The sequence below is a fragment of the Vipera berus genome (genome assembly GCF_964194415.1).
Source record: "Vipera berus genome assembly, chromosome: 2".
NCBI lineage: Eukaryota > Metazoa > Chordata > Lepidosauria > Squamata > Viperidae > Vipera > Vipera berus.
Window position 1 is genome coordinate 22000972 of NC_138203.1, and position 122878 is coordinate 22123849.

At 39.0% G+C, this 122878-nt stretch overlaps 3 protein-coding genes across 5 annotated transcripts; all 3 read right to left on the reverse strand.

Annotated features, from left to right (window-relative positions):
- Window positions 1-13851: 13851 nt before the first annotated feature.
- TMEM267 (transmembrane protein 267) lies at window positions 13852-69803 on the reverse strand. Of its 3 annotated transcripts, XR_014024864.1 has the most exons (5): window positions 69770-69803; window positions 66718-67164; window positions 63298-63754; window positions 18614-18740; window positions 13852-14081 (listed from the first exon to the last, which is right to left on the reverse strand). XR_014024864.1 is itself a non-coding variant. In XM_081315692.1 (3 exons), exons 1-3 carry the CDS (start codon window positions 33455-33457, stop codon window positions 13877-13879), a joined length of 393 nt encoding a protein of 130 aa, XP_081171818.1. In that variant the 5' UTR covers window positions 33458-33511; the 3' UTR covers window positions 13852-13876. The 3 variants fall into 3 exon arrangements, 2 of the variants coding, with proteins under 2 accessions (XP_081171818.1, XP_081171817.1); XM_081315692.1 differs by lacking the exons at window positions 63298-63754; window positions 66718-67164; window positions 69770-69803 and adding an exon at window positions 33397-33511; XM_081315691.1 differs by lacking the exons at window positions 13852-14081; window positions 18614-18740; window positions 69770-69803 and having other exon boundaries at window positions 61672-63754; window positions 66718-67209.
- A 1477-nt stretch (window positions 69804-71280) lies between these two features.
- LOC308663376 (uncharacterized protein C5orf34 homolog) lies at window positions 71281-87108 on the reverse strand. Its single transcript, XM_081319738.1, has 13 exons — window positions 87053-87108; window positions 84693-84926; window positions 82211-82300; window positions 80152-80786; window positions 78315-78416; window positions 76743-76863; window positions 75580-75671; window positions 74749-74818; window positions 74489-74659; window positions 73100-73194; window positions 72482-72574; window positions 72103-72143; window positions 71281-71693 (listed from the first exon to the last, which is right to left on the reverse strand). The coding sequence occupies exons 2-13, from the start codon at window positions 84885-84887 to the stop codon at window positions 71449-71451; spliced, it is 1950 nt and encodes a 649-aa protein (XP_081175864.1). The 5' UTR covers window positions 84888-84926; window positions 87053-87108; the 3' UTR covers window positions 71281-71448.
- Window positions 87109-91122: 4014 nt separating this feature from the next.
- Window positions 91123-112407, reverse strand: PAIP1 (poly(A) binding protein interacting protein 1). The gene is made up of 11 exons (XM_081319797.1): window positions 112040-112407; window positions 105587-105735; window positions 105136-105324; window positions 100540-100652; window positions 98682-98793; window positions 97894-98019; window positions 95879-95985; window positions 94645-94762; window positions 94459-94513; window positions 93365-93449; window positions 91123-92702 (listed from the first exon to the last, which is right to left on the reverse strand). Exons 1-11 carry the CDS (start codon window positions 112251-112253, stop codon window positions 92594-92596), a joined length of 1377 nt encoding a protein of 458 aa, XP_081175923.1. The 5' UTR covers window positions 112254-112407; the 3' UTR covers window positions 91123-92593.
- Between the last annotated feature and the right edge of the window lie 10471 nt (window positions 112408-122878).

The following is a 122878-nucleotide window of genomic DNA, read 5'->3' on the forward strand; positions in this document are numbered from 1 at the left end:
TAAATCTGAAGCACCTTTATATGTTCTCGACAATTTCTGTGTAACATCTTATATTTAATTAATGGTTTTTACAGGGCCACACAAGTTTAGACATATCCTTCTGCCACTGTTTAAATGGTACATCAGTTGTCAAAACAGATATTATCTGAAATTCATCAGTTCTGTTTGATCTCCAACTTTCATATTTTTGTTAACATTTTTGTCTTCTCTTTATTAATGTTCAAACCTGCTAGTGCACCAAATTCTCTTAATTTTCCATTAATATTTCAATTCCCTTTAAAGGAACTTCCATAACTATCACTAAATCATCTGCAAAAGGCCTTAATTTATATTTTTTTAAATCTTTATTCCCACCAATCTCTCGTTTACTCTGTATTTCAAGAACCAAAATAAGCAATGGAGGAAGCAGAAGGTATCCCTGCATTGTTGCTTTTTTTTAATCTCACAGGATCTCCATTAACAATCATTTGTGATTTTTTGGGAAATGTAAAATGATCTTATCCATTTTATTAAGTTCTCTCCAAAATTATGTCTTCCAAAATCATTAACAAAAACTCCAGTGATATGACTTTCTTTTTGAATGACGTTCTTGGTACTTACTGATTTGTTATAGTATTTGAATACTTTGCAAAAAGGACCTGCAACTGCATGCTATAGTGTCAAGTGCTCCTCTCCAGGTATGTGCAGATTTATAAACCAGTCCTGGATTACTATCCACGTTATTAGAGCAGGGGTCTTATCAGTCAAGATTTTTTTAATGCTTTATTTTTCAAATAGCCGTTACCTTGCCAACTCCTGGTTTGTATATTTTATTTTCTGAAGCTAATCAAAAGCTGCCACTTATTAGACTGATACTTTACCATAATATCCCCAAATCCATTACTGTCCAAATGCACTTTCCATCTTTCTTAGCCAGTATGGCTATTGTAACTTGTGACCCAATATAACCAGAAGGTACCAATTTGGAGAAGGATGATCTATAATGTAAGCAGAACCAAATTTACCCTCAGGTATCGTTAAATCATGTCTACTTACTCTCTGCATTCTAATAAATATTTATTCAAATATAATCATACACTGTTAACAAAACAGTTCTCTTAGATTTAGTAACATGACTCCAGATTTAGAAAACAACCAAGCTTTCTCGTGAATGAATACCTAGTATACCTGGCTTATTCCCTGGAAAAATGTCAATGCTGTCCTAGGCCAACAACCCAAATGTTATTTTCTTACAGTAGCAACCTAGATGACTGTCGGATATTCCTAAACAAGTCATCAATAGTGTCAAAACCCACTTCAACCCACATCTTAAGAAAGTAGGACTCTTGGAGACAAGGTTTTCCAAGTAGGAACTTTTACTAAGAAATAGGAGATGGCAGGCATAATAGACAGGATCTGAGAAATCCCTTCACAGATCAATATTTTTAAATGTCCCCAAACAAGCCCCACCCCACAGTTCATTCAGTCCATTCTGGATCAGCCAAGTTACAGGTGGTAAGTCCCTTGTGGGAAGAGGAGAGACATCAGTCCATTCATAGCAGGATCATTTCCACCCCCTTACATTCCATCCGGAGAAACAAACCAGATTCCGGAGGGTTTCATTCCTCCCTTTTCCACCCCCTTTCTTAGTTGCCTGTAAGATGAGAGGGAAACGCCTGGTGACAGAGTAATTGGTTATATTGTGATGGATAGCAGGCAGGTGAAATAAACAGAAGGTTACATTTGAGGAAGGAAGTGAAAGCAATAATTTTTATTTTAAGTAAAATATTTTTACAGGATTTGTCTTCTGTAAGCTGGATGACTAAGGTGGGAGAGATGCAACACTGCAAGTATAACAACAACAGCTTGGCGTAAGTATAGATAAGAAAATTGCAACCCCACGTTCATTGGGTGTGAGTATTATGAATGCTGTAATTGGTATTTCTCAGTAAATCTGGTTGGCTGCTCTTCAAAAACTTACGGGGTTGAACTTGATTAGTACTTAGGTAAGAAGCCAGAGAAAAACCCTGGTCTTCCCATGGGCTGATCTGGGAAGCTGGAAAAACATCCAAGAAATATCCAACCAAACAGAGGAAATAGAAGGAAATAGATGAACTTTTTGCTAGTCAGCTAACTAAGGTATGTAGGAAGCACATCACAATAATAATGGGGGACTTTAACTACCCTGACATCAATTGGGAGACAAACTCTGTACCAAGTGGAAGATCAAACAGATTCCTGACAAACCTAGCAGACAACTTTGTCTCCCAAAAAGTAGGGAAGGGAACTAGGGGATTAGCCATTTTGGACCTAATTCTCATTAAGAGAGATGAAATGATAGAAGGTGTTGAAGCCACAGGAACCTTGGGTGGTAGTGATCATGTAATATTGGAATTCAACATTATGGAAGCACAAGCAATAGAACACAGTCAAACTAGAGTCTTGGACTTCAAGAGAGCTAATTTCAATAAACTTAGAGAAGGCTTGGGAAGGATTCCATGGATGAGAATCCTCAAGGGGAAAACAAGTCAAGAAGCTTTGGAAATTTTGAAAAGTGAGATAATAAAAGCCCAGTGTAGCATAATACCAACAAAGAGGAAAAATAACAGCTCTCAAAAGAAACCAGCATGGCTGCATAAACTCTGATAAATTGAAAGATAAAAAGGACAAGTATAGAAAGTGGAAAGAGGGGGACATAACTAAGTCAGAATATCAGCAAATAGCCTGAGCCTGCAAAGATGAAGTGAGGAAAGCTAAGGCTCATAATAAACTAAGGCTTGCGACCAAAGTCAAAAATAACAAAAAAGCAAGAAAAAACAAGAAAAAAGTGAAGGAAATGATTGGTCCACTAGTGGGTGAAAGTGGCAAGAAGGTGACAAGCAATAGGGAGAAAGCAGAACTATTTAACTCGTCTTTTGCATCTGTCTTTACAAAAAGGGAAAAAACAGGGCAAACTATCAAAAATGTTGTTGTTAGCTGCGAAGTCGTGTCCGACCCATCGCGACCCTATGGACAACATTCCTCCAGGCCTTCCTGTCTTCTACCATCTTCTGGAGTCCATTTAAGCTCATGCCTACTGCTTCAGTGACTCCATCCAGCCACCTCATTCTCTGTCGTCCCCTTCTTCTATTGCCCTCGATCTTTCCCAGCATTAGGCTCTTCTCCAGTGAGTCCTTCCTTCTCATTAGGTGGCCAAAGTATTTGAGTTTTAGCTTCAGGATCTGGCCTTCTAAAGAGCAGTCAGGATTGATCTCCTCTAGGACTGACCGGTTTGATCGCCTTGCGGTCCAAGGGACTCGCAGGAGTCTTCTCCAGCACCATAGTTCAAAGGCCTCAATTCTTTGGCGCTCAGCCTTTCTTATGGTCCAACTTTCACTGCCATACATTGCAACTGGGAAGACCATAGCCTTTACTATACGCACTTTTGTTGACAGGGTGATGTCTCTGCTTTTTAGTGTGCTGTCTAGATTTGCCATGGCTTTCCTCCCCAGGAGCAAGCGTCTTTTAATTTCTTGGCTACAGTCCCCATCTGCAGTGATCTTGGAGCCCAGGAAAACAAAATCTGTCACTACCTCCATTTCTTCCCCATCTATTTGCCAGGAATTGAGAGGGCCAGATGCCATGATCTTGGTTTTCTTAATGTTAAGTTTCAACCCAAGTTTTGCACTCTCCTTCTTCACCCGCAACAAGAGGCTCTTTAGTTCTTCTTCACTTTCTGCCATTAGAGTGGTATCATCTGCGTATCTTAGGTTGTTGATATTTCTTCCGGCAATCTTAATTCCAACTTTTGATTCATCTAGCCCTGCCTTTCTCATGATGTGCTCTGCATATAAGTTAAATAGGCAGGGCGACAGTATACAGCCTTGCCGGACTCCTTTCCCAATTTTGAACCAATCAGTGGTTCCGTGTCCAGTTCTCACTGTTGCTTCTTGACCCGCATATAGGTTTCTCAAGAGACAAATAAGATGGTCTGGTACTCCCATCTCTTTAAGAACTTGCCACAGTTTGTTATGATCCACACAATCAAAGGCTTTAGCATAGTCAATGAAGCAGAAGTAGATGTTTTTCTGGAACTCCCTAGCTTTCTCCATGATCCAGCGTATGTTGGCAATTTGATCTCTAGTTCCTCTGCCTCTTCGAAATCCTGCCTGTACTTCTGGTAGTTCTCGATCCACATACTGCTGAAGTCTAGCTTGTAGGATTTTAAGCATGACTTTACTAGCATGAGAAATGAGTGCAATGGTGCAATAGTTTGAACATTCTTTGGCACTGCCTTTCTTTGGAATTGGAATGTAAACTGATCTTTTCCAATCCTGTGGCCACTGTTGAGTTTTCCAAATTTGCTGGCAAATTGAGTGTAGCACTTTTACTGCACTGTCTTTTAAGATTTTGAATAGCTCAGCTGGAATACTGTCACCTCCACTAGCTTTGTTGTTGCTCAGCTTTTCTAAGGCCCACTTCACCTCACATTCTAGGATGTCTGGCTCGAGGTCAGTGACCACCTCATTGTGATTATCTGGGACGTTAAGCTCATTCTTGTATAGTTCTTCTGTGTAATTTTGCCACCTCTTCTTAATCTCTTCTGCCTCTGTTAGGTCCCTGCCATTTTGGTCCTTTATCATGCCCATTTTTGCATGAAACGTTCCCTTCATCTCTCCAATTTTCTTGAAAAGATCTCTGGTCCTCCCTATTGTATTGTTTTCTTCTATTTCTTTGCACTGTTCATTTAAGAAGGCATTCTTATCTCTTCTAGCTATTCTCTGGAATTCTGCATTCAATTGGGCATATCTATGTTTTTCTCCCTTGCCTTTCGCTTCCCTCCTTTCCTCAGCTATTTGCAAAGCTTCCTCAGACAGCCATTTTGCTTACTTGCATTTCTTTTTCTTTGGGATGGTTTTGGTTGCTACCTGTTGTACAATGTCGCGAACCTCTGTCCATAGTTCTTCAGGCACTCTGTCTATCAGATCTAATTCCTTAAATCTATTTGTCACCTCTACTGTATATTCAACAGGGATATGATTTAATTCATACCTGAGTGGCCTAGTGCTTTTCCCTACTTTCTTCAGTTTAAGCCTAAACTTTGCAAGGAGAAGCTCATGGTCTGAGCCACAGTCAGCTCCTGGTCTTGTTTTTACCGACTGTATAGAGCTTCTCCATCTTTGGCTGCAGAGCATATAGTCAATCTGATTTCTGTGTTGACCGTCTGGTGATGTCCATGTGTAGAGCCGTCTCTTGGGTTGTTGGAAAAGAGTGTTTGCTATGACCATCGTATTCTCTTGACAAAATTCTATCAGCCTGTGCCCTGCTTCATTTTGTACTCCAAGGCCAAACTTGCCTGTTATTCCAGTTATCTTTTGGCTTCCTACTTTAGCATTCCAATCCCCCATGATGATAAGGACATCATTTTTTGGTGTTACTTCTATAAGGTGCTGTAGGGCTTCATAGAACCGGTCAATTTCATCCTCTTCAGCACTGGTGGTTGGGGCATAGACTTGGACTACTGTGATATTGAATGGTTTGCCTTGGATTCGAACTGAGATCATTCTGTCATTTTGAGGATTGTATCCCAGTATTGATTTTCCTACTCTTTTATTGACTATGAAGGCTACTCCATTTCTTCTGAGGGATTCTTGCCCGCAGTAGTATACCTGATGGTCATCTGAATTAAATTCACCCATTCCTGTCCATTTTAGTTCGCTGATACCTAAGATGTCGATGTTCAGTCTTGTCATCTCTTGTTTGACCACGTCCAGCTTTCCTTGATTCATGGATCTTACATTCCAGGTTCCTATGGAGAAAAAATCTTTACAGCATCGGACTTTCCTTTCACCACCAGACATATCCACAGCTGAGCGTCCTTTCGGCTTTGGCCCAGTCGCTTCATTCTTTCTGGCGCTACTAGTACTAGCCCTCTGCTCTTCCCCAGTAGCATATTGGACGCCTTCCGACCTGAGGGGCTCATCTTCCAGCGTCATATCGTTTTGCCTTTTGGTACTGTCCATAGGGTTTTCATGGCAAAGATACTGGAGTGGGTTGCCATTTCCTTCTCCAGTGGATCACGTTTTGTCAGAACTCTCAGCTATGACCTGTCCGTCTTGGGTGGCCCTGCACGGCATAGCTCATAGCTTCATTGAATTACGCAATTACGTAATTCATTGAATTACGCAAGCCCCTTCGCCACGACAAGGCAGTAATCCAATAGTGCCATAAAAAACAGAATAGAAACACAAGTTAAAATAGGCAAGAAAATGGTAAGTGAGCACCTGTCCAACCTAGACAAGTTCAAATCACCAGGACCAGATGGATTAAACCCCAAGGTTCTCAAGGAACTGGCAGATGTGATCTCAGAAACACTGAACTATATTTTTCAAAGATCCTGGAGCACTGGGGAACTACCAGAGGACTGGAAGAGAGCTGATGTAGTTCCCATCTTCAAAAAAGGGGAAAAATGGATCTATGAAATTATAGATCTATCAGCCTGACCTCAATACCTGGGAATATTCTGGAAAAGATAATCAAACAACGAATCAGTGAACACCTAGAGGCAAACAAAGTCATTACTAAAAGCCAACATGGGTTTGTCAAAAACAGATCATGCCAGACAAATCTTATTCCATTCTTTGACCAAGTGACAAAATTAGTGGATCAGAGGAATGCTGTGGATATAATTTACTTGGACTTCAATAAGGCATTTGATGAAATAGATCACAACCTACTACTTGATAAGACAGGAAAATGTGGGTTAGACAGCATCACCACCAGATGGATTCGTAGCTGGCTGACCAGCTGTACTCAGCGTGTGGTCCTCAATGGAACCGCATCTACAAGGAGGGAAGTGTGTAGTGGGGTGCCCCAGGGCTCTGTTCTGGGCCCAGTGCTCTTCAACATCTTCATCAACAATTTAGATGAGGGGATAGATGGGGAACTCATCAAATTTGCAGACGACACCAAGCTGGCAGGAATAGCCAACACTCCAGAAGACAGGCTTAAGATACAGGAGGATCTGGACAGACTTGAACACTGGGCGCTATCTAACAAAATGAAATTCAATGGTGAAAAAAGTAAGGTTCTACATTTAGGCAAGAAAAACCAAATCTACAGGTATAGTATAGGCAGTACCTTGCTCAATAGTAATAACTGTGAGAGGGATCTCGGAGTCCTAGTGGACAATCACTTAAATATAAGCCAGCAGTGTGCTGCAGCTGCCAAAAAAGCCAACACAGTGCTGGGCTGCATTAACAGGGATAGAATCAAGATCATGTGAAGTATTAATACCACTTTACAATGCCTTGGTAAGGCCACACTTGGAATACTGCATCCAGTTTTGGTTACCACAATGTTAAAAAAATGTTGAGACTCACAAAGAGAACAGAGAAGAGCAGCAAAGATGATTAGGGGACTGGAGGTTAAAACATATAAGGAATGGTTGCTGGAATTGGGTATGTGTAGCACCTTTGGCGTCTAGTCATGCCAGCCACATGACCACGGAGACGTCCTCGGACAAGTGCTGGCTCTTCGGCTTTGAAACGGAGATGAGCACCGGCCCCTAGAGTTGGAGACGACTAGCACGCATGTGCGGGGAAATCTTTACCTTTACCTTTTTAGCTTAATGAAGAGAAGGGTGAGGGGTGACATGATAGCAGTGTTCCAATATCTCAGGGGCTGCCACAGAGAAGAGGGAGTCAAGCTATTCTCCAAAGCACCTGAAGGCAGGACAAGAAGCAACGGATGGAAACTAGTCAAGGAGAGAAGCAACCTAGAACTAAGGAGAAACTTCCTGACAGTTAGAAAAATGAACCAGTGGAACAACCTGCCTCCAGAAGTGGTGAATGCTCCAACACTGGAAGTTTTTAAGAAGAGACTGGACTGCCATTTGTCTGAAATGGTATAAGGTTTCCTGCCTGAGCAGGGGGTTGCACTAGATGATCTCCAAGGTCCCTTCCAACTTTATTATTATTCTTATTATTCTTATTATTAAATACTTATTATGCATATATCAAATTACTTATTAAGAATCTGTTTCTTGGTGTTGGTTTTAATTTCTAAACCATAATGGCTATCTGCAGGACCATTTACTACAGATGGATCCTCCCCCTCCCCCCTGTGGCCATATCTTCATTAGGGATGATCAGGATCATCCCTCCAAAGATGCTTTTCTCAGTTCTGGCACTATGGCACATCCATCCTGTCTATTATGGCAAAATTGTGTCATAATGTGACACTATTGGGGAAGACAATGTTGGATAAAAAAAATCCCATGCAATCCAGCACCAGAGCTTGGTATCAATAAAGCTAAAAGTTTCCCTTTTCCGGTTGTGTCCGACTCTAGGGGGAGTACTCATCTTCATTTCTTACCTAAGGAAGTTAGAGTTGCCCAAAGACATTTCCACAGACATGTGGCCAGCATGACTACACATCAAGGTGCACAGAACACTGTTACCTTCCCACTGAAGTGGTATCTATTTATCTACTTGAATTTGCATGCTTTCAAACTGCTAGGTTGGCAGGAGCTGGGGCAAGTAACAGGAGGTCACCCTGTCACGTGGCACTCAGGTTTGAACCCAGGCTGTCAGCTTTCCAGCTGAGCATGTTTAACCACTGAACCATCGCACTCCCTTTTGGTATCAATAAAAAAAGGTAAAGGTAAAGGTTCCCCCGCACATGCGTGCTAGTCGTTTCCGACTCTAGGGGCCGGTGCTCATCTCCGTTTCATAGCCGAAGAGCCAGCGCTTGTCTGAGGACGTCTCCGTGGTCATGTGGCCGGCATGACTAGACGCCAAAGGCGCACGGAACGCTGTTACAATATTGGTATCAATATTCCAAGCTAAATGATACACAAGGGAAAAATCTGCCTGGGATGTTTGCAAGCTAAGACACCAATCACTCTGTGCCAAGGTAATGAGGATGACTTAGAAAATAAGATGATGATGATGATGATGATGATTAAGTTATGGCAAGCTCCTTCTATTCTCTTGTCATGAAAAGCACCTGGAAAAGTCCATAAAGTCACCACGAGTCAATTTTGATTTAAAGAAGACTTTAATTTCCTCTTTCTTTAAAAAGAATTGTATAGATACCCTCTCCAATATGGCAGTCTCCAGACAGGCTAGATTGGAACCCAACTAATTCCAGATCAAAGTTCTAACCCAATCACATTTGGGTGGATCAGGATGAGAAAGGCAAATGTATAAAACTGCACTTTATTGTTTTCCTTTTTTTAGTTGCTATGTACTCTTTGCAGTAAGACATCCTTAACTGCCTTCCCCCCTCAAGCTGAAAGTTCACTGAGGTAGCACTTGCTCTCAGTTAAGTGGATTACAGTATAGGATTACTTGTTTTAGACAGAGCTACTGTACTTTATTTTTGCAGAAGATGCTTTGTGTGCCTTTACTGCAATTTAAAGAGACTGTCTTGTTATGATAATTAGTCAACTGAGGATTAATTACACATTGGGAAATCTATACAACCTGCCTGATGCATGATGTACAGTATCTCAAAATAGGACTGTACTGTATCAGCAAGGGAGTAGACTGGCAGAACTTGATAGGGTTCCTGCACTTAAAAATGATGACCTGTTTTAGTGATTCATGTGCTGTGCTTGATTGTTGCCTACGTGTGTGTGTGTGTGTGTGTGTGTGTTTGTGTGTGTGTGTTATGCATAATACAAATGTTTGTGAAAACCTTTTTTGTATTCTCAAAGCTGCATGTCTTTTGCATGAAATAGATGTGAGTTTTCCAACAACACTGAAATACTGGAATGCTCCTGCTGTTTTGCCTCACCCCAGATTGCTGTTACGTTGTGTGAATGAGAGACTTTCTAGAGCAGGGCTTTTCAACCTTTTCACCCATTGTACCACTTTTAGGATATGGCAACATCCAAGTACCACCAGTCACCTAGCAAGGTGTCAAAAACTTGATGACCAAAAAAAAAGGGGAAAAAATGAAGTACAGGTAGTCCTCGACTTACAACAGTTTGCTTGCAGTGACTGTTTGAAGTTACAATGGCACTGAAAAAAGTGCCCCCCCACAAGCCACAGTCGAGCAAGACACTTGCCTGCCTGCCCGGCAGTGCTCTTCCTCCTGTCCAAGGTTTTCATTGTTGTGAACATTTCTGTTAAGGATTGGCAGCGGGGGTAGGGTGGGGGGTGTTTGGTTTTTATTCCCCCCGTCTGCTGGGTGGTTGCAGCAGGTTTTGGTCACTTCACATGACCCTGGGACACTGTGACTGTTATAAATATGAATCAGTTGCCAAGCATCTGAATGTAAATCACAAGACCCTGGAGATGCTGCAACATTCCAGCTGATCGGTGCTTCTTCTGGGCTCAGAAGCGCAAGGATCAGCGCCGAGCTCCAACTGGAGCCTGGCACTTCCACTGAGCCCTGACAGCCCCAAAGAAGTGCTGATCCTGGCCCTTTTGCTCAGCCCTGACAGCCCTGCAGCTCCAGCCATCTCTCGCTCAGGCTTGTGCGATGCTGCCACCGGTTCAGCTCATTCCCCTCCCCCGCTACCACTTTTCTAGGATGGTCGCGTACCACCTGCCAGGTGCCAATGTATAACAGGTGGTACCCGTACCACTGGTTGAAAAGCCATGTTCTAGAGTCCTTTCATTATTGCATGCTCATTTGTGTGTCACATAGATGCACACAATATTGTTTTTATGTTATGTTAATATACAATCATGTGTATATTTATTTATTTGAATCATTTATACTTCTCTCCTCGGCCTGAACAGGTCATCTTAATAAAAAGTGATTTGGGGTGTGTGTGAGTATTCTGATCTATCACAGATTCCACCTTCCTAAAACGCCTGAGAAATCCAGAGCTATTTTGTAGTTCTTGTTTACATATTCTTACAATTTCACAGCAATATCCAATCTTCAGTTAAGGTACATGAAACCAAGTGGTGGTTCAGTTATTTGCAGGACTCAGGCATTCACTTATGAAGATTATAGACTGGCTGAAATGGTTCGGTTGACATTTTTATAGGCCATCTTCTAACTCTAGCCACACCCCGAAGATAATAATGGCAAAATATTATAGATCTGAAATGGTGGTGAGATAATCTTGTTTTCAGGAGGAAAATAATACTTTTCTCATGGATTATGAAATTCCAAAAGGCTGTTCAGCCTGTGTTGGGAATGAGATATATGATTAAAGAGGAAGATTGTGACAGTCATTGCATGATAAAGCTTTTGTAAAATGCAACTGGTTTAGCTTGTGTGCTACAGTTTTACTTTTGTTACATACAGCGAATAAAGGAAACATGGAATATTCAGTGGCACTGAATATTTTCCATGCCTTTTACTAATAGATTGCATTAGAGTGAATTATGTATAAAGTGCCATCTTAGGCTGTGGTGTATGTACTCAGATTGAGATTTATTTATTAGTATCCTGCCTTTATTATTTTTACAAATAATTCAAGGTGGCAAATATACCCAACACACCTTCCTCTTCCTATTTTCCATACAATGACAACCCTGTGAGGTGGGTTAGGCTGAGAGAGAGTGACTGGCTCAAGGTCACCCTGTGACTTTCATGCCTAAAGGTGAGACTAGAACTCACGTTCTCCTGCTTTCTAGCCTGGTGACTTAACCACTAGACCAAACTGGCTCTGTTGTTAATAGAGTATATTTTTGTTTATGGCCTAAATGTCTTTGCCATTTGTCACTGAGAGACTCAGCTCAGCCTGGCTACCTTTATTTAAACAGCATCATAGACTAATTTATTCTACAATTGCTGTAAGTTGGACTGGAACATTACTGTCTCCAATTTCCAGTGTTGTTTATAGCCAGCATGCTCCCAGCCTATATACAGATCAGAGCAAGTGCACACACCATTCAATACAGCCAGCAAAAAAATATAGCTTTATGTTTACCGTACTTGTTCTCAGTCCTAAAATAGCAGTGAACTGGTAAAATGCTTTAAAAGGCAGACAAAAGCATGAAAATAGAGACAGACAAATAAGCAATAATTCATATTATTTATATCAAAAGGAGACAAAACTTTCCGAAGCCTCTGGAAACAATAATCATGGAATGTTCCAGAGGGAGTCACCTTCAGTTTCTTCAGTTTTAACCCTTTTATGGCAACATAACTATATAACAGCAGCAGATTCGTGGTGGAAAGTCAGACGCTAGGTGATCTTTCTTATATTCTTGATCTTAAAGGGAACAATTGGGAATGGAGATGATGTATACAGTGAGCAGAAGCAGATGCTAAGAGCAAAGCAGGGCCGGAGCACTGGGGATGGGAATTGGTGTAGCTGCTCAGAGGGACTGGGGAAAGACAAGATGCTTTGCACATAAAGTGAACATGTGATGACAACAAGGAATTTCTCTGCTTTGCTCACCTGCTCCCTTTCCTACTGGGGAGTGAGGCATCCCCATGGCCATAGGGCTTACAGACTGAATGCAGATGGGGAAGATGAGGGAAACAAAGAAGAAAGAAGACAAAAGTTCTCCCCACCTTAGACTTGGCCCTTTGGGATTGAATCCCTACCCAAGCTTATTATCTCCCAGGGATTAATGGATAGTGATAGCAATTTTTATTTGTGTACCTTTAATAGTGGCAGCCAGGGACGCGGTGGCTCAGTGGGTTAGGACACTGAGCTTGTCGATCAGAAGGTTGGCAGTTTGGCAGGTCGAATCCCGAGTGCCGCGTAACAGAGTGAGCGCCTGTTACTCGTCCCAGCTTCTGCCCACCTAGCAGTTCGAAAGCACGTAAAAATGCAAGTAGAAAAATAGGGACCACTACGGTGGGAAGGTAACAGCGTTCCGTGCGCCTTTGGCGTCTAGTCATGCCGGCCACATGACCACGGAGACGTCCTCGGACAAGCGCTGGCTCTTCAGCTTTGAAACGGAGATGAGCACCGGCCCCTAGAGTCGGAAACGACTAGCACGCATGTGCGGGGGAACCTTTACCTTTACCTAATAGTGGCAGCATGGGAAAGAGTGTCATGAAAACAGGGAATCAGTGGTAAGGGGAGACGTGTGGAGGACTTATTTTCAAAAAGAGACAAGTAGCTATCTTTTAACACATATGTATGATAGCTTAAAGATGAGAACAACTACACATCTGTGATCAATTGCAAAAGTGTATGTGTGTGCAACATGGCATAGAGCCTAGTTATCTGAGTGCCTATCCCCCTTTGTTTCTGCTTGTCTGCTATATTTGGGTAGAGTGGGGACATTTCAGATCCAGTCTATTAAGCGCTGCCATTATATGGGGCCTAGGAAGTCTGCCTTCTCTGTCCCAGCCACACACTCTAGAACAGGCGTGTCAAACAGCCGGTCCACGGCCCGCAGGCTGGATGGTCATGCCAAAAGCACGCCCACCCCATTGCCGGCAATGGGGGGAAAAGTTGTGATATGTCATGCAATGTCATATGGTGTGCCTGCTCTAGAATAGCATCCTGCCCCCAGATTTAAGGATGATACCCAATCTCTGTCTTGTGTGTCCAAGAAGTCCTTATCCCCGGGCTCTGTTGCCTGATCTGGGGCTAATGTGTTTGATGTATTTGTAGGGATCCTGCCATGTCTATAGAATTTATTCTTCTAGTTACTTTAATTCAGGTTGCAATAGTCGTAAATCATTTTTTAGTGCCATTGTAAGTTTGAAGTGCCACTAATGAATGGTTGTAAGTTGAGGACTACCTGTATAAGCCAAAAGCAATGATCGTATGATGGTTAGTATCTTGCATGACTCTACACAATGTGCTTTGTCAATCACAGGTCATGACTTAAACAGAATGTGCAAACTAAGAACATTTTATGATTTGTGGACCTGGCTATTACCTGCAAACATTCAGTTGTGGTGGTCTTTTCAGGAAGGAGTTTTAAATGAAAGACAAGTTAAAATGTTTATGGGATCCATTATTCTGAGACTTTTGCCATATTTATTGCTTGGTACAGATTGCAGCATCTTTCTTGCACATAGCAAATATGTGATCTTTCCTCATAGTTTTCCTCCCTCTAATGAGTTTTCTTCTTCTCCAGATTTCTGGATCACTTCTCTGGCAACACCTGGTCATTTGCTTCATCCATCTCTTCACATTTTTATTCAATGAACTTACACATAGCTTTTTGCGCCTGGTGTGAAGGCTATGAGGATGAGAAAAAAAAGATTTTAAAAAGGACTAATAACAATATCTGCAAAGAATATAATTTGTCTGCAGTCAAGAACTGGTGGGACCATAAAATAGACAAGTAAGAGACAATAAAGAATCTAGAGTGACTTTAGAATTCAAAGAGACAAGCATTTGCCACATAGCACCCAGACTTAACAGTTATGAATAAAAAGGACAAAATGAGTGGACAGTGGATGTCACAGTACCTGGCAAGAGCAGAAAAGAAGAGAGCGAACTGGAGAAAGTCTCAAAATACAAAAAAAAAAATAATGTAGAAGGATAATGACTGTGGCAAAAGAAAGCAAAGGTAATGCTTGGTAGTAAGCACAAAGGTCCTTGGTGCTCTCTGAGCTTGGTTGTTTCCTTGCAGATGTCTCATTACCCAAACTAGATATTATCAGTGATAGTAAAGAGTGTGGTTTGCTCTTGATTTATATTCCAGTGGCTAGCCCCAGTGCTTTTTTTCTAAAAAAAAAAAAAGGTGCCGGAACTCAGAGGTGCTGTCACTGGGAGCAATGCTGGTGTCTTGCTACGGCAGGGGTGTCAAGCTCAATTTCACTGAGGGCCGTGTCAGCATTGCAGTTGCCCTCAGGGGGCCGGGTGGGTGTGGCCTGGGTGGGCATGGCCTACTGGGTGGGCATGGCTAGAGTGAGTATGGCCTACTGGGTGGGCGTGGCCAGCTCTGCATCATTCGCATCAAGGGTGCCTATGAGGGCCTGGGCAGGAGTGGGACAGATCTGAGGGTCTCTGGGCCAGGGCCAAGGCAGTGGGGGCCGTTCCCTCCCTGTTTCCAGGATGGCTTCGGGGGCCACATGAAACCACTTCGCGGGCCAGATCCGGCCCCCGGGCCTTGTGTTCGACATGTCTGTGCTACGGCGTCACCGCCCATCCTTTGCATCCCCCGTCTCTGCGGCACAGAGCCACATGCCATGGGGATTCCCCTCCCCGCAGTTACCATGCCACGGCCCGTGCTGAGCCCCCACCCAGAGCTGCTCCGAACCCTGACCCAGAGCTGTGTTCCTCATGGCAGTGGTCTCCGACACCAAACAGCTGATGGCCTCTGGCACCAGCACTTGTTCACTTACTGCCCTGTCACTTCCAAATGCAGTAAGTGAGCGAGCGAGCAAGTGCCGTTTCGAAGCATTTGGAAGCGACGGGGCAGTAAGTGAGTGTGTGAACGAGCAAATGGTGTTTGGAAGCGACAGGGCAGTAAGTGAGCGAGTGAACAAGAGGCCTTTGAAAGAGACGGAGTGAATGGGGGAGAGACTGAACGAGGTGCCTTTGAAAGAAATGGAGGAGTGAGAGAGAGTGACTGGAGGCTTTTGTGAGCAAAGTGTGAGTGAGTGGGGGGGGGCTTTTGCGAGTGAAGGGTGAGATAAAAAGGGAAAAGTGAGGGGGAGAAGGGAAAAAGAAAAGGCACTGACTTCTGACTTCCTCTGTTGCAGGAGTAGAAGGAAGCACTAACATTGAACCTCAACTTTTTGCTTTTCTATAATATTATAAACTAGCCATTTCTATATCAATAAATGAATCTAACCAATGAAACCCAAAATACCCCCCCTTTTTTTTAGACATCAGGTTTTTAACACCTTGTTAAGCACTGGTGGTGCTTGAATATTGCCATGTCCTAAAAATGGTACAATTCCTGAAAAGGTTGAAATGCCCTGATGTAAACGCAGCCTAAATTGTTTATTGCCATCCTATTTGCAAATAATATCTTACCTAGTTGAGATGGTGTAGTTGGGCAGCAGGGAGGGGTGCAAAGTTCCTGCCTTCGCTGCAGACAACTTGCCTGTGCAACGTTTGCCGGCCGGGTTTTTTGGCGTGCTCAGCAGCAATTCCTATTGGCTTTTGAAAGCCAATAGACCCGGGGTAAGCAACCTTGGCTCTTTTATGACTCATGGACTTAAACTCCCAGAAGATGTTACGTAACATAACATCAAATGGAAGATGTTAAACTGTCCTTCTGCTTCTTTCCTTCCCAAAAATTGTGTTAATGAATCCTCTCTAAGCTCTGCTAATCAGCTTGTCCTGGATTGTTTTGCCACAAAACGGAATGGTTTGCAAGTTGCAGTTTAGACAGCCCATCTCATTTTAGATATATCACATATAATTGAAGATTGTAATTAGTTGTGTGCGCATGTTCAGCAAGTGTGATGTATTTGTGCTGGCATTTCTAGGATTCTTTCCAACCACATCCAGAAAAATTTGTAACAAACATTGGAATTCTCAAGGCCATGTTTGGTATTTCCCAGCAATCTGTTACTGGAAGGAAAAAGCAATCCCTGCTGTGTTACTGATCCCAGAGAAGCATTTGCATGTATGCAGGTATCCTTAGGGTGCCATAGTTATGGATGAGAAATATTGGTTGCAAAGTTGGCATTTCTTAATGTACTACAGATATTTTGGAATTTTTTTTGTTTCTTTGCATGTTTAATATTTTTAAAAAGGCATATGCTACTGACTACGCTTATGCACATATGTAACATCTTTTGCTAGGTTACATGACCATTGCTTGTCCAGAATGTGAAAAGTGAAAGATTGTGACTAAACAAAATTTTAATGTACAGATAATACCACCAGACATTATTTTAGCCTTTTTAATAAATGTTGTTATTGATGTTAAGCTCACCATGGAAAACATTGTATATTGTTATGTATATACTAGGTTAATTATTTAAAGATTGAAGTGCAACATAACTAGATTCTAAATAATCTATTTTTCAAAACACACAACAGTCCAAACAGTAAAAGCAAAGTCCAAATTAAGAATATTTCATTCTTAAGAATTGTTTAATTTAAAGTGGTTTAGTTGTAATAGCGTATGTACAAAAGATACTATTTTTTTCTAGCATCAGCTAAATTAGACATATTACATTGAGAAAAATGTTTCTCATTTCTTTCCTGTTACCTTTATTGATTTCATCGCAGAGATGTTAACATAGGAAATAGATTATTTTGTTATCTAATTTTACCTTCCAAAAGACAGAAGCAAATAAAAAATGTGAGATTCTTTCCTGTTGGCTTTTTTTTTAATTAGCTGTTTTAGATTCAAAAAGTTTAGTTCCTAAAGAAGTAACCTTGTAAATAATTTTAATGTCCTCCTCTAGTGCAGGGTAGGCAACCTTGGCTCTTTTATGACTCAAGGACTTCAACTCCCAGAATTCCTCAGGCAGTGTGGCTCAGCTTGGAAACCTCTCTCTTTCCCCTCAGCATGGCTGGCTCAGGATTTTTGGGAGTTGAAGTCCACGAGTCATAAAAAAGAGCCAAGATTGCCTACCACTGCAATAGGCTTTCGAAAGCCAATAGAGCAGACATGTCAAACACAAGGCCCGGGGGCCGGATCTGGCCTGCAAAGTGCTTTCATGTGGCCCACGAAGCCATCCTGGAAACAGTGAGGGAACGGCCCCCACTGCCTTGGCCCTGGCCCAGAGACCCTCCTTCTGCCAGAGACCCTCAGATCTGTCCCACTCCCACCCAGGCACCCATAGGCACCCTTGATGTGAACGATGTAGAGCTGGCCATGCCCACCCAGTAGGCCATACGCACTCTAGCCATGCCCACCCAGTAGGCCACACCCACCCTGGCCATACCCACCCAGCCCCCTGAGGGCAACCGCAATGCTGATGCGGCCCTCAATTAAATTGAGTTTGACACCCCTGCAATAGAGGAAGCTTTTTTTGCAAAAAAAAAGGTGCCAGAACGCCGTTCTGAGCGTTCTATGAGAAAAAAAGCCCTGGCTAGCCCTGTTGGTGGGAGTAGTCTTGGTGGTCCTTTGGTTGGGCTGTTTAGGTTAGCTTATTTGGCAGATCCTTGACTAGGGTACTGTTTACTTTTTAATTGTTGGTCTGATGTTAATCTTGGAGTTAATCTATGCTCATCCGGGTGCTGATTGGTGGTGGCAGGTGTTTTGGTCTTTTGTTCCCTTTTCGGCTTGTAGATTGTCTCTTTTGAATGGTATATAGATATGGTTTATGTCTATGTGCTTATTTATGATGTATGGTAGTGTTATCTTTTTTACAGCTTGTGTTGGTTATGCTATATTGGATTGAGCGGTCAGGCACTTTTTGATGAAGTCTCATGGATATCCATTTTGTTGGAATACCCTGTTGTTGGATATACATGTACATGTATATTTTATTTTATTTATTTATTTTTATTTTAATCCCATTTATATCCCGCCCTTCTCCGAAGACTCAGGGCGGCTTACAATTTAAGCACAAACCAATGTGCTTAGCAATAGCCTTCATTCTATGTATATGCCTGCTTATTAGGACTTTTGGGCCCCCATAAGCGGCATTATTACAAAGTCAGCTTATTGCCCCCAACAATCTGGGTCCTCATTTTACCTACCTTGGAAGGATGGAAGGCTGAGTCAACCTTGAGCCTGGTGGGACTCGAACCTGCACTAATTGCAGGCAGCTGTTGTTACTTAAGGAGGCATTAGCCCACTGCGCCACCAAGGCTCCTTTGTGGTGTACAATTGTTGTGTTGTGTATCACTTACATCACAGCCGGTATTCTGCATAAATCATCACTCTTTTGGATCTCAAATTTCACCACCCTTCTTAACCATCTTTTGGGGATGTGATTGGCTACTTCTGTGCAACAGTCAAAGAAGACAGGAAATATAGCTAGAAGAAATAGAAAACATTATTTTTTATTATAATCCAGTAACCAGTGAATTCAGTGTGGCTAAAAATAAGGGCTGCTTGACTGAGACTATATACTGAATAGCTATATATCAAGTGCTACTAGAATTGTAATGAAGTTCTCTAAGTGCTTGACAATAAAATTTCAAGAAATCAAGTCAACACAGTTACTCCTTGAGCAAGCATTATAATAATCATGGTATTTAGTTGCCAAGTGTAGGCATTTACCTTTATAGGGAAAAAAGGGAATAAATTACAGAAGCTAGTTAGAAATAGTACTGGCTATCACATAAGAACAAAAGGTTACAGATTTTCAACTTAAAAACTGGAAACGTAAACACATCCATTGCTCAGTTTAATGAAGAAAAAGGGGTATCCCCAAATGACTTGCAGTCTGTAAATACTAATGCAAGCCAATCTAGTTTGATGTATGGAACTCAGCATCTACCCAGGAAGCAAAAAGGGAAAAACAACATCAACATCTGGAGCACCATTTAACATCATTGGCATTGACAAAATCACCATCAATCAATTGCAAAGGACTTATTGAGATCAGAGGCAATGGATGTATCACAGCACTTTCTGAAATCTTTTTTAAAATCCCAGAATAAATCTTGTTTCTCTGGCATCTGTAAAACAACTTTTCTCTCTTAACAGTTTTTGAGCCGACTTTATATATACATATAAAGTATATATATATATGTGCCATATTTTCTGTTTTTGATGTTATTAATAATAATAATAATTTGGAAGGGACCTTGGAGGTTATCTAGTGCAACCCCCTGCTCAGGCAGGAAACCCTATACCATTTCAGACAAATGGCTGTCCAGTCTCTTCTTAAAAACTTCCAGTGTTGGAGCATTCACCACTTCTGGAGGCAGGTTGTTCCACTGGTTAGTTGTTCTAACTGTCAGGAAGTTTCTCCTTAGTTCTAAGTTGCTTCTCTCCTTGATTAGTTTCCATCCGTTGCTTCTTGTCCTGCCTTCAGGTGCTTTGGAGAATAGCTTGACTCCCTCTTCTTTGTGGCAGCCTCTGAGATATTGGAACACTGCTATCATGTCACCCCTCACCCTTCTCTTCATTAAACTACACATACCCAATTCCAGCAACCGTTCCCTATATGTTTTAGCCTCCAGTCCCCCAATCATCTTTGTTGCTCTTCTCTGTACTCTTTCTAGAGTCTCGACATCTTTTTTACATCGTGGTGACTAAAAGCAGGGGGAAATGGATAAAAGTAAAATCCTAAGGAACAGATTCTGTAAGCAGAAGATTTTGTGACAAAGTAAAACCTACTGACTGCTAGAGATTAGGCAAACATCAATGCAAAGTGCGAATGGAATACAATTTTGTACAGGAGTCATAGGGAATTGCCTGGAATCCAAACAGAGATTTTAAGTACCAGTAGTCCTTAGACCTAAAACCTTTCCTTTAGTGACCATTTGAAGTTACAACACCATTGAAAAAAGTAACTCATTACCATTTTTCACACTTTCGACCTTTGCAGCATCCCTGTGATCAAGTGTTCAAAATTTTCCCATTTCTTCCACAAACAAGTCAACAAATATATCGCCATACATAAATACATACATTTGGGTGCTGCTCATCCATTTCCCTTTTCACTGTATCCACCCTCCTTCTCTCTCTTCCACCTTCTCTACTTTCTTTCTCACTTTCTCCTTTCTTTCCTACTTCCCTCTTCTTCCTCTCCTCTCCTCTTTCCCTCACCACTCCCCTCCCATTTCTCCCCACTTCTCCTCTTTTCCTCTAACCTTCCTACTTCCTTCCCCCTCCTCTACTCTCTTCCCTCTCTCCTCTCCTTTCTTCCCTCCCATTCCTCTTCTGATACAATTCAGGGGTGATGTCTGAGCAGCTCCTCTCCTTGGATTTTCAATGTCTATATTAGGTATGGTAATATCCTTATCTCCTCATTTTTCTTCCATCTAAATTAGTGTTAGCTGTCTTTTAAGCATATTCTCTTTTAAAATTGTATATACTTTTTTTTTAAAAAAAGTGTTCAAAATTCAGATGCTTAGCAACTGACTCATATTTATGACGGTTACGGTGTCTAATGGTCACCTTTTGCAACCTTTGACAAACAAAGTCAATGGGGAAGCCAGATTTACTTATCAACCATGTTACTAACTTAATAACTGCAGTGATTCACTCATAAAACGGGGCAAAACTCAATAACTGTCTTGCTTAGCAATGGAAATTTTGGGGTCAGTTGTGGTCAAGGACTACCTGCATTACATTTTGGTGAAAAAAAGTAAAAGGTGGTTAGGCTCAAGGTATGCAGTAAATAGAGCTAAGAGGAAGGTTAGATGGTAAAGATTGAAGTAAAATGTCCTTTCTACAAGCTTTAATACCAGTATCTGAAAACTCCCTGAGGAAAAAAAAAGAAGAGAAACAGGAAATAAAAGTCCCCATCTTATCTGTGAACATTGACCTTTTTTCTAATACTCATCAATTATTATCTAACAGTCCTTCCTCATGGGGTATTTATAATATCCCAGAATGGCCAGTAAAATCTAGGTTTTATTTATTTATTTTATTTATTTATTTTAATTCCATTTATATCCCGCCCTTCTCCGAAGACTCAGGGCGGCTTACAAACTTAGCAGTAGCCTTCATTCTATGTATATGCCTGCTTATTAGGGCTTTCACACCCCTCCCAAGCGGCATTATTACAAAGTCAGCTTATTGCCCCCAACAATCTGGGTCCTCATTTTACCTACCTCGGAAGGATGGAAGGCTGAGTCAACCTTGAGCCTGGTGGGACGCGAACCTGCACTAATTGCAGGCAGCTGGTGTTACTTAAGGGGGCATTAGCCCACTGCTCCACCAAGGCTCCAAGGGTTTGCCCTTGTCCAGCTGAGACTGACTGCGTTTCATCTCAGGTCTTGGCTTCTGTGGCCTTAAGTTTGTTTTAGCCATTCCACAAAACAGTTGCCAGCCACGAAACATAGAGGATACAGAAGAGAAAGACAACCCATCTCTGCTTTTTATCAGTCCAGCAAAGAATAGTTCCCACTCAGAACCCTTGCAGGGAAATAATTCTAAGAGCCTTTAAGTTAGACGTGCTGTTGTCCCATCCTGGAAGCATCAGGACACCATGTCAGCACAAAGGTGGACAATCAGCATGAAGGTGGACAACAAAGGGCATTTGGGTGTGTAAGGATGTCTTTACAGACTTAAAGTGAGGCAAGTTAAGGAAAGAGATTAGTGCAGTGTTTCACAAACATGGCAGTTTTAAGATGCAGGGACTTCAACTCCCAGAATTCCACACATCTTAAAGTATGCCAAAATTGATGAGGGATGGACTTCAAGTCTCAGAACTCTGAGACTTGATGTCCATCCCACTTCAAATGGTCAAGGTTGAGAAACACTGGATTAGAGGATTTCCCTATCAAGATTAGCAAAATTCCGTAGTAGAACTATTTTTCATTAGCACTAAATCTCTGGTTTTTTTTTTCTTTTAATGACGCTGTAACCCCTTGCATCCGAGTGGAGTCGGGGCGACGGAATGGAGTTTAATGCTTAAGGACAGCACTAAATCTCTGTTTAACAGAGGGAATATGGATGGGGCAGGGACAGGCTGAAGGAGACAGGGACATGAGTAGTTTATTGACAGCTCTATTACCAAGACAATTGATCCACAGTGTAGTTGGGGGTTGTTGGATAAACTTTACAGGAAGAAAAACATCTTTGTCCATTACCTAAATTAATTAGAATAATTAACATCTAGAAATGAGTGAGGTCTTGAAATAGCACATAGAAAAGTTTTTAAGTGATCATGCAGAAAAAAGGATGCACATACAAACACAAAATTCTGAAAGTTTCAGATAATTTCATATTGAAGGCTATCTCTTCTCTCAATGCCTGCAGAAATGTACAGCTATCAAAGGATCTTTTTCACTGTAAAACAGACAAACATGGTCAATAAATAAGGAGGCTCCAGCAGACACACAGCTGTAGAAACTGGTACCCCAGCAGGTTTTGGATCCAATCCTGTGAACACATACTTTGGGAGTAAATCCCTCTGAGTACAACAGGGAGAGGAAGGAAGGAAGGAAGGAAGGAAGGGAGGAAGGGAGGGAGGAAGGGAGGGAGGGTTCTTTGAAAACTGGAGTTCTAGCAAATGTGAATTCTCAAAAAGTAAATGTGAAAAAGATTAATAGAGTTGTCATGAAAATTAGTATTTTATGGGGGATTGGACAGGAATGATCTCCCCATAATTATATAGAACTTTTGAGAAAAATATTAGAATCCATCGAGGTAAATTACCAAAGGTTTTGTTTGATTTGATGGCAGATTAAGGGCAGATTGATGCATGGAGACAGAAAAATGGCAATTCAAGAGATGATAGATGTGATTTTTTAAAATGTCTATTTGTTTAGAAAAGATGTGATTTGCATTTCAGGGAATGCAGCTATTATGGTTTCTAAGTAGAGATATTACAAAATACATTTGCAGGTCATAATCCTGTGAGTTTGGTTTATAAATGAAAATCTAGTGCTTTTAAATGGAGACCAAATGAAACATTGCTGTAGAAAGTAGCAATAGTGAAAGACTGTAAAAAGAAATTGAAGAATTTTTTTTAAATAATTTAGGTAAAGGTGTCAATTTAAGAATGGTTTGGGATGCAAGTAAAGCTTTCATTAGGGGTTACATACAATATAATAGTGAAGAGCCAAAAGAGGAGCCAAGAGAAAACACAAGCTTTGGATGAGCTAAAAAGAGAAGAAGAATTAAAGAAATTTCCAAAGAAATATTTCTCAACAAATTAAGGTTTTATAATGTCAGTTCACTTTGTTAATAGTAAGAGTAATTGAAATAAAATGAATTAGATAAAACAAAAACATTCAGTTTGCAGATAAACCAGAGAAGTGGCTAACATATAAATTATGAGAATTTAAAAAAGGAAAGAAAAATGAACTTATAAGAGGGAGGGGATAACAGCTCTACAAAAAGCATTGCATCAATATTATTGTAACTTGTATATAGGAAGTGACATCTGTCTAGAGGAAATAGATGGAAACAAAATTTACTGAGGATTACAGAGGAACAGAGAAAATTATTAATGGACCTGCAATAATAGGGAAGTTTTGGAAACTGTAAAAAAGATTAAACTAAATAAGCTAAAAAGATGTCTGAATCAGATGGATTATCAGGAAGATGAAAGCCTGTGTTTACCAGGTTTTAAACTGTAGTTTGCATCTTGTTTGCTTTGGATGAAAGAGTCAGTGCTGTGAGAAATAGAAGGCTCTTGGAGTTAGAAGGACATAAAACCTGAGTTTTTGATGGCATGGTTCTTTGTAGTATGACAAAGTCCAAGTTAATGTGGATTTTAAACATCTGTATGTAAGATGTGCCATATTGAGTGACAAAATAGGTAGAAACCCAGGTTCTGCCCCAAAGCATCTTTGTGGATCTCAGCACAAGAAGCATTTTATAGAAGAAAAATAATAGTGAAGCAGAAATGGTTAACTTATTGTGAAATTCTAGAATTTTGTCAAAAGGAAATATAATATAAAATCAAGTGAAAAACTGATGGCAGAGAGATATAGTTGTCAATGGTTCCCTTATTTACAGTTGTTGAAAGATTTAATGTAGAGGAGACTTCCGATTTTTGTGCTGTAGTGCACAGCTGCGGGATTACAGAGCTCCGCACTCCAAGGTTGATTTCACCCTGCCAGGGGACCCCAAATGTGTCTGAAGTCAGCCTGGAGAGGTGATGAAGAAATAAGGGTGCCCCAATAATCAAAGAATGATGGCGATCATTCTGTTTGATCTAGGGGAAGGCCTTTAACATGACAGGAGAAAGGCTAGCTGCACACCAGCATCTATCTCTAGCAACTTGCAGCCAAGGTCCAAGAGCACGAACCAGAATAACAGTATGCTTGGAACTGGTGAGAGTATCAATCTTCTCTCCTCTACTCTGTAACTAAGTCCTTGGGAAAGATCCCCAAAGTAAGAAAGTCTCAGAAAGTGAAGGGAGGGGACTAAACCCCCACTCCCTCATAGACTGAAGCGGCGAATTAACCTTTAAGGGGAAAACAAATATATCGAAATCAAAATTAGAATACTACAGTCTGGATAAATCTAGAAATTAAAAAAAACCCTGATAAGATTATACTTTAAAGGGTTTTGATGATGATGATGATGATGATGATGATGATGATAATAATAATAATAATAATAATAATAATAATAATAATAATAATAATAATAATAATAATAATAATAATAAGCTTGTAAGCCGCCCTGAGTCTTTGGAGAAGGGCGGGATATAAATGGAATTAAAATAAAATAAATAAAATAAATAATAATAATATCAATATTAAGAAAATTATGATTAAGCTTAAGAACTATGAAAATAGGATATATGGTGAACTAATAAGATGATTTTTATAAAAACAACACAAGTTTATAAAAAATGTCATAAATGGATGCTATTATTTGTACAAACCTGAAAAATGTTTATATTTAACCATTTATGCATTGAAAATATTAAGAATGATATTTGTTTAGGGTTGAAGCAGGAGAATACTACTGGGAGAAGGGAAGATCAAAGAAATATACTATTAATTAATATACTAATTATGGACTTACAAAAATGAATTATTATTGACTGTTAATTAATTACTATTGTTTTTTCCAAAATATATGAACCAAGACAACACACCAGGCTCTAAGGATTGTTATTGTAAAAAATCAATAAAACTTTTCTAAAAAAAGATTTAATGCAGAGTTTATTTCAGTTGAAACTTTGAACAGAATGGTGTACAAATGATGAATATGTAATTGCTAAAATATATAAATTTTTACTGAAATTTGAAACAAAAGATGAACAAGTGAAAGAATGTGTGATGTTGTTGTTGTTAGCTGCGAAGTCATGTCTGACCCATTGCGACCCCATGGACAGCATTCCTCCAGGCCTTCCTGTCGTCTACCATCTTCTGAAGTCCATTTGAGCTCACGCCTACTGCTTCAGTGACTCCATCCAGCCACCTCATTCTCTGTCGTCCCCTTCTTATCTTAACCTTTCCCAGCATTAGGCTCTTCTCCAGTGAGTCCTTCCTTCTCATTAGGTGGCCAAAGTATTTGAGTTTCAACTTCATGATCTGGCCTTCTAAAGAGCAGTCAGGGTTGATCTCCTCTAGGCCTGACCGGTTTGTTTGCCTTGCAGTCAAAGGGACTCGCAGGAGTCTTCTCCAGCACCATAGTTCAAAGGCCTCAATTCTTTGGCGCTCAACCTTTTTTATGGTCCAATTTTCACAGCCATACATTGCAACTGGGAAGACCATAGCCTTGACTATACACACTTTTGTTGACAGGGTGATGTCTCTGCTTTTTAGTGTGCTGTCTAGATTTGCCATTGCTTTCCTCCCCAGGAGGAAGCGTCTTTTAATTTCTTGGCTACAGTCCCCATCTCCAGTGATCTTGGAGCCCAGGAAAATAAAATCTGTCACTACCTCCATTTCTTCCCCATCTATTTGCCAGGAATTGAGAGGGCTGGATGCCATGATCTTGGTTTTCTTAATGTTAAGTTTCAACCCAACCTTTGCACTCTTCTTCTTCACCCGCAACAAGAGGCTCTTTAAGTTCTTCAATGTGTGATAAAGGATCCTAATAAAATGGGAAAATATTAATAAAGGAGGATATTTGTAGTCCAGGATTGAAATGAGGGCCATTGGTGCTCTCTAAGCTTGGTTGTTTTTCCTGCAGACATTTCCATCTTTGTCTATCAAATAATCTCTTGGGTAATGAAATGGAGATATTTCATTAGCACAACTGCTGGAGGTAATATCATCAGCACTGATGATGTTACCTACTTTGGGCAATAAAATGTCTGCAAGAAAACAACCAAGGTCAGAGATCATCAAGGACGCAATAATGGGGAAATATGTGGTTGAAAGGGTAAACATTCACACTATGATATAATCTGAAAGAGAATTTTTCTAAATGACGGATCATTGTTATATGTCTCTAGATAAACTGTCTACAGTGTATAAAGACACTTAAAATAGAGAGCAGAGGTTTTGCTTTTGGGATTAATGGACAAACAATTGGGGGGGAAAATCATGGAACATTGCTTTTGTACTTGATAACTGCAATGAGATTATTTGATGCACGAAGATAGAAAGATTTGACATTGCCTATAATGGAAGAGTGGTTGGTAAAGTTGATGGAATTTGCTGAGATAGTTAATTGACTTCTTTGATTAAAGAAAAGACAGTATCTACCTTTATTGATGACTGAAAACCCCTTGTGTAAGGGTTTCTTATGTAAAACAAAAAAATGAGGTTCTTATGTAAAACGGAAAAAAATGAATGCATGGTTTTGATGAATAAATTATAGAAAGAAGAGAGTTATGTTTTATTATATATATATATATATATATATATATATATATATATATATATATATATATATATTGATATTATGTGTGTGTGTATGTATAATACATAATATATAGTAATATATTATAATATAAATTATATACATATAATATTATATTAATAATAACATATATACATATATATGTGTGTGTGTGTGTGTGTGTGTATATGTATGATATATATATATATATTATATATTGTATATATATATATATCATACATACATACATACATACATACATATATATACATATATATACATATATATACATATATATACATATACACATATACACATATACACATATACACATATACACATATACATATATACATATATACATATATACATATATACATATATACATATATACATATATACATATATACATATAGACATATATACATATATACATATATATATATATATATATATATATATATATATATATATATATATATATATATATATATATATATATATATATATATATATATATATATATATATATATATATATATATATATATATATATATATATATATATATATATATATATATATATATATATATATATATATATATATATATATATATATATATATATATATATATATATATATATATATATATATATATATACTGGATTCTTCCCAAGCAGGAGACGAGGCGAGAGAGTTCAGGCAGGAACATGCTTTAGTGAGTAACAGGAACTGAACTAGTAACCAAGGCTTCTATGCAGCTATTTATACTGCTGGCCACTAGGTTTGAAGGAGCCTATTGCCGCCCTAGAACCAACCAATGGTAATCCTGGAGACTGCTTGTTTGAAAAGCCAGCTACCCTTACACAGACTCCCTGATTAAGCAATCTTAAACAGCATTCAAACACACGTGATACAGTTCAAGTGAAACAGGCCCAATACATTACAGGAACCACTTGAGAGATATGCTGGAGTATCCTTTAAAAATGGTACTACTAAGAAAGATACATATTAAAAACCTGGTTCACTTATAGCTTTAAGCTGTAATCTAATTCATAAACTCATTTAGTAAGGCTCTACTTGTTTGTGAACCAGGTGCACAGGCTTGCTCAGCAACCATTGTATAAAATCTCTAATACCTGGATTAGCAGGTACATTTTTTTTCAAACTATTAAGTTTTCTTCAAACAAAAGTTGGATTCAAGCCATCACTAAACAGTGAAGGACGAATAATACTGAAAGTTTCATGATGCCTTCTGAAAAGAATTCATGCTTCTTCAGAAAACTAATTTTCAGAATTGACATGTGAACGATGGACAAGGAAACCACACTTTCACAAATTTGCCCCGTGCCTCTTCATTTTCCAGTATTTTTTAATTTTCTTTTTTTGAGAGAGCCAAGTTCTATACTTTTGACATCTGAGATAAGATTTGCTACTGTCTTCCAAAAGGATGTAATTACTCTTTGACTGCTCCATGTAATATACAGGTGGCCGTCAACTTATGACCGTTTAATGACAGTTCAAAGTTACAACAGCCTTGGAAAAAGTGACTTAGAGCCTGTCCCTGAAGTTATGACCTTCTTACCAGCCCATAGTCATGTGATCGCAATTCAGATGCTTGGCAGCCATTTACAACAGTTGCAGCATCTTGCAGTGATGTGGTAATAATAATAATAATAATAATAATAATAATAATAATAATAATAATAATAATAATAATAATAATAATAATAATAATAATAATAATAATAATAATAATAATAAAAATAAAAATAATAAAGTTGGAAGGGACCTTGGAGGTCATCTAGTCCAACAATTTGCAACCTTCCCTGCTGGCTTCTGACAAACAAATTCAATTGGTGAAGCTGGATTCAACTAATGACCATGTGATTCACTTAACCCCATGATTTTCTTAACAACCACAGTGATTCACGTAGCAGTAAAATGGTCATAATTTTAGGTCTGGTCATGTGATGACTTGCTTAATGATACCTAATGCCTCACTTAGTGATCAAAATCCTGGCCTTGGTTGTGGTCATAAGTCAAGGACTACTTGTACTGATATTATAAACACAATATGACAAGTAGTCATCATAATTTACCTTTTCTATCTCAACCCCAATTGGCACTGTGGAATTTTTAAAATTGTTTTTTGGTACCTTCTAATCCAGGGGTCTTCTGCCAACCTAGCAGTTCGAAAGCACGTAAAAATGCAAGTAGAAAAATAGGGACCACTACGGTGGGAAGGTAACAGCGTTCCGTGCGCCTTTGGCGTCTAGTCATGCCGGCCACATGACCACGGAGACGTCCACGGACAAGCGCTGGCTCTTCGGCTTTGAAACGGAGATGAGCACCGGCCCCTAGAGTCGGAAACGACTAGCACGCATGTGCGGGGGAACCTTTACCTTTACCTTTAATCCAGGGGTAGGCAACCTTGGCTCTTTTATGACTCGTGGACTTCAACTGGCTCAGGAATTCTGGGAGTTGAAGTCCACGAGTCATAAAAGAGCCAAGGTTGCCTACCCCTGTTCTAATCAGTGTTGATTTGTAGCAACTGTCTGGATGGCAGCTTCCTTGGCAGGGTTTTTTGGAAGGGGTTTGTCACAGCTTCTTTCCTAGGCCTGAGAAAATGACAGTCAAGGTAGCCCAGATTGCTTTGTGCCCAAAGTGGACTAGAAGTCACAGTCTTCTGGTTTCTGTCCTGGTGCCTTAACCTCTATACTAAGCGGAATCTCCCCTGTGGTATCAGGCCACCTTCTTTTCTGTAGGACTCATTCAGCTGCCTTTGATTTTCCAAGCATCTGGGTCTTCTGGTTTACTTGATCTAACATTGAATAATTTGTTTTTCTTGCTATCTGAGCCATAGGAAAACAATGTCCATGACAAGGCATATCTTTGTTGTTTGTGCCCTTTAATCTTTTGTCTAGATCTGTCATAATATTTCTCCTAGCTATGGAAGAAATATGGCTACAGTTTCCATACCTGTGAACTTTAAAAGTCTAAGAAAGTCACGTCTGTTTCTACTTTAGCTTCTTTGCCTATCTGCACTGGGCTGGCTTTCCTGTTGACATAATTTTAGTGTTATGTGTGTGTATGTACATATGTATATATTGTATCTATACACACAGAAGGCTGACATTTACATCCTGTTCCTTAAATCCTCTTCACTTCAAGTCATCAAAATGGTATTTGTAATATATCTGAAGTTGATGCTGTTTCTTCTAACAATTTTAATTATTACACATGTTATATATAGTATTATGCATATAAGCTAAATAAAGTGACCAGATATAAACATGAAGTACTATTTTCCCATATGTGAAGTTTTTCAAAATATGCTCCACATTTTGTTCTGTTGTTTCTTGATCATGATGTAGCTCCACATACCCATGTTTTCCTCAGACTGAAGAAGCTACTTAGATAAGCAGCAAAACATTTCAACCCCCCAAAATAGTCCTGTCACCAAGACTAAACTTCCAGACAACTCTACCTTGATTACTAAGAAACTGAGCCAGCAGTGTGCGGCAGCTGCCAAAAAAGCCAATACAGTCCTAGGCTGCATTAACAGAGAGATAGAATCAAGATCACATGAAATATTAGTACCACTTTATAATGCCTTGGTAAGACCACAATTGGAATACTGCATCTAGTTTTGGTTGCCATGATATAAAAAAGATGTGACTCTGAAAAGAGTGCAGAAATGAGCAACAGAGATGATTAGGGAACTGGAGACTAAAACATATGAAGAAAGGTTACAGGAATTGGGTATGTCTAGCTTAAGGAAAAGAAGAACTAGGGGTGACATGATAGCAGTGTTCCAATATCTAAGGCAGACATCTCAAACTCGCGTCGTCACATGGAAACATTCAGAAAAATAACAATATACAGACATTGAATTAAAGCAGTTGCAGTTATCTAGGTTCAGAATAAGGACAACGTAACAGCCAAAGGCTGCTCTTCCATTTATTAGTTATGCATTCAACTACAGGATAATTAATCTAAATTTAATTGAACTCATGCCAAAGATTTTACTGGCTAACATCCAGAAGTCACATTAGAAATTGGACTATGCTATGTGCTAACTTTTTAAGACTTGCTAGAGCAGGAAATAAACATTTGGTTGTTATGCTCAGTGCAATCCTAAATTAGTTTCTCACATGTAAAGTCTCATTAGAACCACTGGGATTTCTCTAATGAGCTCAAGATTTTCATTATTATTATTATTGCTGATATTTCCAAGCCAGCTTTCCTATCATTGTCTCATAGAACTCATAGAATCATAGGGCTAGAAAGGACTTTGGAGGTCTTCTAGTGAAACCCTTGCCCAAGGCAGGAGACCTTATCCTCACCATCCTGGAGAAATGTCTGTCCAGTCTTTTCTTAAATTTCTCCAGCGATTGAGCACTCACAACTCCAGGAGCCAAGCTGTTCCATTCATTAATTGTTCTCATTGTCAGGAAATTTCTCCCTAGTTCCAAGTTGTAACTCTCTTTAACAAGCTCCAAGACAATATGAGACATTCCAAACCATGCATTCTCTACCGGTTGAGAATGTTCTCAGATATCAGGGAATCAAGCTGTGACAAGTACTACTGTTAAATTGACATCAGGAATGATTCTGAAAGACAGCTATGCCAGGCAAATGTTTTGATTAAAGGTGTCAAAGACCCAAATAAGAGGCACATGTATAAAAGAACCTTAGCAAACAACAACACAACCATCTTTCCATTGTGCTTTTCATTTAAAAGATCCATTAAGAAACTTGGCTAATAAGTATCAGGTGAGAAAGCTATCATAAGAGATATTTCAGATACTGTATATTGTGGGTGCAGTTAAATACATATAGCCTGGTTCTATACATCTTTACTTAATGTTCAACAAGAATTACTTCCTGTTTTTGCTATCTCCAACTTAATTGTCTCCAGATGTAGAGTAAAACTCCCAGAATCCCAAGCCAGCAAAACCCACCAGATTGTGAAGATTATAGTATTTTAGGAATTCTTTTCTTTTCTTTTAGCCAACAGGAGGCTCTTGCATATTTCATGAAGCCAGTTTATGATAAACAGGGGCTTGTCAACTAAAGAAAGCACAAGATTTGCATATTATGGACTACATCCTTATTCACAGCGCACTGAAGGAAAAGGCAGTAATGATAGCCACGCTTATCACCAAGCTATCTTTCCACCTGAACATTTCCTTAATTAAGGATAATGATTTTTATGACCTTCATTTGAAAGGACATTCCACTGAAAGTCATGCTCAGTATTAATAACTGGGCAATACAAGAAATTGATTAGTCTGCACACTTAGGAAGAACTTAATTGGAAATGTGGGTTCAACAGAGATCTTCACCCTAGAAACCACTTGCTGCACCCCTAAACCATACAGATCTATAGCACAGGTCTTGTTAGGACGGCTTAATCATTTGGGCACATACAGTACACAGATGGACAATAAGCAACAGCAGGAAATGCTTTGTTTTAAACTCTTGCAACACAACTGGCTTTGTGTACACGTAGGACAGTGCTAGCTAGCAGGAGTTTGCCTGATGTGGCAATGCTGCCGAGCCAGAAATACATATCGCAGGTAAGGGAGAAAGGATTTAATTCAAAGAAAACTCTCTACACCCATTCATTTTACCTAATATATTCTCTTAGGAAGGGCTGTACTTAAAATAACTTCTCTTAAAGAGTTTTGAGATTTGTATAGGTGACTTAAAGTGAAAAACGTGTTTAAAAAGAAATCATTTAACAACCATCCCCAGCTGTTCTTTGGTAACATTTGCTACCTCTCACTGCTTCTTTTTCTTTTTTAAAATCTAATTGACTCATAGAATGCCTTTTTAAAAATAAACTACTACATAGAGGAGATACTCTGATCTCTGCTTCCTTCTCCATTCATCACATTTTTGCATATGAAGACATATCTACTCTTACTTTATTTTTAGCACATTTGTACTGATATAAATATTCAGATTAATAACTGTCAGCTTGTGTTTCCTAATTTAAACTGCTACCTTTCCTCTTCCAACTTCAGAATTCAAGGATTTCTCAGTGTGGTTGTCCTGTTTACGAATAGAACATGGACTTCCACGATCTCACTTGTAAATCTAAAAGCAGAATCATTCATTCAAAGATGACAATAATAACTACTGCATGAGTTAACTCTTTTTCTGAACAAAGCAGACTGCATTGGAAAAAAGCCCCCGCCCCCCCCCATTGTAAAAAGTTAGTATTATGCTTAGAAATGACTTACCGCCAGACATATGATGAACTAGGACAATCCCAAATGCGATGAGGACAAACTGAACTTTCATGTTTCCTCATATACCAGAAGTATTGAAAGTGATAGTGAGTGAATTGCCAAGGCTATTACTACCTCCTTCAGACTTACAAAGAAACTTTGCTGCCCCACCCCTGACAAAGTGTAAACATTGGCTAGAATTAGCTAAGGATTTTTGGAGTTTCCAGTAGGAAATAAATCAGTTATTATATTCCTTAATATATTATTATCCATCTGAAGCATCCTTCTGTGACCTACCAGCAATCTTCTTCTAGCATCATCCTTTCAATTAGAGATGCTAGGGACTGAATCTAATTTCAAACTTCAAGTCATGTCTATTTTGGCTTCTTAGTTGCTAAGAAGTTCAGTTTACATCTAAGGTAGAGATTGCTGCAGTGGCTGCAAACTCTTGTGAATAGACCAAGACAGGCCACAAATACCCATTCGGTTATCTGGACCAATTCAGTGCTTTAGTTGTAAAGTCTGAAGGCCATTTGGACAAGCAGCTAGAGATATTTGCTTTGTTAGAGAAAAAGTGTACTGGGAACTAGATACTTGTGTAGCTGAGTATATGGAAGTTTAATATGAATTATAGAACTATATGAGAAAAAAATGAAAGAAATAGAACATTAAGATTGTTTATTTTCAATTTTTATAAATTTATATTAGCAGTATTTGGTCCAACTCCTTTAAACATTTATTAACTGTTTGAATTATATACAAGCATTATATGTAGATTTCTAACCATCATATAACAACAATACTTTTCTGTATAGTGCTTCTTTTTTCATATTATATTGAGCAGATCAACGTTTTCCTTTGTTTCTAGATGGTTGGTTGGATCAACACCATCTGGAACTTGATGTGATGGAATGTAGTGGCTGGATTCCAGGAGGGAGGGGGTACTTTCCAGAGGAGTAAGAGACAACTCAGTTCAGATAATTAGTCTGAGAAAAAGAGGGTGAAGACAGCCTCTCCCTAGTACCCCTGCCCTAGTAGTTCATATAGTAGTACTTCGTGTAAATAATAGTCTGTTTCAGTTTGGCAAGATTCCGTCTATAGATATATAACAATAGAGAAATCTGCTTGAAAGAATATTTCTGAGCGGAATTCATTCAGCCACATCTGTAATGTTGCTTTTACTTTGGTGCTGCTTTGGTTCTGGGGTCCCAATCTTCCACAAGCACAGTGATGCCCTAAGATCCCATTCAGTGAGAAGAGTTCAGGTTGTGATAAACATGCAAAGGGTCAATGCTGTGGTTCAACGGAGATCCTATTTCTGAATTTCAGCACGCTGTTTATGAGACGTACAACACCAGCATTATGTAGATACTATGTCTTCTTAGTATGAATATTGTCATATTTCTGTGTACATTGCTAAGCTTGTAAGCCGCCCTGAGTCTTCAGAGAAGGGTGGGATATAAATGGAATTAAAATAAAATAAATAAATAAAAATAAGACAAGAAAATAGACCAAATAATTGCAAAATAATGCGAATTCTCTTGCAAACATTATTGTCAAGTTGAACTATATCCTCATATCTTAGTTCTGCCAGAGTAATGTCTGTTCTCCAGGTAAACTGAAGGCTGGAAAGCAGCAAAAGGCATCATACAAGTAATTCTTGACTTCTGACCACAATGGAGCCTGGGATTTTGGTCCTAAGTCACTGCAGTAATAAGTTGAAATACCACATCACTGGGCTTGATTTTACAGTCATTTTTGCGATGTTTGTTAAGTGTGTCAACATAGTCATCAAGAAATCCAGCATATCCAATGGGGTTTTCTTTATGTTTTCAATAGGAAACATATATCAACAACTTAAGATATGCAGATGATACCACTCTAATGGCAGAAAGTGAAGAGGAACTAAAGAGCCTCTTGTTGCGAGTGAAGAAGGAGAGTGCAAAAGTTGGGTTGAAACTAAACATTAAGAAAACCAAGATCATGGCATCTGGCCTTCTCAATTCCTGGCAAATTGATGGGGAAGAAATGGAGGTAGTGACAGATTTTATTTTCCTGGGCTCCAAGATCACCGCAGACAGGGACTGCAGCCAAGAAATTAAAAGATGCTTGCCCCTGAGGAGGAAAGCCATGGCAAATCTAGACAGCATACTAAAAAGCAGAGACATCACCCTGCCAACAAAAATGCATATAGTCAAGACTACGGTCTTCCCAGTTGCAATGTATGGCTGTGAAAGTTGGACCATAAGAAAGGCTGAGCGCCAAAGAATTGAAGCCTTTGAACTATGGTGCTGGAGAAGACTCCTGCGAGTCCCTTGGACTGCAAGGCGATCAAACTGGTCAGTCCTAGAGATCAACCCTGACTGCTCTTTAGAAGGTCAGATCCTGAAGTTGAAACTCAAATACTTTGGCCACCTAATGAGAAGGAAGGACTCACTGGAGAAGAGCCTAATGCTGGGAAAGATTGAGGGCAATAGAAGAAGGGGACAACAGAGAATGAGGTGGCTGGATGGTGTCACTGAAGCAGTAGGCGTGAGCTTAAATGGACTCCAGAAGATGGTAGAGGACAGGAAGGCCTGGAGGAACGCTGTCCATGGGGTTGCGATGGGTCGGACACGACTTCGCAACTAACAACAACAAGGAAACATGACAAATTGCAGGCATGTGATCTTGGAATTCTGTAACCAGCTGTAAATGCAAGGCAGTTGCCAAGTGCCAGAAATGTGATCATATCACAGGGGAGCTGTCAATCATAACTTTGAGGATTGTTCTTAAGCCTGTCATAACCTAATTTCAATATTAGGCTTTAATGCCCATTTTAAAAGAAAGCTATATGTGTTGCCTTCAGAAGTTATGAATGCTTCAACACTGGAAGTTTTAAGAAAAGATTAGGTTATCTTGCCTGAGGAAGGGGTTGGACTAGATGACCTTCAAGATCCCTTCCAACTCTGTTATTCTGTATTCTGGGCAGCATTCTTGCCCCACTTTGAATTTGTGTTCTTTTAATTAAAAACAAGGAGTGTTTCCCAACCTTGGGATTCTTTAAGCTGTGTGGACTTTAACTCCCAGAATTCTCCAGACAGAATTTCCCAACCAGCCAGTTCCCAATCAGCCAGTATTAAGAAACACCACTGTAAATCAAAAGGACCATGCTCTATGTATCTCTTTTTTTCCTTCTTCTTATAAGAAATATGTATTATATATTAAAGAGGTGCTAAAGGGGACTGCAAGAAGCAATAGATCAGTTTATAACTGGATAGATGGGACAGTATGTGATTGACTATGATTTTCATTAATTAACAAATAAACAGAAAATAGTTGTTGTTTAGTGGAAGTGCCCATATCCATTACAAATGTGCCTGACGATTGCTTTCCCCTGTCCCATAGGGCTTGACCTGAGACCCCCCTTCTCTTTCAAATACATCATCACCATCCTTTCCCCAGTTTACTCCATTTCAGAAACTTAGCAGGCTGGATACAAAGAAGACTTTTCAGTAAGGCTCTGCACACCTGAGAGTCTTTTTCCAGGGAAACTATAAACTTTAGAATATACCTTTCTGGTGCCGTGTCAAGATTTTGAGATCTGCCAAGATCTTGAAGGACATCACTTGAGCAAGCTGGAATTGATTGGTATGACCAAGTGTTTTATTATTTTATGGTCTTTAAAGTTTATCATTTCTGCCACTGTTGTATGTTTCAAATAATGCTAATCTGTTCTGTTGTACTTTTATTGTTTGGAATATATTGATTTCAGGGACGTTCTTTGATCTGTCACATTCTTCTTTGAACATATTTTCCGTGGAGAGCAGAAGTTTCAAAAAACAAAACAAAATGAAGATATTCTCTTCTATTGATATGTTCAGAATGGCAACATATTGCTTTCCTGTATGTACCGGGTCAGTGTGTACACTCACTGAAGTAGATTGTTGACTCAGCTTATCATCTAGTTCCTGGTGTCTAATTTTATCAGTGATCTTGAATTAAAGTTAAATCTGCCGTTGTGCCAGCATTATCAGTTCTGATAGGCAGGGGAGATTTGCTACCTAGAGAAATATGGTGAAAGGCTAGCAATTTATTAATAATAATAATAATAAAGTTGGAAGGGACCTTGAAGGTCATCTAGTCCAACCCCCTGCTCAGGAAGGAAACCTTATATCATGTCAGACAAATGGCTGCCCAGTCTCTTCTTAAAAACTTCCAGTGTTGGAGCATTCACCGCTTCTGGAGGCAGGTTGTTCCACTGGTTAATTGTTCTAACAGTCAGGAAGTTTCTCCTTAGTTCCAGGTTGCTTCTCTCCTTGATTAGTTTCCATCCGTTGCTTCTTGTCCTGCTTTCAGATGCTTTGGAGAATAGCTTGACTCCCTCTTCTTTGTGGCAGCCCCTGAGATATTGGAACACTGCTATCATGTCACCCCTCACCTTTCTCTTCATTAAACTAGACATACCCAATTCCAGCAACCGTTCCTTATATGTTTTAGTTTCCAGTCCCCTAATCATCTTTGTTGCTCTTCTGTGTACTCTTTTTAGAGTCTCAACATCTTTTTTACATCGTGGTGACCAAAACTGGATGCAGTAGTCCAGGTGTGGCCTCACCAAGGCATTGTAAAGTGGTAATAACACTTCACGTGATCTTGATTCTATCCCTCTGTTAACGCAGCCTAGCACTGTGTTGGCTTTTTTGGCAGCTGCAGCACACTGCTGGCTCATATTTAAGTGGACTCTTTTCCAGTCCTCTGGTGTTCTCTTCTCTTTTGGGGAAGGTGTTAGATACATACCAGAAGGAGGGAAGTAAATCTTGTTGAAGGAGAGGTCTTCATCATGATTCATCCAAGCCAGGGATAAACAACATGACGACTGCTTTAGGTAGAAGGTTACAGTTTATTGAAGAAGAGAGCTAGACAGGAAGAAGGCTCTAGAAGAAAGAGAGTGAACACATGTAGGGAGTGGGTTTTTATACCCTCTGGAGCCTTTTGTTTGGAGTTGTTTCCTGTTTCAAGCTTTATATTTTCTGTGTCATGTATTCTGACCTGAGTCTGGGTTTGCCTTTCTGGTATTCTGATGGTGGTGGGTTAATCCTATTATGTCCCAAGGGTCATATCCTGCTTCCCTGGGTCTGTGGCTGATGACTCTTAGATTTTTGGTGTTGACTCTAGAGATCTTTTCTTCCTAATCCCAGCTTTCTGACTCCAGTCTTTCTGACAAGATTATCTGCATTTCTGCAGACTTGGTTTCTGCGTGGGACAGAGAGACTTGGGGCCAGGGTTGGTTTCTGCTTTTAAAATCCTTCAGTGAAATATATTCTGCCCTTTCAATATTTCCTTCTCTGGGTGTGTGTGTGGGGGGGCTGACTTCCCACAGTCTCAATTGGCTGGAAGTTGTCTGGGTTCTGCTGCTGGCCAAATAGGGCAGGGCTTTTCAACCTTTTCACAGATTGTACCACTTTTAAGACATGACAGTATTTGAGTGCCACCAGTGCTTAGCAAGGTGTCAAAAACTTGATAACTAAAAAAGGGGGGATTTTGGGTTTTACTGATTAGATTAATTTGTTGTTATAGAAGTGGCCAGTTTATAATATTATAGAAAAGTAAAAAGTTCAGGTTTAATGTTAATGCTTCCTTCTACTGCAACAGAGGAACTCTGTTCTTTTTCCCTTCTCCCCCTCACTTTCCCCCTTTTTCCTCCCCACTGTGTCCTACTATTTGCTTTTGTATTTTTGTATTTTATTCTATAATCTAATAAACTATTACAAACTGCAGGGGGAAAAAAAAGTACCAGTTTTAATTTCTTCGGTGGCTGTTCCTTTGCTAAACCACTTTCCCTTTGCACTGATAAATGTATGATGAATTTATCCATGTTTATTAATATACCACCAGCTAGTTCAGGGGTCTTCAAACTTGGCACTTTTAAGACTTGTGGACTTCAACTCCCAGAATTCCTCAGCCCTCATGGCTGGTTGAGGAATTCTGGGAGTTGAAATCCATAGGTCTTAAAGTTTCTAAGTTTGTAGACTCCTGAGCTAGCTGGTTGGTCCTTCTGAGCTCTTCCACAGTGTAGTAAGAATTCACTACCCCCATCCCTTCCCTGTACCCTTAAAGACACAGTAGTCAAGTGCAAAGCAAGAAAATAAAGAAACACAAACTCCGGGTTTTTTTCCTCTTTAAGCTGCCTCAGGGTGTCACCATCACAATGTTGCAATCAAAGACGGAAAGGCTCCTGCAATTGCAAAAAGCTTTAGCTTTAAATTAAGCCAGTTTACCTTCAAAGAAAACCTTCTAAAAACCACAGACAGACTCAATTAAAGGGGGTAAAACTAATTACATTTATTTAAAGGGATTAAACCTTTCCTGTTATCTTTTTTCCTCTTCCTCCACCTAAACCATGTTCTTTTATAGCCTGTCATTTCTCTCCCCCCCTTTTTCTTCAGTTCACCTCCAGCTCCGGGCTGCTTCTGGAAGCACCAATCAGCTGGAGCCAATCAGCTGGAGCCCTGCCATCTCCTGGGGCTTCTGCCGAGCCCAGACAGTCCTGCAGCTGCCTCTCCCTCTCCCTCTCCCTCAGGCTTGGCTCGATTAGGCTCATTCCCCTCCCCTGCTACACTTTGCTAGCAATCACTACCACCTGCCATGTAGCAAAGTACCACAAGTGGTATGCATACCACCTGGAAAAGCCCTGAAATAGGGCACCACCAAACTGGGGGTTTGGTTGAATTCTGAAGAAACTATCAACATATCTGTCCTGATCTCCAAATATAGCAGTAAATAGTAAATGTAGCTGAATTAGCCTCAAATTCATATCAAACTAGATTCAGAAAAATGAAAGACAGACAGACTGGGACAAATAGAAGTTATGAAATTGGGGGAAATTTCCTCAAATATTTTAGGCTGTCTTGAAACTCTAGTAGAAAATGGAAAGTCATCTAATTACTTCTTAAATGGTTTTTTTCAAGAATGAAGGAGCCACTGATCTTTTCACTTGAACTTCAAAGGTATTCTTTCTCCAAGTTGACAGATCCATATATGAAATGCAAATAAGTACAAGGTATATTTTTTACTGCTCACCTGTAAGGAGATTAATTGTCCAAGGAGATCCATATGGAGAGATGAAGGTTGAAGTTAAGATCTGGGAAACCCAGCTTTTCCTACAGCAATAATGGAATAATGATGTATACTGCTCAAAAAAAATAAAGGGAACACTTAAACAACACAATGTACTGTATTTAATAGTAGGATGTCTTATCTTGTGTTCCCTTTATTTTTTGAGCAGTATATTTTCCTGGGCCTCTTTGCTCCCTGTGTGTTTTTGCTGCTGGCTTCTAGTATAGAAAACAGCAGGATCAAGCTGTATAAAGTGTAGTCAAGGCCAACTTTGTGTGAATAGGGTGTCAAGTTAGAGTGGAAATCCTTTTACTACTATAAATTATGAATAAAGAAAGGGTCTTAGAATATTTTTTGAACTGAGTATATATTGTTAATATTTCCACTAATTTTTGTACTAACATGTTTTGTACTGGACTATAATTTCACATAGAAGCAAAAATTAAAATCAGATGACTAAATGCTAGATTGTTAAGGCCACAGGATATAACGTTCTGTTCTAGAACAAACCAAGAGAGCACAAAGTTTCTAGCCCTTAGACCTGTGAAGTAACACCAGACCAAGGATTCCTTAAAAGAGAATTTCCATTATAGAAACTTTCATGCTCTTTTATTAAAGCAGAGAATCATACAGATAGCCTCAACTTACAACTTTAGTAACTGTTTGAAGTTACAATGGCACTGAAAAATGGAAATTCTAGTCCAATTGTAAGTTGGTTGTAAGGTGAAGTCTCCCTGCGTGCAGGTGACTTCTATCAAGTTATGGTCCATTCATCCCATGCTTCTCCTAGGACTTGCCATTATCCTGGATAATTTGTTTGTTTACTACTGGAGTATTGCTTTCCTATATTAATTGATGACTGGGAACCTCTTATGGACTTTTTGCTTAGTAAGAAAAAAGGAGAACTTGTGATTTATTCTTTTTGATAATTAAATAGGATAGATTATAGAAAGAAGAACAATATGATGAACTTTAGAGAGGGGGGTTAAAATATATTTGAACTGCTGTGAAAATTATCAGAAGCCACTTTTTTATATTTTCTTTTTTCCTTCTCTTTCTTTATTTTTCCTCCTCTGTTTTGCACTTTTCTTTCTTTCCTTCCCCCCCCTTCCTTTATATTAGTTTGTGTTATCTTTTATCTTCTTGCTTAAACTTTGTTCATCTGCCTCCTAGGAAAAATTGCCCTACAGATCAACAGCTCCTTCTCACTTCATTGATCCCATTCCCCTCATATGCTCCACCAATTGCTTAGCCAGTTTTTTTTCATTGTTGATTTGCTATTGGACTATTGATCTTTTAGGAGATCAATAGTCCTAAGGCAGAAAAATAACACAAAACATAATGAAATCCATGACTTCTCAGTGGAACTTGCACAGAGAAGAGCAGAGCTCCCAACTGCTTTACCTCACTCCTCTCTTGTGCGTAAGCAACCTGGCTGGGAGGAATGTTTGCTTGTTTGGCTTTTGATATAGAAATATGGTAGGGGAAGGAAATTTTCTTGCTGGCAGATCTACTGTGTGCAAGCCAGATGTCTGGTCTCTCTCCCAGCCCACATCCAGCTTGTCATAGAATGGTGCATAGAATAGTCAATTGGAGCTTGCCAATTCCTTGTTTCTGACCAGGTCATCACTAGACTTGTCACTGAATATTGCAGAGTGCTTGTATGGTAAGAGCTGTGTCAGAAGAAGAAAAAAACATTACTTCAACAGCAGAACTAGTGGAGATAACATCAAGCTACTGTCATAGCAGGCTGGGGATAACACAGCCAACTCACCACGACCAAAATGCCATGGCCAACTTGGCATGGGACAACTCGCCATGGCCAACTCACCATGGAACAACTCGCCACGGGACAAGAGTTACACTAATATTGAAGAAATCATTAAATATGGAACAGAATAATTAAAGAAAGGCTGTAAAAGAGGGGACAAAATAAAATGTGAATGTCAAAAATTAAAATAACTTTTAATTATTTTAAATAATGAATTTGAATTGTTGATTTGTCCCGCGGTGAGTTGTCCTGTGTTAAGTTGGCTGCAGCGAGTTGGCCGTGGCAAGTTGTCCCTTTCCGTAGACAGATGCAATTACATCAGGACATGTTTTGTTCAAAAACATCATCATGTTATAATAAGTGGGAAGTAAGAATGAGCCCCATCATTATGAAGAGTCCCCTCCCTTTTTAAAAATAAGTGGTGATACTTTAGGACCTATTATAAAAACTGGATATATAGGTGCTATTGAGTAAGAATGGAGAAAATCACAGAATACAAAGATCTCCAAATAAAAGAGGAACCTTCCATCATTCCAAGGTTGGTAAAATGAGGAACCAGATTGTTGGGGGCAATATGCTGACTCTGTAAACCTCTGTAAACAGCAGGCTGTAAAGCACTGTGAACTGGTATATAAATCTAAGTACTATTGTTATTAAGAGCAAAATTATCCATAAAGGCTATCAAGGAGTAGAGAAGATAGGAGGCCAAGTTTCACACATCTCCTGCACAATTCCTCACTATAGGAGTCATCCTTATTTTCTCCCAAACATGCATGGCTGTCAACCCTTTGATAGAGGCTAGGTCAAAAAACAGATACCACAAGAACTACTGGTATGTTTATTGTTATAGGGTATTGTTATGTATTGGGCTCAAGTGTAACACCACGTGGTTAGCTGGAGCAGCTAACGGCTCTCCAGCAACCCAGACTCCAGGTCTCCAGTGCTGCTATTGGCTGCCCCTAGGCGGCAATGGGTTACTTTCAATCTATTGGCTGCTGCCTAGAGGCCAGGCTATAAATTGCTGCAAGCTGAAGCCCAATTCTCAGTTCAGATCCTGCAAGCAATAAAGCATGAGCTTTCTTAAACTCACTCGCCTCATCTTCTTTTCTGCGCGAAGAACTCACTACACAACACTGGCGACAAAGGTGGGATCCTGCTTCTCCAGAAGAGCTGAGGTTCACTAGGGGAGAGGCAGCTCACGCCGGGAGGGAAAAGGCATTTCCCCCCCCCTTCGGTCGGCTAGCAAGCCACGCTAGCAACCTCGTGCTCAGCGGATTCAGTCCCTGGGCCTTGAAGAAGCAGGATCAGAAAACGCAGGAACCAGCCGAAGACAGCATGCCGAAGGTTGGAAGACTTCGCGAATTCGATGTCAAGCATCCAGAGGGATGGCCTTCCTACCTGTCCCAGGTAGAGAGCTACCTCCGGGCAAACCAAGTCACAGAAGACGGGCTAAAGGCCGCTACGCTGCTCTGTGTGTGCGGCCTGGCCACATTCGACCTGGCTGAAAATCTCTTTGCACCGACACCAATAGAGTCAGTTTCCTATGCTGACCTCAAGAAGATGCTGGGAGAGCATTTCCAGCCAAAGATGTCAGTAATTGCTTGGCGTTTCAAGTTTGAACAGCGATTGCAGCAGCCTGGCAAAACAACATCAGAATACATCGCGGCCTTGAGGCAGGCCGCACACCTCTGTAAATTTGCCGACATGGAGGAACGACTGTGAGATCGGCTCATCTGCGGCTTACGGAATCAAACACTCCAGCAAAGACTTTTTGCCAGACCGAATTTAACATTCATCGAAGCCCAAGACAAAGTAATGGCAGACGAAGCTGCCAGGGGTGCAGTCCAAACAGTCCAGGCCACCAAAACAATGAAACACGAAGAAACAATCCACCACGAGGACGCCAAACGCTCAGAGGAATCTTCAGAGGAAGAAGATCCTGAAGTCAACAAGCTTCACAAGCAACCCGACACACAGCATCGCAGCAGCAAACAGCAAGAGAACATTTACAAGGCAGTTCTCTTACCTAGATGTAAGGGCTGTGGCGGCAACCATCAACGTGCTGATTGCAGATCCCGGTCAGCCACGTGCAGGGCCTGTGGCAAAACAGGCCACATCGCAACGGTTTGCAGAGCTCGCCAGAGGGACCGGCCACCCAAACACCAGTTGGAAGATCTGACCAGGAGCGGTACTGGGGCCCAGGGTCCATTTAGTGTGGGGCTTTGTAGAAGCCGTAGAAGTGTATGCTGCACCGGGGCCCAACGCCCCCTCAAACCTAAACTCAAACTTCAGGTGGAGCTACAAGGAGTCCCTTGTAAAATGGAGTTGGACTCTGGCTCTGCTCTCTCCATTATCTCCCAGGACATCTTCAATTTCGTGTGCAGTCACAATAGGCAATGGGCCAAGCTAAGGCCCTCTGACATAATTTTAACTGACTTTCAAAACACTCAAGTCAAAGTTAAGGGAGAAGCCACCTTGGCCGTAAAATTTAAGGGGTTTTATGGGCACCTGGATGTCATAGTAGTAGGGGGTCAGAGAACGAGTCTCATAGGACTTGATTGCTTTGATGCTTTAGGCATTCAAATAACTGGTATCAACTTGACACATGCTGCAACCCTTTCGTCAGTCTGCGAGGACTTTGCAGACATTTTTGATTCAGCCTTAGGAACATACGCAGGCCCGCCTATCTCATTCAAGCTAGATCCCAATGTAGTCCCATTAGAGTTAAGACTAGAAGGGTCCCTTTTGCCCTAAAGCATAAAATTGATTTAAAATTAGACAAGCTTGTAGAACAGGGTGTTTTACAACCAGTTGATGGTGGGGAGTGGGAAACTCCTATAGTCACTCCACTTAAGGCCAATGGAAAAATTAGGATATGTGCAGACTATAAATATACACTGAATAAAGCCCTTAAGCAACATGCTTACCCTGTCCCAGTGGTGAACCACATTTTAGCTTCCTTGCAAGAAGGAACCATTTTCGCTAAATTAGATTTAGCACAGGCCTATCAGCAACTGTGGGTTGATGAGGCCACAGCCACGGCTCAGACAATTGTGACTCACAGGGGGGCTTTCAAGGTAAAGCGTTTACAATTTGGAGTTAGTGTTGCCCCAGGCATTTTTCAGGGGATCATGGAACGCACACTTAGAGGCATTCAGGGTGTTTGCCCTTATTTTGATGATGTACTTATTGCTGGGGAATCCACAGAAGTGTTAGTCAGCAGGCTCAGGGCTGTTTTATAGAGACTTCGAGAAGCAGGCCTCAAATTAAAGAAGTGTAAATGTAGTATTGGGGTCCCTTCAACAGAATTTCTAGGATTTCGAATTGATGCTAACGGTATTCACCCTGCTGAATCCAAAGTGAAGGCCATTAAATTGGCTCCTAGCCCTAAATCCAAAGGAGAGCTACAGGCATTCTTGGGCATCCTCAATTTCTACCATGCTTTCCTGCCTAACAAAGCTGCATTGGCAGAGCCTCTTCACAGGCCCTTAGATAAAAAAGCTTCATGGGAATGGACGGGCACTCATGAGAAAAGTTTTCAGGACTTAAAAGCACTGTTGTCAGCCAAATCCACTATAACTCATTTTAAGGAGTCTAAACCAGTCTGCTTAGCATGTGATGTATCTCCTTATGGGGTGGGGGCAGTCTTGAGTCATTTAGAAAAAAATGGAACACAAGCCCCCATTGCATTTTATTCAAGGACACTGTCCTCTGCTGAGCGTAACTATGCTCAAATTGACAAAGAGGCCTTAGCCATTGTAGCAGGAATAAAACAATTCCATGACTATTTATATGGCAGAGACTTCCCAGTCTTTACTGACCACAAACCACTGTTGGGACTTTTCACAACAGACAAACAAACCCCCCATATACTTTCACCAAGAATGTTGAGATGGTCTATTTTCTTATCTGCATACACATTTAAATTGATTCACAAACCTGGTAAAGAAATGGGCCATGCTGATGGCCTCAGCAAACTCCTACTGCCACTAACAGAACCAGACCTGGCCCCTGCAGCCAGAATTCTGTCCATTCAGGACCTGTCATGTACCTACAACAATGGATTGTTTGGCTAACTATGATAAAACCAACTATGGCTTAGTACAACATTTGGATTCAGCCCATCGTTTTCCACATTTCTTCTGTTATATGCAAAGCTCATTTCCCATGTATCTTCACTTCAAGTGGACCAGCTAGTTCAAAACCCTCTATTCCCAATGCAAAAAGAGAGGCATAGATAAAATCTAGAAAAGAACATTTGTAATGTGACTATAGTTCATTGCTAGCATGCATTGACATTTTCTGTAAGTAGGTTGATCATTGAACCTGTGGTGTACTTTTAACAAGAGATTTTGCTAACACTGTACTTTAAACCACAAGTCACATTAAATTACACTGCCTGCAACATACAGGAGAAAAATGTCCAGGGGGAGACGGATCTACACTTAAGCAAAGGTTGTGTAACTACCATACCCTTTGATTTCCTGAAGTACAAAGATCAAAAAAATGTTTGTGTCCTAGAGAGAGGCAGAGAAAGGAGAATGAAAAGGTGCGTGCACATGCACGCACACACATATTACACACACACACACACACACGTCACATTTGGCAGATAGTTGTCAGTTTTTACCAGAATTTTTTTTATTTGGGGATACACTGAAAATTTAATTGTATTACTAAAAACACAACCTTGAAGTTAATGTTTCTTTCTGCTTGTGTTCTTGTCTTGTATTTGTTTATTAAGCAATGGCTTGGATTACTGATATGTGTGCCAAGTTCCCAGATCAGTTGATGTTGTCTAACTATAATTGCTCTACCTGAAGAGATAGTTTTCCTCAAATTGTACGTATTTGGTTTGACATGGCTCTGGATGATGGTGCTGAAACTGCCCGTCCACTTGACATGGTGAACTGCAAGCTAGCCAACCACATTTATCTGGGCATGTTGTATGAATGCCACCCTTATGGTTAGTTTCTGATTCATGTGGTGGATGTAACTAGAGTTAGATGAATTGAACAAACCATGATTAACAGTGGTCTATCATGCAAACATGGTGATTCTTTATAGCAGTATCTATCAAATCCAAGCTCAAAAATGGCACAATGAAAGCCAATGGAGTCCAGTGCTTTATTTGCTTACACCTAACAGAGAGAATCTCACCGGACTAAAGCTGCAGCCTATTAACCCAATAGATATATCCTGAGAGATTCTAGGGTGGGACTACCCTGAACCTCTTCCTACCCCATCCACTTTGGGATTGTGCTGTCTCATTAATCTGGGCTTTTCTCTGGAACGTGCTGCCTCCTCCCTGGGAAACTGTGATGCTCATGCCAAGGTTCTCCCCTTACTCCTTCTCCAAGTGCATATTCTATGCAAAATGCTACAAAACATTCTTCTCTCCATAATAGTTCTTCAGGTAAGTTCTTCAGTGGATATCAGAAGCAGTTGGAGGAACACTCATGTTCCTCCAACTTTAAACAAAGGTGTCGAAGTCTCTTCTATATTCACGTTAAACTTCCACGAATCTGGAGATCTCTATCATGACATCTCTATCTGAGTACAGATAAAGAACAGCTACATGTTACAGTGGTCTCTTTTTCTAAATCTCATTTATGCTCCAGTAGGGAGAAGTAATGTGTAGAAGCATGTCTGTTGGAAAGCTGAAGTACACAGTCTTGTTCCTGGTTTCTGGATTTAATTTCATAGCACTGCGATTTTTCCCATTTGATGAACTGCCTCTTGTAAAATGGGAAAACTCATAGTGGAATGGCATCACGGCATACTATTCTCTGTTCCTCCAGAAAAAAAAAATTAGCTCCCAAAAGCCTCAACTGACATGGCCAATGATGAGTGTTCAGAGGAATTACAGGCAAATTTCAAGGCCTAGAAGGCCTTACGTTGTCCCCGAGTCATCATATATGTTTTCTTCAATTAAAGAAGGTCTCAGTATAGGTAGTCCTTGACTTGCAAGCAGAATTTCTGCTGCTAAGCAAGGTGGGAGTTAAGTGAGTCACATACAATATAACAACCTTTTTTGTTCATGGTTGTTAAATGAATCATTGTAATTCTTAAGTCAATTATGTGGTCGCTAAGTGAGGTTGGCTTCCCCCCCCCCCATTGATTTTGCTTATCAGAAGCTGGCTTGGAAAGTTGTAAATGGTGATCACGTGATCAAAGATGTTACAACCATGTAAATACATGCTGGTTGCAAAGTGCCCGAGTTTTGAATATGCGACTGTGGGGATGTTGTCATAAGTGTAAGGACTGGTCATAACTTACTTTCTAGAATGCTGTTATAACTTCAGTCACTAAACAAATGGTTGTAAGTCAAAGACGACCTGTACTCTCTTTGTTGATATCCATGCTTCACTCTCCAAGACATAATCATCTTTATGTTTTTTATGCGGAATGGAATTCTGATGCTTGACATGAATGAGAAACTCAAGGTATTTTACAACTTTTACTTGTCATTCAAAATTGGGGGGGGGGAGTATCTCAGCAAGACAAGGTCTTGCCGGCTATTTCAATTGCTACCAGTAAATGACTATCAGAAAAACAAATCTGAACTGTTCATCACTTATTCAACAAGTAGAACTAGACCTTCCATATAATCTGAACAAGAAATCTCTTGGCTTTTTTCAAAAACATTTTTTTGGGGGGGTCAATCTGATATCTGATACTTTGCCCTTACAGAAATTCTCAGAAACAAATTGGATCAACTTTTAACAGAGTGCTTACAAACCAGAAACCTCAGGTAATAATCTTATTGTACTGGACCAAAATGGAAATAATTAAATAAAACTAGATGTTAACATTCCTCACTAAGCTACAGTTGGTTAATGTTAAATATTAGACCCAACTGGAATGTCAAAACAGTTAGAGTTCCCCCTCTAAATTTTTGCTTAAGACCAAGGGGAAAAGGAGGCAAAGTGGGAAAGTTAGGCATCATAGGGAACTTATTCTATATGCATTTTATATTAGTCTTAAGATGGAATACAAGATATGATATTCCATGATAGTAATTCTGTGGGGAAATCTATCCTACAATTTCTTAGTTTTCTTCATCTGTGAAATAGTTTTCTTTTTCTATCCTATTCTCAGTGTACTGTACTTTAAAATTTCTTTCACTTTTCATTTGGTTATGTTTTCAAATGTTTTGTGGAGGTGTGTGCTTAAACTGGTGTTGCTTCCTTACATGCAGTTCCATCATTCTGAAGCAATAAAATAAAGTACAATTATAACTGCATAACAACAAACTACTATACTGAAGAAAAAAACATAACAGCCAACCAAATATGTATGGCTAAGGTTGGATTTAAACTCATAATCTCCTCCTTTCTAGGCTGATGCTTTAAACACTAGATCAAACTAGTTTTAATTTAAACTGGCTTTTAATTTAATTTAATAATTTAATTTAAACTGGTTTTTAATTTAAGACTTAAGACTGATTTAGAGATGTTGAAATATACCTTAGCTATGACAGCCAGCTGGATTACCTTGGATTAGTCATTCTCTTAGCACAACCCATTTCACAAGGTGGTTGTTGTAGGGGAAATAGGAGGAAAATGTGTTAGATATGTTCATCACCTTGAATTATTTGTAAAAAACAAATAAATAAAATAAACACAAATAAAAAAACCAAAATAAATGTTTCTGTTTTTAAGAGTTTCCTGAAGCCTAATCATGTAGAGGCTGATCAAATTTCAGGGAACAAATCACAGCTGTCAGCTCTAGCCCAGTCTGAGTCTTTTAATCCTCTAATTATATAATATTTAAAATTTCACATCTATGTCAGCCAAAAACAATTAGCACAAAACATTATGGCTAATGTGATTGCACCCTTAATAAGGTATACATATTTAGATTTTATGATTGTGCAGGTGCTGCACTTGTGACAGGGAAGTAGCCAAAGTTCAAAAAGCCAGGCACCTGGCAAAATTTCAGTTTGTTTCCTATACAATACAGGTAACACAAGATTCTTTCAAGCTCTCCATTGTTCCAAGACTGGGTAAAATATATATCTTAAAAATGACTTCCTTATTCTCCAACACTGAGTATTTGAAGAAGCTATACTATTCAAAAAAAGCTGCATTAAGTATGCAAATTTTTACATCACGTATTACTTAATATCCAACCAGCAAAATATTGTACCAGTAAATGAACATTTTAAACTAGTATCGCCTTTTATGACGAAACCTTGATACTTTCAAAATGGTTTGGTAGAAACAATCCAGATCTTGTCCTCCCTGAAGCAGAAAGGTTTTGATCTGGTGCAACATTTTTGCAGGCCGAGGTGGGTGATTTTTGTAGGCTTCTTTTTCTACCAATCCTTCTGCAGCATTTGTGATTAGCAAACCTCTCAGGAACAGGAGAACGGAGTGCTTAGTGCTGTAGGAAGAAGTGAGAATTCTGAAAATCACCTTTGCCGACCAATGAAACGTCCATCAATGCTCCTGACTTGAGAGAGCAAACATGAGATCCAGTGCACTGGATTCAAGCTTTTGATGTTTTATTTCCTGATTGTTTTGCTGGAGTTCCGTATGCAACTGCAAACATTTATACAATTCTGAAGATCATTAGTTTTTTTTTTTAAAAAAATAGCTTACACATTAGAAGTACTTACTGCATTTGTCTGTTCTATTGAATGTCATTAATCATATGACTTTTTGATTGTTTGTTTGTTTTGGAAAAACTCAGCCTAGATTGGCTAATACAAGAATAGATTATTAAGCAGTGTCGGTTGAAAAGCTATATTAGAATAAATATTAATAATAAAATAAATTCCATAAAGAAATAAATATATGAAATCCAGTCACCATACAATGTTACATAAAGGCAAAATGAGGAATACTGTATTGCTTGCTTATCTAAGTGGATTTTTAAGTTTTTCTTGAAATCAACTGATGTCTGTTTACTAACTTTCTCTCTTTCTCTTTCTCTCTTTCTCTCTCTCTCTCTCTCTCTCTCTGTGTGTGTGTGTGTGTGCGTGTTTGTGTGTGTGTGTGTGTGTGAGAGAGAGAGAGAGAGAGAGAGAGAGAGAATGAATTTCCAGAGTTGGTGCTTGTTCCTTAGAATGTCTAGCTCTTAGTTGTTTCTAATTGCATCTTCTTTCCAGATGGCATTCATAATATACTTATGTAGGATCAAGAGATCTCTCAGTTGATATGATCATGTGAAAGTCAGTCCTCTAAGTGGGCAGGCAGAATCCACTATGTTAAGAAATATAAGTTAATACAAGGCCTTCAGAGTTACTTCATTTCTCAATGAAATTTCATAACTTCCTATTTCATGACTCCAGTATATTACCCAGACAATTCTGATTTATTTAATGTGCAATATTTCTATCAGACCAATATTGTTCCATTTCCTCGAAATGGCAAATTCTGTTATATTGTCCGTAAAACTCAACAGAAACTATTTAATCACTTTGTTCACTTTCATAATTCTATCAATGACCTGAACTTTGAATTTGGCTTTGAAAGTTACAAGAAGCAAGTTCTACAAGGTGGGAGAGATGTCAAATGCCCTTGAAGCATTGCTGCCATGTTCTTGACCTTCTGTAGTGCTGGGTTTCCTTTGAAGGCATCCCCACACAAAGGCATTATTGTAAACTATTGGAGAGGAAACCAGTATGACAGTGAAACAGTCTATCTATAATAGCAGACACTCTTAAAGTTAATTTCTGGGTGCATTGTTTCCAAATATCCTACAATATGTCCATGATTAAAGTATTTTTCTGGTTCTCTCTAGTGTCTAACTTTCAAAATCCGATCCTATCATATTTTTAAGAATTCAAAACATAATTCTCAAATGCAAAAGATTCTTAAAATTAATTTCAATATCTTATTTCAAGTCTATCTGGACCCTTAGCCTTTTTATAACTTTCCAAAATCAACATTCTTACCACCGTTTTGATGTATGTTCCAAAAAGGGAGATTTTGTAAAAAAAACTTCTTAAACTTATATTTAACACTTCTCTTGCTCAGGTTTGGAGGAAATTCACCCTGTGCTATAAACAACTTATCCATTCAAAGATTACTAATAGCTGAAAAGCAGTTAAGAAGCAATTTCAAAATGTCATGAAGAAATGAGGCTTGGCGGACCTTATGTTTACATAGGCTGCATTACAGCTGTGAGCTTGGTTGAAGTCTCTTGAATCACAGCCACTCAACTTATGATCTGACTATAAAAGCCTTCATTCCTGAAATCTACTCATAAGAAGTAGCTGCCCAGATTACAAGTACAATCTCATGATCTCCTCTTTTCTTGAGTGACTTTGCCAGCCAGAATTCACCATCTGGCTACCAATCTGTGCTGCAATGCTGCCCCCATGCCTTCAGTGGCATCTAGTTTGCCATAAACCTTCACTGGAAGTCAAGCACCTCACTCTTCATGGAGCAGTGGTGCTTCACTCTTACCAAAAGAAGCTTGCCATCAAGATAGGAACAGAGCAATCAAAACAGAACCATCAAAATCAAAATCAAGATCACGTAAAGTGTTAATGCCACTTTACAATGCCTTGGTAAGGCCACACTTGGAATACTGCAACCAGTTTTGGTCACCACGATGTAAAAATATTGAGACTCTTGAAAGAGTACAGAGAAGAGCAACACAGATGATTAGGGGACTGGAGGCTAAAACATATAAGGAACGGTTGCTGGAATTGAGTATGTCTAGTTTAATGAAGAGAAAGACTAGGGGTGACATGATAGCACTGTTCAAATATTTTAAGGGCAGCCATAAAGAAGAGGGGGTCCAGCTATTCTCCAAAGCGCCTGAAGGCAGGACAAGAAGCAATGGATGGAAACTAATCAAAGAGAGAAGCAACCTAGAACTAAGGAGAAATTTCCTGACAGAACAATTAATCAGTGGAACAACTTGCCTCCAGAAATTGTGAATAAATAATAATAATAATAATAAACCTTTATTGTCAAAGTACAACATGTGTACATTGAGATTAGCTGAGCCTCCCCCCGTGCTCTCTCCCCCCAACACACAGTGACAACAAACCCTCCATCCTACCACACCATGTGAACCAACTACACCACACACCGGCCTCCCAAGTCAGTTCTGCATAAGTTCACAGAGATTATGTCCCATTTAAAAGCCCACGGATAAAAGCTATTTTTCAGCCTGTTGGTACGGCTGGCTATACTCCTATATCTCCTACCCGATGGTAGGAGAGTAAAGAGATACTGTCCAGGGTGTGAGTCATCCCTGAGAATCTTCCTCACTCTTCCAAGGCAACGAGCCCTGGTGATGTCATCCAGTGGTGTCAGGGAACAGCCCACAATGTCTTGTGCTGTGCTCACTACCCTCTGTAATACTGAAGTTTTTAAGAAGAGACTGGACAACTATTTGTCTGAAATGGTATAGGGTTTCCTGCCTGAGCAGGGGGTTGGACAAATGACCTCCAAGGTCCCTTCCAACATCATCATCATCATTATCATTATTATTATTATCATTATTATCATTATTATTATTATTATTATTATTATTATTATTATTATTATTTTATTTGATGAGAGGTATAACACAAGGAAAACAAAAATAATCTTGTTGAACCTCTTCAGCAGATTGTAAGGGAGAACAAAGTCATCTCAGTGCTATGTTGTAATCTAAAGCTATACTGAAATCATTACCCAGAAGTGCTTGGAGATGCTCAGTGATTATCCACTCAATCATATCATTAAGAATGGTAGAAACTGCATTATAATTGTTAAAAAACAAGAATTTAAAATAGATTTTTCAATAGGGGGCACATTATTTCAAAAAAGATGGCATAATCTCTGGAAGAAAAAGAGGCCTGGACTGAGGGGTTTTAAATTTTTAACTTTTTGGGCTATTAATTGTTGTTTAATTTTATTTTAACTCTATTTTAACTTACGGTATATTGTTTTTTAACTTTGCCCTGTAAACCGCCCTGAGTCCTTCGGGAATAGGGCGGTATATAAAACCAATAAATAAATAAATAATAAACAGTATGAAACATTTCCCTTAATGGACTCTTCCCAGGCAGATCTAGCCAAGAGGAAGCAAAGGACAGTGTATTAATAGCAGCTTGAAATTGTCCAGTCTACCTAAATTAACAAGGAAACAAATTGATCCAACAAAATTTGAAAAATTGATGTGGTGGTATTATCCTACTTTTATCAGAATGTGTGTCTTCAATCTGCTTGAGAAAATATTTGCAAAGCCATCATAGTTTGCTGCCAAGAGCATGAATTGGCCTCCCCTAAGCTTAGCAAGATGCATCAGGTCCTGTACCACTCAACTTTGTTTTTTTTATTCTCAAAGCCATGGTAAAAGTATTCAAGTGTTCTTTGTGTTTGCTCACATTCACTTTTGGATTTCTATCACCCGGATTCTAGACATTTGTTTGCTTCATAGGCCAACATTTCTTAGTAAACTACATGCTTGATAAGCAGCCAGAGATCACTTGGGAACGAAATGGTCTATGGCCTGAGAAAGCTGGACATAACTAACAAGGCTCAACTGAAAAGGTTTGGTAACATAGCAAACTGACTCTGAAATGAATTTTGGAATTTCACCAGATCCAGAAGGCACCACAGGTGGGTTCTTGCAGTTGGCCTGCATGTTTGCAAGACAGAGGGGTGGGGTAGGGGGGAACCAACTGAGGCTCCTTCACCAAATACTAATTGATCTATGATAAGAGAGTCAGCTTTGGCTCCCCCATCCACACAGTATCCACTTCAATGAAAAAAAAACCCACACAACTGCAACCCCCCCCCAAAAAATACATCAAACAATCTTAGTTGATTAGCAAAGGACGTTATCCAATGCAGCAGGTCCACTTATAATGGTCATAGGTTCCCCAGCTGATTCTGGAAGATGGGTATCAGCATGGAGGTTTAATTCCCCATGCTGATCTGGAGAATCTCAACCACCAAATCATCACAAATTCTATTGTGTATAGGAACTCATCTTAGATAAAATAACCTTTATTATTATTATTATTTTACTGTGGGCACAACGGCACACATCAAAAATGAAATTTCGTTGCCTGCTCTCAAAGTGAAACACATACATGCCACAAACCTAAACATACTATATACAATCTTCAAATGGAAACATTGCTATTTCTGCAGGGTTTACTGATTTTTTATAAATACTTTCTAATTATATGCATATGTGCATGTATTTATGTACATATGAATTACTTTTTAATAGCTGACTTGTCAAGTTTAAAACAAAACTCTAAAGCAAATGGCTGCTTGATTTTACCTAATTAAATATCAACAATTATATCAAAGTATAATTTTTAAAAAGTGTTTCATAACCATTAATATTTTGGTAAAACATGGCTTTAAATTACACAGCTAAAACATTTAGAAAGTTAAATAGAAGTTAACTGTGTTTATGATGAAACTATGACCTATGTTAGCATATTTAACAACTAAAACAATAAAATTTGAGTTAAGTTATAATGAACAAGTACATATAGCACAGGAATTTTTGTCAATCCATTTTATTGTTGCTTAGTGTAAACAATAACATAATTTACAGAAGTTATACTGTGGTCCAGAAATAACAAAAATAATGTTAATACAGATCAATGTATTAAAAGAAAGATGATATCTTAACATGCTTGTTCTAATTCTGTTTAGGGAATGAAAATCCACAAAGTAGTAATTTTGGAATTGTCAGGAAATTAATCAAAGAATCAACCTGAAAATAAGGAGAAATTTCTTGACAGAACAATTAATCAGTGAAATGGCTTGCCTTCAGAAGTTGTGTGTGCTCCATCACTGGACGTTACACACGTTGCAACAATGACAATGCCATCACCATTTCACTACAATACTTTCCTCTAGAGATCATTGTTTCTTAACTTCAGCAACTTATGATGTGTGGATTTCAGCTCCCACACTTCAGAGTTCAACTTCAAAGCCTGAGGTAGAGCATACCATATCACACAGTCTTTATGCATTAGCCATTATGCAGAATAAATCACCTGAACCCATCTAAACTTTGTGTATTTTTGGATAGGATCCTTCAATTCTTCTTATTTTATTTGGACAAAAGTAATTGAACAGTTCTTCATTCACGAGTCAACTAAAATATGCTATTTCAGTGGTAAAAATAATATCCTGTAATAATAGCACTTTTCATTTGTCATTGAAGAACTGATACCAGGAGTTATCTCCCTCAAGAGCTATGGAACTTTGATTTTTCTTAATCTTCTATTAAGATAATCTTAATATAGATATTTTATTTCTTTCTGGAAAGATACTTTGGGTGGCTTTTGTGCCTTTTATTTTTCTTAGCTTATTTAGAATAAGATAATTTTGAAAACAACAAACATGGCTGGAAGGAACAGCAATTATTCTCAATTCAAGATGTACTCCAATCCTGAAAAGATGCTTAAGTATACTGATGTTTACATTTATTAAATTTATAAGCTCATCCAATTCCTTAACGATTTTGGATGATGTGCAAATAAAATAACACCTAAAAAAAACACAAGTAAAATATCACCATTGAAGTCCTGATGATGAAAACTATCCAGTTTAAAAACAATGCAAGACATATACAGGACATTCCTCCACCCCACCTTCTAAACTAAGTACTGCTGTACAAGTGGTGTGATGTTATGTACAAAACGTAGGTAGCCAAATACATTTATTAGGTTTTCTAAAGCGAATGTTGTATGTCTTCACAGAATGGCAATTGCAATTTTTTTCTGAAATAAGAAAATGCACTCACAAAAACATGATTTTTATACAGAACTCTTCCTTTTCCTATTAGGGCCAGTAGAAAAAAAACTTTTTCAGAGTTAAAGCACTGAAGCATTTGTGTCCTTAAGTTTCAATTATTCATTTTTAAAGAAAAATGACACTTCTGTTTGAGGTATGGACAGACAGTGTGCCAAACTGGGAAGAAAATACAACTCATTTGCAAAAATGGCTTCTTTTTCCTTAAAAAAAAAGGGAGAAAATATGAACTTCTGGCTTGTGTTAAACTTCAAACAAAACTCTCGATTCAGCACCAAAAAGATGACTTCGTATTAACTCTGCCTACTACCTATGACAATCAATCACCTACACCAGGGGTCGGCAACCTTAAACTCTCAAAGAGCCACTTGGACCCGTTTCCCAGAGGAAAAAAACACACTGGGAGTCGCAAAACCCGCACACGCACACAAGGGGGGGGGAGCTTGATTGAAGAGTTTAATTAAAAAGAAATAGAGGTTGCTGTGCATGAGTTCCCTCTCTCTCTCTCTCTCTCTCTCCCACCCCCCTCTCTCCAATCTTCTGCTCACCTGGCAAGGTGGCTTCACGCAGTTCTCGGACAAGCTGACACACATTCTTATTGGGCTGGCTCTCCTGCCCTGCTTTCTGCTGCTTCCTGCTTCCTGTGGAGAACTTGTCAGCTTCTCAGAGAACAGTGTGAGTTTTACACACACACACACACACACACACACACAGAGAGAGAGAGAGAGAGAGAGAGAGAGAGAGAGAGAGAGAGAGAAAGAAGGGAAGTGCAAGTGCCTCTCTCTGTCTCTCTCTCTGCAAATGGCGGAGCACAACTGGGAGCCGCAGGAGAAGGCTGAAAGAGCCACATGCGGCTCCAGAGCCGTGGGTTGCTGACCTGTGACCTACACTGTTAGCAATCCAGGACAGGACTGATATATAGCATTAATGACAAAACAAAAGGCAGTCGCAACAGTTATTCAAAGTCAATCCTACATAGAACTGGATAGCATGCCCCTGTGCAGGAATGAACAAAGGAACTTTTAACTAGAAAAATAGTTTCTAAAAGGAAAAATCAATTATCAAGAATTTTGAAACAGGATAAAATTTATAATACAATGTCAAGCTGTCCACATTCACACAGGTTGCATTCTAATACCATTTATATAAAGATGGAAAATTATCTCACAAAGTGGACAAGGTAACTATACAATAGAAGATACATCCTCCAAGCCCATTTTTTCTGCATTAGTCGGTATCATGAGTTTCATATATTCATAAGTGGATATTACAAACAACTGGGGTGCATTTATGTTTGCTTACAGCTACAGAAGTGCATTGCTCCCGACAGTTTTTTAAAGACATAATTTACACTTAAGATATAACAACACCTACAGGCAAGATTTTCCCTGAAAAACAATTGGTTCTATTTAGTGGTTCCACCTACATTTCAGGTAATTCTTATATTAAGAGTTTTTAAGTGTGCACCTAAAATATAACTTGTGAATCAAAAAAGACACTTTTGGGAACAAGGTCACATGTTAAGGAGACTGGTAGAATTTAATAGAATTCACCAACAATTCATAAATCAAAATATTCCAAGTTCAAATTTGAGAGCCAGGATTTTTGGGGTTAAAAAAAATTGTGCTCAAAAGTTTTGCCTCTATGTTTTTCTAAACTTGGGTCAAAAGGGTGCCATTTATTCCATCTTCTCAGTGTTTCAACACTTGTGATTATCTCATTTAAAAAAAAAATCCTGCGGGCTACGGAGGACTTGAAAGGGCATTAGCCAATGTCAGTAACCAAAAAAGTATACAGTACTGTTGCTATCCTTATTCTCTTTGTGGACTGCATTGAAAGAAATCAGTGTTGTTTCTTTATCTTGACAGCTATGCTATACAAACTGGAAATGCTTGATTTTTTTTTAAAAAAAACCCTTGGCCATTTTTCCTGTAAATTGCACAAGGTAGCATTTAGTATGGATTACTAAACTATGTAGGTAAAAAAAAACAAGGAAGTAAGAGCTATTTCAACTTCCCATTATTCTTTATGATGAAATTGTGAAAACTTTCCTGAAATGTATTCATTTAAAACAGGGGTCCCCAACTCTCAGTCCATGGACTGGTACCGGGCTGTGGCATGCCAGAACCAGTCCACACAAACAAGCAAAGCCCCATCTGCAGGATGCAGGTAGCACCCAAAACCAAGCCCCCTCCAGTCCGTGGAAAAACCTCTCTCCACTTAACCGGTCCCTGATGCCCAAAACGTTGGGGACTTCTGATTTAAAACACAATATACTTGAAATTGTTTGCTAAAGAATAGCTGCAAAAACATATTCTTCCTTCAGTTTTTCTAGCACATAACTTACATTTATGGCATAAGAAACACACACGGACAAGATTTTTCCTGTAAATCAGTTTGTTCAAAATAATGGTCCTTCTATATATTTCAGATAATTCTTAGATTACACATTAGAGTTTTTAAGTGGGCACCTAAGATGTAATTGTTTTAATAGAGTGTTCTGAGTTGGTCTACTTTCTTTCGCTTAGGCCAAACACCTCATGTTTTGTTTGATGCAATTTTCTATTGTTAATATGGAATGTGTGGAAAATTAAATCTATGAAATCTTTGGGTGGGTCTCTCTCAGTCCAACCCACCTCATGGATAGTTATGGGGAAAGCAAGAGGCAGGAGTACAGGTAGCGCTCTCATTACTATAATTGAGCCCACAAATTTGATTGTTATGTTGGGTGATGAAACCGTGCCCTACAGGTGAAACTCAAAAAATTAGAATATCGTGCAAAAGTTCATTTATTTCAGCAATGCAGCTTAAAAGGGGAAACTAATATATGATAGACTCATTACATGCAAAGCAAGATAGTTCAAGCCGTGATTTGTCATAATTGTGATGATTATGGCGTACAGCTCATGAAAACCCCAAATCCACAATCTCAGAAAATTAGAATGTGAAAAGGTGCAATATTCTAGGCTCAAAGTGTCCCACTCTAATCAGCTAATTAAGCCATAACACCTGCAAAGGGTTGTGAGCCTTTAAATGGTCTCTCAGTCTGGTTCAGTAGGAATCACAATCATGGGGAAGACTGCTGACCTGACAGTTGTGCAGAAAACCATCATTGACACCCTCCATAAGGAGGGAAAACCTCAAAAGGTAATTGCAAAAGAAGTTGGATGTTCCCAAAGTGCTGTATCAAAGCACATTAATAGAAAGTTATGTGGAAGGGAAAAGTGTGGAAGAAAAAGGTGCACAAGCAGCAGGGATGACCGCAGCCTAGAGTGGATTGTCAGGAAAAGGCCATTCAAAAGTGTTGGGGACTTTCACAAGGAGTGAACTGAGGCTGGAGTCAGTGCATCAAGAGCCACCACACACAGACGGATCCTGGACATGGGCTTCAAATGTCGTATTCCTCTTGTCAAATCACTCCTGAACAACAAACGTCAGAAGCGTCTTACCTGGGCTAAAGAAAAACAGATCTGGCCTGTTGCTCAGTGGTCCAAAGTCCTCTTTTCTGATGAGAGCAACTTTTGCATCTCATTTGGAAACCAAGGACCCAGAGTCTGGAGGAAGAATGGAGAGGCACACACTGCAAGATACTTGAAGTCCAGTGTGAAGTTTCCACAGTCTGTGTTGATTTGGGGAGCCATGTCATCTGCTGGTGTTGGTCCACTGTGCTTCATTAAGTCCAGGGTCAATGCAGCCGTCTACCAGGAGATTTTGGAGCAATTCATGCTTCTTTCCGCAGACGAGCTTTATGGGGATGCTGACTTCATTTTTCAGCAAGACTTGGCACCTGCCCACACTGCCAAAAGCACCAAAACCTGGTTCAATGACCGTGGGATTACTATGCTTGATTGGCCAGCAAACTCGCCTGACCTGAACCCCATAGAGAATCTATGGGGCATTGCCAAGAGAAAGATGAGAGACATGAAACTGAACAATGCGGAAGAGCTGAAGGCCGCTATTGAAGCATCCTGGTCTTCCATAACACCTCAGGAGTGCCACAGGCTGATAGCTTCCATGCCACGCCGCATTGAGGCAGTAATTGCTGCAAAAGGGGCCCAAACCAAGTACTGAGTACATATGCATGCTTATACATTTCAGAGGTCCGATATTGTTCTACGTACACTCATTTTATTGATTGCATGTAATATTCTAATTTTCTCAGATTGTGGATTTGGGGTTTTCATGAGCTGTACGCCATAATCATCACAATTATGACAAATCACGGCTTGAACTATCTTGCTTTGCATGTAATGAGTCTATCTCATAGTTTCCCCTTTTAAGTTGCATTACTGAAATAAATGAACTTTTGCACGATATTCTAATTTTTCGAGTTTCACCTGTATTTTAACTTTTTTGCAGAGGTCATTAAGCAAACATGGCAATCATTAAATGAACATGCTGGCTGTTAAAACAACCCACCACTGTTCACTCTGGGGCAGTTTTTGCTGGAAACTGTTTCTGGTGAAAATGTCGTAAACTGCCATCATATGAACATGGTGCACTGCAGATAGCCATAAATGCGGGCTGATTGCTAATTGGCCAAATTGGGTCATGTGACTACAGGAGGGGAGGCCTGCACATTGGAACTATGAATCTGGATCTAAAGTCCATTTTGGGGTCCATCATAATTTTGAATGTTTGCTAAGTGACCAGCCGCAAGTCAAGAACTACCTGTATTAAGTATGCTTGCTGGCTTGAGTTGAAAGAAAGGATATTTCAACAGCAGGTATTTAAAGCAGTTTTAATGCAAAAGTATTACTGGAAATCATTAACAGGAATTACTGTCCCTGATTCCACTTTCTGTTTCTCAGGATAAGTAAATATGTGTGCATGTATATGAATAAAACAACAGAAAGAAACAACAAAACAACAGAAACAATGAGCAGTTGTGGCTGATCCGTCATTGGAGGTTTTTAACAGATTGGACAGCCATTGGTCTGAAATGGTAGACTCTACTGCCTGAGCAGGGGGTTAGACTAGAAGACCTCCAAAATCCCTTCCCACTTTATTATTCTGTTGGAAACTATTTATCAGGGTTGCTTAGAAGGAGTTCATGATAGTTTACAATATTGCACATTTCAATATTCTTTTACAAACCGGAAGGAATACTAACATTCAATAAAAGCATAAAATATTTTAATTGGCACCAACTTCTCCAGGACTGTTAATTCTTTCAGTGAAAATCCTGAAAGCAAATGCATTTATGATCGTACCGGAATGTTACAGGTAATACATTCTTTGTTTTAGCCATTTTATATTCTTTATAAAATGGAAATAACTTCATTTCAAAATCATATCATCTCTCCAGTGTTCTGGATATTAAATAAGCTCTCTGCAAGAGGCAAAGGAATACTCTGCCTGTTACTACACAATATTCCACTCATCTACCCCATCTCATCTCACTTGTACTTAAGAAATTAGAAGCGTAAAGGAGGCCAGTACAAAATATTCAAGACAGTATTAGTTTGCATGTTATGTCATTCATGAGAACACAAATGAAGTAACATTCTTCAAACTGCTGAGGCAGCTGTTTTGCAATATAGATGCAGCAGCTTTGAAACCTGTTATTCTCAGCATGCATCTGCCTGGCTAGCCACTTTGCTTTGCTGGTGGTCCCACTGTTAGTATTATCTGTGCATGCACATACACAGACACCCAGAGATAGCTTTTGATGTGCAAGCCTTGCAAAACATGTGGGTGCTTTCATACTGTTTTTTTAAAAAATCCCTTCTTTTGTATACCTACATATTGACAAAGGATCTCTTCTGAATACTTTGCACAACCCTACCAAAATATAGATTTTAGGGAGCTAACATTAACTCCATAGGCCCCTATTTCTTGCCATCTCTTAATAAAGTGCAGTGTCACAACTGTTATATTTTCATAAATAACATGCAGTGTTGAATTTTAAACTTTTTATCTGTGATGTTCTTCATATATTCAAAATGGTACAGATACAGCTGACAATAGATATGGCAAATACTTAAAGCAGAAGTTACAGGAGAACATCTAAGTAATGTGCAGACAGATAGCATTTTATCCATTTTTTCATCTTTCAAGGGAAGCAGAGGGCGTCAACTTCTACACAGTAAGCCCTTTAGTCCCAACGTTAAACAGATGCCGAATCAGAAGAAATATATTGTGTTTGCTTTCTGAAACTAGAATCCATTTATTAAAAGGGGTTTTAGCCACTAGGTTCAGGCAAGTAAAACAATGATTGGGACCAGCGGCTATTTATACATACTTAACAAAAACAGATAATAAAATCTAAAAAAAGGATCTAGCAATAGTCCCCTACCGGTCACACAATACCTTGTGCAGGAGTGACAGCAGGAAATCAACTTTGTTTCAGTAGGCTGTGTAACATCAACTTTGACCTAATTCAACAAACAGGAAAACATTATTATCCAGAACAGAACCATCTTCAATATCTTTACACATCAATATGAATCCCATGTTTTATTGACATTAGTTCTCTTGTTCCGGTTAAATACAAAAGAAAAGAACAGAGATGAGGCAAAGTTGCAGTGATGGCCACGTAAAGCCAGTAAGGCAGGGGAACGGTCTTTCCAAAGGGGCAGATCCACAGGCCATGACGTATTCCATCTCGAACATGATGCGAGGTCCAGGAGATAAACATCATCCAGGGAAGAAAGCACCAGGAATCCTTCAGCTTGAGAAGATGCATAAGGAACTTTAACATCAGGCACACAACTGGAATCACAGTAGAACAGTGAAGAAATGGTCTTTGTGGGAGAGTCAGGGCAGCCTGGGGGGGGAGAGGAAAAAAATGATACAAATGTAGCTTGTATTGGAAAGGAAAAGCATGCTGTTTTTCAAGAGGGGAAAAAAAGGTATGTAACAGCTGCACCAACTAAGCTGATTTGCATTTTGACTAAAATCAACACATAAGTCAGAAAGTATTAATTATCAGGATTATCTGTCAGTAGAATTTTTATATTTAATGCTTTGCATGTTCTAGTATTCGCTGCTATTCCACGTTTTGGTAAATGCAGTTCATTTAACTGATAGCTTGGACGCATTCTCTGGTTGCTAGCCCTGGAACTACCATTCATTTTAAAAATTTACTTGACTGCTGAACTGGGAACAAGGGAGCGATAAGTAATACTGATTGCAGACTTCCTTATTTTGGCAAAAAGTTCTAATTCTACACTTTTCTGGCAGACTTGGGAGTTAGTTAAGTAAAAAAAATGACAATTCTAAATGAACAAAAATAAAATCTTTCAATTTAAAGTTGTCAGTGAGAGTACCTATTTGAAATCATTTATAAATAATCCTATTTCCCAACTTCAGCCAAAATTGTTTGTACATAGGTTACAAATATCTGATTAAATAAAATATTGCTCGCATATGTGTACGTTGACTAAGGTCTATATGAAGAGAATCTGTTATGACAACTACATAGTAAGTATGATTCTGAGTTGTTTACACACTAACTATCCTGCTGTACTCTTTAGCAATATTATTGCAGCTTGAACTCCAGACAATAGAGAAATGTGGGGAGATCCAAGATCCATATTTCCCATGAAAGCTACCTGGGTGTCTTTGGATTAGTCACAATCTCTCAGGCCAGTTTACCTCATAGGGTTGCCATTGTGGGATTATTTATGAGGAAGCATTTGGGATAATACACACACACAAACAAACATTAGCTATTATATCCCTACTGCAGGAAATATTCATTTTTTTTACTGTAATACAAAATACACAAAGATCTCAACTATTACTTTTGTTGCATTATTTCTGATCAGTGTTTGATATTGATAGACCTGTCATGATCAAAAACTTTATGCCCTGAATTATCAAAAGACAATAAAAAATTAGGGCACCCAATTGAGCGTTTTAAAAACTTGCTCCTTCGAGGTTTTTTTTTAAAGCAGATTGTCCTTAAAACCTTAGTTCTAGACCAGATGGATATTTTGCTGTTAAATAAGGCAACTACTATCTTTAGTCTGTTTCACCTGTAGTTGGCAGGTTATGTGAACCAGAACTAAGGAAATTATGATCACAATGAATGGATAAAACCTTCAGTGCTTCCAGCTATCAAACTTAAAAAACCAAGTCACTTGAATACATTAATCCTACTGACTGAAAATTTGTAAATAAGAGTTAAATGAGAATTAGAAATCCTGCATGTAAAATCAGTACATTCAAATTCTTTTTCAAGTATGCCATCTACTGGAAAAAGGTGTGATAAAACAATTTTATTGCTACCTGTTTTAAAATGCTAGAGGGAAGATCTTTAAAAAATATCAACATTGAATGCTAAGATATTTCACTCTGCTGTGTGATGGTAATTTTTATTTCAAATATATCTTTTTCTCTTAAATACACAATCCAAAAAGAGGGAACACAAACCAAAAATTAAATCTTTTTTTTAAATGAAATTTTGAAGTAAATTCTTCCAACTGTAGTTTCTTAACTGAGCACACCTCAATTACAATTCTCTATCAGGCACTTTTAATAAATTATAATTTTATGATAGCACTATACTTTTACATACGGAAATTACAAGATTAAAAAGCCTGAATGTTAAACCTGATTTTGTGGTTGGCCAACCTGCCTATTAAACAGCACAACAAACCTTGCTATTATTCCAAAAATCTTGAAGTAAGTATCTGAAGTGTGTGGAACGGGACAAGCAGAGCAGCATTATCAGAGGATTATGCTTAGTTGATTATACAGTTCTTATAACTGATGTCATGCTAGTTTCCCCCTCCTTAGCTAAGGAACCAACCAAGCAGCCAACCACAACACTGCACCAAGATGGTTAAGGTCAAATAAGGATGAGGGCATCAACAGGTACTCAGCACAGAAACAATATAATGCACAGTTTTTCCGAACAACCAGACTGGACTGTTTTTATTGATTCTCAGTTTTAATATTCGCACTACTTTTTAGAAAGCTTTCCATTTTTTTAGCCATGGCATTCAACTAAGAGATGGAAATAGTTGATAAACAATTAGCTTTCATCCTCCCCAGGTTAAATATAGGTGACAATGAAGATAGTTCTGGAGAATAAAATTTTTTATGGTTATCCCGTCGCCAATTTAACTGTGAATTTTTTATTGTTTGTTAACCCATGGATTTCTCCACATAATGTACTAAGTCAGGAAAAAAATCTAATAAAGAAATAAAGCATAATGTGTTTTGTGTGAAGGCAAGCAATGCGGTATGAAACCTTAACCAACACTTAGCGTTATGACTGAACCAGGCTATTCAATAAACTACTGTGAAAACTAGCCAAAGTTTAAGTGCACTCCCCATGAAGCAAATACTAAACTCCAGAATTTCCTCCAGAAAAACCTGGGAAGATCTGCCTCTGGGATTAGACAAGCTATGCTATTTATTTTCATAGCAAACACATCTTGTAAAGCCAGTCCGTATCAAACTGTTTATGTCTAAGAATAGAGTGAATGAGTGAATTCACTCTAAAACTAAATGTAAATTATTCCCTAGCTTTGGACAGCAAACAGCATGAAAAACTGCCCAACTTTCTTTTTAATCAAGGAGTCATCAGGGTGGCCACTACAAAATACTACTTTTATTATACAATAAAAGTTGTAACTTAGACGTCTACTAAATAGATTTGCTAAAACTTGACATGATTTTAATATAAAAAGTTTTAAACTATTTTTTGCAACATTTATATTACTATTTAAAGTATCTTCAGATTTATTTACTCATAAATATTCTAGAAATTTTGCTTACCTTTAATGAAAAGGAGCCAGCTAGAATAAAATGATCCATATCAATCACGGAGGAGAGGAAGCCAGCTAAAATTACTTCTGTAAAGTCACTTTTTTTCTTGAGTCCAATCACTATTGCCCATGACCACAGTCCTATAATACCATGCACCATATTATCAGACAATGCCCGCAGCCAGTAAGTTTGCTGAATGAAAGAAAATTGTAGAAGTTTATCTGCTAAATAGCAGAAAATCCCCAGTCCTAGGCTTGAAATAACAGATGCTGTGCTGAACAACTGGAGAAGAGCATGGGCTTTTTCAGTCTCAGATGCCATAGCAAGCAGCATGTCTCCATGCACAAAATCTCATCAGGGTACATATAGCCCATTGTCTGTAAAATCTTGAGTCATTCTGTAATTATCACAAAGAAAGCTTAATGAGAAGCCTTACCAATTCTGATACTCTTCTTCCTAAGCAAAAATATAATAGAAATCAGTGAACTAATTATCTCTGTACACACATTTTTTTAGGTCACTGTCCCATAGACAAAACTTTATACCCTGGATGCACAGTTTATAACATTTTTTTGCATTTTGACATCACTGTATTATTTTCAAAAGTTGGAAATGAAACATTTGCAAGAAAACAAGCAAGCTCAGAGAACACCAAGAATCTTTTCTGATTTTTATTCTACTTTTCTCTCTTAAGATCTTTTAAATATCTTTAAATGTTGGTTTGTCTAACCTTCCTCTCTAGCAAAAGTACATATGGTTATATACATTTATCTGCATTTGATAAATTTATTTTCATAAAAAAGCACTTTTCAATTATTTTTGGAAGGTAAACACAACATATGCTGATCAATTCTTAAAACAGAATTGCAGAACTAATAATAATAATTAAAATAATATTAAAATATTATTAAATTATATTTAACAATGCTTGTTATTTGTTATAACATGTTTAAAAAGTGGCTATTACCATTGTAGCATTAAGTGTCTTATCTGAGAGTAAAAATTTAACATATTCTTTTCCTTGTCTTGATTTTAAAGTAGGCCAGATTATATCTTGCTTTAGTGATTTTATAAAAGCAATTCCATGCTGAATTCAGTACTCTAATCTTCTGATAATATTTTGGCCTGTTCTAGCTTTCAAAAGACTTGTATTCTAATGTTTTAGTGAAAAAAGAAAAATAATGCATATGAATTTAATAACTATGGAAAATGTACATCCCTAAGAAAAGCTTAACATTATACTTCAAACAGTGCACCTGATAATTTAGGATAACAGCTTAACTAAAAATTATGTTTTACGGCAGAGCAATCACTCACAATATAAATAAATTTTCAACTTATGTTCACTTTTCTAGTTGTGATATTCTGTTATGCTGTTTTTTTAAAAAGTTATGTAACTACTTTAGATACCTGTTGCTGCTAGCAAAAGAACAGACTGAAACTGAGATTTTATAGAAGCTGTAACTATCTACAGGATGGGATACAAAGATCATGTTTAAAAGCATTTTGAATTTTTTTATGACTGAGACCAGAAAAAAATACATGCAAAGTTACCAACCTCCAAAATGTGTGGACTTATATGCTTCGGGTTTTCTTTATTTTACCTGATGTGCACCATGCGTCAAATGAACCACGGTTCATCGCCCTCTGATAGGGAGGTTTTGATTTACCCCCCCTGACAGTATGACTATTCTACTTTTTCCAGTCCTCCTTTTTACCTCTCCACTTGTGTTTAATTATATAATTACTGCTGTATATAATCTGTGATCTACCTTAAAACCCAACCCTATTAATGTTATTGTTTTACCATTCCACTTAAGACATATTCCTGGTTTCTGGTACCTTCATTTCTACCCACTAAATCAATTTATACCTTTATTTAAATCCCAGGAGAAATGTTCATATGTACGAACATATGAAGAATGGTTGCAGGATTTGGGTTTGGCTAGTCTAGAGAAGAGGAAGACTAGGGGGTGACATGATAGCAGTATTCCAGCATTTGAGCAGCTGCCACAAAGAAGAGGGGGTCAACTTATTTTCCAAGCACCTTAAGGCAAGACAAGAAACAAGGGATGGAAACTAATCAAGGAGAGAAGCAACCTGGCATTGAGAAATTTGCTGACAGTGAGAACAATTAACCAGTGGAACGAAGCTGTGAATGCTCCAACACTGGACGTTTTTCAGAAGAGGCTGGACAGCCACTTGTCTGAAATGGTATAGGGCAGGGGGTCTTCCAACTTGGCCCTTTTATGACTTGTGGACTTCAACTTCCAGAATTCATCAGCCAGGCACACTGGCTGAGGAATTCTGGGAGTTGAAGTCCACAAGTCATAAAAGGGCCAAGTTGGAAGACCCCTGGTATAGGGTTTCCTGCCTGAGCAGGGGGTTGGGCTAGATGACCTCCAAGGTCCCTTCCAGCTCTATTCTGAATTTGAATGCCGCTGGCTGCTGCTCCATGCTCCCCTAAGATGTGAACATCTACACCAGGGGTCTTCAAACTTGGCCCTTTTATGACTTGTGGACTTCAACTCCCAGAATTCCTCAGCCAGCTTCGCTGGCTGAGGAATTCTGGGAGTTGAAGTCCACAAGTCATAAAAGGGCCAAGTTTGAAGACCCCTGATCTACACCATTACTTAACCTCCCTTCCCCACAGGCCTCGCCTGCCAGAACGGCCCCTCAGGAGCTCAGCTGGCGAGGCTTTATCCAAGTGCCGGCCGAAGATGCAGGGATGGAGGCGGGACGGGGCGGGGAAGACATGGCTGAACACGGCCCATCCTCTGCGATCTCTTGCTGCTGAGCGCAGCGAGGTTTTCCCCTGTTGAGTTTCTGCCTTGGGGAAAAAAGGCAGCCCCACCCTCCACCCCCAGGAGGGAAGGGACACTGGCCGAGGGCCACACTGGCGATGCTCCTCGCACCCATCCCTCTCGCCCACGAGGCGCCTCTCGGCCAGCCCGGCGTCCGCTCGCAGCTGGTTCTTCCCCAGCCTCGGTGCTTTTCCGGATTCCCCGTTCCCTGCCCCCCTCCCCCCCGCCCGCCGCTACGGTACCTGCGCCCCACTCACCTCCGGCAACGCTCATTCACCGGCAACGCGCGCGGAGCCTTCTGGGCCGACCACCGGGCTGCGGAGATGAGAAGTCCCGCCCATCCACCTCCCTCCCTCCCTCCCTCGTATTTCCCGGTCTCCGCCTGCCGGCGTGCAAAGATCAACATCCGTGCGGCAGGTTGGGGCTAGCTCAGGGGTAGGCAACCTCGGCTCTTTTATGACTCATGGACTTCAACTCCCAGAATTCCTGAGTCAGCATAGCTGACTCAGGAATTCTGGGAGTTGAAGTCCATGAGTCATAAAAGAGCCGAGGTTGCCTACCCCTGGGCTAGCTGAACGTGGGGCGTGGTTTTTAAAGGCCTGGGAAATAAAGGGACACTCGCTGTTGTAAGTCTATTGCAGGGGAAGGCAACCTGGGCTCTGCTGACTGAGGAATTCTGGGAGTTGAAGTCCATGAGTCGTAAAAGAGCCGAGGTTGCCTACCCCTGGTCTATTGGGATTCATTTTTAGTTTTATAAAAAACTGACGTCTCAGGTCTTTTTTTTTTTAAAAAAAAAACAGGTATAGAAATGTTCATACATTTCTCTTGGCAATGTTGTTGAAAGGGCTTGGCACAGTCTTCTAGGACATAAGGAGTTTTGGTCTTTTTTAAACAAAATAATTTTCAAGCCTAAATTGCAACGCTGGGATTTCCTTGTGGTCTCCCATCCAGGGACTAATCCAGCCTGACTCTGCTTAGATCCACCAAACATGTTGCCAACTGAGACCAGAAGGCACATGAATTTAAGAACTGTGGCAAATGTACATCCCCAAGGGAAGCTTAACACTATACTTCAAACACAGTGTACCTGATACCTGTTAGGATAACCCACAACCAAATATAACTGCAATTTACTCATCAAACAATAAAATATTATGCCACTTTGATTAGAACATATTGTCTTCGTTAGGCCTTTTTGTGGACTTCGAAGAATACTGAAAAACTATAAAAAAAAACTGTTGGAAGAGAAGTCTTCATCATGGTTCCTCCAAGCGGGGAATAAACATGGAAACTGCTTTGGGAAGAAGGTTGTAGTTTATTGCAGAGGAAAGCCACACAGAAAGATGGATCCAACAGAAAAGAGAGGCTGACCACATGTGGGTAGCGAGTTTTTATACCCCCTGGACTCTATTGTCTGGAGTTATTTCCTGTTTCAAGCTTTGTACAGTATTTCCTTTGTCACGTATTCTGTCTTGAGCCTAGGTGTGCCTCTAGGATTTTTGCTGGTTGTATGTCCTATTATGTCCCTTTCTTCCCTGGGGCTGTGGCTGATGTTGAGTCTAGAGATCTTTCTTCCTAATCCCAGTTTCCTGACAAGATTATCACATCTGCATTCCTGCAGACTTGGTTTGTGCTTGGGACAGAGAGACGTGGGGGCAGGGTTGGTTTCTGCTTTTAAAATCCTTTAGGGAAATATATTCTACCCCTTTAATACTTCCTTCTCTGGGGAGCTGACTTCTCACAAAACCCAAATCAATAGTGCAAAATGTCCATGTGTGGTAAATTTTATTTGAATTTGAGAATCTCAGTGAAGCCACATTTCAGATTTCTTTGTAATCTAAATATTGAGTCTTTTAAAAATAAATTATGTTTTGTCATAATTTATATAAATATTATATAATCAGAAAGTTAGTGACCTTTGTTTTTTCCAGTCAAATTAAAGATGGACAGCCTTCTTTGAAATATTTTTGACTCCAACAGCACACTTTGTGGAAGAAGCCAGAAGACAGTCAATATCATTTATAACTTTTGAAGTTTTTTCCAGAGACTCAGATATGTTCTTGATACAGACATCCTCTGCCAAAAAGTCTTCTTCTGATACACTTTCTGTATCTAAGTTGGATGACAGATTTCTTCCCACAGCTGAAATCCTACCTGGAATATTGCTGTTCTCGACTAAAACTATAGTATGTAGTTAAGGAGTAACATGATTCTAAAAACAGTCACTTCCCTCTTCTCTTATTCAAATTAGAAGGAACGTTGTTTTTTACTGTACCGGGTTCTGCAATGCCAATATACATGTATATAAAATTTTATAAAAATTTCCCTTAGACTGTGTCTGTAAATTTGGAACACAACTAAACAGGGATATCACAATTTAGAATTTTCTTTGGAGTATTTCATTAAATAAGAATGCCGATCCATAGCTAATGATAACTACAGTATAACATAACAAACATTGTCACAAGGAAGTCCGTAGCATGTGAATGTTATTGTTCCCAGCTATTCTATTGATGCTTTGATGTCTCAGACCAAGAATTATCTATTTTAAGAAGTATTGTGGGCACTGAAAAGATATAGAAATGGATACAATTGAATCGTCTTATTTTTTCGAGCTCAGCAGCAACTGACCTATGGGGAAAAAGAAAAACCTAATTAAAATGAACATTTATTTTCTTGGTTGATACAACGTTAGCAAAATCTGGTAGACTAGAATGGCCCTCTAAAAGTGAACTTTAACAGTTCACTTTGTTTCATTACTTCCATTTAACATACTTCTACAAAAAAAATGAATTGCTGGAAAGTGAATGCACATTTCACTAATTTGCAGAAGAAACTATACTTTTAATTTAAAAAGGGAAAAGACCCTTGGAATATTGAGGCCGAGATAATAAATCTAATGGATGGATTTTACAAAGCATCACTGCAAATTTGAGATTATTCTGAGTTATTTTAATTAAGAAGAATACCAGCTTTGTTCTTGAATGGATTCTTTTGTATTGGTACATGACCCTCTGTCCTTGTTCAGGCTTTTGCACCATTCCACCACTGTTGTGATATATCTGCATTAAAGAAAAAGGTTTTGTTACGTCTGGTGTAAATGAGAAGCAGCTTTTAAGGACTTGTGGCAAATGTGGAGCATCTTATGAATACCAATCAAATTAGTAAAAAGTAGTGAAAACTGAAGAGCAGAACAAAAATGCAGGAGAGTCAGTAACTTTTATGGGCTTATCAGCAGAATGGATAAGGACTACATGAAAGTGATTGTGACATAAGGGATAGGAGGGACGTGTGTTTGATGTTAGAAACCATTTAGGCAGCAGTACAAGGAATATAATTTTCTGGGATTATCTGCTAATATAAGGATTGCATAAATTTTAATGTGTCATAAGGCAAAGAATTCTGGATAAAAAAATGTAATTCTTGAAAAACTATTCCAGCCATCTATCAACAACTATACACTATGTTAACATCTGCCATATTTTAAAAAGGGCTTTATTGCTAAAGTAATATGTAAAATAACTTCCACCACCTTGGTTTTAGAGAGGTTGAACTGGATCAAATCTCCTAAAATTCCCCAGAAGTACCTCTCATAGGGCCCAGGATGATCGATCTGGAAAAGCTGTTGTGCTCCTTCAGGACAAGTCAGTTTACACCAACCTGCGTTGTTCTCTTGAGGATTCTTGAACAAAGGAACAAAAAATAAAACAGGAAAGAATGTCTACTATCCCTGTCCACTAATTTGTTCTAGGTCATGTTGATTTCCTAGTCTGTTTCTAAACTGGGGACCAGCTTCCTGGATCTTCTGCAAGATCTGCAAAATTCCTTTCTAGTTTAAATAAGGCAGTGTTGTACTCCCTGTGTAGCAAGTGTCTTCTTTGACTGCTACCTGCTGGCAAGCTAAATGAAGAATTGGTTCATTCCTTTAAAAGAACCACCCTCAACTAGTTGCAGAAGGGGTTCTGCCATACTTATGATTGTGTTACTTTTGAAGACTTGGAAAAAACCCTTATTAGAGTAGGGGAGCTTTTCCTTCCATTCTATATACCCTACTGTCTGTCAATGGCAATGAGATGGACCCTGCCCCCCTCCCCCCGATGTCACATGACCAGAAGGAAGTCCTCAAAATACATGGCGAAGAACATTCATGGAAGACTTAGACTCTAAATATCACACGGAAAGACGCTGAACTACTCAACCCAAGACCGAAAATGTTGGAGATGCCTTGCTGCCCAATATGCTACATTGCATGGGAGGGTATAATGCCAACTGTGTTAAAACTATTTCTTTTGTATTTACAATGCTCCTGTAGCATGTATATGTGTATAAATAGAATATAAAATAAAATGTCTATCCTGGGCAGTGTTGAACCCTGGGTAGGGTAGGATATCTTCATGTCCTCCACCCGCCCCCAAAAACCAAAGTTGAAGTCCATGTATCTTAAAGTTGCCAAGATTGAGAAACACTGTTTTAGATGGTCATATGTTAAATAGCCAATCTTAAAATTCCCAAGTTCGATAAAAATTGTTTAAAAGATGGGAACTCTGCACTTGGGGACTTATTCTGATCTGATCCGATTTATCCAATGATCCTTCTTAATAGTTCTTTAAATGTGGCTCAGTGGGTTAGGACACTGAGCTTATCGATCAGATGGTTGGCAGTTTGGCGGGTCAAATACCGAGTGCTACGTAACAGAGTGAGTGCCTGTTACTCGTCCCAGCTTCTGCCAACCTAGCAGTTCGAAAGCATGTAAAAATGCAAGTAGAAAAATAGGGACCACTACGATGGGAAGGTAACAGCGTTCCGTGCGCCTTTGGTGTCTAGTCATGCCGGCCACATGACCACGGAGACGTCCTCGGACAAATGCTGGCCCTTTGGCTTTGAAACGGAGATGAGCACTGGCCCCTAGAGTTGGAAACGACTAGCAGGGGAACCTTTACCTTTTTAAAATATAATTTACCTTATCTATTGCTCACCTGTGATCTTCCAGAGTGAAAACTGAAATCCCACTCCATATTCAGGACTGTCCCATCACAAAATACAGCATACACTTTCTTATCTGAATATGCAAAGAATCTTCCTACATTAGAAACAAATGTTTCAGCCACAGGGAGTGGTAACACTTCTCTTCCACCTGCTTCAGAAGACTATTAAAAAACAAATGAAATCAAATAAGATACATTTTAGTTGTACCAGTTATCTGATGCTAATAGTTGATTGTCATATTCATACCTACCAACTTCCAGCAGCAAACATTGTAATTATGTGTTAAGGAAAGCATGTTTTCAAGATCATGTTGAAGAACTCTAATTAGAAAAATAAAAGAGAGACTCAAACTTCACTTTAAGTTGCAAGCATTTAAAACATTTAAATGTATTACTGTTCATTGCTGTTAGTTATTGCATATTAACTTGATCTTAATGTTTTGAAGTTCTAAATTAACACAGGATATTTTACCTGTTGGTTCACTAATTAATGATTAGTGAGTAATGATTACTTTGAAAAAATATTTATTGTTACAATATTTTTAATTCTCTGCCTTAGTTATTCTTTGATTTTTGTTTTTCTCCTTGACTGTATTGCTAAATATCTGATAAGATAAAAACATTTTGGGGAAAAATTATAATGGCCAATTTGTGGCCAGCGCCTTATGCTAGAATAAGCAGTAGGGGGACAGGTCTATTGTACAACTGTGTGATGATTTGTAGTAAAGCTTGGCAAACTTTTAAAATTCCCAGCTATTCTCCTTCAGAATCAAAATAGATTTGTTTTATATGACATCCAGACCCAGGTAGTCCTCGGCTTACAACCATTCATTTAATGACCAACGACACTGAAAAAATGATTTATGATCAGTCTTTGCACTGATAATTGCCACAGCATCCCCAGAATTAATCCAGGTTTGTGGATTTTCGTAGTTTGAACAAGTTTTCATTAACTGGTGTCCTTTCGTCAATGTCACTGAAAAAAGCGACACAATATTATTCCAAATTACCTAGAAAACTGAGCTCAAGTGGCATAATCTAAATAAATGAACAAATGCTGAAAAGTAAGCAAAGTACCTCACCTTACTGACTGTGTTATAATTGTCCATACAGAGTAGAGATTCCCAGGGAGATCAGGTGGGAGGCCGCTTACAGAGTACGTGGTTTCTTCTCTCTAAAAGATGAATGTAAAAGAAAAAATAAGTATTTACAAAAGCACTAAACAACAAAGCAAGTACAACAGATCATTAAACTACTGGACTCCAAGTCAACAGGTGTTCATTATACAGTTTAAAGCAATTTGTTCCTTTGGCGTTACATTGCTCTAACAATCTCTCGTTTTTTGTGACACATGCCACACGTAATTGTAGGCATGATGCTTTCTGATGGCAGCTCTGTCAAAAAAAAACTAAAAGTGCAAGACTGCCCAAGACTGTTGATAGGTGTAGGGATTCCAAGATGAACATAGAGCACCTCAGTTCTTACAGTAAATCCAGAAATTAATGCGGAAGTAGGATTATCTGCTCGGAAAAGAAAAAAAAACATGGTAAGCACTGATGGTGGGGAATATTCTAGGACAGAGGTAGGCAACCGTGGCTCTTTTATGACTCGTGGACTTCAACTCCCAGAATTCCTGAGCCAGCCAAGCTGGCTCAGGAATTCTGGGAGTTGAAGTCCACGAGTCATAAAAGAGCCAAGGTTGCCTACGTCTGTTCTAGGAAGATGGGAAGGTGGATAATATAAGAAGAAACCATGCTACCAGTTTGTTTTTTGAAAAGGTGTTTGGCCGCTGATTCTGAGATAAGGGCTTTCTTAAGGTAGAGTTAAGGGTCATTATGTTAGAAGCAGTCAGGAGAACTTGCTCTTTGTTATCTTCTGTTTCATGAAAGGAAAACCAAACCACGGTTGCAGGTCTAGACATCTCACATCTGATGGATATAATTGTAAGAACCTTACATACAAAGAACTGGATATACAGTATATGAATAAATAAGTAAAAAAAATCACTAGATGCACCAGCAGTCTGTGCATTCTCTTTGTCATCTGCAAAGGGGCAAGAAAACTCTACTGTGTGCACACATACACACAGAGTACCTGTCCCTCCCTCCCTCCCTCTCACTACTTTGTTAGCATGTATTCGTGGTTCTTTATCACGATCCTCATTTTAAATGTGCTAGTTTTACAATGTTCCTGAAAAACAGTTATCATAAAATATTCAAGAAAAGACTTATTTACTGTTATGTACCTGTTTCGTTTGTTGATTAATAGAATAACGAGTGAAGTATTTTCCCAAAAAGAAACCTTCTGATTTAAAGACTGATCCATCACCAGGATAAATTTCTATGCTTCTAAGTCCAAGAGAAAACCTAATAGAAAGTATGGGATATTAGCTCCACTATGTTTTTATTATCCCAATAGGCTATCTAAATTAATTGTAGACAAATCCAGCTCTGATTCTGGAAGAAGGCTAACAGAACCCCATGGGAATTTAAAAACATTCACTGTCTATTTATCCATGAAAGAATTACAATCTGTAATTAAATACTGAAATTAAAGAAATACCAAAAGGTTATACAAATTTTCCCATTCTCCCCGAACAATTAATAAATCAAAGTATTATAAAAAAAACCAGGGTTAAGGAATAGGAAAAAACCTATGCTAAATGTTTTAAATCATGAGATCTTAATTTTGAAGTGACTCCCAAGATGGGCTTGGTAGTCTAAAGGCAATGTAATATGTTGTAGGTATAAGACTTCAGAGATATTTATTTAAATGAAGTGTTTTTTTTAAAAAGGAAATACTAGTTCTAGTGAGTGGATACTTTATACTATAAAATGCTACAACAGGAAAATAAAAAACCCTGCCAATCCTAACCAAACCTGACAGGGTCTCAAGACCTTTTTTGCCCCAGGCCAGGGAGAATTACTAAGTTTTCAGTGACCTTCCAGAATGTCATCAGGGTGGGCAATGGGAAACAGTTGTCCTTTTGCTTTCAGAAAAGGCAAAGAACATCAACCTTTCAGAGGTTAAATTATGCCCTTGAATTCAGTGGACCTATACAGCACCGTGTTTCTGAACTATAATTCATATTAGGAAGAAAAATAGGGATAGCTATTTAATACCTCTGGCTTCCATTAAATCTTTGTTCAAGTTCAAAACCAAAGCTGCATCAACCACACTGGTCTGACCGGAAAAAACTTACACAAATATATATATATATATAAACAGCACGGATGCTGCCAGGGGCTAGAGGAGGCCTGGTGCAAACTATGTGTAAGTAGAGTAGGGGGCGCTGTGGTGTGGCAGCTGAAGGAAGAAGCAGGCTTGTTTGAGCACAGGGAAGAGGAGGGAAGGAGGACATGTGCAGGAAGGCCTGAGGCGTGTGTGTATATGTGTTTGTGTGTAGGGGAGATATTACCAGAACAACTTGTGACTTTCTCTGCTGGCTTACCCATTAACTTTGCTTGTGGGGAACCAGCAGGGCAGCTCGCAAATGCTGATCATGTGACCACGGGATGTTACAACCCTTGTTAAGCGCAAGCTGGTTGCTTAGTGACGAATCATGACCATATGACCATGGGGGAACTACGATGGCAGAACGTTGAGGATTCATCATAAGTAGCACTCGTTCAATGCCATCATAACTTCAAACAGTTGCTCAGTGAGTGGTTGCTAAGTGAGAACTGCCTGTTCATTATCCTAGAACACCGATTATCATTAAAAATCTATTATTTTGCCAATTGTTCAGTGTTCTTACCATTAAGAATACAGATGGATTAGCCTTTAAATTTCCTTTCACAAACACACATACGCATACCTGTAAATAATACCCTTGCTCCAAAGTACTTTGATAGGCTGTGAGTATGAGTGATATCCATCCTCCTCCTGTTTTTGTTCAAAAAAATCAGTGAAGGTCCACCTGTGGATCATTTTTTAAAAATGTTTTATTATATTGTTATTAGACGTACATAAATACAGGGGTATTTATACAGTGTTGATGAGAGATTATGAAAGTCTAATGTTTAGATGACTATTAGATAGAAAAAAATGAAAATGTGGGAATATTAATTATGATTTGGATTTTTGATATTAATAAGCATAATAATAAACCAGCCTGCCATAGAGGACCTGTATACTGTGCGAGCCAGAAAGTGGGCTGAGAAAATATCTACAGACCCCTCAAATCCTGGACATAAACTGTTTCAACTCCTCCCCTCAGGACACCCCTACAGGGCACTGCATGCCAAAACAACTAGACACAGTTTTCTCCCCGTGCCATCACTCTGCTAAACACATAATTCCCACAGCACTATCTATCTCTGAGGGTATCTAACCACGTGGCAGGACTGTATTACTACTATCCTTCTCATCTTTCCTATTACATATTCCTATTGGTATCTTATGACTATCACTTTGTTGGGTGTATCTTACGATTTATGTTTGTTTTACGATTTATCACTTTGTTGCTTGTATGTAAGGTTCCCCCGCACTTGCGTGCTAGTCGTTTCCAACTCTAGGGGCCGGTGCTCATCTCCGTTTCAAAGCCGAAGAGCCAGCGCTTGTCCAAGGACGTCTCCGTGGTCATGTGGCCGGCATGACTAGATGCCAAAGGCGCACGGAACGCTCTTACCTTCCCACCGTAGTGGTCCCTATTTTTCTACTTGCATTTTTACATGCTTTCGAACTGCTAGGTTGGCAGAAGCTGGGACGAGTAACAGGCGCTCACTCTGCTATGCGGCACTCGGGATTCGACCTGCCAAACTGCCGACCTTCTGATTGACAAGCTCAGCGTCCTAACCCACTAAGCCACCGCGTCCCACTTGTATGTATACTGAGGGCTTATGTACCAGAGACAAATTTCTTGGCCAATAAAGAATGTTCTATTCTATGCTATTTAGATTTTACAATCCAAAGTTGAATGTAATGTGAGAAACAGCTGCAAATTACATCAAAGGATTTGTTGTACAATAATGGTTTCTGTCTTAAAGGAGAATACTTAATATTAAGAACTCAAAAATCAATGAATTAGAATCCTTAAAGCAACTTCTCTCATTTGGTCCTTTCCAGATATTTGGATACAATTATTCCAATTGTCTAGAGTGCCTACAAATTCTGAAACTGACATGCCAGTATATCTGGAAAGCAATCAGATTAGGGAGGATGTTTAAAATTGAAAACAAGTGCTTAACCACAACTACCGTAGTAGTAAACCTTGTTTTTAGAAAGAAATTGGATTAAGCAATTGTTGGAACAGATCCACAATAAATGAAATATACACAATATGGTACCTTTAATGATCTCCTGCATCACTTCACTTCATTTTTTAAAAAAAAACTTTAAAAAAAGAAGAAGGGGCATCTGGCTTGCTATAAAGCAAAGTGTCAGATTCTACAATCATTTTAGTTACAATAATGTTTCTGAGCTGCACACGTTTAGAAAAAAACAGATACTTTGTTTGGAAATGTACCTAAGTAGGCATATAAGCATGCAAATAACAAAAATTACCACGATGACTCATATTTATTGGACATTTGTGAATAACAGCCTAGCATTTTCCTGTTACTGGGTTAAAGTAAGGTTTTCATTGTATTTGGCAGTTTTTAAAAAGACAGAAATAGAGGATACAGACATTTTAATGTATAAAACTAATTTACCTGTGTAGAAATGGAGCATGACAACTGAGAGGTAAAGCTGAAGGTAAACAAGTAACTGTGTCAGCCATTCTGCATTCATTAGCAAGATCCAGGCTTAGGCTATCAACTTCATTCTTTCCTTTGTTAGAGCCAACTTCATTTCCACTATGTGATTGATTGATTCTTAATGCTAATGACAAAGGGTACTTCCATTCTTCAGGGCAGGATGACACTGATATATGCTGCATAACCCTACAATATTCAAATAAACTCTTCTGGGAAAACTGGGATATCTTGTCTTTTTGCACAGCACGTGAACTGTACTCTTGTACACAATTTTCTATACTTACATTGTCCTTCATTTTTGTCCCTAGCAGACTTGAACACATTTTTAAGTCAGAGCTTTGGCTGGAACTTTCATAACATTCTTGGGTTGACTTACAGGAGCTCCTGTTAGAAAATGATAATGGGATTGATAGTCCCTTGCTTACTTTGCATAAAAACTCCACAGTAAATTCTTGCTGAAGCTCTGGTAAAAAAAGAGAAGCATGTCCATCTAAAGATGTGACTTTCACACTGCCATTTAGCAGATGCATTTCTTCATTAGCCGTATGAAGGCCAGGCCATCGGGCTTCAGTGACATCTGTGAAAATGACCTGCAGAAGAGATTAAGTCTTAAAGTTCTGATAGCTTACACTTTCCCAAAGCCCTGCCAATTGCAGATCAAAAGTGAAGACAAAAAAAAATGCTTGTACTTCTCTGTTCATATACTTGTCTCTAATAGGAAAGAATACATTTAGATTAACTCAAGATATTTTTCTGAACTGAGGAATAGAAAAGGACAGGGGACTATATCTAACCACACTTATTCTGGCATAATGCACATTTTTCATCACAACACTTTTCTATTTTACTTTTTTCTGGGATGAATCTTCTGGTCTTAGAAATCGCCAGCTACCAAGATGGTATAGAGCAGGCATGTCAAACTGCCGGCCCACGACCTGGAGTGTCATGCCAAAACTGTGAACTAGGAAGGCATTTGTCTAAGACATGTTACATTCTTGCCTTGGACTCAGGCCTCTTTTATTTGACCATGGCCTTGATAGCAACTCTTCTTCTTGTCCCTCAAGGCCATTCCCTCTTCCCTCTACAGATAAAAATGATTCCTTATTAGAGGTACAGCTATATATATATACCTATTCTATATTTTTAAATATAGAAAATAGGAATGGATTAGTTTTCTTGATGTAATTATTTATAAGGAAATTATGTAAATCAGATTCCAATTATCAAAATGTACACATTTCAGAGACGAAGTAATACCTTAAAATAAAAACCATGTTTTATCACATATTGTTAAGAAAATATAGAACTGCTTCATTGTGGATTTTAGGATTACTTGTCAGTAAGAGTGAATAATTACTCATTTTATATATATTTACACCGAAGGCTTGCATAACCAAATAACTAACATGCATATAAGCAAGTCAATAAAGAGTTCAGAACAGTGAGTGACTCAGATCTGTGGTAACTCTGAGTCAGATGCTGTTATTATATAACAAGCCTGAGAACCTGCAATAGAGGTGAAGCCCCACTTAGTCCACCAGTAAAAAATGAGGTGGTGAATTAGGGGGGCTCACATGGAAAGCATCACCCTATAGAACCTAGTATCAAAGCCAATCAGTGTATTTCCCAAAGTAATTGAATGCAATACTCAAGCCTGATCTTGCCAATTGGGAAGTCATTATTGGATAATGAACTTCCAATAAATCCCCTGACATCAAGCACGATTGGAGAAAATTGGCAGCGAGGCTGTAAAGCAAAAGGTGAAAGCTCCTGGCCCCTCTGGGATTATGGGTTTCCTGATTTGACAGCTATGAACTATGACTAAAAAAGTAACTGTATGAGGAAAATGAGTTGTGCAAACACAGGTAATGTGTACTAAATTTATGTCTTTCCAAAAGAATCAGTATAATTATATGTTACTGTCTAATAAGCCAAGAAGATAACACATAAAATTAGCCAATTAAATATTACATTGAAATCTGTTTTTGTTTGCAAACATATATTCAAAACTTACATTTTTCTTTTCTTGAGGTATAATGTCTGAAGGTAAATACGGTCGCTCAGAATATTGATTTCGGAAATCTATTGCCCGCAAGAGCTGTTCCTAAAAAAAAAAAAGGAAAGAGAAAATAAAGTAATAGATTTCTATATGGGAAGACAAAATTGTTTTAAAATGCCATCTAGTATAATTTCTCTGATCTTAACAGAAGAAAAGTTTTTGACTTGTAATGGAAAGTGAGCAACATCCATCTATCCAGTCTTCTGAAACGTAAATTTACTGGTATTCAGGTCTGTGCCACTCAATGCTGTGTCCTGAAGAAATGACTTAGAAGTCTCCTTGAGCAAAATAAAGACTATTCTATTATAGTGGGAAAAGGGAAATGAGGGTATAATAATAAAAAAAATAGACAAGCTTAAATTTTATAACATAGGTAAGAAGGGCAAACCCATGGCTATTAAAGATAGCAAACATAAGAGGAAGTTGAACAATTTGCAAGGATAAATTTCTGCCTGAGACACTGAAGAGCTATTGAACAGAAAATAATGATGGTCCCCAAGCTTCTATATTTAGAGACCTTTCCTAAACCAACTTGTCTTTCAAGTAACTTCTGCACATTCTCCAAACTCTCTCATGTTTGAACCAGGAAATATTCTAGACACATTTCCCAGTTTATTATTATCTCATATGAACAAAATATCTTTCTAAAACTGCATGCTACAAAGGAAGATTTATTCATACCATTCTTCCCATGAAGTGTTCTAGAAACAGAACAAGATTCTAACTGGATCAGCCCAAAAATTTCTTTAGTCCAGATTTGTTCTTGTAAAACAGATGGGCAGCTAAATACTTATGGGCTGCCCAAAATTAGAACATGAATAGGACAGTATATAGGGAGTTCCAAAAAAACATCTACTTCTGCTTCATTGACTATGCTAAAGCCTTTGATTGTGTGGATCACAACAAATTGTGGCAAGTTCTTAAAGAGATGGGAGTACCAGACCATCTTATTTGTCTCTTGAGAAACCTATATGTGGGTCAAGAAGCAACAGTGAGAACTGGACACGGAACCACTGATTAGTTCAAAATTGGTAAAGGAGTCCGGCAAGGCTGTATACTGTCACCCTGCCTATTTAACTTATATGCAGAGCACATCATGAGAATGGCAGGGCTAGATGAATCAAAAGTTGGAATTAAGATTGCCGGGAGAAATATCAACAGCCTAAGATATGCAGATGATACTACTCTAATGGCAGAAAGTGAAGAGGAACTAAAGAGCCTCTTGATGCGGGTGAAGGAGAAGAATGCAAAAGTGGGCTTGAAACTCAAGAAAACCAAGATCATGGCATCTGGCCCTCTCAATTCCTGGCAAATTGATGGGGAAGAAATGGAGGCAGTGAGATTTTATTTTCCTGGGTTCCAAGATCACCGCAGATGGGGACTGCAGCCAAGAAATTAAAAGATGCTTGCTCCTGGGGAGGGAAACTATGGCAAATCTAGACAGCATACTAAAAAGCAGAGACATCATCACCCTGCCAACAAAAGTGAGTATAGTCAAGGCTATGGTCTTCCCAGTTGCAATGTATGGCAGTGAAAGTTGGACCATAAAAAAGGCTGAGCGCCAAAGAATTGAGGCCTTCGAACTATGGTGCTGAAGAAGACTTCTGCAAGTCCCTTGGACTGCAAGGCGTTCTAACCGGTCAGTCCTAGAGATTAACCCTGACTACTCCTTAGAAGGCCAGATCCTGAAGTTGAAACTCAAATACTTTGGCCACCTAATGAGAAGGAAGGACTCACTGGAGAAGAGCCTAATGCTCTTGAGGGCAATAGAAGAAGGGGACAACAGAGAATGAGGTGGCTGGATGGAGTCACTGAAGCAGTAGGAGTGAGCTTAAATGGACTCCAGAAGATGGTAGAGGACAGGAAGGCCTGGAGGAACGTTGTCCATGGGGTCGCGATGGGTTGGACATGACTTCGCAACTAACAACAAGAACAGTATAATGATCATGAGTTTGATCCCCAAAATGTCAAGAACACAAATGTAAACTGGGACTAATGCAACCTACAAAAACAGTTTACACTTTGGAATGCTACTGTTTTGAATTCTAGGGACTCCTGGCCATTACAGCCCCTGTATCGGTCAGTATTTTAGAAATTCAAAATGTATACAACTCTTTAATTGGATTGTTTTGGAGATTCAACTTTCACTGAATATCTTCTAATACTACTCTCCATTTTGTGGGTGGTGTTTTGGCATAGAGAGTAGTAGCACGTATGTAATAATGATTGGGAGTGATGATAGGACTGAATGGAGCCTTATTCCGCTGGTATGTCAGTGAAGAATTGACCCCTGTTGATATTTCAGAATTGCCAATTTTTTTGCTCAGCTCTTTGAATGGCTTTTAGAGTTTAAGCAAAACATGTCCTATTACAATCCTATTATTCCAGAGCAGGCCATCTTTCTCTCCTGCTTAAAGAAAAAAGATTTTGTTTATACCCGATAGAGACTAATAGCAAACGGTGTCCTCTGACGAACTCTTTCCGGTGGCTGCATTGGGTGAGCAGAGGGAGGAACAGCCTTTTCAAATAAGAACTCTGATCCACATGGAGAAAGGAGCAATCTGGAACCATCTGGATAGTGGACTTCCACTGAATTATCTTCATAAAGGATCATGAGACTTTCCGACCCCATCACAACAATACAAAACACAAGTGTTTTTACAAAGTGAATCTGTGAAAGGAATCACAACTGATTATTTAGTGTATAGTGTACGGGTGTGGAAAGGAATGGTGCAAATATCAGTAATATTACAGGCAGTCTTCACCTATCAACTATTTGTTCAGTGGCCATTCAAACTTACAACGGTGTAGAAAAAGGAGATTTATGACTAATCCTTAAAGTTTTGGCTACTATAGCATCCCCATGTCAAGTGATCGCAGTTTGGGTACTTTACAACACGCATGCATTTAGCTACTGTGCTCTGTAATCACTATTTGCAGCTTTCACAGCTGGCTTCTCACAAGCAACCTCAATGGGAAACCAGGAAGAAATTGTGATCATGTGATATTGAACTTAACAACTATGGGTGATTCACTTAACAACTGTAGCTGAAACTGATGAACTTATGTCCTAAGTCAGGTGCAGGTAAGAACTATTAACTCTGCATCCTCAGTAGGGAGTACACAGCCCCCATATGGTTGAATTCATCCACAAAGCAGTTGTCAGATCATTACTGCTATACTGTACATAAAAATGCATTAATTTATTAAATCAGTTTCAGTTTTTATCCTAGATTTATTCTTTTTTATTTTATGGTTCCACCTATTTGTTGCTGCTCTTGGTCTGTGTCCTTCTTTTTACCACTTTTTCAGGTGAAAAGAATGGCTTTCAGGCATGGTGGTGTTTCTTCTTGCTTTCTAAAGTACTCCTTTTATTGTTGAATTTATGCAAAAGTTGAGGCTCAGGCTCGGATAATATCCATGAAATCACCAGCAGCTCAGATGACTTGGAGACTGTATTTTTACTAACTTACAATTAAAGTTGTGGAGCCAGACTACAAATAGACCCTATCCATTTGTGGGACTCCTCAGCAGTTGAACTGCTGGATAAAAATCAAAGGATTTATTTGGAAATAAAAGTAAATGGCTAGGATACCTACCACACACAACTATTCTGATCAGAATTTGAGCACTACAGAAACTGTTCTACTACAATTTCCTCAAAAAACTAGATCATCGGGGAACAAAAGGAAAGTTATTTCACACGCTCAATGAACCCTCCAAATTTGCAGATACAACCCACCTTAATTAAACTTTTATTAATAATAATTTACTTGGAACGACTTATATCTTGCAAGGATACCTTTACCACCATCAGCATCTGCCTATCTCAAGTCCTTGGGAAGGGCTTGATATAGGTGGATAAACATGCCAAAAAGGTAAAGGTAAAGGTTCCCCCGCACATGCGTGTCAGTCGTTTGCCGACCTCCTGATCTACAAGCTCAGCGTCCTAACCCACTGAGCCACCGTGTCCCTAAACATGCCAAACCCAGTCTAAATATCTGGCTGACTCTGCAATGGACCATAATAATCTGGTGGTCCCAGTGGTTATTGGCACACTGGGTATCATACCAAAAACCTTGGAGGGCACTTAGAAAATACACTTATTGGCAAAATTTCTGTCAATTCCCAAAGGATATGCATTGATAGTGCACTACACCAATACATATCCTAAGTTCTTGTGAGTAAAGACTTGGCAGCTGTGACATCACATTGTTTTAATAGATAATAATTTATTAAAATTACATGCCACCTAACTCTCAACGACTCTGGGTCGTCTACAACAAAGCCATTAAACAATAAAATAAATAAAAAATAAAGATAAAAAATGGCAAGCGGTATGAGACCAGGCGTGCTTAAGACCTCCAAAATAGAACGGTGCGAAGATTTTTCAGGGTGAAAGGCTAATATTATCTCCTACTAGCTAGAACAGGGGTAGGCAACCTCGGCTCTTTTATGACTCATGGACTTCAACTCCCAGAATTCCTGAGTCAGCATAGGCTCTCGTCTCAGCTGACTCAGGAATTCTGGGAGTTGAAGTCCATGAGTCATAAAAGAGCCGAGGTTGCCTACCCCTGAGCTAGAAGTTCCGTTTGCCTGGACCTCTCGCGCAACACATTCGGACGACACCAGAGGAGGGAAGAGCTAGCTGGTTGCTCACACGCAATATGTATTTCTTCTCCAGCAATCCGCCGAGACGAGAGCCTTCCACTCCTCGGCAACTCGGCGGCGGGAGGCAACGCAGCGCCTGTTAATCGAGCTCTCGTGGAAATAGGAAACCCAACATAAACAACGTACCTCGCTTAGGGCAGAATCACTCCACTAAACTCCTTTCCTCGGCGTACGAGGAGCCGGGAAACCAACGAAAGAGCGCGGGGCCAAAACACTCAAGGGGCGACGCTAAAGAGGAGTTGGTCAGGATTCAAACGGACTAACGCGCCTCTTTAGGGAAGGCGGAGCTTGGCAGGGACCCGGAAGAATGGGAGCTTTCGGATTTGCGGCGCCTCTGCTTTCTCTGAGTTCACCAGTTTCTGGAAAAGGTAGCTGCTTCTCACTGCTAAGTCCTTCCTGGATCAGAAAAGTTGGGGGATTCTTTCCGCAAGGTTGGGTCTTCAAACTCGGCCCTTTTATGACTCGTGGACTTCAACTCCCAGAATTCCTCAGCCAGGCATGCTGGCTGAGGAATTCTGGGAGTTGAAGTCCACGAGTCATAAAAGGGCCGAGTTTGAAGACCTCTGGTTTAGAGATCTAGTATGATTTTATATGGAACCATGCACACACACCCCCCGTGAAATCAGCTTATAGGTTTTGAATAAAGCAAAGGGCACCTCCATTCTAGTCAGTGGATGCAATACTTGGAAGCACCATCTAGGCTAGGGCCACGGGGTCTGATTGTTTAATACAGCAGTCACTGTCATTTCCTGTGGTCTCTGATGGACGTTAAGTGAGATATATCCAGTGTTCTTCCTTTCTCACAAGCAAACTATCCCCCCACCCCACAAACAGAAGCTTTTCTTTTTTGGAGAGAAAAAAACTTGGATTCTGTCTTCCAACATTCATTTTCTCTCTTCCATTATGTAATTTTTGCATTGTAAAATTTGGTGAGCATGGTGGAGTTCAAATCACACATTAAGTGATGTATCCAGTTAACTTTGTTGGATTGCATAATACAGGGCTTTTCAACCAGTGGTATGGGTACCACCTGTGGTACATTGGCACCTGGCAGGTGGTATGCAACCATCCGAGAAAAGTTGTAGCGGGGGAGGGGAATGAGCTGAACCGGTGCCAGCACCACACCAGCCTGAGCGAGAGATGGCTGGAGCTGCAGGGCTGTCAGGGCTCAGTGGAAGCGCCAGGATCAGCGCCAGGCTCCAGCTGAGCCCAGAAGAAGCGCCGATAAGCTGGACTGTTGCAGCATCTCCAGGGTCTTGTGATTTACATTCAAATGCTTGGCAACTGATTCATATTTATGATGGTCAGTGTCCCAGGGTCATGTGAAGTGACCAAAACCTGCTGCAACCACCCAGCAGAGGGGGGGGGGGATAAAAACCAAACAACCCCCACTCCACCTCTGCTGCCAATCCTCAACAGAAATGCTTACAACAATGAAAACTTCGGACAGGAGGAAGAGCACCGCCCGGCAGGCAGGTGTCTTGCTCGACTGTGGCTTGGAGGGCACTTTTTTCAGTGCCACTGTAACTTCGAACAGTCACTAAGCAAACTGTTGTAAGTCGAGGACTACCTGTACTTCATCACTTTTTTCCTTTTTTGGGGGGGGGTCATCAAGTTTTTGCTAGGTGACTGGTGGTACTCGGATGTTGCCATATCCTAAAAATGGTACAATGGGTGAAAAGGTTGAAAAGCCTGGCATAATATACAGTCCAAATTCACATCACACAAGTGCTTTTATTGTAAAAAAAAGTGCCGGAACTCACACACATCATACAACCCGCCTTGCCTACCCTACAAGGTTCCATCCAAAAAAGGTGCCAGAACTCCGTTCTGGGCGTTCTATGACAAAAAAGCCCTGGGTGCTGGTTTGTGGTTGAAGTATGTTGTGTAAATACTGTTCCTTGCAGAGGATTTAGTATTCTGTACTGTTGGAACTAAAACAAACACATATAGGACATATGCATGCAGTCCTCGGTTTTTCATTTTTTTTAAATGTCTGAAGATGAAGAGGGTGGAACCCTGAAAAGCAGGAGCAGCGCAGCTGTTTTCTGCAAGTAAACAAGATATTGAAATTTGTGTAGAAATAATTGACTCGTGAACTGTGCTCCCTCCAGTGATCATAGGACAACAGAAACCTGCTAAGATATATCAAGGCCACCATGAGTTACTTCTGCCTCCTCACCCAGGAAATGCTGTAGGGAGGGTACAGGATATGTTTATAATTAAGCCACTAGAAGTTTTTACCATTCTAACATATAGGACTTTATATAATGGCCTTAAACTACAAGGCAGGCTCTGCCTTTATTTATTTTATTTAATTATCAGATTTAGAAACTGCCCATCTTCCTCATAGAGCAACAATAACAAGAACAGTACAGTAATAGAACTAATTATTTAGTGAGTGAATGGCATCTTTTTCATTTGTTATCTCAGAGACTGAACAAGGATATCTCAGTTCCTGCATTGAGTTAAGGGTTGGATGCCAAGGCCTAAATGACTTCGTCCACCTCTAGGATTCAGTAATCCAAGATTTTGGAGAGCCACCTGTAACTTTGGTGACTGATGTTATTGCAACAGTGGCTCTGGGAATATGTGATCATAATGACTTTGGAAGGATGGAAGGCCAAGTCAACCTTGAACTAGTCAGGATCGAATTCCAGACTGTGAGCAGAATTAGCCTGCAATACTGCATTTCAACCACTTTGCTACTAGGGCTCCCTTATCAGAGGAATAATCAAGAGAATATATCTGCCTTCCAAACTGTTGTCCACCCCAGCACCTACTAAATCCCAATCTCTAAAACCACAATAGAAGGCATAAAGCACCACAATCATTTCCTGTACATGTAGGATTCTGTTTTTTTTTGTAAGTCTGAGTCTAATGAAAAATGTTAGTAAAATACATGATTGTTTAATCTTAGAATGCTTTAAGGTCAAAAACCTCTGAAGGGAAAACTTGAATTGATAGATGATCATGCTCTAGAACAGGCATGTAAAACTGCCGGCTTGCTGGCCAGATGCATCATGCAGAAACCGTGCCCACCCCATTGCCAGCAATGGGGAAAAAGTCGAGATACATTGCGCAATGTCACGAATTTGACATGCCTGCTCTAGAATGATAGCTTCATACTTGCAATAATACCTGGCATAATTGGAAAGACATTTCTTATTTAACCAGATAATATTTTAAATAAAGGCACACAGAAATTGTGTCTTGAAAACTACAAATCATCTTCAGTTGGGCAGAGCGAACATGTATAATAGTAAAATATAGATACAAATGCTGTACAAAAACCATTTTTACATGCATATCTCATACCCATATCCTTATAGAAGAAGAGAAAGCTGCAGTATTATGTATAGTTTGATCCTAAACAAATGTAACTCTTAATGCAAAAAGGAATATGGACTGCAATGAGAAACACAGCTATGTTGTAAATACATTTTCTCTGATAATTTCATATTTTCAAAACATTTAAGTGGCAGGTATAATACCTGTAAGTCAAAAAATTAAAATTAGGGGCAATTTATACATTGATTTTGCTTCTGATAAAGCAATGCTACCTGTTAAGGGTCAGGTAGACTATTTAATACATCAATTATCTGTATTTCTTAGGTATTTGTTCAATTACAAAACATACAAACTTGCTTCTTTTTATAACTATCCAGCAAAATAAAAGTGAATACTACTATGTGCAGAATTTGCAGCTTAATTTAAGAATTAGGTATTTCAAAATATTCCTGTCATACATTTCAAATGATTTTAAAGAACATCTTATGATGCTATATATTAATCCAACTTTATCTTGTCAAATAGAACCATCTTTTAAGGAGTAAATAATATTTCTCTGAGGATTAATCAGAGGACATTTTTGTATTTAGCATCTACCTGACCTTGATTGATTTTGAAGAGGGTGAACAAGGTTGAATCCAGTTAATATTTCAGCAGGAAATTATCAAGAAATGTACATTGGGCCTTAAGCTAGACTGGGAAATTGAAATTGAAAAAATATTTTGCCAGAAGGCAATGCACCCCCCTCCCACACGATTGTCAATAAAATATGGATATGTACATGTAGCTATCAAGCCTTAAATGAGATTTCACCGGCAACTATAAAGATATTACTCCTCAACACAGAAGAAAATAAGGAAGATTTAATATCCTTAATGAAAATGAAAGCACTAAAAACATAAATAAAAGCATATCCAACAACAGTTTATTTTTTCCCCAAAATATGGTGTTAACTAAAAGCTAAACAACCAGAAGATGTAATTTTATACTAACTCATTTAACAGACACAAATTGTACCAAGTTATAACAGTGCAATATTAAACAGCACTATTTACATACATATTTACAACTTATGTCTTTATATAAGTTATTTAACCTACTGCTCAGGAAGTTCAACACATTTGGTGTTAGGAAATAAGATTCTAGGTAATCTATTTAATATAAAATAGTGAATAAAAATGTTAAAAGTATCCTGGACAAAATTTTAGAGAGAAAAAAACCAAATGATTTAAAGGAAAGACAATAGACAAATTTAATTTACTTGTTAAATGTGATGCAAACTAAAAAGAGACACAAGGGTTTTCTTTTTAGTATGCATTTCAAAGACACAAATTATGAACTTTGAACTAAAAACAACTTCTTTAAATTTCAAAGTGAAAATCAGCAGAAATGGCTGAATTCAGACATTATATTATATTTTGAAACCTCTAAAATAGCAATTCATCTTAGGACTGACCCAATATTGCTAGTCTAAAAATTGAATTATTCTCTGCAAACATGAGCAAAGTCAGAATCATAGAATTTCTAGGCTGCTATCTGTAGATCAAGATTTAGGAAAGTATCCTAAACTATGGATTTTTGGGGACTTTGCAACCTTCTCCTTTGTTAACCAACATTTTAAAGTAATCCTGATTAGCATTAATCATTGTTTTATTAACATAAGTCTGACAATAAACAATGGCTAAAGCAGGAAGTATTAATATGGAAATGGGTAAAGAAATAAACATGGCACCTTTCTGATCATCTAAGCCCATAGTTCAGAAGTTCACTAATATGACAGCTAAAACTCAGTAATAATGTTGAAGACAGCTTTGATGAACCAAAACATCGACTGACAATGTAGCTGTTTGAAAATCCAATTTTTGTGCATGGTTCCAAATGGTTGTTGGGTGGCTACAATTTTCATGATTTGTAAAATATTAAGAAAAAAAAGGCAGCTTCATGAGCCTAAAAATGTGGGATGGATGCTACAAACTATCCAAAGGGAGGAATGTACAAATCCATTCCAAAAGCAAATCTAAATGCATTATGATTGAAAGGCCTTTTACTTCAGAAAAGTGTGAACTTTTAATACAAATTTAATCTAAGTTGAACTTTTAGATTAATGTGATGTGCCAAATAAATTTGTTACAGCAAAAACACTGCTTATTTAACTGTACATAAAATAAACTATAATATTTACATATTATTCAAGATATAGAATTTCACTTTACACTTGCTTCTTTTTGGCAGATTCTGTTTAACAAGAAGGAAATTGCATACTTGGAAAAACTTAATTTCCTTTGATATAGACTAAAGGATTTTCCATTTGTTTACTTATTGTCCATTCTATGTTGTTTTAATTTTGTCAAAAAACAAACAATATTTATGTAAAACTTATTGTTTCCTCTTGCGTTCAGATTCTAAGCAAAATTTTTCAAATGCTTCTTCAATTTCTGGATCCATCTCATCATCTTTTTCATCATCATCTTCATCATCAAAATATCTGCAATAAAATTCATGTTAAATACACATTTTTCAAAATTCAGGTGCTAAAAACATTAATCATAAAAAGATAAATACCAGTACTGATGTTATGATTCTATATTTGTATAAGCTGAACACTGGCAAGTTCCCATTGCAAGCTAAGTCTAAATTGCTTAAGTGCAAAAAAGTCACATTTATAAATGCTAGCAACAGTTATGTGCAAGAATAGTCAATTTAAATTCTTAAGTACAAAACAAGCATTCTTTCCAAGAGGAAACCATCTACATTTCAGCTGCTAAGGTCTCCGCTGCACATTCAAATATAAACAGGAATGTATAGGGTCCGGAAAAAAAAGTTCAGATAAGGAACTGAACAGAAAGACAGAAATAATAATCTTAAAGTAGCTTTTTGCTGTAAGACCTAAAATATTATGAAAATGTTCTTTTCAAAAGCAACAATTAGTAAAAAGAGCTCTATAGATCTCTTAAGGTATTAATTTAACAATTCAGTAGCATATCAGTAAATAAAATTGAAAGCAATCAATTGTATACAAAAAGTTCAAGAATATTAAAGTATTTTCAAAATGATAAATAATTTTGAAAAGTGATAACCAATGTAGGAAAGTTCATGATCAAGTTAAAATGACTCTGCATCACAAATTAGACTAAAACAAGAACTTACTGGTCTTCAGCTCCTGTTCCATTTTCTTCACACTCTTGAAACAAATCTTGCCTATCAAGAAGTTCTTGATATTTCTCTTGGTAATCTATAATATCAACATTTTTATGAAGTACCACATCCAAGCTAATTTATTTACCGGTATTTACTATATCTATTAGTGAAGATATTACAGATATATATCTAACATACAAACATAATTTGTGTAAGATCTATTGGCATATTGAAATAATTTGCTTAAATGTATCATTTTATTGTACTTATCATGCTTATTTATCATGAGCTTTCTCTACCCCTGGCTTTTCTTCAAATAATGTTTGCACTCAGCATACCTCCCCATTAAAGAACTTGCAATATATTGTACTGTAGCAAGGTATTCTCACTGCCAACAAAAGTAAAAGTATGCAATCCACAATGAAGTGCAAAGACATGGTCTGTGCTTTAAACAATTAGACAAAAGTAACTAAGTGCTAAGCAAAGGAGTACAACTGTGAAAAGTTACACAAAGAAAAAAGGACTACACTGAATGTAGGATGAGAGTATAGAATAAAGCATGACTGACAGCAATCATTGATTGTCACCAAGTTAGTGCCAACTCTTAGCAATCCTATATATATAGTCCTTGTTTAGCGACCTTTTGCAGTTATGATTGTGAAGAAAACGTAACTCTGTGACCAATGTTCACATTTAAGACCTTTACAGGTCTGTAAAATAAAGGAAAACTGAAGTAAGATCATAAGAACGGTTGCAATAGCTTTAATAACTAATTTGCTAGTCCCAATTGTGGTCCCTAAATAAGGATTTCCTATAGATGGATTTTTTCCATAATGATCTGTCACAAAACTTTGTATCTCTAAGTTTTATCTTTGTTAATAATTTGTCTACAAATGATAGAAACAGCAATAGGTTCAATATGCTGCTGATGTGACTGCAGACAATGAAACTAGCATGACATTAGAATTCCATCTGGATAGAAAGCATTTTCTAGAACTTTTAATAACGTTCTCTATTTTTGATTGTCTTCCTTCCTTGATAGCTACAAAATTTAAATTTAATTAACTAGCTATTTTTTTGCAAAGTAAATAGTTAGAACATACCTGGATCTGCTGCAGTGAAAGGCACACCCTCTGATGTGTAAAATGTGGGTTCATTCTAGAATTAAAATATGCTTTATTTATTTATGCTACTATTTTTTAATCTTGTATGCTTTAGCATTTTTATATCTATTTCAGTAAAGCTATCTCAGTGATAATTTATGAAAGAAGAATGTCAGTATACTTTACCATGAAGTAATTAGGATCATTTTCTGGAGTTGCTTCCCTGTACGTTGAAGAAATATGTACCCTTCCCCAATTACTTGATCGCAATTCTACTAGTTTTAATAACATATGCTTTACATCTCTGTAACAGAAAAGTAGAAAATAAAAATCATTACAATGTTTACCATTAGAATACACCTAATTTATTATAGCTTTTCAAAATGTAAATAAAATTTAATGCTAATATATCATCAAAGAACAACTTTTGTTATCAGTATTCTCATACATTTAAGTATAGGTATTAAATATGACACATGGCTTTGAAGAACCTATACTGTTTAGGTTGGTTGAACAGTTATTTAAATTTAGCACTTCTGTTGATTTTGTCCTTTCTGCTGAGTTCAAGGACTCCAGTCTTTCCTTATCACTCTTTAAGTGTACCTTCTTCTCTGAAATGTTTGTGTAGGCATTTTCTTAACTCTTAACAGTTATGAGAAAAGCAGTTCTGGTCTTTCCCTAATATCTATTAGAGGCAATCATTCATACATGAGAAGTAGCCTAATTATCTAGGCAAGGTCTAGATTTTTTTAACATGTGCTGATTTCCACAACAAATAAGAAAGAAGAAGCAGATAATCATGGACACTTTGATCATTGCAGGACTAAAGACAAATGAAGTTTCTTTAAGGCTGTAATGCATAGCCTATAGAGAATAACACAGAAGACTTTGCAAAGTTCATCTTGGGTCTAAGCATAGCAATAAAAGAATAGAGAATGAATATGGAATTAGAATGTAGAATTATTTAGGAATATATGAAACTCTCAGATTATTATTTGCTTTACTTTGTCAGCTTGTGTCACCCTTCTAATGCAAAGATAGGATGCTGCAAAATCCAGCTTTGCAGACACTGTAAAAATTTAAAATATCGTGCAATGCTTTGTGAGTTCATTACAATACCCTAGTGCACAGTTAGTATTAATCTTTAAAAAATAGAAATAATATTATGTCACTGCAAGGAGATTTTAAAATAGGCAGAACATGTCTATTTCCTAGAAACCTCTAAATGTTTTTTTACTGTACATATTTAATTTATTGAAAGATGTGTTATTTGAATATGACAGATATTTTAGCACACACTTAATTTTTGTAAGGAGCAAGACAGTTACAAATTGAACTGTTCTTTTTTATTCTATTAGAAATAACACGAAATAGTTTTATCGTATAAGATAACTGGGAAACCACTGAATTTTCTTACTACCTGCTGCAATTTGCATCCAAGACAACATTTTCAATTTTCTGTATTATGTCATTCATATAAGTATTTCCTTTTTCTTTCCATACATCTTCAAGAACTGATCCTGTCAACTGGGAAACAAATAAAAGCATTGACTGACAACATTTGTCAGATTAAACTAATTTGAAAAAGTGAGTTGAATTCAGAATTGGATAAGAACTGTGATTTCTAACCTTTTTTGATTAGTGTCTATGCTTCTTGCAAAGCTTTTATTTATATCGTTATAAAATGCCTATGGCTGCTCAACTCATACCAAAAGTTAAAAACAAATACAAACCCTGCCCCCCGCCCCCAACAAGCAACAAAATACATTAAAAAACAACTGAAGCAATAAAATGGCAACCGGATTAAACTGCACTGCAACTCAACTAATGGGGCTCTACTCATCTGGATCCAAATGCCTGGGGAAAGAGCCAGGTCTTAACAGCCTTTGTAACAGTTTGAAGGGCCAGTGTCAACCATGTATTGGGGGACAATTTATTTCAAAGGTAAGGGGCCACGACTGAGAAAGCACATTGCTAAAGGTGCCGTAAGGTGGCAGTGTTGGGAGCAAGAATGGGTCTTATTGGAGCATCTCGGACAACCCTAGAGTAGGCAATCCTGCAAATAACTATGTTCTATATCCGTGGTGGCAAACCTATGGCATGCGTGCCACAGGTGGCACGCAGAACCCTCTGGGCACGCGTGCCGTCGCCCCAGTACTAGGCCTTCAGCTGGGTTTTATAAAACCTTTTCGCTTTAGGCCTCTGCCGCCGTGTGCAAAAAAAAAGTTCAATTTCAACTTCTCGCAGGAAAAAAAAGATCTCGCAATGTTGGAATTGATTGAACTTTTTAGTCCCACCCAGTTTGCTGTTACCACTGCAGCCACGGCCACCCAATGGGCCACGCCCACCTGGCACCCAACTATACATAAGTGGGGTTTGGGTTGCAGCTTGGGCACTCGGTCTCTAAAAGGTTCACCATCACTGTCCTATATCATGTAAGCTTTTATAGATGATATCCTGAACTTTGAAGCTTTTTAGAAGCCAGTGCAGCTTGTGAAGTAGAGGTGTGTTCATAACCAGAGAAAAGTCTGTAACTATCTGAGCCATTACATTCTGGACCAAGAGAAGCTTCCGGATGTTTTTCAAGGGCAGCCCCATATACAGTGCATTGTAGAAACCCAAACGGGAATTGATTAAGGAGTGAGTAACCATGAGCAAGGCCCTCTGGTCCAGCAAATGGCACAGCTTCAAAGTTGTTCAATGGCCTCCCTGCCTCTTCTGGCTGTCACCACTCTCCTGGCAGGAGTTGTGAACTGAGGAGACAAATACTAAATTTTGAGCCTAGCTCAAGAGTCAAAAATGTAAACTCTCAAAATCTCAGACATGTGGGTCTCAAGACCTACTGTAAGCCCTTCAAGGTAGATCAGGGTAGGAAAGTAAAGTTATGAATACTAATATTACTTTTATTATAAGGTACGGAATCTCCCAAGTCTGAATACACTTCCCCTTTATTTTTGTGAGAACTATGGAAAATTCTGTCTGAAACAATTTGTCCAATTATATTTCTGTCCTGGACTTGGGTTTCTTTTGTCTTCTGAGTGTTCTCTTGGTTGTTCCACAAGGTTATTCCTTCTGGTCATTATGCCTACAGCCATTAATATTTGGAAGGGTTGGCTGAAGCCTATTCTTCCGCATCCAGATACGGGAACAGAATTTTGGCAGCTTCATTTGGACAGCCAGAGGCAGAGATGTACAGCTGGATTATCACAGCATGTTGAATGCTAGGATATCCTATAATAGGACACAGGCTGTCCATGGACTAAATGCACTATTTTTGCCATTTTTGCAGGACAACTGAACCTATTTTCCCAGAGTGAATAGAACACTTCATCACACCACAGTATTAATATTAATATTAATCAACACCCAAAGAGGCTCTATTAAATAATCAACACTTTTTTAAAAAAAAACAACCTCAGAATAGTAAGGTCTTACTTTCAATAGTTTTACTGCACAAATTAAATTGCTGTCCAGAGGATTTGAAAAAAGTGTATTTAATAGCTCATGAAGTCCAGTTTGAAGAATGTCAGCTCGAGTTACTTGTCCGTTACTTCCGTTTATCTATAAATATATAAAATAATATTTGCATGAAGGTTTGTAAAACCAATATTGAAAATTAAAGACTATGCCAAGTTCTTACTACTAAGGTATCTGGAGCTATTTTTTTATATATTAATTGAACAGCTGATTATATACTAGAATACTTTACTTTGCCTCAAGAATGTCATTTTCCTCAGTTCAAAGTTTTTTAGCTGCTGTTTGTAAGCCAGGAAAATCTTTTATTTATTAAGAATTACTCTTGATAGTGAAATCAGCAGCATATATATTTAATGAATAAATAAAAGTCATAAATTAACTACTTGTTAGATTTAATTGAATGAGAGAACTCACAATTTTATACCTAAGAGGCTCTAAGTAAAATTTATTTTTGGAAATATAATTGAAAATGCGCTCTGCATTTTATTCAATTGTTCGTTTAAAAAATAATTTGCGAATTAGTGCAAGAACACCTGGTGCTTTTTATAAAAATGCAGCCATATGACAATTAAAAACAAAGTTAAATTAAAAGACTCTAATAAAATTTTAAATTTGTTCAGAGTTTTCCCATTTTCATTGAGTTATAATACTCTACAGATTAATTCTTCAGCCTCTTTCCTTACAAAATATCTGGCCAGAATTATAGATTTTAAGAAACAATTCAACCAGAAAGAAATATTTTTTACCTCTAGATTTAGATAAAGTTCAGCCAAAAATAGCACAAATGCATGAAATCGTTTCCTCACAGCATCATCTCCTTTGGCAGCTCCATCTCTATTTTTAAATTCTTTTTGACACCTAAGAGAGACAACTTTATACTTATATTGGCAAAGTTCATAAAATATGATTACAAATTGAGGCAAATATGACATTAAAGAACAGAAAAAGATTAACATTTATCAGTAACTGATCTATGGTTGCAAAACAAACGTTCAAATAGATTATGCAACTTGATTAAATACTCATCTTTATATACTTTGACATGTTGCTTGCGATGTCATTTCTGAACCCCTTTACCCCTGATGGCATGGTAAAAGTTTAAGAACTATCATAAGTATCATCCAACACCAATTGTCTGCTTTAACATGACCAGGAAGGGACCCCCAAGGAGAAATAACACATTTAGTAGATGGTTCAATTCTCAAAGCCTTCCACGCCCTACATAATACAGCAAAAAAGAGTATTATGTAGGACAGAATTGTGAAAAAGCATTTCAGCTGAGTGAATAATGCTAAAATATGTAAACAATGACTGGTCCATGTAAAACTTTAATCTGATGTATTTAGGGGCAATAGCATTTCACTGCAGAATATCTGGTATGCCTTTCATCCAGGAACAAATCAGGATGTGGGTCTTCAATACTAGATAAAAAATATCTTCCTTTCTCCCCCTCAGGTAGCTTATTCTGCTCTCTGTGGTTGATTTTTCATCAGAGTTTCTCCCCAGACTTATCAGTAACTTCTCCAAAGAAAGAACTGAAAGCTGGTTGTTGCCTTGCCCTCACTGGAATGGAGAGAAAATATCTCCAGTATTGTAGTAGATTTTCTCACTTAATCAAATTAAAACCTGACATTTTAGTTCAAAAATATATGATAAAATGAGAGTATGTATAAGAGCACACAAAGTCTGGAATTAAGTACGATCTGAAAAATTTCCAATTGTTTTTGTTTATTTGTTACATTTTTTTCAAGGGTATATTAATAGTGCGGCAAAAAACACATTTCATTTCACCAAAATGAACATTATTAAAATATTTTATCTAAAGACTAAAGAGACTTTGAAATGGTCCTCACTGTAGAAGAGAGCTCACACAATTAGAGAAATTCTCTTAAAGACTTAAATTTGACTACTGCCAGAATTGTGTAAACAGAAGAAACAGTGAATTTCTCATTCCATAAGGGGCTGAATTTATGATTTAACTGAGCATATGAAACATCAAATCATTGCCTTTTTGCTGCCAGTTATGAAAAATCAACTGATGGAAAATATAGTCAACTTGTCCGTATGTGGTATATAGCTAAATATAACACCAAAGAGTGAAGAGGAACTAAAGAGCCTCTTGTTGCGGGTGAAGGAGAGTGCAAAAGTGGGCTTGAAACTTAACATTAAGAAAACCAAGATCATGGTATTATTATTCTATTAATAATGAACATCTTAAAGGAGCAACATTTTTGTTCATGCTTGATGGAAAGTTTGGAAAAAATGCACTGCTTTAATAAATAGAAGGATGTTGTGTTAGCATATAGTATACTCTGAATCGTTTTCAAAGTATGCAGGGCTCTAATGCAGAATACACAGAGAATCAAGATTGACAGTCTTGTTTCCTGTTAATGGTAGCTTCTTTCAATACAACAAGATCTACAACTTCAACATGATATAAGTATCTTATGAATTAAAACCGGTAATGCATAGAGAATTAATTTTGGAATAAAATTGTCTTGAAAAGTTCCTGGAAAATATTGAATCAGAAGGTTTTTTTCTTAAATTTACACACACACACACACACACACACACACACACACACACACACACACAGGTACTGACCTGTGAAGCAGTAATTGTCTGAAGTTGCCACTTTGTGGATTAATGGTGAGGTGATGAGAAAGATAATTGCATAGCCTTGCCCCGATATAGGAAAAATTGGGGACAGATGTAGCCTTTCAAAACAATCAGAAAAACAATCAGAATTAGACATTTTCAAAAGTTCTGGCCACTGCAAAAAATATCATAAAATTGGGTTGATCACGTGACTAACCCATTTTATCATGGTCATGAGTTACGACCATGATCGGCAGGCTCCATTACGATTATAATTCAAGGACTCTTATATAGCAAAAGGCTAGAGATGTCATGCCTTTAGAATACTATTTTAAAATTTATCAGTAAAAACAATCTATTTCTGGTTTGATTATATAGTGAGCCAATATTAACAAACATCAGTGTTTTTTTATTAGACACCAAATCAAGAAAGCAAGACTGACTGTCCTAATACCTACCATTTATTATGAAAGCATTATAGAAAACCAGCCTATTACTCATTCATATCTAAGAAGGTTTTCATAAATTTATATTGAATTGGCATCTATGTATTCCTACCTAACTCCCCTCATAGAAATGAGGTTCAAAGGGGCATTTAAGCTATTGAGTACAACCCTCTGCTTAGGTCAAGAATCCAAATTAAAGCGTCCTTAACAGATGGCTAAATTCTGTCTGATCACATCCAGAGAAAGCAGCTTAGGTCTCCCTAGATAATCTGTTCTGGTCAAATTGTTTCCTAACATTCAATCCGAACCTGTTTTCTTTTAACATAAGACCATTATTCCATGCCTTGCATTCAGGACTGATAGATAATAGGTTCCAACAGTAGATAATATATGTAGCTCAGGGTTGAATTGTGGAATCCTTGGTGCTCTTGGCTGTTTGCTTGCAGATGTCTCATCACATGACTAGAGAATGTAAACCACTTAAGAGAGAGCTGTAAAGCACTGTGAAGTGGTATATAAGTGTAAGTGCTATTGCTAATATCATGATCTCCCATCATGATCAACATCACAATCATAATATTAGTGTCATAGTTCCGACTAATGAGACAGATCAAAGGACAGTCCAGCATTGTTTTATTCTAAAAAGTCTGTAATAATGAGAACAAAGTATCGGCACTCATGGATGGATGCCAGAATCTGAATTCTCCTCCCCTGAACACATACACAATTCCCTCCCTTAATTACACGTCATAAATCACATTCTCCAATTAGAATAACATGCAAAGTTTCATTTCCTATTTGTAGCGGGCCATCCCTTATCTTAATTAAAACAACCGGGTTAACATTCCAGCCTGCCAGCTTCATTGATTAAAGCAAAACAGTTTAAAGGGGGGAAAAATTGCCTCTTATATTTTCAGAGCAAAAACATCCAATGTTTGAAGCGTTGACAATTAGCTAGTCAGTGGTCATGGTATTAGTTAGTCAGCAAACAATAAAGCTCCAAGAGCACCTAGAACTCCAGAGAACAGGTTTTTGCTGCCTTCTGTGTAACACACCTTGATAATTTTCAATGTTTTTATTTGCACTGGCTTTCAGATTGTTCACATTTTTCTTAGGAGTCTAGAGCCCACAACAGGGCATTCTATTCAAAATGAGACAATGAAATGATTATTTTATATGACTGGAAATGATATTACTGTTGGTGCTTCTTTTTTCTCAGCAAAATACTTTGCACCTTTATTGAATTCAATTTGTTTACAGCCCTTTTCCCTACATCTCAAGATTGCCTTGGACACTAGTAATAATTTTCTCTGGAATTTGGCACATTCACATTTATAGAACCTGACCTGAATAAGTAAAATTCTGTTACTGCAATCACAGCATCCTAAATGAGATGAAGAACAACTTCTACCAGCCTAGATTCCAATCATATATTTATTAAATTTATTGCCACCCATCTCACTGTTGAAGCAATTGGCTTATAAATGTCAAAAGGTGATATAAAACAATTAAGATTAAATAGAAATTAAAAATCAAGAGGACAGGTGACACAGAAGGGGACAGGTGGGGCTCTTTTATCTATCCTGTCAGTCATTTCCAAGAGATGGCAATCACCCCAATCAGGACACCAGACTTTAAGGCTCTTCCAGAAGGCCAGCCAGGTGGGTCTGGACCTCACCTCTGATAGGAGAATATTGGAGAGGGCAGGGGCCACAGAAGAGTCTTCTCTGGGACCCCGCAAGCCAAAATTCTTTGACAGACAGGATCTAAAATAGGCTTCTTCTGCTGGAGCAGGACAGGCCAATCCCATTGGGATAGATGGCTCCTCAGATGTCCTGAACATAAAGGGCTTTAAAGATGTTAACCAACACCTTGAAATGGACCTGCAGTACTGCAGCTCACTCAACAGTGTTATATGTGTTACCTGAGGGGCCCCTAGAAATCTTTGTGCTGCTATGCTCTGCATCAGTTGTAGCTTCCAAATACTCTTCAATGTAGAGTGTGTTGTGGTCAACCAACTGAGAGATGACCAGGACATAGTAACTGCACACAGAGCCTCATGATACCAGAAATATATAATGCTGGATACAATCCTGGGTTTCTTTCTCCTGCCCTTTCATAAAGACCAGGTAGCTGGCCTTTTCCTCTTCTCACTCTAACTTCTATCCTGGCATTGGTCTATAAAGATGATTTTCTATTTCCATCTTTTGAAGTTTTAGCTTTCCTAGCTTTTATACCATTCACAAATGTGAAAAAAATCCCTTTCTTTATCTGAGTCATTAGAGAATATATTTATCTAATGACCAAACTATATGGCAGGTCCATTTGAAAACTATTCTCTGAAAACAATAATTAACATTCTTTGTAAACTTTTCAAGTCACCAAAGGATCTAACTAATATCCCATCCATTCCATCTTCAACTAGATTGTCAATAAGAATATCGTATTTTGTCAAATGCTTAGCTGAAGTCCTGATGCCTTATGTCCATTCCATTTCCACCATCTACTAGGAAGATGGTGGAAGGGTTCGCCTAGCACATATGCTTGGCAATGACTGCATTGTTTTCAAGACACTAACACACTGGTTTAGAATTTGAATCAGAATCTTGCCAGATACTGTTTTTCCCCCTCTTTTTGAAAACAGACATTGCATGGCCTTCCAGTCATTTGACACTTCACACATTCTTCAGAATTTCTCAGATACTGAGATAGATCATCATGACACTAAGATGCAATCCACGCAGGCTAAAAATCTGGACACAATTCAGAACCAGTAGGTGTTCTCTTAACTCAAATTGAAATTTACACCTTTTACTAGTTCTTTACAATTGCCTAATGGAATCCATATCCTCTTTTTTCAAAACAAGGTATAATAGATGCTGAATTTTGCTATTCTTGTTTTCTTCTCCATTTATTTTGAATCTATTTACAGAAGCTCTTTTTATTATTGTTAGCATCCTTCACTAAATTCAGATGAGTTTTGTGCTTTAGCCTTCTGGACACCATTTCTACAAAACTGGAATATCTCCGTGCACTCTTTCTTGATGGTCAGTTTCTTCTATCAACGTATCCTTGTGATTTTCAGATTCTGTAAAAAACATTCTCAGCACTTTAATTTCTTCAACTATCTTTCTCTTTTTTGGAACTATTTACAATTTAATTTTAATAACCCAAATTTTAAGATTTCTCAGTCATCTTAAGTTCTATTTTCATATTACCTTCTCTATAATAAAATGCTATTATTATTATTACCCTAATCCATTTTCTTGATATCCTGAATGTGAATGTGAGAGCTTTCAGCTTTAGTTTCCTTTAAAATCAATAATTTGCAAGATATATGGCTGTTTTCCCTGCATGTTTCTGTTACTTCTGCTTTATATACTAAATCTTTTCTTTGGTTAGATTCTAATCAAAAACAGCTGATTATCTGATAATTTTCTTTTCAGAAAATGCCTAGAAGTTTACTATACACTCTTTCCATTTTCTTGAACAAAAATACTCCGTTATGCTAAATTGCAATATTCTTTCATACCAGGTGTTGAAGCAGGTAAAGTACACAATTATTTTGCTTCTCAATATTCAAAAGATATGTTTCCCCCTATTATTTTATATTGCACTGCAAAGCTGTGTTTTAATCTCAAAATCTCATTTGCTCTAAGCCTTTAATTATTTGAGGTAAAGGTTTTATTGCATTACCTGTTTACTAATTTTAAAAAGATTTATATGACTACCCAATTTGCAAAACTGGGACTTTCAGAGGTATAGAGCAATAAAATAAAAAATTACAATAACCATTATAAGGTTATATAGTTGTCACACACCTGTGTTACACCTGCAAGATGAACTCCATTCTGCCCCTAATGCCTAAGGGGAAATCTGGTTCTTCAAAGTTTTCCTAAAGACTAGCAGGATTGGGGCTAGTTGAATCTCGGGGGGGGGGGGGAGATAATTTCATAAGGCAGGTGTCAAAGCAGAGAAGGTCCACCTCCTAAGTCCCATAAGATGACTTTCTTTTAAGGAAGGGACCTGGAGCATGTGCACTCTGTTGAAACAAGTCTGGATAGGCAGAAATGGGTTTTTCAAATAACTTGGTGTTGGGCCATGTATTCCCTTGATTTACAGAAATTTCTAATGCCATAGCCACCCAACACATTACCTGTTGATATATGAGTTCAACAAGTACTTGTAAAGCTTCACATGTAGTCACACAGCCATTTAGCGTTTCTGTAAAATGTGCTATTTCAGTTTCAAAACAGGCTGGCTGCTCTGCAAGATGATTTAGAAAATCCTGCACATATTCTGTTGAAGTTGGATATCCATCAGAGTCATCTTCTAAAGAAGATTCCTAAAAATAATTATCAATTTGAATTGGTTAATTGTCATTAATTTATCCTTAAAATGTTCAATTTAGTATGCAAGGGTCCAATCGAATAACATTTATTAACTCTAAAACATCTTAGTTTTTAAATCTATGTCACAAAGAAAAATTTTGGAATGAAACAATTGTTCTTTTAAGAGTGAATGCATTTCCTATTTTTTTAAAAAAAATAAATTTATAAATTTCTTTATTTAGGTGGAGCAGGTAGAGAGAAATTCTTAATACTTACAGTATGATTTGGGCTGTATCCTGATGGGTAAAATTCAGGAGCATTTACTGACAATTTTGACATTACCACTGGAGCCACAACCACTTGAGGTTTAGTTACTGCTGAGCCCGAATTTTTTTTTTCTGGTAATGATGCAGGTCTTGCTGGCTCTGAAAAAAAAATATACAAAACCCAATTAAAATAGTTTTCATATGCTACACTATATGACAGTTTAAAACTACTGTTATCTATTCTGGCAGTAGACAGGTGCAGTCTGCCATTATAAATTACTAGCTCAGCAAATAATTAGGAGATATGTAATTATAAAAGATTATATAAATAAACCAATAAAATATATTAAGTGCATTTATTGAACAGGTGAACCTTCATGTACGACAGGATGTTTGCCTTCCCTCCTTATACACCCTCAAAATCCACTAAAGAATTGTTTTAAAGCACCTGGAATTATTGGAAATTGCTTCTGTAAAGAGAAAAATAGTGAAATGGATTTCACTCATTGTTTTACTGTTTTTACTATGGATACTTCATCCTTAGTGATAAATTCCTTCCAAGATATTTTACAATATTAAACTCAATAACAAGTAAAAAGCAATTAGAAATTAAAAAGTATTGCTTCAGCAAAATGGTTTTGAAGCACTAGAAATTCAGTAGGAAAAAAGTCTTCTGGAACAAGAAATGGTTTGATAGCACATCTAAGTGAGGAAAGAACAGCTTGAAAATTCTGTGACTGAAGCTACTGGTGAAAAAGTGCTTATCTGGTACCCTCTGATCTGATCTGACCTAATGATTCTGTGAACAGAATCCCTGAATTAGATGGCAAAACTGTACTCAGATACTTTCTAATATCTGAGTCTACTTTGTGAGAATGGTGAGGCATTTCTACTTCTCTACTCTTACTGTGTTGGCGGACTTTCTCCTAGCATGTTTACTGATTCTGAATCTCTAAAAATGAGGGTGAGGCAGCAGCAATCTTCTTTAATTTTTTAATAAAAAAATAACTACATGGGAATTGATAGCTGTCTTCCTCTTTTTTTCTATCAAATCCCACCCTGAATTGTGGAAGTATAATAGTGGGAGTGTGTTTGTGTCTGTCTGTCTATCTATCTATCTACAGTATCTATCTATCTATCTATCTATCATCTATCTATCTATCTATCTATCTATCTATCTATCTATCTATCTATCTATCTATCTAATCTATCTAAACTTAAGCTGCATTTACTTGACTATATTCCCTGCACCAAAAGTGGCCAATCAGATGTCTTAAAGAAGATCATGAGCAGGACATGAAGACAATATCATTTTTCACTGTTGCTCCAGAGCATATCTCAGCTAACTGTAATTCATGTATGGACTAGTAGCCATTGTTAGATATATCTTTCGTGTATATTTTAATGTGAATTGCTTTCGATTTTAAATATTTCTCCATTTTTATTTTATAAACTGTTTAAAATCTATTTTTTTTAAAAAAAATAGACTACATTTTTAAGTTGAAATTATTACTTAATTACAATCAGATTCTGCTCCTCTGACCTCCTTATACAATCTTGCATTAGCTTTCTCATACATATTTTTCTTTCCCATCTATTTTGCCACCCTGGCAGGATGATCCTAGTTCTCATCAGTAACACCATTCTGAAAGAAAATGCAACAGATAAAATTACTAGTTGGAAACTCGTCCTACACTTTTTTTTCTCCTTTAAGGATAGTTGAAGCAGAACACAGACTGTTCCCCCAGAGTTGGTCCAATATTCTCACTGTTGACTAACTTTGGAAACAATTGTACTAAATTACAGTTATGACCTCTGAAAGTAATGAAAACACTCTGAAGTTAAAAAGTAATGGGAGTTTAAAATGACTACATATCACAGGTCTCTACCGAAATCAATACAGCATTCATACAAATAAAAGTAAGGAGTGGTTCCTGAGAGGATAAAAATGGCCCATAATAGTAGAAATGATTGATACTGTTTTCTAGGTTACAGTAATTCTGTTCAAAGACTGCTGTCTGCAGGACTACATATGATGGGGCTGTAAGAATTTCACATGCATCCATTTTCAAGATGCATGCCAGTTATGCCCATTCTTGGACTGACGTGACCTTCTCAGAATTACCCATAACCTGGTCACCTCCCACTTGGATTATTATAATGCACTCTATATAGAGCTGCCTTTGGATGGTATCAGTAAGCTTTGGTTGGTTTAGAATACAGTGGTCTGCAATTTTGCATAAACCTAGGCTTGCGCATGTGTCACCTCATTTGTGGGAGCTGTACTGACTGCCAATCTGCTTCCCATTTCAATTAAAGATACTGGTTATCACCTTTAATGCTCTACAAGGCTTGGGACCAGACTATTTGAAGGACCACTCCTCTCCCTTTACATCCACCCAGCCCACCAGAATGGAAAGGCAAGATATGTTGCAGGTCCCATCTATTAGGGTATTCATTTGATGGGAACATGAAAAAAGACTTTCTTGAATATGGACCTTTCTTTATGAAACATCATTCTCTTAGAGGAACTACTGGCCCCCAACTTGTTGCTTTTATGAAAGGCCCTGAATAAGTGGTTTTGTCAATGGGCTTGGGGTCCATGAATGGAGATGGAGCCAATCAAGGGGTTGGTTTATGTTGCTGCTGCCATGTGGGTGGGGGTACGGGTTTTTATGTTTGGATTTTTAATATTGGAAGCAGCCTGGGGTCACCTAAATAAATACATTTAATTATACATAAGATATTATTTTTTTGCATTTTTAGAATTCAGTATGAGAATCTGTGGTAATTTAAATGCAAATTGCTATCAATCAGAGGAAAAGTTGTACTAATCTTATAGTCCCAAGTTCCTAAGAGAAAATATTTCTTTGCAATTTTCATATCAATGAAGTAGAATAAACCCAGTGACCCTGACTCTAATCCAAACTTAACTGGAACATCTATAGCAGATTTCAATCTTAAGAAAATTGTTGAGTTCTTCAGTGTGAAATCTGCAACTCACATAGAAAAACACAATTTCAAAATGCCAAGTAATAGCTGATTTTATAACATTATCATCATCGTTAATTCTGTTCACATACTGTTAAAGTACATAAAGTACAGAGTCACTTCAAAACTGCAAAATAAAATTATAGTTCATAATGATTTATGTTTATATAGTACAGCAAGATAATGCAGCTCAAAGACAAAACTGAGGAATTATTGGATAGGTAGAATATCTGGGTGATTACCTAAATCAAAATAACTTGTCCTTCCTACCTCCCCCAGAAAACTGACTGAGAATTCTGGAGCTGTAATTCCAATCAAAGAGCACTAATCTGGAAAGGCTGTTTACACTGCTGTAGAATTGTTTAAAGGTAATAATTCCCAATGGACTTCTCTGCCCTACAGCCTTCAACCTGTGTACATCTGATATGGAGCCAGAAAACAGAAACAGAAGTAATGTTAGCTACTAATTGGGACTGAGTGGAGAATAGCATCATGCATTTCTGCCAGCAATAGTATCTGCGTGGGGGTCATTCTTATACTAGAGCACCGATGATGTTGCCTAGTATAGTTAATGAAATGTCTGCAACAAAACAACCAAGCTCAGAGAGCACCAAGGACCCTTACACAAGAATAAGCTATAATAGAGGACTATCCTTACATTTAAGTTATTAGAGTAGTGGGCTATTTTCCTAGTGTCAAGCAAAAATGCAAATGTTATTTTTTTGTTGTTGACTGAAACACCTGAGATGTTTGAGTCCACACCCTCCACTTACGAAAAGAAAAAACAGTCCAGGTAATTTATACAGTAGTCCTCCAGTTATTACCCCAAAATTTATGTTGCTAAGTGAGACCTTTGTTAAGTAAGTTTATTCCATTTTACAATTTTTCTTGCCCAAGTTAAGTGATCATTGCATTTGTTAAATTAATAACATGGTTGTTAAGTGAATCTGGATTCCCCACTGACTTTGCTCGTCAGGAGGTTACAAAAGCTGATCACATGACCCCAGGAGATTGCAACTGTCATAAATATGAGTCAGTTGCCAAGCATCTGAATTTTGATCATGTGACCATGGGGATGCTGCAATGGTCGTTAAGTGTGAAAAACAGTCATGCATCACTTATTTCAGTGCTGTTGTAACTTTGAATGGTCACTAAATGAACTGTTGTAAGTTGAGGTTTTTTTGTTTTGAAAAGTTATCTCTTCCATCCAAGTACAGATCCTTATACTGTCTGGCATTAAATATTATTTAAAATATACTAAGACACTTCAATCTTGGAAGAAAAGAAGCCAAAAGAAGCCACAAATTGAGCATCCTTCTAATATGCAAGAAGATATGAATATTTATTAAAATGAATGGGTGAGGAGTATAAATAGGACGGATCAAGAGCAATACTGTATGTTATTTATATAATTGATTTGATTTGATTTGTGTGCTAATCATCTAGTCTAGAGGCAACTCTAGGCTGCTTACAAACATTAAAAACCAATAAACATTAAAATGATAAAACAAAACATTAATAATAACCAAAAGATGTATAGAATATAGATACTATTTTCTGAAAAACTTAGTAATCAATTTGTTTTAACTGTATTTAATACAGCACATTATCTCATGATTATTTTAATAGTGCCATAAATATGTATGTTATTTTACAGAACTGAATAAACTATACTTCCCAAGGAATATTTTTTTTTCTAGAACGGGCAATTATTGAAAATATACATTCTGACTTTTTCATTCACATTTGTAACTTGATAATATCCTTTTAAAGTACAAACATGAGGAAGTCCGCATCATTTCTGTTTTAATTTTTGACTTTAAACTATTGAGGGCTATGAAAGGTGATCTAGAACATTTTCAAGTGAACAAATAAAATTTATTTAGAAATAAGCTAATGAATTCAATAGAATTTGCTTCTCAACCAGAGTGCAACATTCAAATGGCTTTTACCTGGTTTGCTATTTATTCTTAGTGTCTTATTATGTATTGTAAAATTGCTTTAAATATAAATTCAATTTGTCTTTTACATACTTAGAACAGAATTACTTGGTTATATTAATTTTTTTGGATTGATTAAACATAGTTGCAGTAAGTTTAATGCAACCCTAAACTTGAGTATTCTGATTTAAGTTTAGGAATTTTTGTATTTTTATTCACATGTTTAGGATTTCACAGAGCCAACAATATACAAATTTGAAAATTCTACTAATTGAGAAAAACAATGTCCAACTGGAATAAAATTTAGCATCAGGAAGGCAAAAAATAAAAATAAGTTATTTAATCCTTTATTTAACAGTCTTCATATTCATATTCCCATGAGATACAGGCATGAATGGTTTCATGCATTGAAAAGGTCAAATTATACATACCTCACTAGGTAATACCAGAAGTTACACAAATATAGATCAATGACACATTGTTACAACCCTACATATCTTTTCTAGGGCATTTTAAAGGGCAATCTAAACAGAGGAAAGAATAGAATAGCCAACTGTTAAGTGAAGCCAGTCAGTCCTAGATACATTTTTCTACAATATGTATAGCTATATCCTCTCACCAGTAATAAAATGAGATTATATAGTCTTTCGTAAGTTCATAATTCAATTTCTTGAAACCTTTCAAGTGAAAATAAGGCTTTGCATGAGCAGAGATGTTTCACAAAGATGACTAACAACTACAACTTATAATCGTTTATTCAGAAGTCCCATTATATTCACTGATATTTAAACGAAACCAAAATGTATCTGGAATTGGTCGCTAATATTTCAATAAACATTCGAAGTTTACGTTCGGATCCTATCTGATGAAACTGCCAAATTTCACACCGATGTCAGAACCCCCGGGTGAAATGCGATCTGATGGTACTGTGTAAGGCAGGGGTCTTCAAACTTGGCCCTTTTATGACTTGTGGACTTCAACTCCCAGAATTCCTCAGCCAGCAAAGCTGGCTGAGGAATTCTGGGAGTTGAAGTCCACAAGTCATAAAAGGGCCAAGTTTGAAGACCCCTGGTGTAAGGACTACAGCAAAAGTCGACCCGGGTGAAACTAGGGAGACTGCGTCTTTTATTTATTTGAAAAGCAGAAGTACCTGGGCGTAGTATTTTGCCACACAACTGCAGAGCGCCGGGAAGACTCGAAACTGAGGAATGTGACGAGTAACTTACATGGCGTTAGGACACAAATGAAGCGGACGGAAGAAGGCGAGAATCCACACAAGCCCCAGCCTCCAATGGTGCATTAAGGAGGGGAGTGTGGGGGGTGGGGGGGTGGGACAGTCTTTTTTTTCTCACCGGGCTCGCCCTCTCCTGGGGGACGGGCAAGCGGGAAACGGTTCCCAGTGGCCCAGCCTCGTCAGCCTGGAGACGAGACCGGGCTGAGCCGCCCCCTTTTCCTCAACCAAACCAGAAACTGGGCGCTAGGAGTGAAGGAGACCCGGGGGCGAGGGCAAACGAAGCGACGGAACGCAGTACCTGAGGCGGCGTTGCTGCCCGGAGGCGCAGTCTTGGGCGGCCGGAGAGGCTCCTGAGGACGCGAGAAACCCTGCTTGAGGAGCTGGTCGGGAGTCCCGAAACTGCCGCCGCCGCCTCCGATTCCCAAGCGAGCCCCGCTTTCCGGGGCCAACGGGGCACCACCCCCTCGGCCTCGACCAGCGCCGGGAGCCCGGTCAAAGCCGTTGTCAGACATATCAGCTTCCGAGCCTCCTCTTCAAGTCCTGCCGAGTGGAGGGGGGGGCAGCAGCAGGGTCCGGGCCGCCCGCCGCCCTTGCCCCACCGCTCTCTGTCCTCCCCCTCCGGATCCCCGCTTCTGGTCGCACACGCGCCGACGAACGAGAAACAGCGCTTTCTCCTCCCCAGCCCTCTAAGCGATCCCCACTTTTGCACGCAGCGCCTCCCAGCGCTCCGGAGGCCTCTCTCAGGACGTCGTCATAACAAACCAGGACTAGCAACCCGGCGAGTATCTTACTGTACGGTACAGTACACAAGCGAGTCCTTCCGGCTGCTGAGCTCGTAGCGCCCGCTGTTGGCACAGCGGAGGAAGCTTCTTCCGGTCTCGAGGCTGCCACTGGCGCGCAACGCGAGCCAGCGTCTGCTGAATGCGCTAACGGAGCTGCTGGTTCCGGCACAATGCTTAGCCACTGTACATCAGACTAAGCCAAACAAAGCAAAGCCTTATGGTTAAAACTTTTTGCTAAATTTTCGGTGGACTAAGGTTGTTAGATCGATGTGCCAATCCAGGCATTGCAGGTTGTTCAGTAAAACAATGAGAGAGGGTAGGAGAAAACAAAGAAAGGGGAAGATAAAGGGCAATAAAGCCTGACAAATTTAGATTTTTGTGCATGTGTGAACTAGGGGTATCAATGCAATACATCTCTGCCACCTTTACAAAGTGCCCTTTCAAAAGTATGTAGCTGTAAGGTTTTACACTTAGCCTCACAATTGCCCCAGCGTTACTCAGGAATTTAAAAGAGCCAAAGAAAATCCTGAGCTGAGCTTTCAATAAGCAAACAACTTTTATTTTGATCAAAATAGAGTTGGGTGGCCACATCTCTCTTCGTGGCAGGTAGAGAGATGAAGGCAACAACCAGGAAAGATGTCTTCCACCTTTTATACCTTTCCAAAACAAAGAGATCTGGTCTTGGCACTAGGAACCAAAAGGTACAGAAAAATAATTCCAAGATGATGACTCATACACAGCAACCCAGGCTCCACCATAACTCCTTTTCCCCCTTCCCTTACCATGCTCTTTTCATGTAAGCAATCACCTGTACCTAAAGCATGAAACATTTGCTTTTATATAACTAATTTCCCAATATAAAGCATAATAAAATCCCTTCATAGTGTGGGAAGTCAGCTCCACAGAGAAGGAAATATTAAAAGGGCAGGAAAATACATTTCATAAAAACAGTGCTTTTTTTGTAAAAGAAAAAGGTGCCGGAACTCACGCGTCATACAACCCGCCTTGCCTACCCTACAAGGTTCCATCCAAAAAAGGTGCCGGAACTCCGTTCTGAGCGTTCTATGAGAAAAAAAGCCCTGCCTAAAAAGAAGTTAAAGAGGCAGAAAAGCATGCCCAGTTTTTCTTAATAGACCCAAGTCTCCCTCCCCCAAGCAGGAAGCCAACTCTATAAAAATGCAGATATGATCATCTTGTCAGGAAACTGGGATTAGGAAGAAAGATCAACATCAGCCACAGCCCCAGGGAAGCAGGGGACATAATAGGACATACAACCAGCAAGAATCTTAGAGGGGCACACCTAGGCTCAAGACAGAATACGTGACAAAGGAAATACAAAGCTTGAAAGAGGAAATAAATCCAGACAATAGAGTCCCACTCTATTGTCCCACTACCCACATGTGCTCACTCTCTCTTTTTCTGTTGGATCCATCTTTCTGTGTGGCTTTCCTCTGCAATAAACTACAACCTTCTTCCCAAAGCAGTTGCCATATTTATTCCCCACTTGGAGGAACCATGACGAAGACTTTTCTTCCTACAATTGCTAAAATGGGTCAGGCTTGATTAATAAAAATTCTTCACCGGCACTTGGAATTCCATTTCCTCTTGTTATTGCTAGATCAACAAACCATTATGAAAACAATTGTTTGTACACAGGGCAGGGGTGGGATTCAGCCGGTTTGCACCATGTCGGCAGAACCTGTAGCTATTTTTTTGCTGCCCAGGCCCAGAATGGACTTCTGGAAGCAGTATCCACACAGAGAACCGGTTGTTCACATATTTGAATCCCAACAATGACACAGGCAACAAAGATGTCTTTCAAATAATTTGATCATTTTGCTTGATTTTTAAATACAATCTCTTCCCCCCAAGCCTTTTGTTTTTTTAATGTGATAATATATATGTTCACACAGCATTAAATAACATATGCATTGGTTTTTATATTTCCATATTTTTGTCAAATAAAAACAAAATGTAATTTGTGAATCTAGTGGCTTAATAGACGCTGTAATGCTGATTAATTATAGTCGGAGTAGCAGATAGTGGAATCAGTTATCTCCTGTTTTTTGCAACATATACTGTATGCTATAAACCTACTTCCGAGGTAGGTAAAATGAGGACCCAGATTGTTGGGGGCAATAAGCTGACTTTGTAATAATGCCACTTGGGGGGGGGCGAAAGCCCTAATAAGCAGGCATATACATAGAATGAAGGCTATTGCTAAGCACATTGATTTGTGCTTAAATTGTAAGCCGCCCTGAGTCTTCGGAGAAGGGCGGGATATAAATGGGATAAAAAAAAGGTATTATAGAACAGGGATTCAAAGGCTACACAAAGCAGCTATGTGCATCTTAAATCCTTGCTAATCAGATCCTGATGTCAATACTGAACTATTCCAACCGTTTTCCAATGTTCTCATAGCACCCCTTCTTAAAAGACTTTCTATCTTTCACAAAAACTTAAAGGGATTGGTCTGGTTTTGCTCAGAAGAGAAACCACTAGGAAAACTAGAGTATGGCGTAGACAAAAAGTACAGATGATGCAAATTACTTTTTCACATTCTTGCCAAGTTAACTAGAGGTAGTCCTTGTTTTACAACATTTGTTTAGAGATTGAAGTTCTAACGGCACTAAAAAAAAGTGAGTGACAACCATCACAGCACCCCCATGGTCATATAATCCAAATGTGGGCGCTTGGCAACTAGCATGTATTTTTAATGGTTGCAGCATTCTGGGTCACGTGATCACCATTTGTGACCTTCCCAGCAAAGTCAATGGGTAAACCACATTCCCTAATGACTGCATGATTCACTTAACTGTATGATTTATTGAACTACGGTGGCCAAAATCCCACATAAAATCTGGCATAACTCACTTAACAACCACCTTGCCTAGCAATGCAAATCATGGTCCCCATTGTGGTCGTAAGTCAAGAACTACCTGTATAGGCACATTCATGAAGTAAATGGAAATCAAATTCAATTTGAATAATATTTTCTTTATTACTATTATTATTTGAAGATGACTTTTCCCACTGCCGAACAACTTGTGTATTGTAACTTGGGTATTTTAACATTTATCTTAAATCTATATTTTGATGTTTAAAAAGCAAGAAACAATTGTCCTTTGGTCCGAGCTTGCTTAAAGCCAACATCAACATTGAATGGAGATAATTTCTTCAAGTAATAGTGTAAGCCTAAGAATGTTCCATCTTTACTAAAACAAGCCTTTGTCTCATTATGTTCAGAGATACTCCTAGCAAAAATGCAACCAGGAAGTAACCCTATCATCTTTAATGAAAAATGAACCCTACCATGCTTCATTAAGGCTATTCCATGGAACTATGCATGGAGGATCTTGTTACTGCAAGTATGTATCCCTTAGTCTTATAGTTTCAACACACTGGCTGGTTTGCGGATTGCCCTACATCATAATGTGTGTTTTTGATGCAATCTTGGGACCCCGAGAGGTGGCATGGCGCTAAAAAGAGGCTTTTGGGTTTTCTTTTAAAATTATTTGAAGGGTTGGGGGGGGAGGGTCAGGCCCGGCAGAATAAGAGGAAGATTCTACCGGACCTTTCTCAGTCTAGGTTGGCCGATGGCCGTGGCAATATGGGGGCCGGGGAGAATCTTAGGACCCAGGGGGATGGGGTAGGGATACCGATCCCCACAGTGATTGGGAATGGCGGCAGATGGATGAGCAGAGGGCCATATCGTAATTTGAGATCACGCCCCCGCTATTTTCGAGCTGTGGCACGATCTGACCCTCTGGCTCTCACCTGCTGTCCTGGGGAAAGGGGAGGGCAGACACCTGAGCTCAGACTGATCTATTTCAATGCCAGGTCTGTTGCGAATAAAGCTCCCCTCATCCATGATTTGATCGAGGAGGAAGACGCAGACCTGGCATGCATCACGGAAACTTGGTTGGGCCCAGAGGGAGGGGTCCCTCTGATTGATTTATGCCCTCCAGGTTTCCGTGTGCTGCATCAACCTCGGGCTCAGGGTAGGGGAGGTGGCGTGGCGGTCGTTATCAAAGAGACCCTCCGCCCACGGGAGACCACTGCCCCCCAGATAGACGGATGTGAATCCCTCCTCTTAAGGTGGGGTCCTGATGGTCAATTGGGCCTACTGCTGGTATACCTCTCTCCAAGCTACGTAGCAACGGCTCTACCCAGGCTACTTGACGCCCTCTCAGGACTGGCGGTTGAATTTCCCAGACTTATGGTTCTGGGAGACTTTAATCTGCCTTCCCTGGGCAGTACATCGGAGGTAGCCCGAGAGTTCATGGCTTCCATGACGGCCATGGACCTGACCCAAATTATTCAGGACCCGACTCACAAGGGGGGAAACACACCTGATCTTATTTTTATCTCTGGGCAATGGCTTAATGGACTGGGTGGGGTTACTCCAACATCTCAACCCCTTTCATGTACAGACCATTATCTCCTGCGGCTGGGCCTCCGTCATGTCACCCCCCGCTGTCAGGAGGCGGAACCGACCAGATGGTTCCGCCCCAGGCGCCTGATGGTCCCAGATAAGTTCCAGATGGCGCTTGGACCCTACCTCCCTCTCCCACAGCCCGGTCGAGTCCTTCATTAATGCCTGGCAACAGGCTGCTTCGGAGGCTCTCGACCGCATTGTGCCTTTGCGTCCTCTGACCCGACGCAGATCCCGACTCGCTCCTTGGTTCTCCAAGGACCTGCGAGAGATGAAACGCCGGAGAAGGAGCCTAGAGAGCATTTGGAGAACCAGTCGGTCCGGGTCTGACCGAACACAGTTAAGATCCTTTTCTAGATATTATCTTGTGGCAATGGAGGTGGCAAAACGCACTTACTTCACCACCCTCATTGCGTCCGCAGACAACCGCCCGGCCGCCCTGTTCAGAGTGGTCCGCTCCCTTTTAAATCAAGGGACAGGAGAGGACCCCTTACGAGGACGGGCCGAGGAATTTAGTAAATATCTGGTGGACAAAATTGCTCAGATTCGGGCTGGTCTGGACTCTGACTGGGCAGTATCTGACGAGAGGAAAACGATGAGTTTGGCCGAGAACATTTGGGAAGAGTTTGATCCTGTGACTCCAGATGAAGTGGACAGGATCATGGGGAAATTAAGTGCCGCCACGTGTTTATTGGACCCGTGTCCCTCGTGGCTGGTGTATGCGTCTCGAGAGGTTACACGAGGCTGGATCCTAGCAGTTATCAATGCCTCACTGAGTGAAGGGTACTTCCCTGCCGCCCTGAAAGAGGCGGTAGTAAGGCCCCTCCTTAAGAAACCTGCATTGGATCCAGCTATTTTAAACAACTTTCGTCCTGTCTCCAACCTTGCGAAAGTCGTTGAGAGCGTGGTGGCACGGCAACTCCCTTTGGTCCTGGAGGAAACTGAGTATCTGGATCCGTACCAATCGGGTTTCAGGCCCGGATATAGCATGGAGACGGCATTGGTCGCGCTGGTGAATGATCTCTGGCGGGCGCGAGATAGGGGTTACTCCTCTATCCTGGTCTTATTAGATCTCTCAGCGGCTTTTGATACCATCGACCATGGTATCTTGCTGCGTCGTCTTGAGGGGCTGGGAGTGGGAGGCACCATTCTACGATGGTTCTCCTCCTACCTCTCGGGCCGTTCGCAGATGGTGTTGGCAGGAGGGCAGAGGTCAACCCCAAGGCCCCTTAGTTGTGGGGTGCCTCAGGGATCGGTGCTCTCGCCCCTCCTGTTCAACATCTATATGAAGCCGCTGGGTGAAATCATTCGTGGTTTTGGGGTGAGGTATCACCAATATGCGAATGATACCCAGTTGTTCATCTCCACCCCAAACCAACCCAGTGATGCCCTCGATGTGATGTCCTGTTGCCTGGAAGCAGTACAGATTTGGATGGGAAAGAACAGGCTCCGGCTCAACCCGGCCAAAACTGAGTGGCTCTACGTACCGACATCTCGTTTAGTTCAAGAGGTTCCATCTTTGATTATAGGAGGAGAGATATTACCTCCCGTTGATAGAGCACGCAACCTGGGCGTCCTCCTGGATTCACAACTCAGTTTTGAAGATCATATTGGAGTCGTGGCTAGGGGGGCATTTGCCCAGATTCGCCTGGTACACCAGTTGCGCCCCTTTCTAGACCGAGATGCCCTACGTACAGTCACCCACGCACTCGTTACCTCCCGTATAGACTACTGTAATGCTCTCTACATGGGGCTGCCCTTGAAGACCACCCGGAGGCTTCAACTGGTGCAGAGTGCAGCTGCACGGGTAGTTGTGGGAGCACCCCGATACTCCCATATTACACCCCTCCGGCTTGCGACCCCCAGAGGAAGACCCTTCTCTGTGGGAGCGCCAGCCCTGTGGAACCAGCTCCCCCCTGAGCTTCGGATGGCCCAAGATCTCCAGTCCTTTCGCCGCAGCCTCAAAACACTCCTTTTCCACCTGGCTGACCTAGACTGACAGGGATTTTAATTATATTTACAATTCTAACTTTATTCTTTAATTTATTTTAATTTATTTCAAATTTTATTTTTTAATTTACTGTACAGAGAACTTTAAGTTTTGTTGTTGTTAGCCGCCCTGAGTCCCTCAGGAGATAGGGCGGGATATAAATCCTATTAATAAATAAATAAATAAATAAATAAATAAATAAATAAATAAATATCTGTTCTATGAATCTGGTTGCATTCATATTTCAAAAACCAAAGCTGGCTCATGGATTGAGACTGTAGTCTTGTATTATCATATTTTGTTCCAGTTGGGCAACATAGATTAAATGCTAAAGCAAGAAAGCAAACAAACCAGCCCATAAAAATCTGGCTTATGTTTGAGATACCGTACCTGATGATCTCATTCTTTTGCTTTCTACCTCTGTCATTTCAAAGGCAAGGCCTTCCAGTTTTGTTCTTAATTTTTCTTATGGCTAGTCTGTCTTTTGTTCCCTTATACCTGACTCATATCTGCAACTAGATTTATAATGTGAAGATAGAAATATATAGTGTTATCACTGGGCCCATATATATTTTGCTATCTTGTATTCTGTGTGCTAGAATTTAGATTCCAGGATGATGATGCCTCTTAGAATGATTTGATGAATGACTGACAATATATAAGCAAAAGGTTCATTATCTGCTTTATATATAAAAATCTAATCCGACCATTACTAACAACAGTTTTAGAAACAATTCAAGTACTATTTATTATTTATTTGCTATTTTATATTCTATCTTTTTGGCAGATTATTCTTGTATTACTTTTGGAAGAATTTTTGAAATAGGTTTAACCTAATAGATACTGGAAATATGTTACATTAGAATAATATACTTCTTGCTTGCAGTTTTACAATCCCCAAAACAGGGACATGAATGGGGAGACAGGGGGAAAACAGGTATCGTTTTAAAAAACTGGGCAAGTTCCTACAACAATCTCAGTTCATTGATAGGAGACATTTTTATTCCAACACAACCTGTTTAGAATTTTAGCCATTTTCTGCATTTCTAATCCAATAATAGCTCACAATTCAGAATGCTCAGTACTGCATTTTCTTGATTTTATTATAATCTATTTGTAGAATTATAACATTGGAAGGTGCTCTAGATGTCCATTCTTCTCTGAGAACAAGATTCATTTACGCATTTCTAGCCTTTGAAAGCCTCCAGGGAACACTTTACCTCTTCATATTCCACCCTGTTTCACTGACTGACAGCTTGTAATATCAGAAAGTTTTTCCTTCCTCCCTGGGCAACAAAGAATAAGTCAACTCCATCTTTTACATGACAGATATTTAAAGATGGCTATCATATTTCAATCTCTTCTATTGAAGAGCTTTCACTGATCCTGATAGGGTTTGTTTCTAAGCCATTCGCCCTTTTGGTAATACGCTTTTGAACCCACTCCAATATGCCACTCCCTTTTTTTGAAACTTTACTGCCGAGAACCAGTATTGCAAATGAGGTCTGACTAGAGCAGACTAAAAAGGTAAAGGTAAAGGTTCCCCCGCACATGCATGCTAGTTGTTTCCGACTCTAGGGGCCGGTGCTCATCTCCGTTTCAAAGCCGAAGAGCCAGCGCTTGTCCGAGGACATCTCCGTGCTCATGTGGCCGGCATGACTGGACGCCAAAGGCGCACGGAACGCTGTTACCTTCCCACCGCAGTGGTCCCTATTTTTCTACTTGCATTTTTACATGCTTTCGAACTGCTAGGTTGGCAGAAGCTGGGACGAGTAACAGGCGCTCACTCTGCTACGCGGCACTCGGGATTCGACCTGCCAAACTGCCGACCTTCCGATCGACAAGCTCAGCGTCCTAACCCACTGAGCCACCGCGTCCCTTTAGAGCAGACTAGAATGGCACAATTACTTTCCATGAGCTGAATTCGACGCTCTTGTTAATGCACTTCAAGACAGTAGCTGCATCATACTGCTGGCCCACAGTTCATGTTTTTTCTTACCCAGATGCAGAACTTTACAATCTCCTTATTAAATTCCATCCTGTCAATTTCAATTGCTCAAGCCTGACTAAAAATAGTCCTTGATTTACAACCATTCATTTAGCAACCATTTGAAGTTACAATAGCACTGAAAAAAGTGACTTAATGATGGGTTCTTAATCATTGCAGCATACCCACAAGCATGTGATCAAAATTTAAGCATAGTTCAGGGGTGTCAAGCTTTCAACGTCACATGACATGTCGTGACATGTCACAACTTTTTTCCCATTGCTGGCAATAGGGTGGGCACATTTTCGGCATGATGCATCTGGCCTGTGGGCCGGCAGTTTAACACCCCTGCCATGGTTTCAGCCTCCCAGGGTCATGTGATTGTCATGTGATTGTCATTCCTAGCATGGGGAAAATCAATTTGCTTAACGACTGCATGATTCATTTAACAACTGGAGTGACTGCTTAACAACTATGGTAAAAAAAGATCAGAAAATGGGGTGCAACTGATTTAACAGCTGCCTTAATTAGCAATGGAAATATTGGTTGCAGTTGTAAGTCAAGGATTACCACTTCGAGTTTAAAAATAACTACTCCCTCTCTTCTGATGCATTAGTCACCTCTCCCAGCTTTGTGTCTAGTACATGGGTCGGCAACCCGCGGCTCCGGAGCTGCATGCAGCTCTTTAAGCCGTCTCATGTGGCTCCCAGTCCTCCTCTGCCATTCTGCAAAAAAGTCCCATTGAGAGAATGGGGCGGCGGAGGTTTGGAGAGCTGCTGCCTTTGTCCACTTATGAAAGAAATGCGGACGAAGGCAGCAACTCTCCAAACCTCTGGTGCCCTGTTTGGAGAGTTGCTGCCTTCGTGTTTGAAAGAAATGGGGGCAGAGCTGGTGCTTGTTTTGCGCATGTGCATGCATGCACGCATGCACACGCACATTTTGCGGCTCCCACTTTTTTGTGTGTGTGTGCCGGAACCGGTTCCGAGTGGCTCTTTCATTGTTTCAGGTCGCCAACCCCTGGTCTAGTATAACCAAGAACCTCTACAGTAGCCTTTGGTTAGGCTTACAAATTAAGGTTATTTCCTCCTTAGTGATCTATATTCACTGCACAGAGCATAGCAGGCCTTCTATTTCCAACATGAGGATTGGGTCAGGTTATACCAGCAGTTACTGTAAGTCCCTAGTGAGTTAAACGGGCAAAAAAGCAACAATGCAGTTTTACTTAGCTTATTACTTGTTCCACTCACTGGAATTTGTAATTCATGGTTTATGGCATGTGTAAAAACCAAAATATTATGGTTTATATGTACTTTTTTCATTTCAGCTTCATTTTATCAGTTCAAAGGCTGTCAGTTTTAGAGGTGGGTTATTGTTTTTTTAGTTCTTAACTAAAGCTAGGACTTCATTAGGAAATGTCAATCTCTGAACACGTTAACATAGGGAATCATCTGATTGGATCACAACGATTTTCAGATACTTTCAACTTGGGTTTCACCTTCAGGCGAGGAATGTGGCAATGAATTTTTGATATTCTTTTCTGAAACGTTATTTTTCCGCAGCAGTCGCGGTTCTGTAATAAATCGGCTCTTTTCAAACTGGTATGCTTCAAAAGCGCTCCATTCGTCCCTAAATAGCCAAGTAAATGAAGGTAATCACCCCTCACAAGGAGGGTTTTGGCTTGTTGACTTGAGCCGTCGTCTCCCGATTTCCACAAAGCACTCCTGCTGAAATAATAATAATAATAAAAAAACAAGCCACAGGAAGGCACAGAGCTCTGGAATGGAAACACCTCAAGAGCCTTGGTGGAGTAGTGGGCTAATGCCTCCTTAAGTAACACCAGCTGCCTGCAATTAGTGCAGGTTCGAGTCCCACCAGGCTCAAGGTTGACTCAGCCTTCCATCCTTCCGAGGTAGGTAAAATGAAGACCCAGATTGTTGGGGGCA

What these genes read in the sequence shown, in the direction of transcription:
- TMEM267 (XM_081315691.1), bottom strand. Translation starts at nt 67,041, where the DNA reads ATGCTGCTTGCTATGGCATCTGAGACTGAAAAAGCCCATGCTCTTCTC. An exon ending in CTGGCTCCTTTTCATTAAAG is followed by an intron (nt 63,755 to 66,717) that starts GTAAGCAAAATT and finishes CTCCCCCCCCAG; the next exon opens with GCTGCCCTGACTCTCCCACA.
- LOC308663376 (XM_081319738.1), bottom strand. Translation starts at nt 84,887, where the DNA reads ATGGGGTCGGAAAGTCTCATGATCCTTTATGAAGATAATTCAGTGGAA. An exon ending in CATGCTCCATTTCTACACAG is followed by an intron (nt 78,417 to 80,151) that starts GTAAATTAGTTT and finishes AATGATCCACAG; the next exon opens with GTGGACCTTCACTGATTTTT. An exon ending in AGCAAGGGTATTATTTACAG is followed by an intron (nt 76,864 to 78,314) that starts GTATGCGTATGT and finishes ACTTTCTATTAG; the next exon opens with GTTTTCTCTTGGACTTAGAA.
- PAIP1 (XM_081319797.1), bottom strand. Translation starts at nt 112,253, where the DNA reads ATGTCTGACAACGGCTTTGACCGGGCTCCCGGCGCTGGTCGAGGCCGA. An exon ending in GGGCAGCAACGCCGCCTCAG is followed by an intron (nt 105,736 to 112,039) that starts GTACTGCGTTCC and finishes TTTTTTTTTCAG; the next exon opens with AGCCAGCAAGACCTGCATCA. An exon ending in AGACAATTACTGCTTCACAG is followed by an intron (nt 98,794 to 100,539) that starts GTCAGTACCTGT and finishes TGTCTCTCTTAG; the next exon opens with GTGTCAAAAAGAATTTAAAA.